This window comes from Phyllobates terribilis, unplaced genomic scaffold (genome assembly GCF_046119375.1).
Source record: "Phyllobates terribilis strain yellow unplaced genomic scaffold, ASM4611937v1 Scaffold_12__6_contigs__length_324123572, whole genome shotgun sequence".
Taxonomy (NCBI): Eukaryota; Metazoa; Chordata; class Amphibia; order Anura; family Dendrobatidae; genus Phyllobates; species Phyllobates terribilis.
The window spans coordinates 50,920,707-51,064,885 of NW_027362772.1; the positions used below are offsets into that span (position 1 = coordinate 50,920,707).

Here is a 144,179-nt window from a genome sequence, read left to right on the forward strand (position 1 = left end):
TGACCTGAATATTGACGGCCTTGTTGCAGCTGGTACTCCACAACTGCTCTTTTCTGCTCACAAATCCTTAGCAACATGTGGAGGGTCGAGTTCCAATGTGTGAGGACATCACTCACCAGTCGTTGTGCCGGAAGCTGCAAACGCTGCTGCAACACAGCAAGGGCAGTGGAAGCTGTAGCTGACTTCCAAAAATGAGCTGACAGGCGGCGTACTTTCACGAGCAACTCGGGGTATGATTTAAGAAACTGCTGAACCACGAGGTTAAGCACTTGAGCCATGCATGTTACGTGTGTGATCTCGCCTCACTTCAGAGCCGCCACCAGGTTACGGCCATTGTCACACATGACCATGCCTGGATGTAGGTTCAGCGGTCTCAGCCACAGATCTGCCTGCTCTTTCACAGCTGTTCACAACTCACAAGCAGTGTGAGGTTTATCACCTAAGCTTATGAGTTTCAGCACAGCCTGTTGCCGCTTGGCAGAGGCAGTACTGCAGTGCTTCCAACTTGTAACTGATGTGGTGATATCTGAGATGGAGGCTGAACATGAGGTGGAGGAGGATGATGCGCAGAAGCTGTACACTGTGGGGGCAACTCTGACTGACATAGGGCCCGCAATCCTCAGTGTGGGGAGTATGTGTTCTGTCCCAAGGTCCGACTGGGTCACGGCTTCCACTATGTTTACCCAGTGTACCGTCAGGGAGATGTACAGTCCCTGGCCACAAGCACTTGTCCACATGTCCTTTGTCAGGTGGACTCTCCCAGTAACTGCGTTGTTGAGGGCACGGCAGATGTTTTGGGACACGTGCTTGTGTAGTGCGGGGATGGCACACCGGGCAAAATAGTGTCGGCTGGGGACTGAGTACCGAGGGACGGCCACCGCCATAAGGTTGTGGAAGGATTCCATCTTCACCAGCCTAAAAGGCAGCATTTCCAACGCAAGCAGTCGTGAAATGTGCGAATGTAAGACTGTGGCCTGTGGGGGGTTAGCTGCGAATTTCCGCTTTCGTTCAAAGGTGTGGGATATGGACAATTTAACGCTGCGGTGGGACGTGGACGTGGACGTTGGTGCTGTTTCTTGAGAAACTGCCATAACAAGTGAAGACTGAGAGGAGGGGACATCTTTACAAGCAGTATGGACAGGGGATTGCCTTGCACACACAACAGTGGCTTCTATTGCACGCACAACAGCGGAAGAAGCAGTGGTGACACCCGCTGACACTGGTTGTGGACCCTGGAGTTCGCCCCACAAAGTCGGGTGCTTTGCTGCCATGTGCCTGATCATGCTGGTGGTGGTCAGGCTGGTAGATTTGTCACCCCTGCTGATGCTGGCATGGCAGGTGGTACAAATGGCCTTTTTGGGGTTATCAGCAAAGTCTTTAAAAAAATTCCAAACTCTGGAAGACCTACCGCTTGTACTGGCAACGTCCCTCGTGTTGGTGTTACGGGGAACGGTTGGCTGCCTTCTGTCTGCGGCCACCTCACTGCTTCTTCCTACCTGTTGGGGTACTCTGTCCCCCTCCCCCTGTGTGCTGCTGGCCTCACGCTGCATGTCCTCCTGCCATGTTGGGTCAGTTACTAGATCATCCACCACCTCCCCTCTTCCACTTGCGCACCACGATCCTGCTCCTCACTACCTGGAATTGTGTCTCGTCATCGTCCACCTCTTGTGACAAATTGCCATCGTCGACTTCCTGTGGCCGAGGCTGTTGAAATATTTGAGCATCGCTACATGGGATCTCCTCTTCCACCACTTCAAGCGGAGCTGGTGATAGGCACAAATATGGCAATGGACAAGAGAACAGCTCTTCAGAGTGTCCAAGTGTGGGATCAGTTGCTGTCTGACGACACTCGGCATTGTCGGAGAAAGGAGCATCAGGGTGAGGAGGAGTATGCGGTCGAGACTCACGGCTACTAACCTTTGACCCTGTGGAAGACAGACCGGAGGTGGTGGTGCTCAGGTAACTGGAAGTATTATCTGCTATCCAATTAATAACCTGCTTACACTGATCAATTCGCAATACTGGTGTTGTTCTGTGCTTCCCTAGTAATTCGGTCAAGAAGTGGGAGCGAGAAGATGTGGCTGTTGGTTGTGGCACATTTTCACCTTGACCACGGCCCCGTCCTCTACACGCACCATCACCAGAACGTCCACTTCCACGTCCCTTGCCACGCGGCTTGCCCATTGTAAAGGAAGTAAAATAGCTCTCACTCGCACTATCAATGGAAAAAGGGTAAGAAAAAGGAGATTAGAACCGTGGAAGAGGAAAACCACAGTTCTATTTCTCTGGCCTACACCCGACTCATTTAAACAATCAGAACAATCACGGATAAACATTTACTGTTTTTCTTTACGGAAAAAATACCAAAATCTGAATAATAGAGATTTTTTACCGTGGAGTGGCAAAACCACAGTTATTGTTTACTGGGGTAAACCATACAATTTTAAAAATATATATTTGCGGAAAAACAGTGAGCGACACACTCAAACTGTTTTTTTTTAGATACAAAAGGCCCAAAACTGGATACTACAGAGATTTGACCCGTGGAACTGCAAAACCACACTGGGATTTGTCGGGCCTACAACAGACTATTTTCAACAGATATATTTTTGTGTCAGAACAGTCAGGAGACACTGCTGGTTTATTTGAAGGCAAAAAAGCGAAAATCAGGATAATAGAGATTTTTTACCGTGGAACAGCAAAACCACAGTTTAATTTACTGGTGTATACCAGACTTTTTTAAATATCTAGATTTGCGGCTGAACAGAGAGCGACACACTCATTTTTTTTTTTTTAGATACAAAAGGCCCAAAACTGGATACTACAGAGATTTGACCCATGGAACTGCAAAATCACACTGGGATTTGTCGGGCCTACAACAGACTATTTTCAACAGATATATTTTTGTGTCAGAACAGTCAGCAGACACTACTGGTTTTTTTGAAGGCAAAAAATGCAAAAAGCAGGACAATAGAGATTTTTTACCGTGGAACAGCAAAGCCACAGTTTTAATTTACTGGTGTATACCAGACTTTTTTAAATATATAGATTTGCGGCTGAACAGTGAGCGACACACTCAAACTGTTTTTTTAGGTGCAAAAGGCCCAAAACTGGATACTACAGAGGTTTGACCCGTGGAACTGCAAAACCACACCTCTGTTTCTGTGGCCTATACCTGACTCTTTTCAACAGATATATTTGAGTCTGAAAAATCAGAGACACACTTTTTTTTTCTGGGGGGGGGACACCAATAGGTTAATAAGACGGGTATTTGTACAGTGTGAACGAGGGAAAAAAAAAGAGGATTTAGATGAAAAAAAAGGATTTTTTCTGGCCCCCGAGACCTGGAGCTAAGTCCAGCAATTTCAGAAACAGGAGCACACAGGACTGTAATGCAGCGTTTGCTGGTATAACCACTGCGTCTCCTATACAGCCTGCCTGCCTGCCTGATATCTGGGATGGATATTAGTCCTGAGAAGGCCTTTTTGTTTGTTCTGGCAGCCTTTACAGACCCTACACTAACTATTTCGCAGGAAAAATCTCTCCCTAGCTGTCCCTACACTGCCTAATCCGGAGCGACTGTGTCCAAGATGGCGGCGCCCGGTTTTAAATACTCGAGGTGACGCTGTGCGGCCAGCAAATCACTGTAATGTCCACAAACAACATGGCTGCGGCATTACAGTGACTGGCTGCATGTTCATTGGCTCTGTAAAGAGCGCCAAACATGCAGGGCGGAGACCTGAGCTCCCGCCCGAGTAACCCGGAAATTCTCGGTGCTCGCCGAACATCCCATGTAGCATGATGCTCGGGCGAGTACCGAGCAGTGTCGAGCATGCTCGCTCAACACTACTGGTTACCCATTCACCACAGAATACAATACAAACTCATCTCTCTCACACACCATGGTGTCCACAGTTCTGCGCCGCCCTCATTTCTGTCTATCACCCCTCCCGTGCCATCCGTTCTGCAGCTGACCTAAGAGTAACATCCTCCTTAATCCGAACCTCACACCTCCGTTTCCAAAACTTCTCTCGTGGCGCGCCAGTTTTCTGGAATGCACTACTCCAATCGATCCGAATGATATCTAGCCACCATGTCTTCAAACACGCTTTAAAAACACATCTGTTTAGACAAGCCTATCACCTCAACTCACCAACATAACTCTCCCCTGTTCCCTCCTAAATGTTAATCTTAATCTGCTCCTGACTATTCATCTGTCTCCACATCCTCCATGCACCCAATAGCACATGGTAACTGTTCTTAGACAGATACTGGCTGATGACCATGTTCTATCTATTGTGTCCCCCCCCCATTTCCATATAGATTGTAAGCTTGCGAGCAAGGCCCTCATTCCTCATGTACCTTTTGAAATGTGATCAATTGTATTGTCTATATTGTCTGTATATGTCCCTACTTAATTGTAGGGAATATGTTGGTGCTATATAAATAAAAAAATATTATTATTATTATTATTATTATTATTATTATTATTATTATTATTAAAGGAGAACTCACCACCTCTCGTGGCAGCCTGTTCCACTCATTGATCAACCTCACTGGCAAAAAGTTTTTTCTAATATCTAATCTGTATCTTCATAGAAATATGAGGAAATACTAAAAAATACACGAGTGTTTTTTTTTAATTTGCAAGAAAATTTATTTTGAATTTGAAGAGTATTTTTAACATATGCAGAAAGCAATGCATAGTTTCTTTTAATTTGATTAGTATTTTATAATAAATTTTAACATATGCAGAAAGCAATGCATAGTTTCATTTGATTTTCATCTGTATGTTCTGTCTCTCGAAGAGCACTTAGGACTTATTAGATATTATGTTTTCCACAGGGCAAGTCAGGCTTTCAACTTCTCCCACTGAGGTCCCAAGTAGTATTTTATATCCAATATCACAGGCTCCTTTTGTGGCGCAGCCTGCGAAAGCATATTTCTTCTCCACATCATCTAAATGCAAAAGAACAAAAGTAAGGTAAAGAGATGCAAATTAACATTTCTACACAGTTTTGTAACAGCTAAATCCACATGTCTGTATCCTCGAACAGGGCTTTTGTTGCATATTCTTCTAGAAAAAGTGGATGCCAAATAACATGGTGACCATTATGGCCAATGTAAGGGTTGAGTTTCTTCGAATGGGAATTAGAATTCTCACGAGGTACGTACTGGAAAACCCATGTCTGTTTTCCCCTGTGATGGTGCTGTAGGGAAAACAAACACTTACTAACAGATATCCCCACAAATTATAACTGACCTCTGTTAATTCTGGCAAGGTGACACTTTGTGATGAGATTCTAAGAGGTTTGAAAATGAGTCCACCACTATATCCACCTGCATTATTAAGAATTTATGACACTTGAACTTAATTGTTATGTACTTATCTGTCTATGACTTTGTTGGCTGAGAAGAGTTATCACCTTGTTAACATTAATCCTGTTGGGGTGAAAAGTCTACTTTATTACCTACCCAAGATCTGTATATTTCAGGCTGTTGTCTATTGTGAGATTTTGAGAACTTGTAAGACTTTTCCTCTTCTTGATTAAAGCAACTGTTTTTTACAGCACTGGAGTGTTGCTACTGATTTTAGGTCCCTGACTCTAGTCTTATACTTACCCACCGCAGTCTTCACCTTTTATTGGTGTCACTTTGGTTCCATGGAGCCATCTTGTGAACGCAACTTCTGACTGACCCAAAGTCAGAGGTAATGATCACAAGTGCTCAATATAAGACTGGAGAACCAGAACAAGGCTCTCATAGACTTACATTGAAAAGTGACCTCCAGCTTGCTCCTTATATAAACACTGGAGCAATCCGGCAGGTCACAATTTCCTTAAGACTCACTGGAGTGGTGCTGATAGAAGGTGAAGAGTTCAGCAGGTAAGTATAAGACTAGGGTCAGGGATCTTAGATTAAAAGCACCACTCCAGCGTTGCAATAGAAAAAAGCTGGAGTGGCGCTTAACGTTGTTTTTGAACAGTCTTCTATATACCCTTTCTTTCCTTTCACAATCCCTAAAAGGAAAACCACTTGACCACCCATGGAAATTGCATGCTATATTCTTAAAGGGTCACATACATTTCCCCATGACTTGTTAGTTGTTACGGACTCCTCCAACAAGTACTGATTGACCGAAGCAGAATATTCTGCTAATGAACGGTGATGGATATGTATGTCATGGAGTGAATCAGGGTATATGGAGCTTGGCGAGGAGATGAGTCTGCTATACATAGTTAACCAACATTTTTTAAGAGCAGCAATCGACATTAGCCCTGATCGCTGTTGTTAACAGCTTAAATGCTGTTGTAAATCATTGAAAAAGACATTTAAGTTCTCCATGTTATGCGCAGGAGTTAATCTACTCATTAGTGACTTGCACTGGTCCAGCAAATGTGCTGTCACAAATGCACTTAGTGAAAGCCATCACTGCTAAGCAAGTTCTAAGGGCTGGAATATTCTTCACCCACTCCCAATATGGAAGGGGGTTTTACAGAGCCCTTCCCACATTGCTGCCATGTGGTAGTTGGTGTCTGGTGACAATGTTAGAGTAGATACCAGAGTACATCCTAAACTAGCAGCATTAAATCAAATGAAAACCAAGAAAGCCAAAAGGGAACCCAAAAACAAAAGCTAATTAAAAAGAACTAGAAAAACCATAAGCAACTGCTGAGAAGCAACCTGAACTTCACCAGGAAGAACTCACCCCACCACTACCCATGGGAACTGAATAAACTGCACTGGACTGGATAGGGGAAGGCTTTAAATAGCCAGTTCAATGCTAAAGATAAAAATCAGGGGATACATTCCTCCCAGCCATGGCCAGGGAGCACCTTCCTGCTCATCTGAAAAGCAGGGGGCACACATCCCCACCATTGGCTTACAGCAGACAAGTTAGAGTCCTGGCAACCCGGAAGACACAGCGTCACATGTCTCCCGGGCCACGAAACAAGTGGGAAGCATAACATCCCACATTAATGCATCACTCACCACTTCCACACATGAGAAACCACCATGTGTAGTCACGAGAGCCAAGTGTGCGATAACATCGCTCCCAGCACATACAGACAGGCAGGGAAGTCTGGAAACCAAAGGAAGACGATTGTGTCCACTGAAGGTGTTCCTAAAACTGCAATCCTGCACGGGAGTCCATTTATTGTGCCCATCGGCACCCTAGCATCATGGTCTTAGGGCCCAATGGGTTGTCATTGTAGCCATGAGTCAGCTGAAGGCATCCATTCCCGCCATATTGGTTCTCCTGTGACTGGGCTTCATAACAGACCCTGATTTTTACTATATACTGCAAAACTCCAATATTTAATACATAGTGTAAGCAATCAGATGTTCACCAATTCAATTCTACTAGGGGGACTGAAAAGTAAAAAAATATTGTTCCAAAATATTTAAAATTTTGAAAAACATGAACAATTTAATCCCTTCCCTTTTCTAGAATAAAATATATGAAGTGGTGCTACAAATTTTAGATCCCTGAACCTAGTCTTATACGTACCCACCGCTGTCTTCATCTTTTATTGGCGTCACTACTGTTGTGCTGCGCCATCTTGTGATTGCAACTTCTGATTGACCGGAAGTCAGAGGTCATGGTCACAAGAGCTCATTCGAAGTCTTCAGAGCTAGAACAAGGCTCTCATAGACTCATGTTGAAAAGTGACCTCCAGCTCGCTCCTTATGCAAACACTGAAGTGAGCCAGCAGAACACAACCTGCTGTAGACCAACCGGAGTGGTGCTGAAGGTGAAGAGGGCATCCGGTAAGTATGAGAATAGGTCAGGGACCTTAGATTAAAAGCATCTCTCCAGGACTGCAATTAAAAAAATGCTGGAGTGATGCTTAAAAGTTGTTTCTGAACAGTCTCCTATATACTCTTTCTTTCCCTTTACCATCTCTAAAAGTGGAACCACTGGAACACGCATGGAAATGTAATGCTATATTCTGGGCAGGGCAGAGAGAAGTATGCCTACACAGGAGCGTGATGGAGGACACTGTGTAGATGACATAGGATTCATCATCCAAATGAAGAAAGAAGGATGATGGTGATAATAAGAAGAGAGGAGGCAACGGATCAAGAACAGTGACGCCCATCGGACTGGACCATGCTGTAGGTAATTATAATACAAGCTCTTTTTTTGTGTTATGCAGAGCAGATTGGTGAAATATATACAACATTCTACAATGTTATATATGAGGGTTTACAGGTGTTGGCTCAACTTTTTATTGAAAAAAATGGTGACAGGTTCCCTTTAAAAAAGTCCCTAAAAGAAAAGCCATTCTATAAAAATAGTCATGATAGTCATCAGTTGATTTTCTCAGTGGCTCTGAGGTTAAAGGGTTTGTCTATGATGAAACAACTCTGTTAAACAGCACAAGTCCACAAGTCCTCTATTAATGTCGGAGATAATGAAAAAGAGACTCTATCTGTCACACGTAAATTATCAGCCAACCAAATAATTATACAGCAAGACATTTTGTAAAAAAATAAAATTCTCAAATAGATAACAGTGTTACCTGGACGGGTTGCATCTCCACTAAACTGAATGCAATCTCCCTGATTACAAGTGCAGGCAACAGACCCATACTTCTCACAATTGTAGCTTCCCTCCACGAAACATGACTTGCAATAGAGTCCATTTTTTGTGGTATTCAGTGGTGGCACTAGAAGATCATAAGAGAAAAGGAACATTATAAATAGTTATGTCTTTTTAGACAGTAATGGGTTCTGCAAATCCTGATATCTACTTGCTGCTACATTCAGATTTTAAAATACACATTATATGACATATGTTGGTGGTTTTATTTTACATACATTTAATTGTACCGGAATTGCAGTCATCAGTGTCACAGCAATCATTGTAAAATTGCATCTGGAAATCACCCGTTTCCAAAAGTATAGGTTGGTTGCACACTGTCCTTAAATTGAAACATCCTCTGTGGGCAGTGGGTCTCTTATCTCCATCTAAAAGAAGTAAGAATATAGAGATATTATCAAGCCTGAATGTTTCTAGTAGTGTTCTCAACTGTATTCTGTTCATAAGGAAATTACAGTGGGGGAAAAAAGTATTTAGTCAGCCACCAATTGTGCAAGTTCTCCCACTTAAAAAGATGAGAGAGGCCTGTAATTGACATCATAGGTAGACCTCAACTATGAGAAACAAAATGAGAAAACAAATCCTGAAAATCACATTGTCTGATTTGGAAAGAATTTTTTTTTCAAACTTTGGTGGAAAATAAGTATTTGGTCAATTACAAACAAGCAAGATTTCTGTCTCTCACCCACCTGTAACTTCTTCTTTAAGAGGCTCCTCTGTCCTCCACTCATTACCTGTAGTACTGGCACCTGTTTGAACTTGTTATCAGTATAAAAGACACCTGTCCGAAAACCTCAGTCACACTCCTAATTCCACTATGGTGAAGACCAAAGAGCTGTCGAAGGACACCAGAAACAAAATTGTAGTCCTGCACCAGCCTGGGAATACTGAATCTGCAATAGGCAAGCAGCTTGGTGGGAAGAAACCAACTGTAGGAGCAATAATTAGAAAATGGAAGACATACAAGACCACTGATAATCTCCCTTTATCTGGGGCTGCACACAAGATCTCACCCCATGGGGTCAAAATGATCTCAAGAATGGTGAGCAAAAATCCCAGAACAACACGGGGGGACCTAGTGAATGACATGCAGAGAGCTTGGACCAATGTTACACAGGCTACCATCAGTAACACACTACGCCGCCAGAAGAGATGAGCGGTGTTCGACTCGAACTGTTCGCCAATCTCAAATTCGAGCTGTTTTGGGCGGTGTTCGAGTCGTTCGGCGAACACGAACGATTTGAAAAAAATTCGGCTGTTCGAGGTTATGTTCGATAACTGTTCGTGCACCAAAATCATAACTGGATTTTTTCTCAGTAATGCTGAAAATTAATGTTAATACGCAGTTTGAGTGTACAGCGGGGCGGGGGGAGGGGCAGGGGATGGATCTCTGCAGAAATAATGAAGATCTCCATTTTTTTTTCTCTTTCCCGCATTTACAGTGGGGAGGTGCAATCTGTCAGCCTATCAGCAGCGCACATATGGCACCCCAGGGGTCTGGTTACCGCAGTAATAGAAATATTATGTCTGAGAGCAAGTGGGAGGTTTCTCTGGTCAGGAGCCCTTAAGCATGCAACACTTCCTGCCCAGACCTGGGAGGGGAGGAATCTGCCCTTATAAACTGGGTCTGGGGCGGGATTAGAGAGTTGAGTCAGAGCCTGGAGACAGTTCCAGACACAGGGAGAGAAACAGCAGGAGCTCTGTAGGAGCCAGGAGCTGAAGACCAGGGGCTGGAGCTGAGCAGAGCTCGCCCTGGCAGAAGAATCCAAGTACCGGACACCGGAGTCCGAGGCTGTGGGGACGTATATTCACCCAGCAGCAGAAACCAGCCGGCAGGGGATTCCAGGTCCTCTGGCCATAGAAGCCCGGAGGCTCAGTCACAAAGAAGGGACCAGCACCGCCATCGAGGAGCGGAGGCTATCAGAAGGCCCCAAGTCACCAGCCATATGGGTGAGCAACACACGGTATACTCAGGGACGTGGGCTACTTCCACTCGCTTACAGCAAGGTAGCCAGGAAGAGTGCAGATAGACGGGGAGGCCTACAACTCCACCTGGCCAGGGGAACTCCTGCTTGCTCGCAGACTGACAAGGCCCCTTATGCTAGCCAGTACTCCCGGGAGGGTCTGCCTTAATATCATCAGTAAAGACCGTGAACTGCACTGCAAAGATTCTGAGTCGTTCCTGCTTTCTCACCGCATACAGCACTACTAGTACTGGGACGCCCGTGCACCATCACTCCCATCATCCACATTCCCTGCCCTGAGGCCATACTCTTCCCGTGGGGAGTTATCCCATCTTTTGCTGCGCACCCCACACCGGCCTCAGTGGACTGCCTCGCAGCGGCGATATACCCTGACCGCAATCCACGGGTGGCGTAGTCGGACATTAAACCACAAAAACCATATAAAGACTGACACTGGTTTGACCACCCTGAGCCACGGGACTGGGTCGCCGCCACGGAGACTACAACCCCCAGAGACCCGGCTCCGGGTATCCCGCACACGTGCACACACGGCCCAGGGGGTGCGTCACACACACGGAGCGTACTGCTTTTTTTCACACAAGCAAGGGCATGAGTCATTGGCAGTGTATGTCACATGTCCTTGCCCTATAAGACCCAGCCATTTTCCCCATCGCCACCATTTTCTCACTGCTGCAGCTGCGTGTTAGACGGCACCGCTGTTGCTGTGTGCGCTATACTTTGTTAATTTCAAGCCAATTTTCGCACAAATCTACAGATAGCTTGGGAGTAGGGAATAGTTGTGATTGCAGTCCTTTTAAGGACTAGGTTACATAATTTCCTACGACATTTATCAGGCAGGTCTGTGCTCTTAAATAGATAGGTTGGGAGTAAAGACTAATTGTAATTGCTGTACTTTTCAGGGCTAGGTTACATCAGTTCCTATCACTTTTATCAGGCAGGTCTGTGCTCTTAAATAGATAGGTTGGGAGTAAAGACTAATTGTAATTGCAGTCCTTTTGAGGGCTAGGTTACATCAGTTCCTATCACTTTTTGCCAGCCAGGTCTGTGCCAGTGCTGTGCAAGTTTTTTTCACAGCATTTGGCAAAATCTAGCAAAGCAAATCCTTTTTGTCCTCTTGCAGTGTGTGTTAGTCAGTGGAGAAGCCTATCTGTGTTGCAAGCTACACCACCTGTGTATAGAATACAAATTTTTTTACTGCACCTAGTGAAGTAAAACCTTTTGGGCATAGCATCATTCTATTAGTCCATCTATATTAACCTCCATCAGGTTGCAAATTCAATATAATTTTTTTCTGCATTGAGCTCTGAAAAAATATTTCGGCTTCTAGTAGTGTGTGGGACTTGTTCTAGTAGTCCATCTATACTAACCTCCATCAGGTTGCAAATTCAATATAATTTTTTTCTGAATCTAGCTCTGAAAAAATATTTCGGCTTCTAGCAGTGTGTCGGACTTGTTCTATTAGTCCATCTATACTAACCTCCATCAGGTTGCAAATTCAATATAATTTTTTTCTGCATCCAGCTCTGAAAAAATATTTTGGCTTCTAGCAGTGTGTGGGACTTGTTCTATTAGTCCATCTATACTAACCTCCATCAGGTTGCAAATTCAATATAATTTTTTTCTGCATGTAGCTCTGAAAAACTATTTCGGCTTGCAGCAGTGTGTGGGACTTGTTCTATTAGTCCATCTATACTAACCTCCATCAGGTTGCAAATTCAATATAATTTTTTTCTGCATGTAGCTCTGAAAAACTATTTCGGCTTGTAGCAGTTTGTGGGACTTGTCCTATTAGTACATCTATACTAACCTCCATCAGGTTGCAAATTCAATATAATTTTTTTCGGCATCTAGCTCTGAAAAACTATTTCGGCTTGTAGCAGTGTGTGGGACTTGTTCTGTTAGTCCATCTATACTAACCTCCAGCAGGTTGCAAATTCAAAATAATTTTTATTTGCATCTAACCCAGCCAATACTTTTGGGCTAATACTACAGTTTGGCCACTCAGCTCTGCTCGGTTCCCATCCATTGTTTTTTGTGCAAACAACTCCAGAGTTGTGAATTAGTTAACCACCAAAATGAGTGGAAAAAGGCCTGCTGCTGGTGTAAAGGGGAATAGGCGTGTTGGGAAGGGAAAAAAAGTTGTGCCCGTGGGGTAGGTGTTAAAGCAACAGTAACATCTGCAGAAGAAAGACCATCTTCCAGCCAAACTAAGATGTCTACTTCTTTTAGCGGACAATGTGATAAGATCCCTTTCTTACGGCCACGCCAATCGCTACAAATTCCAGATGAGGCACAAAAACAGCAGGTGCTTCAAAGGATATCAAGTGCTCCTTTAAGTGGGCTCTCCTCCACCTCAACTTCAACATCACAAATACTCCAGTCCTCAGAGGTGTCATCCCAATCGCACTTGCTTCCTCACAGCTCGCAAGTCTCCAGCTGCCCGTCTGAGTATGGGGTAGAACAGATGGTTGAGTCTGCAGAGCTGTTTACTCATACTATAGCCTGGGAATCAGAGGTCGGCTCCAGAGCTTCTGTGAATCCAGATAAGGAAATGATCTGCACTGATGCCCAGAATCTTTATGAGTCGGATCCAGGACCAGACGCAGAAGGTTCTGACCATAATTTAGACCCTCGTTCCCAAACTGTAACTCCTGTTGGTGGAGACAATGAGGAAGACGATGATGAGACTCAAATACCTGATTGGAGCGACAACTTTAGTTTTGTGTCAGGGCAGGAAGAGGTTGGCTCTGAGAACGACGGGTGTGATAACACACAGGGTGATGATGACGAGGTTGGAGATCCCACTTACTGTCAACCCACAGTCAGCCAAGAGATGAGGTCAGCAGAGGAGGTGGAGGAGGATGCTAGTGACGATGAGGTCAGGTTCCGCCTTCCTGGACAGAGACGTAGTACTGGAAGCACGTCAACAACAGCATCCTCAAACACAACTCTGCCTCTGACCACAAGTCGTGGTGGCTCTTCAGGACGCATGGGTGCTAAGCCTTGCATAGCATGGGCATTTTTTCAGATCGATAAAGATGACCCAACTCGTGTTATCTGTAACATTTGACAACAAAAGCTAAGTAGAGGCCAAAAAATACATAGTTTGAGTACTTCATGCATGAACCGGCACATGGATATGAAGCATAAGTTGCAGTGGGAAGCTCACTGTGCTACAATGCGGCCTAGCCGGCCAGGCCAACCACCGTCTGCCACATCTTGTGCATCGGCGGCCTCTTCATCCTCTGTGACTGGGGGGACAGCAGTCACACCTGTTTTGGGATGCAGACCTGCCACCTCTTTACCCGCAACAGCCAGCGTGATTGGCAAGTCATCATTTTCTTTGGAGGTGGAAACACCAGCTGGTGTTCAGCGCTGTCCAACATCGATAGCATCACCTTTGGATCAAGGCAACCTAACATGTCCGCCTGCATCTTCCTCACAGACCGGCAGTTTGCCGGGGACACCCTTCTCAACCCCGTCTAAGCACAACAGCCAGCCCTCGGTCCCTCAGATGTGGACAAGTAAAAGACCATTTCCTCCTAGCCATGAGAAAGCTAAGAGGTTGAATTTCACCATCTGCAAGCTCTTGGCTACAGAAATGCTTCCTTTCCGCCTGATGGACACAAAGGATTTTCGAGACCTTATGTCCGTCAAAGTGCCCCAGTACCAGATGCCCAGTCGGCACTACTTCTCAAAGAAAGGTGTGCCTGCGCTCCACCAGCATGTCGCACACAACATCACCGCTTCTTTGAGAAACTCTGTGTGTGACAGGGTTCATTTCACCACAGACACTTGGATGAGTAGGCATGGACAGGGGCGTTACATGTCACTGACTGGGCACTGGGTAACTATGGTGACAGCAGGACAAGGGGCTGCTGTCCAAGTCTTGCCGTCCCCACGAGTTGTGCGTCAATCATCTTTATCTCAAAGTTCCTCCACTGCTTCTGCCTCCTCAACCTCCTCTCGGTCCTCCACCTGCACCAAATCCTGTCTGGTAATGCCATCCGCTTTCTAACTGCGCAGAAGGAATCCTGCACACCTCCTTACTATGCTGGCAGCAGGGCTCAACGTCATCAGGCGGTTTTTACTTTGAAATGTCTGGGAAATGTGAGTCACATAGCTGAGGAGTTGTGGTGAGCTCTGGAGAACCAGTTTCATGAATGGTTGTCTCCACTGGACCTGAAACCAGGGAAGGCCGTGTGCGACAATGCTGCAATCCTGGGTGTGGCCCTTCGCTGGGGCAATGTCACACATGTGCCTTGTATGGCTCACGTGTTGAACCTGGTTGTCCAGCAATTTTAAGCCCACAATCCCGGACTAGATGGCCTTCCGCAGAGGGCACGGTCGCTGTGTGCTCACTTCCGCCTTTCGCATCCCGCAGCTCAGCGACTTACATGTCTACAGAAGTCGTTGGGCCTGCCACTTCACCGGCTAAAATGCGATGTGCCTACCTGGTGGAATTCAACTCTGCACATGTTTCAGCAACTGTGGCAGCAGCGACAAGCCCTGGTGCAATACGTTGTGACGTATAGCCTGGGCCAACGAGATCCAGAGGTGGGCCAAATCACGCTGGAGGAGTGGTTTCAGATCACGGACCTATGCACTCTTCTGCACAGTTTTGAAATGGCTACGAAGATGTTTAGTGCTGACGATGCCATTATCCGCATGACTATTCCGGTGATTTACATGCTGGAGCACATGTTAAACAGAATTCGGAGGCAGGTGGTGGCACAAGAGGAGGTGGAGGAAGTAGAGGAGGAGGAGTTGTATGCGGAAAGGCTAACATCTGCAAGGTCCAGACGGTCGGCAGCACCAAGGCGGCAGACAGGTAAGGGTGGGGGAGATGGTTTTACCAGAGGGCATCGTAGCAGCCAAACTAGTGAGGAAGGTGCAGGAGCCAAGGAAGAAGTGGAGGACGAACTGATAGAAGACTCATCAGATGAGGGAGACCTTGATCACATTTCTGTTGTGTGGGGTTGGGGGGAGAGGGCAGAGGAAGGAAGCATGATTGTTACCTCGCCACCAACACAACAGGGACTTGGTGCTCCTGGATGCGCAAGACAGATGAATGCCTTCTTGCTGCACTACCTGCAACATGACCCTCGAATTGTGAGAATTAGAAATAATCCTGACTACTGGGTTGCCACACTGTTAGATCCCCGGTACCAAAGTAAATTTGCAGAAATTATTCCTGCCAAAGAAAGAGATGCACGCATGCTGGAGTATCAGCAGAGTCTGTTGCAGAATCTTACATGTGCTTTTCCCCAAAACACTAGTGGTGCACGTAGAGAATCTCACAGTTCCAACTTGCCAACCGTGGGACCGTCAAGTGTTCAGCTCTCAAAACGTAACAGAAACACAGTATCTGCTAGTAACATCAATTTTGCGGAATCATTTCACCACTTTTTTAGCCCATCCTTTGCAAGGCCACAGGAGACAAGAAGTGTGACACATAGTCAACACCTAGAGACGATGGTACAGGAGTATCTCCAAGTAAACATTGAAGCCATGACTGTGTCACTGGACCCTTGCTCTTTTTGGGCTTCCAATCTGGATAAATGGCCGGAGCTCGCCACTTACGCCTTGGAGATCTTGTCATGCCCCGCAGCCAGCGTTCTGTCTGAACGTGTGTTCAGTGCTGCTGGTGGTATGCTGACAGATAAGCGCACACGGATCTCCACTGATAATGTAGACAGACTCACCTTCATAAAGATGAACAAATCATGGATCCGAAACGACTTTTCTACCCCTGTGTCATCCTGGGGAGAGTAAAAGCTTGATGATTTGTTAAAATCACCTCATCAATTGTTTTAAGCTTTAAAATTACTAATCATGTTTATCTGTATCTTGGCTGGAAAATAATTTGGGCCTTGTAGCAGTGTGCAGTACTGATTCTATTAGGCCATCTATACTAAGCTCCACCAGATTTAAAATTACTAATCATGTTTACCTGTATCTTGGCTGGAAAATAATTTGTGCCTTGTAGCAGTGTGCAGTACTGATTCTATTAGGCCATCTATACTAAACTCCACCAGATTTCAAATTACTAATCATGTTTATCTGTATCTTGGCTGGAAAATAATTTGGGCTTTGTAGCAGTTTGCAGTACTGATTCTATTAGGCCATCTATACTAAGCTCCACCAGCTTTCAAATTAATAATAATTTTTAGCTGCATCTAGCCCGGAAAATAATTTTGGGGCTCCTAGAAGTGAAAGACACATGAGTGCCTTCTTGCTGCAGTACCTGCAACATGACCCTCAGATTGACAAAATTCAAAGTAATCCTGACTACTGGATTGCCACACTCTTAGATCCCCCACACTCTTCGATCAACCTTTTCATTTTAATAAAGAACAAAAAAATGGTCATTTTTGAAATTATAAGCATTAACAGGTTATTAGAAACTGAAATCAAACAGTTTTCAACTCAAAACTTTATTCTAGGTGATGTTACATTTGCACATAGGACCCCTTGTTCGAACGGAGCTTCTGAACTCTCTCGTCCATTGAATTTGTCAGGTTTTGGATGGTTTCTGCTTCAATTGTTTTGCATGAGGACAGAAAACCCTCCCAGAGCTGTTGCTTAGATGTGAACTGCCTCCCGCCATCATAGACACTCCTTTTGATGATGCTCCAGAGGTTCTGAATGGGGTTGAGGTCAGGGGAGCATGGAGGTCACACCATAAATTTGTACCCTTTTATGCCCATATCAGCCAGAGATTCAGATGCGTTATGTGCAGCATGAGACGGTGCATTATCATGCATGAAAATAATCTTGCTGCGGAATACACGGTTCTTCTTCTTGAACCATGGCAGGAAGTGCTGTTTGAGAAACTCCACATACATTATGGAGTTCATCTTTACCCCTTCAGGGATCCTAAAGAGGCCGACAATCTCTCTCACCATGATTCCAGCCCAAAACATTACTCCACCTCCTCCTTTTTGGCGCTGTAGCCGTGTTTGCGTGGGGTGTCCATCAACCAGCCATCCTCCACTCCATCCATCCGGACCATCGAGGGTTGCACGGCACTCATCGGTGAACAAAACGGTTTTGAAGTCAGTCTTCATGTATTGTTTGGCCCACTGGAGCCATTTCTGCTTGTGTGCAGTGGATAGAGGAGGTCAACAGGATGGCTTACGCACAGCTGCAAACCTCTGAAGGACTCTGCATCTTGTTGTTCGGGGGACGTTGGAGGCACAAGCAGCTTCAAAAACTTGTCTGCTGCTATGAGAAGGATTTTTTCCTGCTGCTCTTTTAACCTGACGTAATTGGCTGTAGGAAAGAGTCCTCAATTTTACCTTATCAGCACGCACACGTGTGTAATGTGAATCAGCTTTATACTTCTTGATTGTGCGATAATCAGGATGAAGTGTCTTGGCAATGTTGATTGTAGTCATGCCTTGACCTAAACACTCCACAATTTGTTGCTTCTCAGCAGCCGACACATCCTTTTTCTTTCCCATTTTGGCAGAAAATGTAGGCTGCTTATTAATGTGGGACAGCCTTCTTAAGTAGTCTTGCCTTTCATTGGACACACCTGCCAAACTAATTAGCACAGGTGTCTGCAATTGCTTACAGTGATATAAAGAGCCCTGACACACATCACCATCAATGAGTTTAACTGACAAACAAAAAAATTCTTACCTTATCACTCCTAAACACTTTTTGCATAATAATTTGGAACACAGTGTACACGTGCTTTTCCACAAAACACCAGTGGTTCACGTAGTAAATCTTACAGTTCTAACTTGCCAACCGTGGTCTGTATGGAGTTGTTCAATAAAGGGCCCAAAATTAAGATAACATAGACGGGAGAGGACTCTATGAATAGGAATTCCTAAGTATTTGATACCCTGTGAGGGCCAGGCAAATGGAAAGTTGGACTGGATGGAATCCTGTATGGATTTGGGGAGGGAGACATCGAGGGCCTCAGACTTCGCTGCATTGATTTTAATATTTGACCATGTAACAAAGTGATCTATTTCAGCCATAACAGCAGGGATGGATATATGTGATTGAGTGATATATACTAGGACATCATCAGCAAATGCAGAGCACTTGTACTCGGTGCCTCCCACCTCAATCCACCTAATATTGGGGTTATGGCGAATTGATGAGAGCAGGTGCTCCGTCACTAGGATGTATAAGAGAGGGGACAGAGGACATCCCTGCCTTGTCCCATTGGTGATCATGAAAGGTGATGAAAATGTTCCATTTATCTTCAGCCTAGGTGATGTATTGCGATACATTGCCGTGATTTTGCCTATAAAAGGGTCCCCTAGACCCCTACCCCAAGCTTTTTAAGGGAATAATATATGGCATGACAGGAGACTCTATGGAGTGCTTTCTCAGCATCCAACGAGAGTATCTAATTACAAATTTTTAACTGCATCTAGCCCAGGAAATACTTTGTGCCCAGTAGCAGTGTCTGCTAGTCAGCAGATTATCCCAGCTGTTAAGCAAGCTACACCACCTGTAGTTTGGACACTTAATTTTTTCAAAGGATATGGTTCGGGCCCCCGGGACACTTAGTGAAGAGCATCGGGGAGGCACCCCAAGGCATAGGGGCTGGGACTGGCGGTAGGACGCCTTGCGGTGGACCGCCGAGCTCGATCCTTATAAAAGCTTATTAACTGCAGCAGCTTTAGTGTACACTACTGGAGCTGGAATTACGCGGCTGCTGGCATGAGACTTGCCCTCCAATAGATCCTTGTAAAAGGATTTAAAGTGTATTCTTTCAAATTAGAGAGACAATTTAACTTAAAAAGCTTAGACCTGCCTCCACCACAGGGGGGCTCGCTCGACCCACCAGCGGACAGGCACCAGTATTGGGAGAGGGGGGCTCGCCATCAGGGTCCACCGCAGCTCTGGCACAAACCCGGCGACACGGAGGTCGCATGGGCAGGAACGGACTGGCCGTGTCGGCTTCTCACTTTTTTGGTTTTAGAAGGCCTATATCTGTGTCTCCCCCTCCTTTAACTCCTCCACCTCTTTTCTTTTCGCATGACTATATGTACTTGTCTCTTTTCCGTGTGTTAGTTGTGTCTTCTGAGCAGTTTGTCAGCTTTTGGACACCTTTGAAGGTGTTTTCTATGTGTTTCTATGTGTTTTTGTTTGCCTGCCATTGGTTTTAACGGTGTTCGATGGTGTTCGACGAACAGTTCGACGAACAGTTCGGCGAACATACGAGTGTTCGACGAACCGAACCGAGCTCGAACACTACGGGGGTGGCTCAACACTAGCCGCCAGGGACTCAGGTCCTGCAGTGCCAGACGTGTCCCTCTGAAGTTTGCTAGAGAGCATTTGGATGATCCAGAAGAGCATTGGGAGAATGTCATATAGTCAGATGAAACCAAAGTAGAACTGTTTGGTAGAAACACAACTTGTCGAGTTTGGAGGAGAAAGAATGCTGAGTTGCATCCAAAAAACACAATACCTACTGTGAAGCATGGGCGTGGCAACATCACGCTTTGGGGCTGTTTCTCTGCCAAAGGACCAGGACGACTGATCCGTGCATATGAAAGAATGAATGGGGCCATGTATCGTGAGATTTTGAGTGCAAACCTCCTTTCATGATCTTCCGTAATGGTGGAGAATGTGGTTTTGGAGGAGGAGGGTTGAGCAGGTGTGGGGAGGGGCTGTGGGGGCTTTAGGCAAAAGCTTTGTCTGATGGTGTCAATCTTCTGTTTGAAGAATGAGGCAAAGTTTTCGGCTGAAATAAGAGGAGAGGAAGGAGGCACTGGGGGATGGAAGAGAGAATTGAAGTTGTTGAATAGTTGTTTGGGGTTGTGAGACAGGGAGGATATGAGAGATGAGAAGTATGTTTGCTTTGCTGCAGTGAGTGTGGACTTGAAGGTAGTGAGGGACTGTTTGAATGCGATGAAGTGCTCATTGGAGTGGGACCTTTTTCATCTACGCTCAGCAACCCTGGAGGCCCGTCGCAGTTCTTTAGTTGGACTGGTGTGCCAGGGTTGTCTGTTGATTGTACGAGCTTTGGTATGTGTCAGGGGGGCGACCAAATTGAGAGCTGCAGCTGTTGTGGTGTTGTATAAAGTGGCAGCAACATCTGCATCATGTAAGGAACTAATGTCTGTAAGAGGGAGAAGGGATTCAGAGAGTGAGTGTAGGTCAAGGTGTTTGATGTTTCTGGGAGGGTATGCAAGTTTGTGAAGTGGGGATTGCTGCCCTGGAGAGGAGAGGGTAGAGAATGTAAGTAGGTTGTGGTCAGGGAGAGGGAGAGGTGAGTTAGAGAGGTTAGATAGGGAACAGAGGCGGGTGAAGATGAGGTCCAGCGTGTTGCTGTCTTTGTGGGTGGGTGTGGAAAACCACTGGGTAAGGCCAAAGAAGGAAGTGAGGGATAGCAGCTTAGAGGCGGCTGAGAGGGAAGTGTCAATGGGGATGTTGAAGTCACCCATGAGGATAGTGGGGATGTCAATGGAGAGGAAATGAAGTAGCCAAGTGGTGAAGTGGTCAAAGAAAGTGGTGGCTGATCCTGGGCGGCGGTAGATGACAGCCAGTTGGAGGTTGGAGGGGGAGTAGATGCGCACAGAGTGCACTTCAAAAGAGGTTAGAGTAATTGAGGGTGGCAGTGGGATATGGGTGAAGGAGCAGTTATCTGAGAGGAGGAAACCTATTCCTCCGCCGTGCTTGCCGGCGGGGCAGGGGGTATGGGAGAGGTGGAATCCGGCGTTCGAAAGTGCAGCAGGAGAGGCCGTGTCAGAGGGGGTGAGCCAGGTTTCAGTGATGCCGAGGTAGGAAAGCTTGTTGGTGATGAAGAGGTCGTGAATGTAGGAAAGTTTGTTGCAGACGGAGCGAGCGTTCCATAGAGCTCCTGTTAGGGAGATTGGGGAAGCGGGGGCTGGGCGGATGGGTATAAGGTTAGAAGGGTTATGAGAGATTGGGATAGATCGTGGGTAGGAGGTGGAAGTGACTGTGGGGATGTGGTGAGGAGGGCCAGGATTTGGAGAGATGTCGCCGGCAGTAAGGAGGAGCAGAGAAAGCGTTAGTAGGTGGGAGCAGGAGAGTGCATGAGGTGGCTGTCTGTGTTTGGAGGCAAAGGATTGTACGTTAAGGAAAAGCTCTGAGGAGGAGGTGAGATGGGTGGGGAGAATGGAGGGAGAGATGAAGAGTTCCTTACTAGGTGCAGGGATTAGGGGTGGTTGTAAGAAGTGAAGGATTAAGGGAGTGAGAGTGAAAACAAATGTGACACCCCAGGGGTCTGGTTGCCACAGTGATAGAGATACTATGTCTGAGAGCAGGTGGGAGGTCCTTTGGTCAGGGATCCTGTGCATGCCACACCTCCTGCCCAGTCTTGGGAGGGGAAGAACTTCCCCTGTATAAACCCGGGGCTGAGGCAGGGTGAGTCAGACAAGGAGAGTGGAGAAGAGAAGCAGCATAGGAAACAGCAGAGTTACAAGGAGTCAGGGGCTGGCAGCTACAGAGCTCGCCCTGACTAAGAAGATTCTTTACCGGACCCGGAGTCCGAGGCTGTGGGGACTAAATCCTACCCAGCAGCAGAATCCGTCGGGCAGGGGATTTCAGGTCCTCTGGCCCAGAAGCCTGAAGGCACGGTCACACGCGTGGGACCAGCACCGCCATCGTGGAGCGGAAGCCATTAGAAGGCCCCGAGTCACCGGCCATACGGGTGAGCACCACACGGTACACTCAGGGACGTGGGCTACTTACATCAGCTTCTAGCAAGGTAGCCAGAAGAGTACAGTCAGTTTGGGAGGCCTACAACTACGCCTGGCCAGGGGAGATCCCATCTGCTCAAGGACTGACCAGGCCCCGTTCGCTAGCAAGTACTCCGGGAGGGTCTATCGTTGTTACCAGTAAAGACCCTGAACTACACCGTACCGTCTCTGAGTGGTTCCTGCTACCCCCATCATCCACGTCGGCTGCCCTGAGACCATACCCCTCCCGTTGGGGGTTATACTATCACGCTGCACAATCCTACCACCGGCCTCAGCGGTCTGCCCTGCAGCAGCAGCTTCCTGGCTGCACTCAACGGGTGGCGTAGTCATCAACTATTTACTACTAATAGACTGCCGTCTAGTTTGACTCCCTGGGCACGGACCGGGTCACCGCCACGAGATTACAACCCTCCACGGATCCGGCTCCGGGTAAGCTCCCGCGTGCGCACCGCAGCGCGACACAGGCCCAGGGGCGCGTCAACTTTGGCGTAGTCGGCAGGATTTCGTGCCCGCAACCACCGGGTACTGCGTGCCTGAAAAGCAAAGACTGTTCAAACTTACCAGTGGTGAAGGTTTCCCGCCATCCGCAAAGTTTTCCCGCCATCCGGCGCCATCTTCGACCTTCTTCCCGCCATCCGTGGAGTTTTCCCGCCATTGGACGCCATCTTGAGGACGCCGCGCGGGAATAAGAGGGGCGTGGACTCCGAAAGCGCGCGAGAACTGAAGCCCCGCCTCACGTCCGGACGTTGCGTAAGGTCCTGGAAGGAGCCCAGCAGACGCCGACGTCACAGGAGCGCGACGGAAGGTCCTCAACCCTGACGATCCACTGCGGAGCCGCGGCCTACAGAAGAGGATCATCGCAAGGTAGGCCACGGTCCACTAGGGGGGAGGAAGATGTCGGATACGGAGGAGAGCTTCACTGCCTCAACCCCCGCCAGCGCTACCGCTGCTGCAGTTATGCCCTTCACCATGCCCTATATCCCGGGAGCAGCTTGGCTACCCCAGTACTCAGGGGAGTCACATACCCTGCATGACTTTAGAGAAAAGCTGGATAGCCTCTTCCAGGTGTACCCCCTCACAGAAGAGCAAAAAGTGAGCATCCTGGTGGCCCAACTAACCGGGGCAGCCAAAAGGGAAGTAAAATCCTGGCCACCTGGGAGGAAGACTGTCGCAGGGATACTAACCCGGCTGAAGGACACCTTTGATACCCGCACCTCAGCCGAGATTAAGCTTAGATTCTACGGGTGCAAGCAGCGAGCGCATGAGAGTATAAGGGACTATGCACTAAACCTACAAGAGGCCCTGAGGGCCATAAAGCAGACCGACCCTGATGGGGTGGGAAACGAGGACAGGCTGTTGACTGAACAATTTATAGAGGGTTTATATTGCAATGCCCACCGAACCCAGTTGCGGGCAATGGCCTTACAGGATCCCCATCTGGACTTTGCACAGTTCAAGGACAGAGCCATCCGGGTGCTCCGAGAACCGGCACCAGGTGGCGTTGTGACCCACAGACGCCCCACTACCACTTACTACCAGGAGGTGGCGCCCTTGTCAGCAGGGCCTGTGGGAGCTGATGCGCAGGCTTTGGACAATGACCCGGCTCCAGACCTACACCATCAGGTCCAAGAGCTAGCTAAGAGCGTTGCTGCGCTAACCCGAACTGTGCAGTCTTTACAGGTTTCCACCCCAGGGAAGATCCAGCTGGCATCCGGACCGGAGGACATCCCGTGGCGTCGACCAAGGAGGACCCCACCGGCCAGAGGAAGACCCAGTGACCGATACAGTGAGGACGGACGACCCATCTGCCGCCGCTGCAATCAACCCGGACATATGGCAAGGTACTGTTCTTTAAACGGGCACAACCTGGGGTAGAGGGCCAACCCCCAGGAAAAAGATCACCAGGCCCATCGAACTGGCGCGACAGATATGTGGGAGGACGTCCAGTCTTGCCTGTGGTACTGGATGGCATTCCCATGAGTGCCCTACTGGACACCGGGTCACAGGTCACCACCATCCCGTACGTGCTCTTCAAGCAGTACTGGAATGACTCGGATATTACCCGCTACCCCGACGACGACTTGAGTATCATCGCCAGCAATGGTCAGCCCGTGCCACAGATCGGATTTAAAGAGGTGACCATCAAAATTGGTAGAGTCGAACTGGCCGCACAGGGACTGATCATTGTAGATATCGATAAACATGAGAGTCACCCAAAAATAACTCTAGGAACTAATGTAATTGAAAATTGTCTTGCAGAGGTGATTTTCCTTTTACAGCAGGTTGCCAAGAATGCCAGCTCCGGCGAGCAGCGGGTGCTCCAGAAAGAGATCCGGGCACTGATGCAACGGCAACAAGTGGAACTCTCCGGCGGTGAGATTGGTAGCGTAAGAATGTGTGACCCTTTTCCTATTGCCATGCCCCCAAAAAGTGAAATGATGATTTGGTGCCGGGCAGCTATTGGTCTGAGAGGTAGAGATTACCAGGCAATGGTAGAACCAGTTTACTCAGACAGTAGGCCCACCATTTTGACAGCACGGGGGGTGGTCAATGTACGCCATGGGAGGGTGCCCATTCGCATAATAAATATCGGGGAGAGGGAAGTGTACCTGCCCCGGTATGCCACGCTAGCCAAATTATATACCACTAATCAAAGTTCTATACAATCTGTGGAACCCTTGCCTCCATCTCACCCGGAGGAAGGTAACGGCTCTAAGAAAGACATGGAGGACTGGTGTCAGCAACTACATTTGGGTACTGACTCCACTCCCTCACATCAGAAACAAGGAGTCTATCGGGTGGTTCAAGAGTATGAGAGAGTGTTTAGTAAACACCCGTTAGACTTCGGGCGAGTCAAGGGGGTAGAACATCGCATCCCCACGGGAGATCATCCTCCCATAAAAGAGAGGTATCGACCCGTACCCCCTGCACATTACCAACACGCCAAGGGGATGCTTAGAGATATGAAGGAGGCTGGGGTAATCCGGGATAGTTGTAGCCCCTGGGCAGCCCCATTAGTTTTAGTCAAAAAGAAAGACAACACCATGAGGATGTGTGTAGATTACCGGAAAATCAACCGTATCACACACAAGGATGCGTACCCCTTACCAAGGATAGAGGAGTCATTGGCTGCTTTAAGATCTGCTAACTTCTTCTCTACCTTGGATCTCACTAGCGGGTACTGGCAGGTTCCTGTAGCAGAGGCGGACCGGGAGAAGACCGCATTCACCACCCCGATGGGACTTAGCGAGTTCACCTGCATGCCGTTCGGACTCTGCAACGCACCAGGAACCTTCCAACGCCTAATGGAGTGTTGTCTGGGCCACAGAAACTTCGAGACGGTCCTGTTGTACCTGGACGATGTCATCGTATATTCCAAGACGTATGAGGACCACCTGAAATACCTGGCGGAAGTGTTCGAGGCTCTGGCGAGTTACGGCCTAAAGGTGAAACCCTCCAAGTGTCACCTCCTGAAACCAAAGGTGCAGTATCTGGGACACGTGGTGAGCGCTGACGGAGTGGCTCCCGACCCCGATAAGATCACCGCAATTAAGGGATGGCCAAGCCCCTCCAGCGTAAAAGAAGTGCGGCAGTTCCTTGGGTTGGTAGGCTACTACCGAAGGTTTATTCCCGGTTTCACCAAAAAGGCAGCACCTATGCAGGACCTCCTGATAGGCCAGTCCCGGAAGGCCAAGAACCAGAAGCCGCCCTTCAAATGGGAAGAGCTGGAAGAAGAGTCCTTCCGCCAGCTGAAGATGGCCCTCACGGGGGACGAAATCCTGGCGTACCCGGATTATAGCCAGCCCTTTATCCTCTACACCGACGCCAGTAACATCGGGCTAGGAGCCGTACTGTCCCAGATCCAGCAGGGGAAGGAACGAGTAATCGCCTACGCCAGCCGAAAACTGCGACCCACCGAAAGGAACCCCGAGAATTGCAGCTCATTTAAGTTAGAGTTCCTGGCCGTAGTATGGGCAATCACTGAGCGCTTTAAGCATTACCTCGCTTCTTCCCGGTTCACCGTGTACACGGATAACAACCCGCTGACACACCTGGACACGGCAAGACTCGGTGCCCTGGAGCAGAGGTGGATGGCCCGTCTGTCCAACTACGAGTTCACAATTAAATACCGGGCAGGACGCTCCAATACCAACGCGGACGCCCTGTCCAGGATGCCCAACCTGCCGGACGGAGGAGAAGATCCGGAGGGACTGGAAGAAGTTGAACTCCCTGCGTTCCACCGTCATGGGACTATTCAGTATTCCCACCGGGTAAGGAGTAAGCAGGCTGCTACGTTGAACCCCTTACCCCACTACAACTGGGCGGAAACGCAAGACAGCGACCCTGCCGTCCGACTGGTGAAGGAGATGCTGACTCGGCCGGAGGCTCGCCTTGAACCAGACGCTCCGGAGGAAGCCAAACAACTATGGGCAGAGAAGAGTCGACTGTTCCTTTACAAAGGGAAGTTGTGCCGCAGAATGGTTAACTCCCGGACGCATGAATTACTCTGGCAAGTAGTGGTGCCACGAAGAGACGCAGCCATGGTGATGGAGGCATACCACGACGGAGCTGGACACTTTGGGTGGAAAAAGCTGGAGTTCCTGCTGCGCGAGCGGTTCCACTGGGTAGGCATGAGGGGAACCATCGAGAAGTGGTTCAGAGATTGTGGCCCGTGCAACCTGAGAAGGAAGGACCGAGCCAGCCAGAAGACTCCCCTGCAGTCCATCGTCACCCGGCAACCGTTGGAACTGGTAGCCTTGGATCATGTAAAACTGACCCCAAGCAGAAGTGGCTACGTCTACGCGTTAACCATCGTGGATCATTACTCCCGGTTCTTGGCTGTCGTCCCCGTCAAGGACTTAACGGCTCAAACAGCAGCTAGAGCCTTCCAGCAGCACTTCTGCCGTCCACACGGGTACCCGGACCAAGTGCTGACGGACCAGGGACCTGCCTTTGAAGCGGAGGTCTTTCAGGAATTCTGCAATCTGTATGGCTGCCGGAAGATAAGGACGACACCCTACCATCCGCAGACTAATGGACTTTGTGAAAAAATGAACCAGGTGGTAATGGATCTTCTAAAAACGTTGCCCCTGGAAGAACGCAGTCTGTGGCCTGAGAAGCTGCCCGATCTGGTGGACCTATACAACCACATCCCGGTAGGTTCCACCAACTGTACCCCGGCTTACCTAATGAGGGCAAGACCTGGTAAGTTACCTGTTGACCTGGAAATGGGAGTCCTGACCCCCGAGGACACTTCACCAGAAACAGACTGGGACACAGAGAGGCAGCAGCAGTACCGGAGAGTACAGGAGAGCGTGGAGCGAAGTCTCTGTCAGGCTAGGGAAAGACAAGAGAAAACTTACAACCAGTATGCTCCCGCTGTTCCCCTGGTACCCGGAGAGCAGGTCTTGAAGAGGAAGAGACGGCTCCACAAGTTGGACGACCAGTGGGAGAAGGACCCGTACACCGTACTGCCCTCAAGCCACGAGAACCCGAAGGTCTGTACCATCAGTAAAGACGGAGGGGAAACCACAGCCATTGTATCCCGGGACCACCTGAAGAAGTGTCCCGAACAACTGAGGAACCCTGAAGAGGAACAAGAAGACCATCGACCCGTGGAAGAAAGGGAAGATATGGTTAGTACCGTGCTCGGGGACTTTCCTCAGTCTTGGACTCAAGTCAATGGTGCAGTTGTGGTACCCGTACTCACCTTCCTCCAACCATCATCCCAAGAACCTACGGAGCAACGGGTAGAGCTGGAAGAACAGCCGGTCCAGGAGGCAGAAGACTCCACACAAGCAGAACAGGAGAATCAACCCTCTGCTTATAGTGAGCCTGCCGTACCCCTAGTGAGACAAAGAGCCGGTAGACAGCTGCCCAGTTTACCCTTGACAGCTCCTACACCCTGTAGTTCAGGGCCAGACAGTCAGCTCCGTAGGTCCACTCGGGCCACTAGAGGCCAGTTACCCGCACGCTGGAGAATTTAAAGTGTATAAATTGTTTTATCTATGTTTTTCTGTGTCTTGTTGCTTGTGTATAATTTTGTGTTTCTAGTTATTTTTAGGAAACCTTGGTGGATTTACCGGGAATCCTTGTATATAGTTGGAGCGTAACCCAGGATGGACTAGAGACTGTTAAGGACTCGGGGTAGGACAGACCCCTACCTGGTTACGTCTCCCTGTGTTGGTGAAATGGACACCTTTGCTTTTCTTCAAAGACTGCATCCGGTTGCGGACACGCCGTAACCATCTTATGTGTTTTTCTTATAGTATTGTTATTGTTATACTTTGTTATGTTTTTCTAAATGTGTTTAGTCCCGGAGTACTAAATTTCACTAGGGGGGAATGTGACACCCCAGGGGTCTGGTTGCCACAGTGATAGAGATACTATGTCTGAGAGCAGGTGGGAGGTCCTTTGGTCAGGGATCCTGTGCATGCCACACCTCCTGCCCAGTCTTGGGAGGGGAAGAACTTCCCCTGTATAAACCCGGGGCTGAGGCAGGGTGAGTCAGACAAGGAGAGTGGAGAAGAGAAGCAGCATAGGAAACAGCAGAGTTACAAGGAGTCAGGGGCTGGCAGCTACAGAGCTCGCCCTGACTAAGAAGATTCTTTACCGGACCCGGAGTCCGAGGCTGTGGGGACTAAATCCTACCCAGCAGCAGAATCCGTCGGGCAGGGGATTTCAGGTCCTCTGGCCCAGAAGCCTGAAGGCACGGTCACACGCGTGGGACCAGCACCGCCATCGTGGAGCGGAAGCCATTAGAAGGCCCCGAGTCACCGGCCATACGGGTGAGCACCACACGGTACACTCAGGGACGTGGGCTACTTACATCAGCTTCTAGCAAGGTAGCCAGAAGAGTACAGTCAGTTTGGGAGGCCTACAACTACGCCTGGCCAGGGGAGATCCCATCTGCTCAAGGACTGACCAGGCCCCGTTCGCTAGCAAGTACTCCGGGAGGGTCTATCGTTGTTACCAGTAAAGACCCTGAACTACACCGTACCGTCTCTGAGTGGTTCCTGCTACCCCCATCATCCACGTCGGCTGCCCTGAGACCATACCCCTCCCGTTGGGGGTTATACTATCACGCTGCACAATCCTACCACCGGCCTCAGCGGTCTGCCCTGCAGCAGCAGCTTCCTGGCTGCACTCAACGGGTGGCGTAGTCATCAACTATTTACTACTAATAGACTGCCGTCTAGTTTGACTCCCTGGGCACGGACCGGGTCACCGCCACGAGATTACAACCCTCCACGGATCCGGCTCCGGGTAAGCTCCCGCGTGCGCACCGCAGCGCGACACAGGCCCAGGGGCGCGTCACAAACACAAACATTGTTTACTGTGACTTAGTATCCAGTTACCTTCAGTTCACTTCAGGTTCAATTCAGAATTTATTCATATTTCTCACACTTAAGCAATGGACACTTAAGGTGATGGACACAGACTAAAGTCTGACACAGACTCCTGACTCACAATATATTTGTAACTGAATGCATTCAGCTGTGAACCAGATGGGAGTGGTCTGTGCTCATCTTGATCAGCTGATTAAGGCTGAACCAGATGCAGGATACCCTGTTGGCACTTTTACCATCACCGCCGAGAGATATCGAACCAAGGTCCGGACTTTGTCTCACAAGGGGGCCTCCTATTATGAATCTGGCAGTTAACTCTGATGGCACTGCAACCATTGGCTCGATGGTCGGGCTGCCCACTCTGCTGATGCCCTCCGGGACGTGATCATTCTTGAGCAACTTATGGAGAAAATGGCCCCAGAAATTCAAGAATGGGTATCCGACCGGATCCCAAATCCCCAGAGCAAGCAGCCCGATTGGCCAACAAATTCACAGCCAATCATCCTTACTGGAGACCCGATATGTCCACCGATCCCAGGAAATCCCTCAACCAAGGATTTGAGTAGCCACCAGCCATTCGAGCATGACTATCCCGCTATCCCAGGAAGACCCACCAGGACAAAGGTTTACAAACATGAAATGTAATTTGCCCAACTCACAGAGTTGTTATAAGTGCAGGCACCTTGAACACATGGCCAAAGATTGTCTAGAGGGCCAAGACGCCATGCCTGGAGCCTGTCTGCCGGCCCATCAAGTCAACGTCTGCCAAGACGAGCCATCAGGGTCTGAGGGATGCTACCCTCAGGATACACCAGCAGAAGAGGAAGTGATATACTCTGTTCACACTATATGGCATGTTAACCACCCTACACCAGCCAACCTCAATAACCACCTCCAGCCAGTCAAGGTCAGTGATATCAAGGTCCAGGGACATCAGCTTATGGTACCATTGCCTCAGTTGCAGGAATACAGATATGCTCCATTGACCATTGCTGAGCTCTCAGAGATGTTGTGAAGAAATACAGGTTGGGGCAATCAGGTCACCTGGCCACTTATCTCACTGCTCTATTCCTGGTGGGCCAGTGGAAGGTTAAGACTCTGTAACTTGCACCATCTTGTGTATTTGCTCTGACTGTTCTATTTGTTTAGTGTCTGTTTGGTGGTTCAATAAAGTATTGCCACACTGTTTTACTGTCACCTTGTGTTGTCTGAGTGGTGTTTCGCCCACAAGCATACAAGCTGGAATGAGCTTGAAAGCATTGTGCTCCTTGTCAAGAAAATTGGCCACCACAAACAGACTACAGAAGTGGTTGGTAACTTAGTCATAGTAATAAACTATAAAGTAAAAAATAACTTCATTCTTGAGAATGGAGAGGATTTTCAATTAGAAGTAAGGTGAACATTGCTTGCTTTCATAAGCACTTTGAAACTATAACCATTAAATAATGAGAATAAATCTTTAAGGCGCCAACAGAAAGAAAATATATTGGCACTCCACATAATCATGTTATTCCGTTCACTTTTGATGGTGCTCAATGAACATATGGAAAGTCCAAGAATTTTGTAGAAGAAAAGGAGTTGCAGCACTCATCCATGCATAAATATCAGAGACTTTATTTCCAAATAGATGAAAGTAACAATGTGGTAGTGAATGGCATACTCCTATGTATGGACAATAGCCGTTTCGCATCTAGCAGGCGCTTCTTCCTGGTCCCAAGTACCACCCAGGAAGCACACCTGTTTATTCACTCGTCAAGGGAAACCACACCCACCCATTTAAAAGCAATAGTACAGAAAAATAAAACTATATAGCTTGCAAACTCTTTAAGGAGCATTTACACCTGACAACTCTGTCCAATAAATGACTACCAAATGGCTATTTACAAGCTAAACTATGGTCGTTTACTGGCCTGAGTAGTCATGCTGACCAGAATTGTATAGTGACAAAACAATTATTGCTTTTGTTCTTTTTTTTTTTCAACATCATTTTTATTTAATTTTTCAAAACATAAATACATAACATACATCTAATCTGGTACATAGAGAGGTAAGAGTGGGTCTATTACAACTCTATTCACATATTTAATCGGTATAACAGATATAACAAACAACAAAATGAATTAGTTGACAGTATGTCTTATATCTCATTGAAGCCATCATGGATAATTAATGCGTTTATATCTATGCCAGAAGTCCTGGCCCATTGATTGTTCTCCTCACCATTCTCTTCTTCTTTTTAAGTTAAACGAAGTAGACCTAAGTTTTTTGTGAGATCTTCAAGGATATACCATGCTGTAGATGCAAAGGGTTCTACCATTTTCCTTTTGTCCTCTATTGAACATCAATTTATAATAAACTGTTTCCATTTTAGAAGGAATTTGCCTGCTTGCTTCTCTTTATTACATAGGGCATCTTGTTGTTCTACCTCTATATAATGCTTCATTTGTGCTATTAGTTCCGTAATGGGGTGGGATATTGGGATCTAGCCAATGTTTTAGGAGCTGTTTTTTCGCCAATATAAGCCAGGTATGCAGTAGCTTTGGGGGGACTCCCTATTAACTTGTTAGGGTTGTTTATGTTAGTCCATACATGCAGCAGAGCTAGACATGGAGAAAGGACATATCCTGGTCCCCATGTGGTGTTAATCATGTCAGCTACCTTGTCCCAATAGGAAACCGATGCAGGACAGGCCAAAGCCATGTAGGAGGTCAGAGTGTGGATATTGGCACTTGGGACACACAATTAGTCTATTAGAAAGTGGGTCTTTTTCTGGTAGATTAAAGGTATATATCGCACCATTCATGATTTTGAACTGAGTTTCTCTCCACCACTCATTTATAATATGTTTCCTGAATATCCTCCAACCCGTTCTAATCTTCTCGGAGGTATCTGCATCATCAAATTGTTGTTTCCAGTACTTAAAAAATGTATCAGGGTGTGTTTCCACAAGGTTAGGTTTCATTGATGAATATAGTGTAGATATTGAGGGGGTACCCATTGGAGATGACAGGATATTATCCAGCTCATTTTGAGAAGTTTCAAAGGTATCATCTCTTAAGTTAGCCATGACGGAGTGTTTAATCTGTTCATATTGGAAATAGTGCTGTGGGGGTAGTTCATATTTTCCTAAAGTTTCTGCACATGTTAGCCATCTCTGTTCAATTGGGTGAAGAAGGTGACATATGTTCACAACACCTGCTTGTTGCCATTTTATAAAGAATTTATTTTCGCTACCTTGGGGGAATTCTGGGTTGTGCCACAACGGAAGGTGTTTTGAGATTCTGAATGAAAGGCCATATTTTTTCCTGACTGCTTTCCATGTAGAGATAGTATCTCTAAAGATCACTGATTTCTTGATTACTAAGGGTAGCGAGGTAAAACGTGAGTGGAGGAGAGCTGTTAAGTTGTAGGGGGATGCATAGTCTGAATCTAGCGAGTAGTCCGAATATGTATGTCTTTTATGAAGCCAATCTATTATATATCGAAAAAGGCAAGCTAGGTTGTAATTTCTAATGCATGGAAAGTTGATGCCTCCCTCTTCCTTGGAGGCTATCAGTTTATTCATACTAATTCTAGGATGTTTTCCCTTCCAGATGAACTGACTAAAAGCTCTATTAAGTATAGTATTGATTGTTTTAAAAGTAATGGTAAGGTTTGTAGATGATACATGAGCTTTGCTGTACTTAGCATCTTCACCAAGTGTGCCCTACCCATAAAGGATAAAGGTAGATCTTGCCAGGTCTTTAGCTAATTAATAATTTTCTTAATAAGGGGGGGATAGTTTAGAGTGTATAAAGACGAGGGCGAGCGACCTATCTTGATACCCAAGTATGTAATATATGAGGGGGCTAACATTATGCCACCGAAAGATCCACTCGGGAATAATTTTATTCCTCTCTCGGTTAAGGGGAGTATTTCGCATTTTTGACATTTATTTTAAAACTGGAGTAAGTGCCAAAGTTTTGAAGTAGTTCGAGAACTTTAGGCTAATGCTGAATGGGATCAGACATAAATAAAATGACGTCGTCAGCAAAAAAGGCTGCCTGTATTGATCTCCTTGTGAACTGGATGCCTGAAAAAGTGTATGGATCTGATAATATGCAATATTGCCTAAAGTACAACCCAGATAGAGGGTGTCCAGCCTTGTGTGCTACAGTTCTTTGTGCCAACCCCCTGATGACTCAAGATTTTTGAAGAAACGCGTCGGTAGGCGCATAGGTTCAGTTCAGGGCTGTCCAGATATATAGGGTCAGCTGTGGACTGCCCTTGTAAGGGCGAGAGTCTTGGGGTCTGAAGGGTCAGTCAAGTTAATAGGGACTGACAGGGACAGTCGACCCCTTGGACTCAATGATATGGGACTTTATGGATGAGGATCTTTTGGAGGAACTCTTAGACCAACGAATTTGGTGAGATCTTTCCTTTTATCCATCTGCCCTATTGTATATAATTGTTTCTGGACTTCATTGCTTGGTCCTGTTAAAATATTTTACATATATAGGCATTTACTGATGCCTTTGCCACTTTTTGACTAGTGTCAGGTTATGATCCTACACAGGGACATTGGCAATTTTTTCAGTTTTTAATATATCTGTTATGTGTATTGTCAATTTTGTATTGAGGATTGCCAAAAAACTTTTATTTTTAGTAGTAAAAGTTAACTTTTAAATCCACTATAGTTGCTATATATGGTTTTGAATTGTGGACTTGGCAGGAGAGGCAACTCACGTATATTGCCTCCCCTTAAACTTTGCTGAAATATTCTATATATTTTTGAGGTATGGCTGGGTTTCTATCCACAGATCTAGATACAGACCAGTGGTTAGCAGAGGCTAAAGAGGTATTTTGAGAGAAAGTTTATACACAGAAGAAGTATACCCCTACTTATAACTTGGCATTTAAGGAGCTCACAAAGATTTATAAAGATAGGATCTCATCGTGGTGGAAGGTTCAGAGTCTAGACAGTTACATTAAAGCAGGTATAGTGCCAAGAGGCCTGAAGATCACACTTAACCCAGGCAATAGACATAGGAACCCAGGATTATTTTCTAGGTGGGAGAAAGACGCAACAAATAGCTCTATACGATTGATGACACTATTACTTGAAGAAGAAAAACATACATTATCTACTCTAAACGATAAACTTAAAGAGCAAATAGATATAACTAAAAAATTTTCACAGGAGTCAGATTTTGGGACAAGAGAGAGTAAACTGCAGGGAACCGTTGAGCGTTTTCAATATCACATAAGAGAAAGAAAGCATAAACAATATTTACGTGATCTCCAAGACTTTAAAGACAATGAAGCATATCTTTTTCTTAATAACAAATCCCTATCTATGGAAAGTTGTAGCGTCGGCGTCCCTGCCTCCTGCTAGGCAGGGACGCTGTTCCCCTCACCTCTCCGCTCCGTGCCCGGCGTCTTCCTCCCGCTCTGCTAGCAGCGCATGCTCCTTCCCGGCCACGGTGCTTAGGGCGCGCGCGCTCCCCCTCTCTTAAAGGGGCTGCACGCGCCGTCCTAAGGAGTCCCCGGCCAATGGCCGGAGGACTTCACCATATATAAGGCACCTCCTCCAAAATGGAGGTGCCCGAGCAATGTTGTAGCACAGTTCATCACACTGCTTCAGCCCTCAGGTCCCGTTTCCAGTTACCTGCCAGTTACCTGCCAGTTTCCTGTCTGATACCTGCCTGTCTCGTGTCAACCTGCTACTATTCCTGCGGTCCGACAGTCTGCCTACCAGCCCTGCCAGTCTGTCTATGGATCCGTCTGCCCGCTCACCTGGGAGCGCACATCTGCTACTTGCCTGCTAGCCTACCTGGAGGCTCCGCCGTCACGTGCTGTGACCACCAGCCTGTCCAGAGTCTCTTGCCCGCTCACCTGGGAGCGCTCACCTTCTACCTGCCTGCTAGCCTACCTGGAGGCTCCGCCGTCACGTGCTGTGACCACCAGCCTGTCCAGAGACTCTTGCCCGCTCACCTGGGAGCGCTCACCTTCTACCTGTCTGCTAGCCTACCTGGAGGCTCCGCCGTCACGTGTTGTGACCACCTGCCTGTCCAGAGACTCTTGCCCGCTCACCTGGGAGCGTCCACCTGCTACCAGCCTGCTTGCCTACCTGGAGGCTCTGCCGTCACTTGCCGTGTCCACCTGCCCGTTTACCCAGAGACTGTCCCGGTCACTTGCCGTGACCACCTGCCCGTTTACCCAGAGACTGTCCCGGTCACTTGCCGTGACCACCTGCCCGTTTACCCAGAGACTGTCCCGGTCACTTGCCGTGACCACCTGCCCGTTTACCCAGAGACTGTCCCGGTCACTTGCCGTGACCACCTGCCCGTTTTCCCAGAGACTGTCCCTGTCACTTGCTGTGACTACCTGCCCGTCTTCCCTGGGCGCCACCCGCTTCCTTACAAGGGCCGCCCCCTTGTATAGTTGCTCAGAGGTTCCGTCTCCCAGACCCGTTACAGTTTGCTCGGGCCATGGAACCCGGTGGCACCCAAGCTCCCTCGCTCTCGGACCTATGTCATGAACTGTCCCGTCAGAGGTCCCAACAGGAGTCCATCCTGGGTCACCTGCGGAATGTCAACTCTCGCCTGGACACTCTGACTGCTCCACCAACAACCACCGCTAGCGTCATGACCCGCAACCCGGCAGCGCCGCTGCCCACCAATACCTTGGTATCCTGCCCCGGACCCCGGCTTTCTGCACCTCCTCGCTTCGGAGGCGACCCCGCTCAAGCTCGGGGCTTCATAAACCAGTGCACCCTGCACTTTGAACTCCTGTCCCACCAGTTTATCTCCGACTGGGCCAAAGTTGCATTTATCATGTCTCATCTCACGGGGGAGGCACTGGCTTGGCTAAATCCTCTATGGGAGAGAGGAGACCTCCTGGTGTCCGACCTGCCAGCCTTTCTCACGGCTTTCCGGAAAGTCTTCGACGAACCCGGACGGAAGACCTCATCCGCATTGTCTCTGCTACGCCTCCGTCAAGGAGATCTCACCGTGGGCCAATATGCCATACGGTTCCGTACCCTTGCTTCGGAGCTGGCCTGGGATAAAGACGCTCTGGTGTCTGTCTTCTGGGAGGGTCTGTCCGGCCGTATTAAAGATAAACTCGCCAGTCGGGACATTCCTACCACTCTCGACGACTTGATAACACTTGCCACCCGGATTGACATCCGGTTCCAGGAGCGCACCAAAGAGGTCACCCGTGAGAGGAGGTTTCCACGTCTAGCCCCTACTTTCCAGAAACCCGTCACTCCCTCCGTTACTCCCCAGGCACACTCACCTGAGCCTATGCAGGTCGACCAGACCAAGATGGTCAAAACCCGTCAAGACTCACGCCGTGCCGAAGGGAGCTGCTTCTACTGTGGCAGCAAGGAGCACCGGATCCGTTCCTGCCCTGAGAGATCGGGAAACGCCTGTGTCTAGGGTCGCTCAGAGAGGTCGCCCTAGACAAAAGTAAACCCTCTCCATCCCTGATGCTGTCAGTCTCTATCACCTGCGGAGAGAACCGCTATTTCGAACTGGCTCAACTTGACTCTGGAGCTGCTGGTAATCTCATCTCTCAATCCCTGGTAGAGAGGTACCGCATTCCTACCAAACCTCTGGCCGTACCTTTATCTGTCGCCGCCGTGGATGGGGGCCTCTTACCACATCCTATCCAACTCATCACAGAATCCATAACTCTGCAGGTGGGAATGCTGCATTCTGAGAGCATCTCCTTTCATGTTCTACCTGGACTCTCTCACGCACTCTTGCTGGGTCTACCTTGGCTCCAGAAACATGCACCCGTGCTTGACTGGCAGACCGGAGAGGTCCTTCGCTGGGGACAGGACTGCCATAAGACTTGTCTAGTTCCCGTTCATCCTGCTCGTCCTTCTCCTACCCCAGTCAATCTACCCGGTCTACCGGCTCCCTATTGGTCTTATGCGGATGTCTTCAATAAAAAAGAAGCAGAGACATTACCCCCTCATAGACCATATGACTGTCCAATCGACCTGATACCCGGCTCTACTCCTCCCCGTGGGCGTATCTACCCTTTGTCCGCAGCAGAGACCCGGTCCATGTCTGAATATATTGAGGTGAATCTGGTCCGGGGATTTATCCGGAAATCTACCTTCCCGGCGGGAGCAGGCTTCTTCTTCGTCAAAAAGAAGGACGGCTCACTCCGTCCATGTATAGATTATAGAGGCCTTAACCAGATTACAGTGAAGAATAAATACCCCCTCCCGCTCATTCCTTGATTATTTGACCGCCTGAGGGGGGCTAGAATCTTCACCAAACTGGACCTCCGTGGGGCGTATAACCTGGTCCGTATCCGTCAGGGGGATGAATGGAAGATGGCATTCAACACCCGGGACGGCCACTATGAATATCTGGTAATGCCCTTTGGTCTCTGTAACGCTCCCGCCGTCTTTCAAGAGTTGGTCAATGACATCTTCCGGGACCTTCTCTACTCCTGCGTAGTGGTGTACCTGGACGACATCTTGGTCTTCTCTCCGGATCTCCAGACTCACCGGAGGGATGTTCGTCAGGTCCTGCTCAGTCTCAGGCAGAACCACCTCTACGCTAAATATGAGAAGTGCCTCTTTGAGAAGACCTCGCTTCCGTTTTTGGGCTACATAATTTCTCAGACGGCCTACGAATGGATCCTGAGAAACTGTCTGCCATTGAGAAGTGGCCTCGACCAGAAGGGTTGAAGGCTATTCAGCGGTTCCTGGGCTTCGCCAACTATTACAGCCTCTTTATACCGCACTTCTCTTCCCGGACTGCCCCAATTCCCGCGCTCACCCGTAAGGGCACTAATCCCAGAGAATGGCCGCCCGCAGCAGAGGAAGCCTTTCTTTCCTTAAAACAGGCTTTCTCTTCCGCCCCGGTGCTGCATCGCCCGGACGGCAACAAGCAGTTCTTCCTGGAAGTTTACGCCTCCTCCTCTGGAGCCGGAGCGGTACTTACCCCAAAATCGTCTTCTGGGAGAATGGTAACTTGCGGCTTCTTCTCCAAACTCTTCTCCTCTTCTGAGCGCAACTATTCTATTGGAGACCGAGAGTTATTGGCCATTAAGCTGGCTTTGGAGGAATGGCGTTACCTGCTCGAGGGGGCTCTTCACCCGGTAATAATTTACACTGACCACAAGAACTTTGCTTACCTCCAGAGTGCCCAGAGACTTAACCCGCGCCAAGCCCGGTGGTCCTTGTTTTTTGCTCGCTTTGATATTGTTCTTCATTTTCGCCCGGCTGACAAAAACATCAAAGCTGACGCCTTGTCCCGATCCTTCCTGGTGTCTGATCTTGAGGAGGAACCTAAACATATCATCGATCCCGCCAGAGTAATGCAGGTGGCTCCCATGAGTCTAAATCGTCTCCCTCCCGGTAAGACGTTCGTCACTGTACCTGATCGGGAGAAGATCCTACACTGGGGTCACGCGTCTAAACTTGCTGGCCACGCCGGTCAGAAAAAGACCCTCCAGCTTATTACCCGGCACTACTGGTGGCCTACCCTGCACAAGGACGTAATAGACTTTGTTTCTGCCTGTGTGTCCTGCGCCCGCAACAAGGTTCCGAGACACCTGCCAGCCGGTCGCCTCCTTCTGCTTCCTGTACCTGCTGCCCCCTGGCAGCATATAGCTATGGACTTCATAACAGATCTCCCTGTATCTGCCGGTTGCACAGTCATTTGGGTGGTCGCTGACCGCTTTTCCAAAATGGCCCATTTCATTCCCCTGCCAGGCCTCCCGTCTGCACCCGAGCTGGCTAAAGACTTTATCCGCCACATCTTCCGTCTTCATGGCCTGCCTCTCCACATCGTGTCGGATCGTGGGGTTCAGTTCACCTCACGCTTCTGGAGAGCCACATGTAAACTGCTAGACGTCACCTTGGACTTCTCCTCCGCTTACCATCCACAGTCCAATGGTCAAGTGGAGCGGATCAATCAGATCCTGACCGGTTACCTCCGGCACTTCGTTAATGCCCACCATTCAGACTGGGTGGATATCCTGCCATGAGCCGAATTCTCTTACAACAATCACGAGAGCGAATCTTCCTCCAAATCCCCGTTTTTTGTAGTCTTCGGTCAGTATCCTCGGATCCCATTTCCCGTCTCCACCTCGGTGGATAATCCGGCTGCGGAATCTCTCGTTAGCGAATTTTCCTCCATTTGGGAGAGTACCCGATCCGCACTCCTTCAGTCGTCCGAGCGAATGAAAAAACACGCTGACAAAAAACGCCTGGATTCTCCACAATTCCGTCCTGGAGATAAAGTCTGGCTCTCGTCCAAGTATGTCCGGCTCAAGATTCCCTCCTACAAGTTAGGGCCTTGGTTCATCGGCCCACTGGAGGTTATCAAACAGATCAACCCGGTGGCCTTTAAATTGAAACTCCCGGCCAACTTGCGGATCCCTAACTCCTTCCATGTATCTCTCCTCAAACCCGTGGTACTTAACTCTTTTTCCAAGTCTACAGGTACGCCTCCTGCTCCGGTTTCTGCTGAAGACGAGTTTGAGGTAGAGAACATGCTGGCCACCAAAAGGGTAAGAGGAAAGACCTTTTTTCTGGTAGATTGGAAGGGGTTTGGTCCTGAGGAGAGAACGTGGGAGCCCTGGGAGAACATCCATGCCCCTCTCATCCTTACTAAATTTCTGTCTGGCCTAAAAAAGGGGGGGCCTAAAGGGGGGGGTACTGTAGCATTGGCGTCCCTGCCTCCTGCCAGGCAGGGACGCTGTTCCCCTCACCTCTCCGCTCGGTGCCCGGCATTTTCCTCCCACTCTGCTAGCAGCGCGCGCCTTCCCGGCCACGGTGCTTAGGGCGCGCGCGCGCGCTCCCCCTCTCTTAAAGGGGCCGCGCGCGCCGTCCTAAGGAGTCCCCGGCCAATGGCCGGAGGACTTCACCATATATAAGGCACCTCCTCCAAAATGGAGGTGCCCGAGCAATGTTGTAGCACAGTTCATCACTCTGCTTCAGCCCTCAGGTCCCGTTTCCAGTTACCTGCCAGTTACCTGCCAGTTTCCTGCCAGTTTCCTGTCTGATACCTGCCTGTCTCGTGTCAACCTGCTACTATTCCTGCGGTCCGACAGTCTGCCTACCAGCCCTGCCAGTCTGTCTATGGATCCGTCTGCCCGCTCACCTGGGAGCGCACATCTGCTACCTGCCTGCTAGCCTACCTGGAGGCTCCGCCGTCACGTGCTGTGACCACCAGCCTGTCCAGAGACTTTTGCCCGCTCACCTGGGAGCGCTCACCTTCTACCTGTCTGCTAGCCTACCTGGAGGCTCCGCCGTCACGTGCTGTGACCACCTGCCTGTCCAGAGACTCTTGCCCGCTCACCTGGGAGCGTCCACCTGCTACCAGCCTGCTTGCCTACCTGGAGGCTCTGCCGTCACTTGCCGTGTCCACCTGCCCGTTTACCCAGAGACTGTCCCGGTCACTTGCTGTGACCACCTGCCCGTTTACCCAGAGATTGTCCCGGTCACTTGCCGTGACCACCTGCCCGTTTACCCAGAGACTGTCCGGTCACTTGCTGTGACCACCTGCCCGTTTACCCAGAGACTGTCCCGGTCACTTGCCGTGACCACCTGCCCGTTTTCCCAGAGACTGTCCCTATCACTTGCTGTGACTACCTGCCCGTCTTCCCTGGGCGCCACCCGCTTCCTTACAAGGGCCGCCCCCTTGTATAGTTGCTCAGAGGTTCCGCCTCCCAGACCCGTTACAAAAGTGATACAGATCTTTCATCTACCGACACCGACCTCTCTGATACAGACATAAAAGCTAGGTCTGATAGAGGGAGGAATAGAGGTAGGGGGCGGGCAAAAGGACGGGATTGGCTATACTCTTCCCAGGGTTCCCGTTTTTTAGATTCAGCCTATCCACTAAGGAATCGCATGAATCTGGGGAAAGCTCAATACCTGAACTAAATTCTGAACTAAATTCTCAAGTGATTAATCTGTCTTCTTGATCTCTGAGTATATCCAAGATGGCGGTATTAAGTAAGGGCCTCTCTTTTGTTCCCACTTCTGACCTGAATATCTTTGAGAATATAAAGGACTTGCATCTTTTCGCTCGTAAGCTTAGATGGCTCAAGTTCTTTGCCAAGAAAGACAAACGGACCTGTGATAAACTTAGTATACCTTTGGATGTACTACCTGGGGCACGTCTACTTAACAGCATTGATAGTTTACCTCCTACCTCCACCGGAATTGGTCCATTTTCAGACCTTAAAAACAAAAGCACTAAAATGCCACCAACACAAGGCGATGTTTCATCAATTGATGTATTTGTTAATATGGTGTCAAAGGACTTAAAAGAATTGGGACACAAGAAATACCTGGCTAAATTTAATTGGAGTAAAGCGGAAGTGCAAGCAATCAGAAGCCTGGAGCAGGACCACCACATTGTCATCAACTCTGGATCAACAAGTTAGGCTATGGGTTGAACTAGATGGAGTTAGTCTTCCTTCAACATTAAAAAAAGCTATGTTAAGTCCTCAGATAAGGGTGGCAATATAGTTATTCTGGATTCCGAAAAGTATATGCTTATTTGTCAGAAAATATTACAGGATGGAGACTGTTATCGGGTTTTACCAGCTAATCCGATGACAGAATTTCACAAAGAGCTTACAAGCCTTTTGGAGGAGGGTCTCAGCATGAAAGTGATCGATAAAAATGAATTTGAATATATGTTACCTCAAAATCCCACCCTAGCGACATTTTACTGCTTGCCTAAAGTGCACAAGGGCATAAATCCACTTAAGGGTAGGCCTATTGTGTTGGGGATAGGCAGTCTATGTCAAAATTTGGGTATTTATATCGATAAAATCTTGAGTCCCTTCGTAGTCTCTCTCCAATCCTATACCAGAGACACTACTGATTTGCTTTTAAAGCTAGATGGTATAACAGTGGGTCCTGAAACTATTTTGGACAGCATAGAGGTTGAGGCTCTCTACTCTTCAATTCCCCACACCATGGCCCTCACTGCCGCTAAACATTATCTTTCCACAAGAAGCATACAATGCCAGGCCCATACTGACTTTGTTTTGAGTGCCCTTCGGTTTTGCCTCACAATGAATTTTTCCATTTTTGACCACAAGTACTTCCACCAGCTCAGGGGCAAGGCGATGGGGGCCCCTTGTGCCCCCTCGTATGCTAACTTGCTCCAAGGCTGGTGGGAGGAAGTAATGGTCTTTGGTGAGGAGAGCCCCCATAATGTTGAGATGGTGGATATGTGGGCACATTATATTGATGACATATTTGTCATATGGAAGGGGTCTATTGAAAATTTTTTCACACTTGTTCAGGATCTGAATGTCAATTGTAGCGCTGGCGTCCCTGCCCTCTGCTAGGCAGGGACGCTGCTCCCCTCACCGCTCTGCTCCGTTCCCGGCGTCCTCCTCCCGCTCTGCTCTCAGCGCGCGCTCCTTCCCGGCCCCTGTGCTTAGGGCGCGCGCGCGCGCGCTCCCCTCCTCTTAAAGGGGCCGCGCGCGCCGTCCTAAGGAGTCCCCGGCCAATGGCCGGAGGACTTCATCATATATAAGGCACCTCCTCCAAAATGGAGGTGCCCGAGCAATGTTGTTTGCACCTGTGTCTCACCTGTGCTTCAGCCCTCAGGTCCCGTTGCCAGTTACCTGCCAGTTTCCTGCTAGTTACCTGCCTGATTCCTGCCTGAATACTTGTTACCTGTCTGCCAGCCTGAGGTCCGACGGTCTGCCTTACTACTCCTGTCAGTCTGTCTAAAGGACCAGCCTGCCCGCTCACCTGGGAGCGCATATCAGCTACCTGCCTGCTTGCCTGAGGTCCGACGGTCTGCCTTACTACTCCGGTCAGTCTGTCTATGGACCAGCTTGCCCGCTCACCTGGGAGCTCTTCTCCGTTATCTGCCTGCTTGCCAGCCCGGAGGCTCCGTTGTCACGTGCTGTGACCACCAGCTATCTCAGAGACTCTTGCCCGCTCACCTGGGAGCGCTTCTCCGTTACCTACCTGCCTGCCAGCCCGGAGGTTCCGCCGTCACGTGCCGTGACCACCTGCTATTCCAGAGACTCTCGCTTGCTCACCTGGGAGCACACATCTACCATCTGCCTGCTAGCCTACCCGGAGGCTCTGCCATCACAGGTCGTACCTACCCCTTACCCAGAGACTGCCCTGATCACTTGCCGTAACTCCCTGTCCGTTCTCCCAGAGACTGCCACCCGCTCCCTTACAAGGGCCGCCCCCTTGTATAGTAGCTCAGAGGTTCCGCCTCCCGGACCCGTTACAGTTTGCTCGGGCCATGGAACCCGGTGGCACCCAAGCTCCCTCGCTCTCGGACCTCTGTCTTGAACTGTCCCGTCAGAGGTCCCAACAGGAGGCCATCCTGGGTCACCTGCGGAATGTTAATACTCGCCTGAACACTCTGTCTGATCCACCAACAACCTCCGCCAGTGCCATATCTTGCAATCCGGCAGCTCCGCTGCCCACTAATACTATGGTATCCTACCCCGGACCCCGGCTTTCTGCACCTCCTCGCTTCGGAGGCGACCCCGTCCAGGCTCGGGGCTTCATAAATCAGTGCACCCTGCACTTTGAACTTTTGTCCCATCAGTTTAATTCCGACCGGGCCAAAATTGCCTTTATCATGTCCCATCTCACCGGGGAGGCCCTGGCCTGGCTAAATCCTCTATGGGAGAGAGGAGACCCCCTGGTGTCCAACTTGCCTGCTTTTCTCTCGGCTTTCCGGAAAGTCTTCGACGAACCCGGACGGAAGACCTCATCCGCATCCTCTCTGCTACGCCTCCGTCAGGAGGGTCTCACCGTGGGCCAATATGCCATACGGTTCCGCACCCTTGCCTCGGAGCTGGCCTGGGATAACGACGCTCTGGTATCCGTCTTCTGGGAGGGTCTGTCCGGTCGTATTAAAGATGAACTTGCTGGTCGGGACATTCCTACCTCTCTCGATGATCTAATAACCCTTGCCACCCGGATTGACCTACGGTTCCAGGAGCGTGCCAAAGTGGTCACCCGTGAGAGAAGGATTCCACGTTTAGCTCCTACTTTCCAGAAACCCGTCATTCCCTCCATCTCTTCCCAGGTACACTCTCCTGAGCCTATGCAGGTCGACCAGACCAAGATGGTCAAAACCCGTCAGGACTCACGCCGTGCCGAGGGGAGCTGCTTCTACTGTGGCAGTAAGGAGCACCGGATCCGTGCCTGCCCGGAGAGGTCGGGAAACGCCTGTGTCTAGGTTCGCTCAGAGAGGTCCACCTAGACAAGAATAAATCCTCTCCATCCCTGCTGTTGTCAGTTTCGATCATCTACGGGGAGAACCGTTATTTCGAACTAGCCCAACTTGACACTGGAGCAGCCGGGAACCTTATTTCACAGTCCCTGGTTGAGAAATACCGCATCCCCACCAAACCTCTGGCTGTACCCTTGTCTGTCGCTGCCGTGGATGGGGGCCTCTTACCTCGCCCCATTCAACTCATCACCGAATCCATTACCCTGCAGGTGGGAATGCTGCATTCTGAAAGTATCTCCTTTCATGTTCTGCCTGGACTCTCTCACGCCCTCTTGCTAGGTCTGCCCTGGCTCCAGAGACATGCACCCGTGCTAGACTGGCAAACCGGAGAGGTCCTTCGCTGGGGACAAGACTGTCATAAAACCTGCCTGGTTCCCGTCCATCCCGTCCGTCCCTCTCCTACCCCAGCTAATCTACCTGGACTTCCGATTCCTTATTGGTCTTATGCAGATGTCTTTAATAAAAAGGAGGCAGAGACATTACCACCACATAGACCATACGACTGTCCCATCGATCTGCTACCCGGTACTACTCCTCCCCGTGGGCGCATCTATCCTTTATCCGCTGCTGAGACCCGGTCAATGTCCGAATATATTGAGGAGAATCTGGCCAGAGGATTCATCCGGAAATCTACCTCCCCGGCGGGAGCAGGCTTCTTTTTCGTCAAAAAGAAGGACGGCTCTCTCCGTCCCTGTATAGACTATAGAGGCCTAAACCTGATCACGGTGAAGAATAAGTACCCTCTCCAGCTCATTCCAGAATTATTTGATCGCCTGAGGGGGGCTAGGATCTTCACCAAACTGGACCTTCGTGGGGCGTACAACCTGGTTCGTATTCGTCAGGGGGATGAATGGAAGACGGCATTCAACACCCGGGACGGCCACTATGAATACCTGGTAATGCCCTTTGGTCTCTGTAACGCTCCTGCCGTCTTTCAAGAGTTGGTCAATGACATCTTCCGGGACCTTCTCTACTCCTGCGTAGTGGTGTACCTGGACGACATCTTGGTCTTCTCTCCGGATCTCCAGACTCACCGGAGGGACGTTCGTCAGGTCCTGCTCAGGCTAAGGCAGAACCATCTCTACGCTAAATTTGAGAAGTGCCTCTTTGAGCAGACCTCGCTTCCGTTTCTGGGCTACATTATCTCTCAGACCGGCCTACAAATGGATCCTGAGAAACTGTCTGCCATCGAGAAATGGCCCCGACCGGAGGGGTTGAAGGCCATTCAGCGATTCCTGGGCTTCGCCAACTACTACCGCCTCTTCATACCACACTTCTCTTCCCGGACGGCTCCAATTTCTGCGCTCACCCGTAAAGGTACTAATCCCAAAGAGTGGCCACCCGAAGCAGAGGAGGCCTTTCTTTCCCTTAAACAGGCCTTCTCTTCCGCCCCGGTGCTGCATCGCCCAGATGGCAACAAACAGTTCTTCCTGGAAGTTGACGCCTCCTCCTCTGGAGCCGGAGCGGTACTTACTCAAAAATCATCTTCCGGGAGGATGGTAACTTGTGGCTTCTTCTCTAAACTCTTCTCCTCCTCTGAGCGCAACTATTCCATAGGAGACCGAGAGTTATTGGCCATCAAACTGGCATTGGAGGAGTGGCGTTACCTGCTCGAGGGGGCTCTTCACCCGGTAATAATTTACACTGACCACAAGAACTTGGCTTACCTCCAGCATGCCCAGAGACTTAACCCGCGCCAAGCCCGGTGGTCCTTGTTTTTTGCTCGTTTTGATTTTGTCCTTCATTTTCGCCCGGCTGACAAAAACGTCAAGGCGGACGCCTTGTCTCGGTCCTTTCTGGTGTCTGATCTCGAGGAGGATCCGAAACATATCATCGATCCCGCCAGAGTAATGCAGGTGGCTCCCGTGAGTCTAAATCGTCTTCCTCCTGGTAAGACGTTCGTACCAGAACCTGATCGGGAGAAGATCCTACACTGGGGTCATTCTTCTAAACTAGCTGGCCACGCCGGTCAGAAAAAGACCCTCCAGCTTATTACCCGGCACTACTGGTGGCCTAACCTGCACAAGAATGTAATAGACTTTGTTTCTGCCTGTGTGTCCTGCGCCCGCAACAAAGTTCCGAGACACCTGCCGGCCGGCCGCCTCCTACCTCTGCCAGTACCTGCTGCCCCCTGGCAGCATATAGCGATGGACTTCATTACTGATCTACCCGTCTCTGCCGGTTGTACGGTCATTTGGGTGGTCGCTGACCGCTTCTCCAAGATGGCTCACTTCATTCCACTGCCAGGTCTTCCGTCTGCACCCGAGCTGGCTAAAGACTTTATCCGCCACATCTTCCGTCTTCATGGCCTGCCCCGTCACATCGTGTCGGATCGTGGGGTACAGTTCACTTCCCGTTTCTGGAGAGCCACTTGTAAATTGCTGGACGTCACCCTGGACTTCTCCTCCGCTTACCACCCACAGTCTAATGGTCAAGTGGAGCGGATCAATCAGAACCTGACCAGTTACCTTCGGCACTTCGTTAATGCCCACCATTCTGACTGGGTGGATCTCCTGCCATGGGCCGAAGTCTCGTACAACAATCACGAGAGCGAGTCTTCCTCCAAATCCCCGTTTTTTGTAGTCTACGGTCAGCATCCTCGGATCCCGTTTCCCGTCTCCACCTCGGCGGACAATCCGGCTGCGGAATCTCTTGTTAACAAATTTTCCTCCATATGGGAGAGTACCCGGTCCGCACTCCTTCTGTCATCCGAGCGTATGAAAAGACACGCTGACAAAAAACGTCTGGACCCTCCTCAATTCCGCCCTGGGGATAAAGTCTGGCTCTCGTCCAAATATGTCCGGCTCAAGATCCCTTCCTATAAGTTAGGGCCTCGGTTCATCGGCCCACTGGAGGTCATCAGTCAGATCAACCCGGTGGCCTATAAATTGAAACTCCCGGCCAACTTACGGATCCCTAACTCCTTCCATGTGTCTCTCCTCAAACCTGTGGTGCTTAACTCTTTTTCCAAGTCTACAGGTACGCCTCCTGCTCCGGTTTCTGCTGAGGACGAGTTTGAGGTAGAGAACATTCTTGCCACCAAAAGGGTAAGAGGAAAGACCTTTTTTCTGGTAGATTGGAAGGGGTTTGGTCCTGAGGAGAGAACGTGGGAGCCCCGGGAGAACATCCATGCCCCTCTCATCCTAGCTAAATTTCTGTCTGGCCTAAAAAAGGGGGGGCCTAAAGGGGGGGGTACTGTAGCGCTGGCGTCCCTGCCCTCTGCTAGGCAGGGACGCTGCTCCCCTCACCGCTCTGCTCCGTTCCCGGCGTCCTCCTCCCGCTCTGCTCTCAGCGCGCGCTCCTTCCCGGCCCCTGTGCTTAGGGCGCGCGCGCGCGCGCTCCCCTCCTCTTAAAGGGGCCGCGCGCGCCGTCCTAAGGAGTCCCCGGCCAATGGCCGGAGGACTTCATCATATATAAGGCACCTCCTCCAAAATGGAGGTGCCCGAGCAATGTTGTTTGCACCTGTGTCTCACCTGTGCTTCAGCCCTCAGGTCCCGTTGCCAGTTACCTGCCAGTTTCCTGCTAGTTACCTGCCTGATTCCTGCCTGAATACTTGTTACCTGTCTGCCAGCCTGAGGTCCGACGGTCTGCCTTACTACTCCTGTCAGTCTGTCTAAAGGACCAGCCTGCCCGCTCACCTGGGAGCGCATATCAGCTACCTGCCTGCTTGCCTGAGGTCCGACGGTCTGCCTTACTACTCCGGTCAGTCTGTCTATGGACCAGCTTGCCCGCTCACCTGGGAGCGCTTCTCCGTTATCTGCCTGCTTGCCAGCCCGGAGGCTCCGTTGTCACGTGCTGTGACCACCAGCTATCTCAGAGACTCTTGCCCGCTCACCTGGGAGCGCATCTCCGTTACCTGCCTGCTTGCCAGCCCGGAGGTCCCGTTGTCACGTGCGGTGACCACCAGCTATTCCAGAGACTCTTGCCTGCTCACCTGGGAGCGCTTCTCCGTTACCTACCTGCCTGCCAGCCCGGAGGTTCCGCCGTCACGTGCCGTGACCACCTGCTATTCCAGAGACTCTCGCTTGCTCACCTGGGAGCACACATCTACCATCTGCCTGCTAGCCTACCCGGAGGCTCTGCCATCACAGGTCGTACCTACCCCTTACCCAGAGACTGCCCTGATCACTTGCCGTAACTCCCTGTCCGTTCTCCCAGAGACTGCCACCCGCTCCCTTACAAGGGCCGCCCCCTTGTATAGTAGCTCAGAGGTTCCGCCTCCCGGACCCGTTACATCAATCCTATCGGTTTGAAATTTACAAGTGAATCAAGTCCCACATGTCTACCATTTCTTGACATTTTAATTAAAAAAACGGAAGGGGGTCATCTTGAAACCTGCACCTATAGAAAGCCCACTGCAATGAATGTGTTATTACGTTGGGAGAGTAATCACCCAACCCCCCTAAGAAAGGGCATCCCTAGAGGGCAGTACTTACGCATACGAAGAAAACGCTCCAACAATAGAGTGTTTAAAGAACAGGCGGAAGATTTGGGGAGGAGGTTTCTGGATAGAGGATACCCGGAAAAGGTCCTCCGTAATGCATTTAATATCAGTAAATCCCAAAATCGAACGGACCCCCTAACCCCTAAGACACAAACTGACACTGAAAATGTGGTGAGACTAATCACCACATTCAGTAATGGGGCAGCAGAAGTGAAACAAATTCTTCAAAAATACTGGCCTATCCTAGAGATGGATGGGGATATTGTTCCTTTTTTGGGTGGGTATCCGCATATCACCTACAGGAAGGGATGCTCGTTATGTGATAGATTGGTGCGGAACCACTATCTGGCACCACGGAGTGAGTCTTGGTTGAAATCAGACCTTAAGGGCTGTTTTAGGTGTGGCAACTGTATAAATTGCCCTTCCGTTGAAAACATTAAAGTCTTTAGAGGTACCAATGTTGACAGAGAATTTATCATCAGAGATTTCATTAACTGCCGAACACAGGGAGTTATTTATAGAGGTGTATGCCAATGCAGCCTGGAATACATAGGCAAGACCAAACATGAATTGAGACGTAGGATTGGTGAGCACCTAGGTGACATTGAACATAATTGAGATACCCCTATTTCCAGACATGTTAATGGATTCCATGGGGGCGATAAAAACATTATCAAATTCATGGACATCGAGAAAGTGGCTAAACCCCGGCGAGGGGGAGATTGGGACCGCCTATTACTGAAAAAAGAGACAAGGTGGATCTTTGTGTTGAAAACCCTTTCCTCGCAGGGTTTGAAAGAGCAGCTGACATACAGTTGCTTTATATAAATTATACTTCTTGCCTACAGATTCTAACCCAACCTATATACCTCATCTTTGTTTGTCCTTTACTCTATTTTTTGCAAGTGAGCCAATACTATTGGACATTGATCCTGGGAACACGCCCACCTTAGTTCGCTTTTTTAACTTATGGAACACCATCTTGACATATTGTGCCATGCACTTGTATTACAGGTACCTGAGACTACTGTTGTGGGCTCTTATTATTAGGCCACTGTGGAGTGCACAGTGTGTATAGGAGCGAGGGTGTTCTATAATGAAGCATCTTGAAATGCATCTTGTGGTCCAGCATACTAGAAGTGGCATGGGTGGGCGCTTATAGTGATGCGCTCTCTTGGAATGCAGTCTGAAAGTGACATGCTTGCACGTCGTTGGTGGTGCACACAATCTCCTTGGAACACATTTTGCGGTCCAGCGCGCCAGAAGTGACATACAAACACACCGGAAACAGTGCCCGCAGTTCCCTCAGAAGTGTAGGAGGATGACCGTGGAATGCGCTCCAGGATGCCAGAATGGCGTACACATCCCGGAACTAACCGGTGGCCCGCAAACATGAGGCACACCGGCAAATCTTTTAGAGGAGCGTGCCCTTTACTTATGGGCAGGAGCACAGTTGTGAGGAGGTATGATGTGGCCTGATAATTCTCACTTGATCAATTAAGGTGAGAATGTTCTGGATTGGCTCACGTGATTAGTTTACTTTTGAATTTACCAATCGTGACATATCTACATAACAAAGGGGAGGGACATCATTCTATAGGTGCCTTCACTCTCTAATTTAGACATGCTATTAATAGATGGCAGTCCTAGTGGTACCTGCCATAGCCTAAAGTACAACCCAGATAGAGGGTGCCTAGCCTTGTGTTCTACAGTTCTTTGTGAAAATCCCCCGATGACTCAAGATTTTTGAAGAAACGCGTCGGTAGGCGCATAGGTTCAGTTCAGGGCTGTCCAGATATATAGGGTCAGCCGTGGACTGCCCTTGTAAGGGTGGGAGTCTTGGGGTCTGAAGGGTCAGTCAAGTTAATAGGTACTGACAGGGACAGTCGACCCCTTGGACTCAATGATATGGGCCTTTATGGATGAGGATCTTTTGGAGGAACTCTGAGACTAACAAATTTGGTGAGATCTTTCCTTTTATCCATCTGCCCTATCGTATATAATTGCTTCTGGACTTCATTGTTTGGTCCAGTTAAAATATATATATATATATATATATATATATATATAGGTATTTACTGATGCCTTTGCCACTTTTTGACTACTGTCAGGTTATGATCCTACACAGGGACATTGGCAATTTTTTCAGTTTTTAATATATCTGTTATGTGTATTGTCAATTTTGTATTGAGGATTGCCGAAAATCTTTTATTTTTAGTAGTAAAAGTTACGTTTTAAATCCACTATAGTTGGTATATATGATCTGATAATATGCAGACTAAGGGTTCCAAAGCTAAATTGAACAGGAGGGGGGACAATGGACAGCCTTGTCTCGTTCTTTTTTCGAGAGGAAAGGGAGTGGACAAAAAGCCTGGAGTGTAAATCTGAGCCTTTGGAGATGCGTATAAATTATGTACGTAGTTAAAGAAGGGGCCTGTTAATGACATTTTTGTTAGTACCTTATATAGCCATTCCCAATTTATGTTGTCAAAAGCCTTTTCCGCGTCTAATGAGATGATTGCTGGGGAATTTTTAAGTTAGGTGAGGTGTGGATTTTATCTATAACCAAGAGTACATTTCTTATATTCAAAGTAGCCGATCGGCCCTTAATAAAACCCTCTTGAGCAGGAGATATCAGGTTGGGCAATATGGAGGCCAGTCTATCGGCCATTATTTTGGACACGATTTTGATATCTGCATTAATGAGAGAAATTGGCCTATAAGAACTGGAGGACAAAGGGTCTTTATCTGGCTTTAATAATTTAGTTAGTTTAATGTATGCCATGTTTGCGGAAGGAAAAATGGGATCACCTTGAGATATTTTATTAAAGATTGGCACCTACATTGGGTAGATTTCCACCACCAACGTTTTAAAGAATTCGTTAGTATAGCCATCAGGGCTTGTGGCTTTGTTTAAACTCAAGTTTTTAATTGTACTGGTGACCTCCTCTGCAGATATAGGTTTATTCACCATGCACCTTTGTTCCTCTGAGAAGGTGGGCAGCTTAATCTTTTCCAGGAGTGTAACTGTGGAGGAGGGGGTTTGTTTTGGGTTTTTGTATAGGTCTTTATAAAAGAGCCTAAGATCTCATTTATTGTTTTAGGGTTGGTGTGAATCACTCCTTTTGAGTTTCTTAGCTGGAATATTCCTTGTGGTTTCGTCATTCCTTTAGCTAAATTAGCCAGCATCCGTCCTGGCTTATTTCCAAATCTATAGAAGTAGGTTTCTGACTTAGAAAGATAAAATGTTTCCCTTAAATCTACATAGAGATTAAATTCTGTTTGTTTTTGTGACCAATGTTCCTTATTTATGAGGGATGGGTCAAGTAAGAATTTGGTGTAGGCTTGTTTTAGTTCAGTGGAGAGTTCACTATATTTTTTAAGCATTTTTTTTTCTGGGAAAATGTATATGACAGAATTTTCCCTCGAAGTACCACCTTTGCCGTCTCCTATAAAAGCATAGGGTCATCCTGGTGCACCGAGTTATCCAAAATGATCTCCTGCCACCATAGTTTGAGAGAGAAGATGAACGATTCATCTTTGCAAAAGTAGTTATGAAATCTCCAAAGAAAGTCAGAGCCCTGGGGAAGGTCTTGGATAACTCTACAGTCGTTTTCGCATAGTGACTTCAGGGTGCTCTGAGTGTATGACTCCGGGTTACTTTTCATCTTTTCATCTCTGATTGTATAGAATATCATTGTTCTCGGCAGCACATCTACCTTTTACATAGGACGATGAGCTGCTGATAACAGTGATATTAATGCCAACATGAATTTTTCAATCAGCCATTGAATGAGAATTTTGCCCATTGTTCGAGTGATTGCCTACAAGCTTACACAAGCCGATAATCGGCAAATGACTCATCTGATGAGTGCCCATTTCAGATTACCAGCTTGTCTAATTAGCTTTTAGCTGGTCTTGTTGGAACGTAGAACTGATAAGGGAACAACGATAAGTAGAGTATGACACATAAAGAGACTGAAAATTAAAGAAACAAATAATAAAAAACATCTGTAAGCGAACAGTATTTCGAAATAGTGAACTGTGTAATCAACTGTGTAATCAAATCAACCCTAGAATAAATTTGTCATACCGCACAAAAATAGTGATATTTAGGCACATGTAAGTAACTAATATATACAATGTGGTTTTCTTTTGGTCTAACTTACCAACAATGTTGTATTCAATTGCCTGAGTACAAATGTCATTTGCATATTTGCACTCAACTGAGGGTCCTGAGCAGTCTTCTTTACCAACTGCCTTACATTGTTGACATCTTAAGGCCTCACCTAAGAGAAAATTTGAAGAGAAAAATTAAGGCTGAGACCACACGGTGACTTTGGCCATCACAATCATTTAATATCAGCCATTACGTCATTCAATATTAAGGTCTATAACAAAGAGTTAAACAGACAGTTGGACCTATACCTCTTCCCTTCATTCAATGTCATCTTCCATTCCTCAGTTTAACTTGAAGGACATATGTATTTTTTCAATCATACTAACTATGAAGAACCTCAGGATTGTACAATTGATAATAACATCATTTCAGAACCAGAAAATGAAGTCTAGCACAAGAACTACCAATTTTGTGATGTCTCCATGTGAGCTGGACCTCCGCAGAAGAAACAGGAGAACCTTGAGGTTCATTTTAACCATCCTACAACATGTGAGTAATAAATATGCTCAACCCTTTTTATTTGTATGATGTGTCGTGACATAGTTTAGTATAAAATTTTCATTTGTTTTAGTTATAAACAATGATTCGATCATTTTACCGTTCTAGATTCTTATGTGGTCTACCAGTCGTAACCTGAGAAAAGTCATTAAAGTGACCAAAAAATAATGAATGTTAATCATAAGTACAATATAATATACACTAATATTATTCTCTTACCTATGGTGAGCTCACCAATGGCAAAGACCAAGAAGACGAGGAAGAACTTCATTGTCAATGGATCTGAAGCTCAAGTTGAAGGTCACTGAACAGCAAGTCTACACTATCAGTTTGGTTGGTTGTATTTTGACTGGTTAGGAGACAGACCTTTATACTGTACTTGGTGGCTTCTTTTGGCACAAGCTGGTCTGTTACGTAACATCTGCTATTTGTTATTTTAATGTTTGCTGTATTATACAAATGCCTAACATTTACTCAGCATAGGAAGTCAGCTGTATATCTCTGGCTTTGTTTTTTTTAGTAAATACCTTAGGGATTGTTGGGATTCATGAAGATCCATGATTAAAAAAATCAACACTGAAGGTTTGTTCTAAAACTTATGGTCATCAGCTCAACATTAGACTTCAAGTTAATAATTAAAACCTGACTCTTCTTATACATATAAAGATATGGGCCACTTTGTTGACATTTTCTTGATTTTTTTTACTTACTTAATGTATTTTAGGTTAAAGAAAATTTTGCAATTGGGTTTCATTAAAACATTTGAACAGTTTAGTGCAATAACTGCCCATTATAACCATATAAACTACAGTCTACATTATCTAGTCTAGTTTTACAGACTAACTTGGTTATTTAGAACAAGGTTCCTACATACAAAACAATAGTGAAAGGAAGATATTTAGTCAAGATTGTCCAGCATCGACAATCCAGTCGCACATCTCTCACATCATGTACAATAATGCAAATGCACTAAACATGCATTAACATAGTATTATTGTATTAAGTAGATTATAGCATACAATGGCCTTTGGTTATAGAGTGATATCTGTTGGTAATTTCCCAATTCAGAAATAGTGGAAGGAAACCATTTGTAGAAAGGAGATAATTCAAGAAATCTTTATGCACACCAAAGCAACAAGCTTGATGGTCATGTAGTCTCTTAAGGGGCAATATACTTGATGGTTACAAAAGTTCTCACAACAATCAACAATTTGAGCTGAGGATGATGATCAGATACACAGCAGCAGTCGCATAACAAGACACCGATGGGCCCCAGTACAAATTTGGACATGGACTCTCCACTGCATGTTGGTCAGATGTATGAGCCCTTGTAGCCCTCTAAATCCTAAAAAGACATACATGTTCATCCCCCCCTTCATTATGTAGTAGTCCTGTACTAATGTCCCCCATCCTGGTCCCCTTTCATGTATATATGTCCCCCATCCTGATCTATATGGTCCCCTTTTGGTATATATTTTGTCAATCTTGGGCCCATTCCTGATGTATATGTCCCCATCCTGACATATATGGTCCCCATCGGGGTATATATTTTGTCAATCTTGGGCCCCTCCTGATGTACAGTGGTGGCCACAAATATTGGCACCCCTGCAATTCTGTCAGATAATACTCAGTTTCTTCCTGAAAATGATTGCAATCACAAATTATTTGGTATTATTATCTTCATTTAATTTGTCTTCAGTGAAAAAAACACAAAAAGAATTGTCCTAAATCCAAATTGGATATAATTCCACACCAAACCAAAAAAAGGGGGTGGACAAAAGTATTGGCACCCTTTGAAAAATCGTGTGATGCTTCTCTAATTTGTTTAATTAACAGCACCTGTAACTTACCTGAGGCACCTAACAGGTGTTGGCAATAACTAAATCACACTTGCAGCCAGTTAACATGGATTAAAGTTGACTCAACCTCTGTCCTGTGTCCTTGTGTGTACCACATTGAGCATGGAGAAAAGAAAGAAGACCAAAGAACTGTCTGAGGACTTGAGAAACCAAATTGTGAGGAAGCATGAGCAATCTCAAGGCTACAATTCCATCTCCAAAGATCTGAATGTTCCTGTGTCTTCCGTGCGCAGCGTCATCAAGAAGTTTAAAGCCCATGGCATTGTGGCTAACCTCCCTAGATGTGGACGGAAAAGAAACATTGACGAGAGATTTCAACGCAAGATTGTGCGGATGGTGGATAAAGAACCTCGACTAACATCCAAACAAGTTCAAGCTGCCCTGCAGTCCGAGGGTACAACAGTGTCAACTCGTACTATTCGTCGGCGTCTGAATGAAAAGGGACTGTATGGTAGGATACCCAGGAAGACCCCACTTCTTACCCCGAGACATAAAAAAGCCAGGCTGGAGTTTGCCAAAACTTACCTGAGAAAGCCTAAAATGTTTTGGAAGAATGTTCTCTGGTCAGATGAGACAAAAGTAGAGCTTTTTTGGAAAAAGCATCAGCATAGAGTGTACAGGAAAAAAAAGAGACATTCAAAGAAAAGAACACGGTCCCTATAGTCAAACATGGCGGAGGTTCCTTGATGTTTTGGGGTTGCTTTGCTGCCTCTGGCACTGGACTGCTTGACCGTGTGCATGGCATTATGAAGTCTGAAGACTACCAACAAATTTTGCAGCATAATGTAGGGCCCAGTGTGAGAAAGCTGGGTCTCCCTCAGAGGTCATGGGTCTTCCAGCAGGACAGTGACCCAAAACACACTTCCAAAAGCACTATAAAATGGTTTGAGAGAAAACACTGGAGACTTCTAAGGTGGCCAGCAATGAGTCCAGACCTGAATCCCATAGAACACCTGTGGAGAGATCTCAAAATGGCAGTTTGGAGAAGGCACCCTTCAAATATCAGGGACCTGGAGCAGTTTGCCAAAGAAGAATGGTCTACAATTCCAGCAAAGCATTGTAAGAAACTCATTGATGGTTACCGGAAGCGGTTGTTCGCAGTTATTTTGGCTAAAGGTTGTGCAACCAAGTATTAGGCTGAGGGTGCCAATACTTTTGTCTGGCCCATTTTTGGAGTTTTGTGTGAAATGATCAATGATTTGATTTTTGCTTCATTCTCTTTTGTGTTTTTTCCTTGCAAGCAAATTAAATGAAGATAATAATACCAAAGAATATGTGATTGCAATCATTTTCAGGAAGCAACTGAGTATTATCTGACAAAATTGCAGGGGTGCCAATACTTTTGGCCACCACTGTATATGTCCCCCATCCTGGTATATATGTCCCCCATCCAGGTATATAGGTTCTGCTTCCTGGTATATATGTCCCCTTTCTTGGTATATATGTCCCCCATCCTGGTATATATGTCCCCCATCCTGGCATACATATCCACTATCCTGTGACATATGCCCCTCATTCTCATATATATGGTCCCTATCGTGGTATATATTTTGTCAATCCTAGGCCCCTTCCTGATATATGTGTCCCCCGTCCTGCTATAGAGTTTCCACTTCCAGGTATATATGTCTCCCATCCCCATCCTGGTATATAGGTTCCGCTTCCTGGTATATATATCCCCCATCCTGGTATGTATGTCCCCCATCCTGATATACAGTACAGGTACAGACCAAAAGTTTGGACACACCTTCTCATTTAAAGATTTTTCTGTATTTTCCTGACTAAGAAAATTGTACATTCACACTGAAGGCATCAAAACTATGAATTAACACATGTGGAATTAAATACTTAACAAAAAAGTGTGAAACAACTGAAAATATGTCTTATATTCTAGGTTCTTTAAAGTAGCCACCTTTTGCTTTGATAACTGATTTGCACACTCTTGGCATTCTCTTGATGAGCTTCAAGAGGTTGTCACCGGAAATCGTTTTCACTTCACAGGTGTGCCCTGTCAGGTTTAATAAGTGGGATTTCTTGCCTTATAAATGGGGTTGGGACCATCAGTTGTGTTGTGCAGAAGTCTGGTGGATACACAACTGATAGTCCTACTGAATAGACTATTAGAATTTGTATTATGGCAAGAAAAAAGCATCTAAGTAAAGAAAAACGAGTGGCCATCATTACTTTTAAGAAATGAAGGTCAGTCAGTCCGAAAAATTGGGAAAACTTTGAAAGTGTCCCCAAGTGCAGTTTCAAAAACCATCAAGTGCTGCAAAGAAACTAGCTCAGATAAGGACCGCCCCAGGAAAGGAAGACCAAGAGTCACCTCTGCTTCTGAGGATGTTTATCCGAGTTACCAGCCTCAGAAATCGCAGGTTAGCAGCAGCTCAGATTAGAGACCAGGTCAATGCCACACAGAGTTCTAGCAGCAGACACATCTCTACAACAACTGTTAAGAGGAGACTTTGTGCAGCAGGCCTTCATGGTAAAATAGCTGCTAGGAAACCACTGCTAAGGACAGGCAACAAGCAGAAGAGACTTATTTGGGCTAAAGAACACAAGGAATGGACATTAGACCAGTGAAAATCTGTGCTTTGGTCTCATGAGTCCAAATTTGAGATCATTGGTTCCAACCACCGTGTCTTTGTGCGACGCAGAAAAGGTGAACGGATGGACTCTACATGCCTGGTTCCCACTGTGAAGCATGGAGGAGGAGGTGTAATGATGTGGGGGTGCTTTTCTGGTGACACTGTTGGGGATTTATTCAAAATTGAAGGCATACTGAACCAGCATAGCTACCACAGCATCTTGCAGCGGCATGCTATTCCATCCGGTTTGCGTTTAGTTGGACCACCATTTATTTTTCAACAGGACAATGACCCCAAACACACCTCCAGGCTGTGTAAGGGCTATTTGACCAAGAAGGAGAGTGATGGGGTGCTACGCCCAATGACCTGGCCTCCACAGTCACCAGACCTGAACCCAATCGAGATGGTTTGGGGTGAGCTGGACCGCACAGATAAGGCAAAAGGGCCAACAAGTGCTAAGCATCTTTGGGATCTCCTTCAAGATTGTTGGAAGACCATTTCCGGTGACAACCTCTTGAAGCTCATCAAGAGAATGCCAAGAGTGTGCAAAGCAGTCATCAAAGCAAAAGGTGGCTACTTTGAAGAACCTAGAATATAAGACATATTTTCAGTTGTTTCACACTTTTTTGTTAAGTATATAATTCCACATGTGTTAATTCATAGTTTTGATGCGTTCAGTGTAAATGTACAATTTTCTTAGTCTTGAAAATACAGAAAAATCTTTAAATGACAAGGTGTGTCCAAACTTTTGGTCTGTACTGTACATGTCCACCACCCTGATATACACTGCTCAAAAAATAAAGGGAACACTTAGACAACAGAATATAACTCCAAGTAAATCAAACTTCTGTGAAATAAAACTGTCCACTTAGGAAGCAACACTGATTGACAATCGATTTCACATGCTGTTGTGCAAATGGAATAGACAATAGATGGGAATTATTGGCAATTATCAAGACACCCTCAATAAAGGAGTGGTTCTGCAGGTGGGGATCACAGACCACATCTCAGTACCAATCCTTTCTGGCTGATGTTTTGGTCAATTTTGAATGTTGGTTGTGTTTTCACACTCATGGTAGCATGAGATGGACTCTACAACCCACAGAAGTTGCTCAGGTAGTGCAGCTCATCCAAGATGGCACATCAATGCGAGCTGTGGCAAGAAGGTTTGCTGTGTCTGTCAGAGTAGTGTCCAGAGGCTGGAGGCGCTACCAAGAGACAGGCCAGTACACCAGGAAACGTGGAGGGGGCTGTAGGAGGGCAACAACCCAGCAAAGGAACCGCTGCCTCCGCCTTTGTGCAAGGAGGAAAAGGAGGAGCACTGCCAGAGCCCTGCAAAATGACCTCCAGCAGGCCACAAATGTGCGTGTGTCTACACAAACGGTTAGAAACCGACTCCATGAGGGTGGTATGAGGGCCCGACGTCCACAGATGGGGGTTGTGCTCACAGCCCAACACCGTGCAGGATGCTTGGCATTTGACACAGAACACCAGGATTGGCAAAGTCGCCGCTGTCACCCTGTGCTCTTCACAGATGAAAGCAGGTTCACACTGAGCACATGTGACAGATGTGACAGAGTCTGGAGACGCCATGGAGAGCAATCTGCTGCCTGCAACATCCTTCAGCATGACCGGTTTGGCAGTGGGTCAGTAATGGTGTGGGGTGGCATTTCTTTGGAGGGCCGCACAGCCCTCCATGTGCTCATCAGAGGTAGCCTGACTGCCATTAGGTACTGAGATGAGATCCTCAGACCCCTTGTGAGACCATATGCTGGTGCGGTTGGCCCTGGGTTCCTCCTAATGCAGGACAATGCAAGACCTCATGTGGCTGGAGTGTGTCAGCAGTTCCTGCAAGATGAAGGCATTGAAGCTATGGACTGGCCCGCCTGTTCCCCAGACCTGAATACGATTGAGCACATCTGGGACATCATGTCTTGCTCCATCCACCAACATCACGTTGCAACACAGACTGTCCAGGAGTTGGCGGATGCTTTAGTCCAGGTCTGGGAGGAGATCCCACAGGAGACCATCCGCAACCTCATCAGGATCATGCCCAGGCGTTGTAGGGAGGTCATATAGGCATGTGGAGGCCACACACAATACTGAGCCTCATTTTGACTTGTTTTAAGGACATTACATCAAAGTTAGATCAGCCAAGCTTGGGCCCCTTCCTGGTGTATATGTCCCTCTTTTTGGTATGTCCCCCATCCTGGTATATAGGTTCCGCTTCCTGATATATATGTCCCCCTTCTTGGTATACATGTTTCCCATCCTGGTGTATATGTCCCCCTTCTTACGTATACTTGTCTCCCATCCTGGAACAACTGTCCCCCATTCTGCACCCCTTAGTGGTATCTATGTTCTGCATTCTGCTTAACCATAACTAAAAACATTCCACTCCCCTTCTTCCGGTCCCTCGACGTGAGGCCTACTCTTCTGCAGCCAGCACCGAGGCCTGCAACTGACATCAGAGTGCCTACTATGGCAACGCATGATGTCACTGTTATGCAATGTCAATGCCTGGCATGCTGACTTTAACTGTCCGCCATTGATCGACCAGTGGCATGTACTGCAGTGCAGTGAGCTGGAGTATTCCTGCCCTGCAATACACTTCAGCTGGACACACATTCAGCTGAAGTAAGTGCTGGCATCGGTGAGCCACCCCCCCTCCCGCACAGGCCAGGTCGCACCCTCTGCGACTGCGATCCTTACGTCCCTGCAGAGCAGTGAGTTTGCACTTGCAGGAAGTCTGCTTAATGTCTCCTGTAGCACAATGTCTGCAGTGTAGCGCTCTCATTTTTAGGGCTTTGTAGCAATGGCGCCACATTGTTACCCCTCTTGCTAGCATTCCACTGCTACTGCAATTCTGACAGTCTTGTGCACTCCGGTTGCCTGCTCACACAGTTACCCTGTATCAGTCCTTCTTAGTCAGGTATCATTCACTTCTGTATCTCAGTGCTGGCAAATCTCTTCACTCATAGTTTCAAGCATCAACATACAGTCTCCTTTGGTGTGGTGCTTTGCCTCCACTGTGGCTAATTTTCACCTTTTATCTCAGGTAATCTTCCAATGGTGGATGTAATCTTTACTGAGCGGAAAAGCCTTGATGATCTTTTCAATTCTATCCTGACCCCCTCTAGGCAAACTATATTTGCCTAGATGAGCTGCTCTTCCTCACCTTGGCTTCCTCCAGCTGCTAACATATTTAATTGCCTCTGTATCTTCAAAGCGTGGGGACAATCAAATAATGTATACAGTGGGGAAAATAAGTATTTGATAAACTGTCGATTTTGCAAGTTTTCCCACCTACAAAGAATGTAATTTTTATCGTAGGTACACTTCAACTGTAAGAGACCGAATCTAAAAAACACAGAAAATCACATTGTATGATTTTTACATAATTAATTTGCATTTTATTACTTCAAATTAGTATTTGATACAATAGAAAAACAGAACTTAATATTTGGTACAGAAACCTTTGTTTGCAATTACTGAGTTCAGAAGTTTACTTCAGTTCTTGACCAAGTTTGCACACACTGCAGCAGGGATTGTGACCCACTCCTCCATACAGAACTTTTCCGGATCTATCAGGTTTCGGAGCTGTCGCTGGGCAACTGAGTTTTAGCTCCCTCCAAAGATTTTCTATTGGGTTTGGGTCTAGAGACTGGCTACACCACTCCAGAACCTTGAAATGCTTCTTACAGATCCGCTTCTTAGTTGCTCTGGCTGGGTGTTTTGGGTCATTTTCAGGCTGGAAAACCAAGCCATGACCTATTTTCAATGCTCTTACTGAGGGAAAGAGGTTGTTAGTTAAAATCTCACTATACATAACCCCATCCATCCTCCCTTCAATACAGTGCAGTCATCCTGTCCCCTTTGCAGAAAAGCACCCCTAAATTATGATGTTTTCCCCACCATGCTTCATGGTTGGGACGGTGTTCTTGGCGTTATACACATCCTTCTTCTTCCTTCAAACACAGCGAGTGGAGTTGATACCAAAAAGTTCTATTTTGGTTTCATCTTACCACATGACCTTCTCCCATGCCTCCTCTGGATCATCCAGATGGTCATTGGTGAACTTCAAACGGGCTAGAACATGTGCTGGCATGAGTAGGGGGACCTTGTGTGCCCTGCAGGATTTTAATCCATTACGGCATAGTGTGTTACAAAAAGTAATTCTTGAGACTGTCATCCCAGCTCCCTTCAGGTCATTGACCAGGTCCTCCCATGTAGTTCTGGGCTGTTTTCTGACCTTTCTCTGAATCATAATTACCCCACTAGGCGAGATCTTGAATGGAGCCCCAGACTGAAGAAACTTGCCAGTCATCTTGTTTTTGTAATAATTCTGCCAACAGTTATTGCTTTCTCACCATGCTGCTTGCCTATTCTCAAGTAGCCCATCCCAGCCTTGCGCAGGTCTATAAGTTTGTCCCTGGTTTCCTAAGACAGCTCTTTGGTCTTGGCCATGGTGAAGAGGTTGGAATGTGATTGATTGAGTGTGTGGACAGGTGTCTTTTATACAGGTAATGAGTTCAAACAGGTTCAATCAATACAGGTAGTGCAGAGTAGGAGGGCTTCTTAAAGAAAAAATAACAGGTCTGTGAGAGCCAGAATTCTTGCTGGTTGGTGTAACGGGTCTGGGAGGCGGAACCTCTGAGCTACTATACAAGGGGGCGGTCCTTGTAAGGGAGCGGGTGGCGACCAGGGAAGACGGGCAGGCAGTCACAGCAGGTGACCGGGACAGTCTCTGAGTGACCGGGCTGGAGGTCACGGCAAGTGACCGGGGCAGTCTCTGGATGAACGGGCAGGAGGTCACGGCAAGTGACCGGGGCAGTCTCTGGATGAACGGGCAGGAGGTCACGGCAAGTGACCAGGGCAGTCTCTGGATGAACGGGCAGGAGGTCACGGCAAGTGACCGGGGCAGTCTCTGGATGAACGGGCAGGAGGTCACGGCAAGTGACCGGGGCAGACTCTGGGTAAAGGGTAGGTACGACCTGTGCTGGCAGAGCCTCCAGGTAGGCTAGCAGGCAGATGGTTGATGTGTGCTCCCAGGTGAGCAAGCGAGAGTCTCTGGAATGGCAGATGGTCACAGCACGTGACGGCGCAGCCTCCAGGTAGGCTAGCAGGCAGGTAGCAGATGTGCGCTCCCAGGTGAGCGGGCAAGCTGGTCCATAGACAGACTGACAGGAGTTGGAGGGCAGACCGTCGGACCTCAGGCTAGCAGGCAGGTAGCAGAGGAGCGCTCCCAGGTGAGCGGGCAAGCTGGTCCTTAGACAGACTGACAGGAGTCGGTAGGCAGACCGTCGGACCTCAGGCTAGCAGGCAGGTAAGCAGAATATCAGGTAGGAATCAGACAGCAAACTGGCAGGAATCTGGCAGGTAACGGGCAACGGGACCTGAGGGCTGAAGCAGAGTAGTGAACAGTGCAACAACATTGCTCGGGCACCTCCATTTTGGAGGAGGTGCCTTATATATGGTGAAGCCCTCCGGCCATTGGCCGGGGACTCCTTAGGACGGCGCGCGCGGCCCCTTTAAGAGGGAGGGAGCGCGCGCGCGCCCTAAGCACAGTGACCGGGAAGGAGCGCGCGCTGCCAGCAGAGCGGGAGGAGGACGCCGGGCTCGGAGCAGAGGGGTGAGGGGAACAGCGTCCCTGCCTAGCAGAGGGCAGGGACGCCGGCGCTACAGTACCCCCCCCTTTAGGCCCCCCCTTTTTTAGGCCAGAGAGAAATTTAGCTAGGATGAGAGGGGCATGGATGTTCTCCCGGGGCTCCCACGTTCTCTCTTCAGGACCAAACCCCTTCCAATCTATTAGAAAAAAGGTCTTCCCTCTTACCCTTTTGGTGGCCAGAATGTTCTCCACCTCAAATTCGTTTTCAGCGGAAACCGGAGAAGGAGGCGTACCTGTAGACTTGGAAAAAGAGTTAAGTACCACAGGTTTGAGGAGAGATACATGGAAGGAGTTAGGGATCCGCAAGTTGGCCGGGAGTTTCAATTTATAGGCCACCGGGTTGATCTGACTGATGACCTCCAGAGGACCGATGAACCGAGGCCCTAACTTATAGGAAGGAATCTTGAGCCGGACATACTTGGACGAGAGCCAGACCTTATCTCCTGGACGGAATTGAGGAGGATCCAGACGTTTTTTGTCAGCATGTCTTTTCATACGCTCGGATGACAGAAGGAGTGCGGATCGGGTACTCTCCCATATGGAGGAGAATTTGTTAACAAGAGATTCCGCAGCCGGATTGTCCACCGAGGTGGAGACGGGAAATGGGATCCGAGGATGCTGACCGAAGACAACAAAAAACGGGGATTTGGAGGAAGATTCGCTCTCGTGATTGTTGTAAGAAAATTCGGCCCATGGCAGGAGATCCACCCAGTCTGAATGGTGGGCATTAACGAAGTGCCGGAGGTAACTGGTCAGGTTCTGATTGATCCGCTCCACTTGACCATTAGACTGTGGGTGGTAAGCGGAGGAGAAGTCAAGGGTGACGTCTAGCAATTTACAAGTGGCTCTCCAGAAGCGTGAGGTGAACTGTACCCCACGATCCGACACGATGTGGAGGGGCAGGCCATGAAGACGGAAGATGTGGCGGATAAAGTCTTTAGCCAGCTCGGGTGCAGACGGGAGGCCTGGCAGGGGAACGAAATGAGCCATCTTGGAAAAGCGGTCAGCGACCACCCAAATGACCGTACAACCGGCAGAGACGGGGAGATCAGTTATAAAGTCCATTGCTATATGCTGCCAGGGGGCAGCAGGTACTGGGAGCGGAAGGAGGCGACCGGCTGGCAGATGTCTCGGAACCTTGTTGCGGGCGCAGGACACACAGGCAGAAACAAAGTCTATTACGTCCTTGTGCAGGGTAGGCCACCAGTAGTGCCGGGTAATAAGCTGGAGGGTCTTTTTCTGACCGGCGTGGCCAGCTAGTTTAGACGAGTGACCCCAGTGTAGGATCTTCTCCCGATCAGGTACTGATACGAACGTCTTACCGGGAGGGAGACGATTTAGACTCACGGGAGCCACCTGCATTACTCTGGCGGGATCGATGATGTGTTTCGGTTCCTCCTCGAGATCAGACACCAGAAAGGATCGGGACAAGGCGTCCGCCTTGATGTTTTTGTCAGCCGGGGGAAAATGAAGAATAAAATCAAAGCGAGCAAAAAACAAGGACCACCGAGCTTGGCGCGGGTTAAGTCTCTGGGCATGCTGGAGGTAAGCCAAGTTCTTGTGGTCAGTGTAAATTATTACCGGGTGAAGAGCCCCTTCGAGCAGGTAACGCCACTCCTCCAATGCCAGCTTGATGGCCAATAACTCTTGATCTCCTATGGAATAGTTGCTCTCAGAAGAGGAGGAGAGTTTGGAGAAGAAGCCACAAGTTACCATTCTCCCGGAAGATGATTTTTGGGTAAGTACCGCTCCGGCTCCAGAGGAGGAGGCGTCAACCTCCAGGAAGAACTGCTTGTTGCCATCTGGGCGATGCAGCACCGGGGCGGAAGAGAAGGCCTGTTTTAAGGAAAGAAAGGCCTCCTCTGCTTCGGGCGGCCACTCTCTGGGATTAGTGCCCTTACGGGTGAGCGCGGAAATTGGGGCAGTCCGGGAAGAGAAGTGCGGAATGAAGAGGCGGTAGTAGTTGGCGAAGCCCAGGAACCGCTGAATGGCCTTCAACCCCTCCGGTCGGGGCCATTTCTCGATGGCAGACAGTTTCTCTGGATCCATTCGAAGGCCGGTCTGAGAAATAATGTAGCCCAAAAACGGAAGCGAGGTCTGCTCAAAGAGGCACTTCTCATATTTAGCGAAGAGGTGATTCTGCCTGAGCCTGAGCAGGACCTGACGAACGTCTCTCCGGTGAGTCTGGAGATCCGGAGAGAAGACCAAGATGTCGTCCAGGTACACCACTACGCAGGAGTAGAGAAGGTCCCGGAAGATGTCATTGACCAACTCTTGAAAGACGGCAGGAGCGTTACAGAGACCAAAGGGCATTACCAGATATTCATAGTGGCCGTCCCGGGTGTTGAATGCAGTCTTCCATTCATCCCCTTGACGGATACGGACCAGGTTGTACGCCCCACGGAGGTCCAGTTTGGTGAAGATTCTAGCCCCCCTCAGACGATCATATAATTCTGGAATGAGCGGAAGGGGGTACTTATTCTTCACTGTGATCTGGTTAAGGCCTCTGTAGTCTATACAGGGACGGAGAGAGCCGTCCTTCTTTTTTACGAAAAAGAAGCCTGCTCCCGCCGGGGAGGTAGATTTCCGGATGAATCCCCTGGCCAAATTCTCCTCAATATATTCGGACATCGACCGGGTCTCAGCAGCGGACAATGGGTAAATACGCCCACGGGGAGGCGTAGTACCGGGTAACAGGTCGATAGGACAGTCGTATGGTCTATGAGGGGGTAATGTCTCTGCCTCCTTTTTATTAAAGACATCAGCAAATGACCAATAGGGAAACGGAAGTCCAGGTAGATTAGTTGGGGTAGGAGAAGGACGGGCGGGATGAACAGGAACCAAACAAGTCTTATGACAGTCCTGTCCCCAGCGAAGGACTTCTCCGGTCTGCCAGTCAAGCACGGGTGCATGTCTCTGGAGCCAAGGTAGACCTAGTAAGAGGGCGTGAGAGAGTCCAGGCAGAACATGAAAAGAGATGCTCTCAGAATGCAGCATTCCCACCTGCAGAGTTACGGATTCGGTGATGAGTTGGATGGGACGTGGTAAGAGGCCCCCATCCACAGCAGCGACAGATAATGGTATAGCCAGAGGCTTGGTGGGAATGCGGTATTTTTCTACCAGGGCCTGTGAAATAAGATTCCCGGCCGCTCCAGAGTCAAGTTGGGTTAGTTCGAAATAACGATTCTCCCCACAGATAATTAAGACTGACAGCAGCAGAGATGGAGAGGATTTATTCTTGTCTAGGTCGACCTCTCTGAGCGAACCTAGACACAGGCGTTTCCCGACCTCTCCGGGCAGGTACGGATCCGGTGCTCCTTACTGCCACAGTAGAAGCAGCTCCCCTCGGCACGGCGTAAGTCCTGACGGGTTTTGACCATCTTGGTCTGGTCGACCTGCATAGGCTCAGGAGAGTGTACCTGGGGAGAAACAGAGGGAGTGACGGATTTCTGAAAAGTAGGAGCTAGACGTGGAAACCTCCTCTCACGGGTGACTTCTTTGGCACGCTCCTGGAACCGTAGGTCAATCCGGGTAGCAAGAGTTATTAGGTCATCGAGAGTGGTAGGAATGTCCCGACCGGCAAGTTCATCTTTAATATGGCCGGACAGACCCTCCCAGAAGACAGATACCAGAGCGTCGTTATCCCAGGCCAGCTCCGAGGCAAGGGTACGGAACCGTATGGCATATTGGCCCACGGTGAGACTTCCCTGACGGAGGCGTAGCAGAGATGACGCGGATGAGGTCCTCCGTCCAGGTTCGTCGAAGACTTTCCGGAAAGCCGTGAGAAAGGCAGGCAAGTCGGACACCAGGGGGTCTCCTCTCTCCCATAGAGGATTTAGCCAGGCCAGGGCCTCCCCGGTGAGATGGGACATGATGAAGGCAATTTTGGCCCGGTCGGAGTTAAACTGGTGGGACAGGAGTTCAAAGTGCAGGGTGCACTGATTTATAAAGCCCGAGCCTGAGCGGAGTCGCCTCCGAAGCGAGGAGGTGCGGAAAGCCGTGGTCCGGGGTAGGATACCATAGTATTGGTGGGCAGCGGAGCTGCCGGATTGCGAGTCATGGCTCTGGCGGTGGTTGCTGGTGGAGCAGTCAGAGTGTCCAGGCGAGTATTGACATTCCGCAGGTGACCCAGGATGGACTCCTGTTGGGACCTCTGACAGGACAGTTCATGACACAGGTCCGAGAGTGAGGGAGCTTGGGTGCCACCGGGTTCCATGGCCCGAGCAAACTGTAACGGGTCTGGGAGGCGGAACCTCTGAGCTACTATACAAGGGGGCGGTCCTTGTAAGGGAGCGGGTGGCGACCAGGGAAGATGGGCAGGCAGTCACAGCAGGTGACCGGGACAGTCTCTGAGTGAACGGGCTGGAGGTCACGGCAAGTGACCGGGGCAGTCTCTGGATGAACGGGCAGGAGGTCACGGCAAGTGACCGGGGCAGTCTCTGGATGAACGGGCAGGAGGTCACGGCAAGTGACCGGGGCAGTCTCTGGATGAACGGGCAGGAGGTCACGGCAAGTGACCGGGGCAGTCTCTGGATGAACGGGCAGGAGGTCACGGCAAGTGACCGGGGCAGACTCTGGGTAAAGGGTAGGTACGACCTGTGCTGGCAGAGCCTCCAGGTAGGCTAGCAGGCAGATGGTTGATGTGTGCTCCCAGGTGAGCAAGCGAGAGTCTCTGGAATGGCAGATGGTCACAGCACGTGACGGCGCAGCCTCCAGGTAGGCTAGCAGGCAGGTAGCAGATGTGCGCTCCCAGGTGAGCGGGCAAGCTGGTCCATAGACAGACTGACAGGAGTTGGAGGGCAGACCGTCGGACCTCAGGCTAGCAGGCAGGTAGCAGAGGAGCGCTCCCAGGTGAGCGGGCAAGCTGGTCCTTAGACAGACTGACAGGAGTCGGTAGGCAGACCGTCGGACCTCAGGCTAGCAGGCAGGTAAGCAGAATATCAGGTAGGAATCAGACAGCAAACTGGCAGGAATCTGGCAGGTAACTGGCAACGGGACCTGAGGGCTGAAGCAGAGTAGTGAACAGTGCAACAACATTGCTCGGGCACCTCCATTTTGGAGGAGGTGCCTTATATATGGTGAAGTCCTCCGGCCATTGGCCGGGGACTCCTTAGGACGGCGCGCGCGGCCCCTTTAAGAGGGAGGGAGCGCGCGCGCGCCCTAAGCACGGTGACCGGGAAGGAGCGCGCGCTGCCAGCAGTGCGGGAGGAGGACGCCGGGCTCGGAGCAGAGGGGTGAGGGGAACAGCGTCCCTGCCTAGCAGAGGGCAGGGACGCCGGCGCTACAGTTGGTAGGTGATCAAATACTTATTTCTTGCAATAAAATGCAATTTAATTATTTAATTAAACAATGCGATTTTCTTTTTTTTATTTTTAGATTCTGTCTCTCACGGTTGAAGTGTAACTGCGATAAAAATTACAGATCTCTCCATTCTTTGTAGGTGGGAAAACATGCAAAATTGGCAGAGTATGAAATATTTATTTTCCCCACTGTATGTATGTATATACTGTATATTTTATTATTTAGTATATATATACTGCACAAAGCCCATTCCAGCTTTGTGCAGGTCTATGATCTTATCCCTGACAACCTTAGAAAGCTCTTTGGTATTGCCCATGTTGTAGAGGTTAGAGTCTGACTGATTAATTGAGTCTGTGCACAGGAGTCTTTTATACAGGTGACTATGTAAGACAGCTGTCTTTAATGCAGGTAACGAGTTGATTAGCAGCGGCTAACTGGTGTGTAGGAGCCAGAACTCATAATGGTTTGTAGGGGATCAAATACTTATTTCTCACTGCAAAATGCAAAAAAATGTAACTAATTTATATAATGTGATATTCTTCATTTTTTGGGGAGGATATTCTATCTCTCAATGTTAAAATTAACCTATCCTTAAAATTATAGACTGTTCATGTCTTTGTCAGTGGGCAAACTTACAAAAACAGCAAGAGATCAAATACTTATTTTCCCACTATATTTGTTACATTTTATATTCAGGGAGCACATTAAATGAAAGGAAATGCTGCGGCTTTTCAGAGAAAAACATACTTTAAAAGTTGGCTGGGGATCAAGTCACATGGGAGACTAGTCCAATAGGTGGGTTTCTGGCAGATTCTTCCCGCCCACTGCCAGTGACTGACAGGTCTCTCCCTGTACACATACTCCAGGGATGTTTTCCACTAGTATCTCATGTTGTCCTTGGCAACTAATAATGAACGTTTCCTCTGAAATGCCGCAGCATTTAAGAGATAAACAAATATGGCTGAAATCATTCAAACAGTGTCTGATACAGGATGCCTATGGATCGGGCAGCATCTATCAGCAATCAGGTTGCCTTTAATTATATATTCAGTGCGCAAAGTACATTAATTGTGTATTCAGAGGGCGCATCTCTTATTTTTGTATTAAGGGAGCCCGGTTTATTCACTTTATATTCGTGGCCACTGTATCTTTGTTCTAGGTGCAATGGGCACAGTATATTATTTTTTGTATTTAGTGCGCTCAGTGGCTTCACGTTATATTCAAGGAATTTCTCCTGAAAAAGAACTGACCTTGCATCTTTCTTTCTTAATTTCAAGCCTTGTAGAAGATGAAGCAAGCTTACGTGTCTGAAAAGGGAAGTCTAGTTTTTCAATTTTAATGTCACATTTTTATGCTAAGAGTGAATAATAGGCATTGTGTATTACGATTTTAGGTGTTTCTGAACATTTGGAAAAAAATATTTTTGAGGGTTCCCCAAGTTAGATTTGTTTTTACCAAAATCCGAGAAGGTTGGGAAATATTGGTCAATGATATTATCTGCTATTTTATCGTTGGCAGTACTGTATGAAACACTAACATTTACTTGGCGCAGAAATATTTGCTGGAAGTCAACAGAACATAAAAAATTCATCTTTACATTGCAGGTGCTATGAAACTACCTTACGGGTTGTTGTGGCTCAAGTGAAGAATCTACTGAGTAAAAGATCAAAATTAGTGGTTAGTTCTAAAATTTGTGGTCATCAGCTCCACTTTAGACTTCAAGTTGAGTATTAAAGCCCAATAAAAGCCTGATTCCTGTTAGACATTATGTTTTTTTTAAATATGAACCACATGCCTCATTTGTAGAGATAAGCGAATCGGTTCAAAGAAAATTTAATTTTACAAAACATTTGAATTCACATTAATCAGATTTTTTTTGTCATGCACTTTGTACAAATGTAGCACCCCGAGGGCTCGGCTGCTACAGGCGTATTGCACCTCAAAACAGAGGTGTGATATTCCACTCCCGGGTAAGGATGGAGTGTGGACCAGGACTCGTTTAGCTGCATGCACCACACACACCCCATTTCCGAGGGACAGGTCAACGGTGCTCCCACGAGACAGGAGTGCAGGCACGACAGCATCTGTCCCTGTCTGGAGTGGGGAGGGGAAAGTACACCCAGTGGTGTAGGAGCAGATAGGGGTGGGTCTTTGGGCATAGGTAGGAGCCCATTGGTTGCTATTCACCTGGGCTCACACATAGAGGGAGGTATTTAAGGTGGGCACCATCTTAGGACAGTGTTCAGTTCAGTCAGGAGTTCAGCCAGAGAGGGCTGACAGGGAGCTGTGGCTCAGTCTGGGCCCAGCTCCAGAGGCAGGCCTGGAGTGGAGGCCAGAAACAGCAGAAAGAGAGAGGAGAAGGAACGGAAAGGAAAGTAAGAAAGGAACTGGAACAGAGGAGAAAGGAAGCAAGGAACACAGAGAAAGGCCCAGAGACGCGAGTAAAGAAGGAACCCCATATGCCCAGGAGATACAGGGTGAAGGGTTGGCAGAGCAGGGTACCGGAACCCAAATTGGTGGAGACAACAGATTCCTCAGCCAAAGACCGGAGGTCGTCACCACATCTTGGTGCGACCCCCCACTACATCCACCAGGAAAGCATACCGCATAGGGTCTGGGAAACCGGAGATAGGTTTCGCCAACAGAAGGCCCGAGGGAGCTGGACAAAGGTGGGTCACTGGTGGGGACGGCCAGAGAAAGGAAAGTAAGGGCGCCATGTGTCACGCTCTGGAATTGCCTGGGAGTTGGTCGAGCCCCTTGCCTGGTGGACGCAGCACGGCTTGGGCAGTCATCGCCTGCAGGATTGACACGAATAACAACTGTGAGTAAAGCATTGCAAACTGCAGCCCCACGTCTCTGTGTTTCATCGTCGTACCAGCACCATCAGTACTGGGACGCTCACACCATCACTCCCACCATCTTCTACACTAGCTGCCCTGAGGCAATACTTCTCCCGTGGGGTGTAGCGCAGAATGAACAGTTCGGAGGCCATAGGGGTGAACTTCCAAGGCTTTACTCACTTTAGAGTTGGCAGAAAGAAGGCGACTCCCTGCTCCCCGTGGACTCCTGCCGTCACCAGGGACGGGGGTCCATCAACCTCCGAGTAAGTCCAGCGTTCAATCGGGACCCAGCAGCAGAGTGTTCCTGAACTACAGACCGAATCCTTTCCTGTCCGTGTGTGTGCAAATAGGCCGAGCCTCCTTCTGAACTCCTCTCAGAACAAGGGCACGGGTGGCAGCTCCGCTCCGTCCGATGCCCGGTGGGATCCTCAAGGCCTACCGGGCTTTCCCGACCAGGACTTGGAGTAGCAAGGTCATGTGTCGGGGGCCAGTACCCCTCTTGCAGCCGGACTCCCTCTGAATATATCAGCATGGCGAGGACAGGTGGCGTACACCGCTCCGTCTGCATCCTGCCTGGGATCCATTTTCTATGGAGCCACACTCTTAAGCTCCGGGCCTTCTTGGTCCTGGTTCTTGACCGGGTTGAGACATTCTCCGTCTACAACCTTCCCCTCGTCCCAAGGCCGGGGTACGAGGGCTGTGTCTCCATCCGATGCAGGCACACACAGGATCTGCGCTCCGGGAGGGAGGTCACAGTGCCAGACTTGACTACCACTGTCAGTCAGAGAACGATCAAAGAACCATTACTAAGGACAGACTAACTGCCCAAGATGAGACAAGACCAATGAACAAGATGGCTTTTTATTAAATATGAAATTTAAAGTGTAACTAACTTGTAAGTCCTCCACCCTCACCCACTAACTGGTTCCCATAACTCTTGGTTCCCCAGTCTCCCTGTAACCAGGGGAGCAGCACCTAGTGCATACCAGCCCCCTCTGGTGGAGAAATGTGGTGTTGGATGCAGAGGTTGGGTTACGACTATCACACTGTTCTTACCTCAGTGGAGGAACACTATACTCCATTAAAGAAGTGCAGCATCCCTGTGGCGGTCGAACCCTCAGGGGCACCACATTAACAGCAGTGGGAAAGGTGAGTGTCAAGTTGGGACAGAAGCCCTGGCAAAGGGTGAAGATCCCATAATGGGACATCGTATACCAAAGGAAAAAGAAGGCTTGATGGAGCTTTGAGAAGGAATGAATAGTCCTCTTCTGACATCTTTACACAACACAAGGGCTTCAAGCCTCCTCTGTGTCAGAAGTCCTGGCAAAGGTTTGTAGAGGGCTGAATTGGAGGTTCTGGTGGCAGTTGGACAGATAATTGGCAAGGTTGTACAGCAGCCCCTTCTTGGAATAAATGCCCCCATTCTGACTCTCCATAAAAAAATTATTCGACTCACCTTCCTCTGGTCACTCGAAATGCAGCATCCTCTTCAATGCCAATGTCTGGCACGCCAACTTCAGCTGCTGAGCCTCTGATTGGCCGGCGGAGTGTATTGCAGTGCATTGCGCCAAAGTGTTATGATCTGCAACAAGTACTAAGGAAAGAAAGGGGAAAGCTTTCCCTACAGTAAGACTAAGCTGAGTCCCTATGATGTAGTGGGCGGCCTGTTCCTTGCGAACGGACCCACGTTAGTCCTCGGCTACTCTGAACGAAGACCTATAGAATAAAGGGAAGGGATCCCTAATAGAACTAAGGATGGGGCCAAAAATGGGAGACCTCCTGAACAGATATAGTTGTTGCAGAACACAAAAAAAGAAACTGACAAAAGGTACTAGAGTTCCCAGAAGGACCAAGCAAACTGACAGAGATAGGCACAGAAGCACCTGGCTAGCAAAACAGTCAAACAACCCTGAAGTCCAGCACAGCCAAAAAGGCGGAGCTGGAATATAAAGGCTGATGGTCACGTGACCGCAAAACACAAGATGGAATCAACAAACAGGAGAGTTCTAACAGTAGCCCCACTTTTATGAGGATCCTCCGGATCCTCCAGGCCCAGGCTTATCCGGAAACCTCCTGTGGAAAGGTCTAACAAGCCTAGGAGCAGAGACATGATCAGCTCTTACCCAGGAGTTATCTTCAGGACCGAAACCCTTCCAGGAGACGAGATACTGTAATCTCCCTCTATGCCATCTAGAATTCAAGATACGTGAAATTTCATATTCGCCGTCTTCCACCACAGGAGGAACTGTGACAGTGGCATCCCTATCTGACACATCCGCCTTTTTCAACAAGGAAACATGAAACACAGGGTTACTCTTCCAGAAATTAGGGACATCCAACCTAACTGCAGACGGGTTAACAACCTAAAGCACTTTAAATGGACCCACAAACTTAGGACCCAGTTTTTTAGAGGGAATCCTCAACCACAGATTCATTGAGGACAAACAAACCATGTCACCTACAGCAAACAAAACCTCTTTATGTTTCCTGTCAAAATACTTCTTGGACTTCTTGTTAGCCCCTTGAAGGTTGCAACGTACATTAGTCCAAACTCTCTCCAAATCATCGGAAAAATTCTCCTACTCCGGCACCGCCAACCTCAATTTGGAGAATGAACCAAAAGACGGATGTCTCCCAGTACAGCAAAAAAAAGGAGAATGCCCTGCTGAGGAAGATGTATGGTTGTTAAGAGCAAATTCTGCGAGGGGCAGAAACTCAGACCACACCTCTTGATTGTCTGCCACAAAACAACGCAAAAACTGTTTAACATCCTTTCTTTCAGTCTGTCCATTAGACTCAGGATGATAACCAGATGAAAATGACAAATGGACTCCCAACCTGTCACAAAAAGCACGCCAAAATCAAGCCACAAACTGAGGTCCCTATCAGAAACAATATCCGTGGGAACGCCAAGAAGCTTGACAATCTCCTTAACACTAGGACTACTGGACTCGTGACCCCGCCTAGAACTACTGAAAGGAGTCATTTTGACTCCTTGCTTGTTTTCGTTTATTTTTAGAGTTTCATTTGTGGTTATTTATTAATAATTATATTTTTTGTAATCCATCACCATGGGGGCTGAGTTCCAAGGGTGGCGGAAACTGACTAGAAGTCACAGGTACAGGTAGAGGCCCTGGGTACTCAGCCCCCAGGGTGGGGGACAGACTAGAGTCAGGACAGGACCTGGCAACTCACAGTTGCACAGAACAGACTGTAAGAAAGTGTTGCTCAGGCACCTCCTACTGGGTGGAGTAGGTTTAAGTATCCAGTGACTAACAGCAATAGACTGGGGACGCATTAGGACTTCACACACTGTAGCTTTAAGAATCAGAAAGCAACAGCGCCGACGCCCTAAGCCAGAAGACAAGAGACATACAAACAGCAGGTACTGGAGCAAAAGTGTGCAGCCTGGCCTGAAAGGTAAGATTGTGGTCTTGCATGGTGGGAGATGGTAAGCCATGCAAGCAGGCTGCCAGGGATGTTACACTGATAAGTCTCTTAGTTTCAGAAATTCCTGGATGACCTGCTGTCACACTGTCTCTGTATACTGGAGGTAGGGGCCTAAGCTGACCCTAAGCTGGGGCCCTGACTAATCCCTCAACCTGGAGGTACTGTTAAAGGTACAGAGGTCCAGGCCGCCAGCGTAACCCCTACCTCCTGAGGATCCCTGCACCTAAGTAATCTAGTCCTGAGAAGGACCCCGATCACAACAAAAGAGGACAAGTAATAATATGCCCACACACAGTACTTAGACGAACGAGACAGTACAAGGGAAAAACCAAAACCACCTTGCATACAAAGACTACACTACTACAACAGAGGGAACACGAACGGGAAAGGAGATAAATGATAAAGCGAGGAAGGGAAAATACACTCCAAATACACTTATCTCAGAAACTCCAAATACCACGATCCGCTCTGTAAGTCTGTATGAAAAGCTTTCACCGACACTTCCCAAACAGACCAGCAGGCATTTGAAGGAGACTCACTACAGCAGCATTGATTGCAGCTGGGCGAGGCTGGACCTCGTCTAGCACAGAGAGAAAGAGAATTAACTCCCTCACTGCCGAAAACACAAAGCACCAAAAAGTCAGCTGCGAGAAGTCAGGCTGTGTAATCGTGACGATCTTCGTGGCGACACACCCGTGACAGTACCCCCCCTTCTACGAGGGGCCTCCGGACCCTCAGGGCCAGGTTTATCCGGGTGAGTCGTGTGGAAGGCCCGAACTAATCGGTCTGCGTTAATATCCGACGCAGGAACCCACATCCTCTCCTCAGGACCATACCCTTTCCAATGAACCAGGTACTGAAGGGACCGGCGATTAAAACGTGAATCGATGACCCTTGATACCTGGAACTCCAAGTTACCATTGACCACCACTGGAGGGGGAGGTAAAGGTGACGGTACCACCGGCGCCACATACCTCTTAAGCAACGATCTGTGGAACACGTTGTGAATTTTAAACGTAGGGGGGAGGTCAAGACGGAATGCCACCGGATTAATAATAGAACTGATTCTGTACGGCCCGATGAACCTGGGACCCAGTTTCCAGGAGGGAACCTTAAGTTTAATATTCCTGGTAGACAACCATACCCGATCGTTCACACTTAGGTCCGGACCAGACACTCTCCTCCTATCAGCCATACGTTTGTATCGGTTCCCCATAGTATTCAGATTCTTCAGCACCCCTCTCCATACTGAAGCGAGTGATGAGGAAAATCGTTCCTCCTCAGGAACCCCCGAAGAGCCCCCCCTACTGAAAGTACAAAACTGGGGGTGAAAACCATATGCCCCAAAAAACGGGGACTTACCAGTGGACTCGCTCCGCCTATTATTGAGAGCAAACTCTGCCAGAGGTAAGAAAGAAGCCCAGTCCTCCTGGTTCTCTGACACAAAACACCGGAGATATGTCTCCAAGCTCTGGTTCATACGTTCCGTCTGACCGTTGGTCTGAGGGTGAAAAGCCGATGAGAATGACAAATGCATCCCCCGCCGTGCACAAAACGCCTTCCAGAACTTGGACACAAACTGAGACCCCCGATCAGACACCACATCGGAGGGTACCCCGTGAAGCCTCACAATCTCCCCAATGAACACCTGCGCAAGAGTTTTAGCATTAGGGAGAGCCGGAAGAGCGATAAAATGTGCCATCTTGCTGAACCTGTCCACTACAACGAGTATGACCGTTTTACCCGAAGACGGAGGGAGGTCCGTAATAAAGTCCATAGACAGATGAGTCCAAGGACGCTCCGGGATCTTCAAAGGTAAGAGGGCCCCAGACGGACGGGTATGTGAGGTCTTAGAGCGCGCACAAACCCCACAGGACGCGACAAAAGTTACCACCTCCTTATGTAAGTTAGGCCACCAAAACCGACGCGAGAGAAGATCCACAGTTGCTTTACTCCCCGGGTGTCCTGCCAAAACTGAGTTATGGTGTGCCTCGATCACCTTTTGTCGCAACTGATCTGGAACAAACAGTCTCCCCGGAGGTCCAACAGGGGCGTCCCCCTGAGCCTCCAATACCTCCTCCTCCAGCTCAGAGCATACTGCCGAAACCACCACCCCCTCCTGAAGGATAGGAATCGGGTCGTCCGTATTCCCGGCCCCAGGGAAACTACGAGATAAGGCATCCGCCTTTACATTTTTTGACCCAGGACGATATGTAACGACAAAATTAAACCTGGTAAAAAACAATGACCACCTAGCTTGTCTGGGATTCAGACGTTTCGCGGACTCCAGATATAGCAGGTTCTTGTGATCGGTGATGACGGTGACCGGATGGACTGCCCCCTCCAAAAAATGGCGCCACTCCTCAAAAGCTAACTTAATGGCTAAGAGTTCCCTATTGCCGACATCGTAATTCCTCTCAGCGGACGACAATTTTTTAGAGAAAAAGGCGCACGGATGCCACTTACCAGGGGACGAACCTTGTGACAATACTGCTCCCACCCCTACCTCGGAAGCGTCTACCTCTACAATGAATGGCTGTGACGCATCAGGTTGAATGAGTATGGGTGCCGAGGCAAAACATTTTTTCAAGCAGGAGAATGCTTGACAAGCCTTGTCAGACCACCTAGAAAAATCCGTCCCCTTTTTAGTCATGTCTGTGAGAGGCTTAACCATGGACGAGAAATTACGAATGAACTTCCGGTAATAATTAGCAAACCCCAGGAAACGTTGTAGTGCCTTAAGATTCTCTGGCCGATCCCACTCAAGAACTGCCCGCACTTTCCCAGGGTCCATACGAAAACCGGACGCTGAAACCAGGAAGCCTAAAAACTGGAGTTCCTGTACGGCGAACACACACTTTTCCCATTTGGCATACAGTTTATTATCCCGCAAGATCTGTAACACCTGCCTAACGTGCTCCTGATGAGACACCAGATCCGGCGAGTAAATTAAGATATCATCCAGATATATGACAACAAACTGTCCCACCAGGCGGCGAAAAATGTCATTAACAAAGTGTTGGAACACCGCCGGGGCATTAGTCAGACCGAATGGCATGACAAGGTTCTCATAATGCCCCTCCGGAGTGTTAAACGCCGTCTTCCACTCATCCCCCTCCTTCATCCTAATCAGATTGTACGCCCCCCTGAGATCCAACTTAGAGAACCATTTGGCGCCCACGATCTGATTAAAGAGATCGGGAATAAGTGGGAGTGGATACGGATCTCGGACCGTAATCCGATTAAGTTCACGGAAATCCAGGCAAGGGCGTAGGCCTCCATCTTTCTTCTTAACAAAGAAGAACCCCGCAGCCACCGGTGAAGATGAAGGTCTAATATGCCCCTTAGCCAGACTTTCTGAAATATAATCCTTCATGGCCTGCCTCTCAGGACCAGAAAGGTTATACAACCTAGCTTTAGGTAACTTGGCCTCAGGGAGCAGTTTTACAGAACAGTCATACTCGCGATGAGGAGGTAGTTCCTGACACCCTTTCTCCGAGAATACATCCTCAAAGTCCGCCAGAAATGGAGGTAAGACCCAAGGAGTAACCGCACCGATGACCGTGTTCATGCAGTTTTTATTACAGAATTTACTCCATTGGCTTATCTCTCTGGTTTGCCAATTAATAACCGGGTTATGCTTAGTTAACCAAGGAAGGCCCAACACTATAGGAGTGGGAAGACCCTCCAACACGTAGCAAGACAACAGTTCTTTATGTATCGCCCCCACTTGAAGTTTTACGTCATGCACAGCTTGCAAAAAACTTCCCTGACCGAGAGGCCTGGCATCGATCGAGAATATGGGGATGGGTTTAGCCAACTCACTCAATCGCATACCTTGAACCCGGGCAAACCGAGCATCAACCAGATTAGCCCCGGCCCCACTATCCAGAAGAACAGATATCCTCTCAGTTCTCGTACCCACCACCACCTCCGCCGGTACGAGAAACTGAGACGAACCTAGGGACGAAATACCTACTCCCAGATTGCCGTCCACCACACAACCTGGGATCAACAGTTTTCCGACGACTCTTCACTCTGCAAGGGACGGGATGGACACCCCCCAATAAAATGTCCCTTTCTCCCGCAGAAGAAACACCTTCCTGTCTTATGGCGCACCACCGGTCCCCTCCCCCGAAATGATGTCCCTCCTAATTGCATAGGCTCCTCTGGACTGACCAGGGGAACCACCATATGAGGGGACCTTGTAGGAGGTGGAGTCATCACAGGGGGTCGAGTTATCCCGCACCTCTCCCGAAGCCGTCTGTCAACGCGAATAGCCAGGGCCATAGCGGCTTCCAGTGACGCGGGAGAGTCATACTGTGCCAACACATCCTGTAATTTGTCGGATAAACCTTGACAAAACTGGCTCCTAAGAGCCGGGTCATTCCACTGGGTGTCCGTGGCCCACCTACGGAACTCCGAACAGAATTCCTCCGCCGGACGATCTCCCTGCTGGATCCTACGTAACTTAGACTCAGCAAGGGAGATCCGATCTGGGTCATCATATACGAGTCCCAGAGCAGCGAAAAACCTATCCACTGACTGGAGAGCCGGGGAGCCCGGGGGAAGAGAGAATGCCCAAGATTGTGGGTCCCCTTGTAGGAGCGAGATGACAATTCCCACCCTTTGTTCTTCACTCCCCGATGACCGAGGCCGCAGCCGAAAGTACAATTTGCATGCCTCCCGGAAAACAAAAAACTTGTCCCGCCCCCCAGTGAACCTGTCAGGGAGAGCTACTTTAGGTTCTGGTCCGGCTTGCTCCAGAGGATGCAAAACCTTGGACCTAACGTCCGCCAGCTCCATGGACAAACTCTGCAACTGCCGAGCTAGACCGGCTACTGGATCCATGGTAGCTGGAGAAAAACTAAGTGGGTCGGTGAAAATGTCACACTGTCTCTGTATACTGGAGGTAGGGGCCTAAGCTGACCCTAAGCTGGGGCCCTGACTAATCCCTCAACCTGGAGGTACTGTTAAAGGTACAGAGGTCCAGGCCGCCAGCGTAACCCCTACCTCCTGAGGATCCCTGCACCTAAGTAATCTAGTCCTGAGAAGGACCCCGATCACAACAAAAGAGGACAAGTAATAATATGCCCACACACAGTACTTAGACGAACGAGACAGTACAAGGGAGAAACCAAAACCACCTTGCATACAAAGACTACACTACTACAACAGAGGGAACACGAACGGGAAAGGAGATAAATGATAAAGCGAGGAAGGGAAAATACACTCCAAATACACTTATCTCAGAAACTCCAAATACCACGATCCGCTCTGTAAGTCTGTATGAAAAGCTTTCACCGACACTTCCCAAACAGACCAGCAGGCATTTGAAGGAGACTCACTACAGCAGCATTGATTGCAGCTGGGCGAGGCTGGACCTCGTCTAGCACAGAGAGAAAGAGAATTAACTCCCTCACTGCCGAAAACACAAAGCACCAAAAAGTCAGCTGCGAGAAGTCAGGCTGTGTAATCGTGACGATCTTCGTGGCGACACACCCGTGACACCTGCCAACCGAGACTCATGACACTCCACAAACAAGTCTCTACTAAAGGTTCTAGGCACAAACAACTTCCCATGGGGAGTGTTAGTTGGAGCATCATCTTGAGCTTTTAGAATACCATTCTACAAAATGGAGTCCAATGCCGCCGCCACAACTCATTTCTGTAAAATGCTCTCCTCCTCCTCAGCACTGACTGAAGGAGAGAAACTGCGAGATAAACCATCGTCTTTAACATTCTTAGTACCAGGGATATAGGTAACAGAAAAATGAAACCAAGAAAAAAAAGTACCCACCTAGCTTGACGGGCATTCAAGTGCTTGGCAGCATCCAGATAGATCAAATTCTTATGATCAGTGAAAACCTGAATAGGATGTCTAGCGCCTTCCAAAAAATGACGCCAATATTCAAACGCGAGTTTAATAGCCAACAACTCCCGATTTCCAACATCATTATTCAGTTCGGTTTCCAAAAATTTTTTAGAAAAGAAGGCACAAGGATGTACTCCATCCCTGTTCTCCTGAGACAAAACTGCTCCGACCCCCACTGACGAAGCATCGGCCTCAACCAAAAAATGCTTGGTCTCGTCAGGCTGCATAAGGATAGGAGCAGAACTGAACCTCTCTTTGAGATACTCGAAATCTTCAATGGCCTCAGAAGTCCATTGGACAGTATTCGCACCTTTCCTGGTGAGATCGGTTAAAGGTTTAACAATTATAGAAAAATTCTTAATGAATTTCCTGTAATAATTGGCAAAACCCAAAAATCTCTGTATAGATTTCAAACCAACAGGCCTAGGCCATTCTTGCACAGCCTGAACCTTCACCGGGTCCATCTCAAAGCCCTCGCTGGAGACAATGTAGCCCAAAAAGCTAATTTTCTGCACAGCGAACTCACATTTCTCCAGCTTAGCAAAGAGTGAGTTATCACTCAATAACTGCAAAACTTCACTTACACTCTGCCAATGAGACTCCAGATCTGGCGAATAAATCAAAATGTCATCCAAATACACAACCACATTCTTACCAATCAAAGGTCTCAGAATGTCATTAATAAGGTTCTGAAAAAATGCAGGTGCATTGGTAAAACCAAAAGGCATCACCAGATTCTCAAAATGACCTACCAGAGTGTTAAAAGCAGTTTTCCATTCATCACCCTCCTTCACTCGTAATAAATTGTATGCCCCTCGGAGATCAATTTTAGAGAACCACTTGGCTCCAACTAACCGGTTAAACAAATCAGGAATTAACGGTAATGGATAAGAATTGCGTACGGCAATCTTATTAATTTCACGAAAATCCAGACAGGGACGCAAACCCCCGTCCTTTTTTTTAACAAAGAAAAATCCAACTGCCACAGGCGACTTAGAAGGTCTAATGTGACCAGCAGCCAGGCTAGTCTGCATGTACTCCTCCAAGGCCTTTCTTTCAAGGATAGTGAAAACTAAACAAGCGACTCTTGGGAAGAGCAGCTCCAGGAACAAACTCAATGGCGCAATCATAGTCTCTATGAGGAGGTAAAACTTGCGACTCCTCCTCTGAAAAAACCCTCCAAAAATCTTGAATAGGTACAGATAATTCCCCTTTTCCCATAGCCGCAATGCGACCATTACAACATTTATCATAGCACTTCTGACTCCAAGACTTTATCGTATTAGTAGACCAGTCCAGCAAAAGATTGTGCAGCTTTAACCAAGGCAATCCTAGAACGACCGGATAGGGTAAATTATTTAATACAACCAAGTCCAAAACTTCTTGGTGAAGTCCATTCATAGTGAGGGGAAACACAGCAATCTTGTAATACATTTCAAGGGGGTGTTATCAATAGCAATCACAGAAATAGGAGATGAGAAAGGTTTGGATTTCAATTTAAGTTTTTCCAAAAACTCTTTATCAATCACATTAAGTGTTGAACCACAATCCACAAATACTTGAAATTCAATCAAATTTTTCTTTACTTAAACGAAGCTCAGAATACTTAATCAAATGGTCAGCTTTACCACAATAAAGACACAATCCCTCGGCGAGCCTCCCGTCTCTTTCCTGAGAGCGGAGTGACATCGCCCTAACCTCCATCGGTTCTCCACCATCTGAGCAGATTTTCTGTGGACTTGGACCTGGCATTACAGGAGTATTTACCTCATTCTGCCTAGATCTCAGCCTCCTATGCACACGAACAGCTAATTCCATGGCATCCTGCAGAGTCTCAGGTGCGGGGAATGCAATTAGCAAATCCTTAACCCTTTCACTCAGGCCAGCAAGAAATAGACATTTCAGAGCAGGATCATTCCATCTGACTTCAGTGTGTGCAATAATTCTCAGCATCATCTGACCCCTGATTCAAACGCCTGAGTTCTGCTTCAGCAGATGAGATTCGACCAGGATCGTCATATAATAGACCCATAGCAGAAAAAAACTCTTCTACTGACCTAAAGCATGGATCATTAGGTTGAAGAGAAAAGGCCCACTCTTGTGGTTCATTGCGCAAAAGTGACATAATAAAACCAATGCGCTGTGATTAATTCCCAGAGGACCTTGGTCTCAATCGAAAATATAACAAACAAGCATTCTTAAAAGAAAAAAAATCTTGCTCTTTACCATAAAAAACATAAGGCAGTCCTACCTTGGGTTCCACAAAATGTGCTCCAGAACAGTTACTTGTTGCTGGAGCTCTGCCACCTCCAGAGTCAACCCCCGCAAGCATTCAGCCAAATCCTGGATGGAAACCATACTGATGAACTTGAGGAAAAATAGAGAGGAAAAATTTCTTTCCACTAACTCAATAACTGTCCCCCATTTATTTTAGGGCTGTACTTACTGTTATGATCTGCAACAATTACTAAGGAAACAAAGGGGAAAGCTTTCCCTACAGTAAGACTAAGCTGAGTCCCTACGATGTATCGGGCTGCCTGTTCCTTGCGAATGGACCCACCTTAGTCCTCGGCTACTCTGAACGAAGACCTATAGAATAAAGGGAAGGGATCCCTAATAGAACTAAGGATGGGGACAAAAATGGGAGACCTCCTGAACAGTATTAGTAGTTGCAGAACACAAAAAGAGAAACTGACAAAAGGTACTAGAGGTCCCAGAAGGACCAAGCAAACTGACAGAGAAAGGCACAGAAACACCTGGCTAGCAAAACAGTCAAACAACACTGAAGTCCAGCACAGCCAAAAAGGCGGAGCTAGAATATAAAGGCTGATGGTCACGTGACCGCAAAACACAAGATGGAATCAACAAACAGGAGAGTTCTAACACAGAGGGTCAATACACTTCAGCTGGATACATATCCAGCAGAAATAGAGGTTAGCTTTGGCGTGTCCCCCTCCCATGCAGGCCTGGTCATACACTCTGTGACCACGATCTTTACATCTTTGCACAGCAGTGAGTTTTCACTTGCTGGAAGTCGGTATAATGTCTCCTGTAGCACAATCTCTGCATTACAACTCTCATTGTCAGGGCTTGGAGCAATGGCGCCACATGGCTACTCCTGTTGTTAGCATTGTGCTGCTATTGCAATTCTGGCAGTCTTGTGCACTCCTGATGCCTGCTCATACAGTTACCATGTATCAGGCTTCCTTAAGTCAATTATCACTTGCTTATGCATCTCTGTGCCGGCAAATCTTTTCACTCATAGTTTAGAGCAAAAAATATAGACTCCTCTGACATGGTGCTCCGCCTCTACAGTGACTAATTTTCACCTTTATCTCAGCTAATCTTCCAATGTATGTATGTAATATATATGGAAAGGGAAAAGTAAAAAAAACAGCTCACCTCCATGAACCAGCTAGGTGTCTCCGGGAACTGTGATCAGTACTGCTGCTTGCGCTCAGTAGACAGGTAATAGGAAAGACGATGATCCAGCTCCACAGACTCCAATAATAAAAACAATTGTCTTTTATTTAGAATTTTTTAAAAATATCCAGATAGCGATAATGTAACTCCAGCTGGTGGAAGAGCAATAATAGAAGGGAAAACACAGGGGCATCAAGGAGGGATGCGCTACCAGATGCGTTTCGAGCGACGACCGCTCTTAAACTTGGTATGAATAAGGCTATGTGCCCACGATGCAGAAATGCTCAGGATTTTTTCCTAAGCGTTTCTGCATCTCCCTGGCAGAAAAAACGCATGTGGATTGTACATGCGGATTGTACATGCGGATTGTACATGCGTTTTCGTGCCAGGGACATGCTGATGTGAAGCGTTATTCACATGCATTTCTGCATGCGGGTTGACAAGCGCTTTCCAAGCGATTTTAGCATCACTTGGAAAGTGCTTGTGACAACTAGGTCACACTATATAAATCCATGCAAACAGCATGGATTTATATAGTGTGACCCGAGAGAGTGGTAAAAATAAAAAAATAAATATATACTTACCCTCCGATGGCCCGCGCTGGCTTGCTTCGCTCGGTCCCGGCTGCCGGCAGCAGTGAATTGAAAGACCTGCCAACGTCAGCGTCGCGTGACCCGTCACATGACTCTGACATCAGCGCAGGTCCTTCAATCCACTGCAAAGTGCCGGGAAGCAAGGAGGAGCGCTGCGTGGGCCGCTGGAAGGTAAATATACATTTATTTTTTACTTTATTCTTTTTTTACAGATTTTTTAATGGTACCTGGGTGTGGAGGAGACTCTCCTCTCATCTACACCTGGGTACCATCCGCACATTGGAACGCGTGGATTCCGCATCTACATATACAGTGATGCGTAATCCATGCGATCTAATGCAAGTCAATGGCGGCGAAGACGCAGCACTTCCGCAAAATAATTGGTAGTGCTGCGTTTTTTTTTGCAATGATAATCCGCAGCGGAAATTTCCGCAGCATGTGCACAGCACATGCGGATTATCATTGGGGAACATGGCAGACCTTCTACCAAGCATTTTTAATGCGTTTCTGCAGCGTTTCCGCAGCTGCAAAAACGCTGCAGAAACGCATTAAAAATGCATCGTGGGCACACAGCCTAAGTGTCAGACATAAGGGGAGGAACCCTTCTTATGCTGGCACTAATCAAGAAAGGTACTGCAGGGGTGTAACAACCCAAGATTGCAAAGAAAAAAAAAATTTTTTTGTAAGCGTGGTGAATTAAAAAGCAATGGGAATTTTTAAAAACGAGAATGAGACACCAAGTCAGTAATGTAACATGAACTCTTTTCTATAATTTAAGGCTGAGGGAATTGTAGTATCCAATACAAAAATCCAAAACGCCTCCCTATTTCTGAGAGTATTTTGTCTGTCTCCGCCACGAATGTGGCAGGGAACATGTTCTATAGCATAAGCTAATAGGCCTTTAGTGCATTTATTATGACAATTGATAAAATGTCTGGAAGCACCAGACATACTACAATTAGATTGATGGGAAATATCATATAAATGTTCCCTCAGGCGTACTTTGAATTTCCTAGTAGTTGATCCAGTATATTTTAGATTACAAATAGTGCACTCAATCATGCAAATGACAATCCATGTTTCAGAAACCCTTTTATTGGATATACCTTGGAATTATTTTTATCTGTAAATGTTAATTTTTTTGATGAAACCAGACATGATTTGCAGTTTGTGAAATCGCACTTATGGAAGCCACTAGTTGATAGCCAGTTACCAGTCGTTTTGATGGGCTTTCCTCTGTATAAACTTGGAGAGATTTTGTTGCCTATTGTTGGTGCTCTACGTGGAACTACCCTAATTCCATCCTTTAATATTGCATCCATGACTGAATCCTCTCTCAGAATATCTATGTTGCATTTTACTATATTAGATATTGCAGAAAAATGAGTGTTATAGGTGAGAACTAATGTTGGAATATTAGAGCTGGTGTTGTTGTGGTGTTTCCTTTTAGTAATGAGATTGCTTCTAGATTTACTATCTACTATTTTTCTTGCTCTATCTAAGATCCATTTTGGATAATTTCTACATGATAGTCTAGAATTAATGGTGGTACATTCTTTTGAGAAGGAAATGGAGTCACTACAATTCCTCCTAGCTCTAGTAATTTCTCCTACTGGAATGGCTTTTAGGACATGGGGCGGGTGAAAACTGTGCGCATGGAAGATTGCATTCCCTGATGTGGGGTTCCTGAACGTTTTAGAAGTGATTAGCTCATTATTTTGGCCATTTAGTTCTAAGTCCAAAAAAGTAATAGAGTTACGGTTGGTGGTGCATGTAAATCGTAAATTAAAATCATTATTATTCAAATACGATATAAATTATGGAATGTCATCCATGTTGCCCTCCCAAACCATTAAAATATCATCAATAAATCTTGAGAAGTAAATGAGGGATGTGCAAAAGGGGTTATGGGCACTGTACACATAGCATTCCTCCCACCAAGCCATAACAAGATTAGCAACAGAAGGGGAAAATTTAGCCCCCATAGAAACTCCACCAGTTTGGAGAAAAAATTTCCCATTGAACATAAAATAATTATGTGTTAACAGAAGAGATAAAACTGTTTTAATGAACGATTGAAGTTTATGGGAGTAAGAACTATATTTGAACATAGGATAGGATGTGGCAGTGGGGTAATAGGGCTGGGGTTGATGTCAGCTTATAATGCCAGCTGACATCAAGCCCAGGTTAGTAATGGGGAGGCATCTATAAGACTCCCCCATTATTAACCCCATAGTGAAAGTGAAAAAAAACACCAACACCCAGAATAAATTTATTTGAAATAAAGACAGTATTTCTTTAATATTCTAAATTAAACTCTACTTACCGTCACGCCCAATCCAGCTGAAGCCAATGTCTTCTGCAATAAAAGTAAAATAATAAACCAACCTCATCCTTACCTTTCCATGGTTCACAGGACGGCTTCAGCCCTGCTACATTGACATGACAGGTTGGATCGTAGCAGAACGCTGCCATCCAGCTTGCCATGCCGCAGACACTGAGAAGCGCAAGCACGCTGCACTCCTTACTCTCTCGCTGTCACCGACATCCAGATGAACTCGGCTCATCTCATGCATGTCACTGACAGCGTGCGAGAATTCTCCTTCCTACAAAGAATGGAGAGGTCTGTAATTGTTATCGTAGGTACACTTCACCTGTGAGAGACAGAATCTAAAAATAAAAAACAGAATATTCCATTGTATGATTTTTACATAATTAAATTGCATTTTAATGCATGAAATAAGTATTTGATCACCTAACAAATAGCAAGAATTCTTGCTCTCACAGGCCTGTTATTTTTTCTTTAAGAATCCCTCCTACTCTGCACTCTTAATCTGTATTAATTGCACCTGTTTGACCTCGTTACCTGTATAAAAGGCACCTGTCCACACACTCACACACTCAATCAATCACACTCCAACCTCTCCGCCATGACCAAGACCAAAGAGCTGTCTAAGGAAACCAGGGACAAAATTGTAGACCAGTACAAGGCTAGGATGGGCTACAGGACAATAAGCAAGCTGTAGTATCGACGTCTCTGCCCCCTGACAGGCAGAGACGTCGTCACTCTTACCGCTGCGCTCCCCGCCCGGCATCCTCCGGCGCTCCTGCTTCTGCTGCTGCCGGCGCACGTAGCTTCCCGGGCACTGTGCTTATGGCGCGCGCAAGCTCCCTCCCTCTTAAAGTGGCCGCATGCGCCGTCCTAAGGAGTCCCCGGCCAATGGCCGGAGGACCTCTCATATGAAAGGCACCTCCTCCAAAATGGAGGTGCAAGGTTGTAGCTTTGTGTGTTAATCTCTGCTTCAGCCCTCAGGTCCCACTGCTAGCCTGATTACCAGTCCAGCCCGTCCAGCCTGACTACAAGTCCAGTCCCCCAGCCTGACTACAAGTCCAGTCCCCCAGCCTGACTACAAGTCCAGTCCGCCAGCCTGACTACAAGTCCAGCCCGCCAGCCTGACTACTAGTCCAGCCCACCAGCCTGACTACAAGTCCAGTCCGCCAGTTTGACTACAAGTCCAGTCCGCCAGCCTGACTACCAGCCCTGTCCACCAGCTTGTCTACTCTCCATCCCGACAGTCAGTCTACAGTCCAGTCCGCCAGTCTGTCTATGGGCCCTGCCCACCTGCTTACCTGGAAGCACCTGCCTGTTACCTGCCATGCCTGCCAGCCCGCTTACCTGGAAGCATCTGCCAGTTACCTGCCGTGCCTACCATCCAGCCTACCTGGATGCTCCTGCTTGTTACCTGCCGTGTCTGCCAGTCCGCCTACCCGGATCACCCGTCAGCTGGCCTGCCGTGCTCATCTGCTGTACCTGTCAGTTCCTGCCTTCTGACCCGTGGGAGTCACCTGCTCTCATACAAGGTCTGGCCCAGAGTAGAACCTGGTCCCTCTGCTTGGTCCTTCCCTGGTCACGGAGTCGATTGAGCCGCTGTACAACCTTGGTCAGCCCGAGTTGATACTTAGTTAAGCCCCTAAGGTTCCTCCTTGCACCGCAGCACAGAGGTTCCACCACCCAGATCCGTAACAGTTTGCGCGAGCCATGGAACCCGGTGGCCCCCCAAGCTCCTTCGCTTGCTGACCTATACCAGGAGGTTTCTCGTCAGAGATCCCAACAGGAAACCATCCTGACCTACCTGCGGTCTGTCAACTCTCGCCTGGACACGCTGTCTGTCCCACCTGTACGCGCCTCGAGTTGGGCGACACCGGCTCCGGCAGCGCCACGGCCTACCAATACCACGGCACCCAGCCTAGGACCCAGGCTCTCTGTGCCTCCTCGTTTTGGAGGTGACCCCTTATGTCGGGGTTTTCTGAACCAGTGCACGCTGCACTTTGAACTTCTGGCACATCAGTTTCCCTTCGACCGGGCCAACGTGGCGTTCATCATGTCTCACCTCACCGGGGAAGCATTGGCATGGCTAAACCTTCTATGGGAGAGAGGGGATCCTCTGGTGTCCGATCTTCTGTCTTTCCTTACTACTTTCCAGAGGGTCTTCGATGAGCCCAGACGAAGGATTTCCACTGCCTCCTCATTGCTCCGTCTCCGCCAAGGGAGTCTCACCGTGGGCCAGCATGCCATACAGTTCCGTACCCTCGCTTCTGAGCTTGCTTGGGGCAATGAGGCCCTGGTGTCCACCTTCTGGGAGGGTCTTTCCAGTCGGATTAAGGATGAGTTAGCCGGCCGGGACATTCCTACCACCTTAGATGACCTGGAGTCACTAGCTACCCGGATTGACAGTCGTTTCCTAGAACGTGCTAAGGAGACTACCCGGGAGAGAAGATTTCCTCATCTTGCTCCTGTTTTCCAGAAACCTGCTTCCCAACCTGCAACTCCCTGGGCATGCTCGCCCGAACCTATGCAGATCGACCAGACCAAGATGGTCAAATCTCGCCAAGAGACACGCCGAGCCGAGGGGAGCTGTTTCTACTGTGGTAGCATGGAGCACCTGATCCGTTCCTGCTCAGTGAAGCCGGGAAACTCCAGTGTCTAGGACCGCTCAGAGAGGTCGTCCTAGGCAAATGTAAATCCTCTCCGTTCTTGACTTTATCCGTCTCTATTTCCTGTGGCGAGAACCGCTTCTTTGAAACCGCACATCTGGATTCCGGAGCCGCTGGGAATTTCATATCCCAGTCCCTTGTAGAGAAGTATCAGATTCCTACCAAACCTCTGGCTGAACCATGGGCAGTTGCTTCCGTGGATGAAAGACTCCTTCCGGTGACCATCTTGCTCGTCACAGAGCCCGTAACCCGGAAGGTGGGATTGCTGCAATCAGAGAGGATCTCCTTCCATGTGCTATCCTGACTCTCTCACTCCCTTTTACTTGGTCTACCCTAGTTACAGAGACATGAACCTGTTCTGAATTGGCAATCTGGTGATGTGCTCCATTGGGCGCAGGATTGCTATGAGACCTGCCCGGTCCCGGTTCGCCCGGTTCGACCTCCGTCTACTCCGGCTAATTTACCTGGTCTACTGGCACTTACTGGTCCTATGCAGATGTCTTCGACAAAACGGAAGCAGAGACACTGCCAACTCATAGGCCATATGATTGCCCTATTGACCTGGTACCCGGTGTCACTCCACCCCGTGGACGTATTTACCCGTTGTCGTTGGCAGAGACCCGGGCCATGTTGGAGTACACCGAAGAAAATCTGGCTAGGGGATTCATCCGGAAATCTACCTCCCTGGCTGTAGCCGGATTCTTCTTCATAAAAAAAAAGATGGTTCACTACGCCCCTGTATCGATTATAGAGGACTCATCCATATTACTGTCAATAACAAATACCCCCTGCCACTTATCTCAAAGCTGTTTGACCACCTTAAAGGCATGAAGATCTTCTCCAAGCTCGATCTTCGTGAGGCATATAACTTGGTCCGGATCCGCCAAGGAGACGAGTGGAAGACGGCATTCAATACCCAGGACGGCCACTATGAATACTGTGTGATGCCCTTCGGTCTCTGTAATGCTCCAGCCGTCTTCCAAGAATTAGTTAACGACATCTTCCGAGACCTCTTATATTCTTGCGTGGTGGTGTACCTGGACGACATCTTGGTCTTATCTCTGGATCTTCCCACACACCGGAGGGATGTTCGTTAGGTCCTGCTTAGGCTCAGGCAGAATCACCTATATGCAAAATTTGAGAAATGACTCTTCGAGCAGACCTCTCTTCCGTTCTTAGGCTACATTATCTTTAAGACTGGTCTACAGATGGACCCCGAGAAGGTCTCTGCCATCTTAAAGTGGCCCCGTCCGGAGGAGTTGAAGGCGATTCAGCGATTCCTTGGCTTTGCTAACTATTACCGCCTCTTCATCCCGCATTTCTCTTCCTGGACTGCACTCATCTCTGCGCTCACCCGTAAGGGTCCTAATCCTAAGGAATGGACGTCCGAAGCGGAGGAGGCCTTCCTCTCCTTAAAACAAGCCTTCTCTTCTGCATCGGTGCTGCACCGTCCGGATTGCAACAAACGGTTCTTTCTGGAGGTTGATGCTTCCTCTTCCGTAGCCGGAGCGGTACTCACTCAGAAATCTCCGTCCGGGAGAATGGTAACCTGCGGCTTCTTCTCCAAGCTCTTCTCCTCGTCTGAGTGCAACTACTCCATAGGAGACTGAGAACTGCTAGCCATCAAATTAGCGCTGGAGGAGTGGTGTTACCTGCTCGAGCGGACTCTGCACCCAGTGGTCATCTATACTGACCACAAAAACCTGGCATATCTGCAAAATGCCCAAAGACTCAATCTGCGTTAGGCCCGGTGGTCTTTGTTCTTCGCCCGCTTCAACTTTACCCTACATTACCGCCCGGCGGACAAGAACGTTAATGCCGACGCCTTGTCCTGATCCTTCCTGTCTTCCGATCAAGAGTATGAGCCTATGCATATCATCGATCCCTCCAAAGTGATGAATGTGGCCCCCTTGGACCTGTCTCGTCTCCACCCGGTAAGACATTTGTAGCGGTTCCGGATCGTACAAAGGTCCTTCACTGGGGTCATTCATCCAAACTAGCCGGCCATACTGGTCAGAAGAAGACCTTCCTGCTCATTACCCGGCATTATTGGTGGCCTACCCTGCGCCAAGATGTGGTAGACTTCGTCACGGCCTGTTCATCCTGTGCCCGCAACAAGGTTCCCAGACATCTTCCTGCCAGTCGTCTCCTGCCTCTTCCCGTACCTGCTGCCCCGTGGCAACACATTGCTATGGACTTTATTACTCATCTCCCTGTTTCTGCTGGTTGTACCGTCATTTGGGTGGTTGCTGACCGCTTTTCTAAAATGGCCCACTTTATCCCTCTGCCTGGTCTCCCATCTGCATCTGTGCTGGCTAAGGACGTCATCCATCACATCTTTCGTCTCCACGGCCTACCCCTCCACATTGTGTCTGATCGAGGGGTCCAGTTCACTTCACGCTTCTGGAGAGCTACTTGTAAGCTGCTGGATGTCACCCTGGATTTCTCCTCTGCTTACCGTCCGCAGTCCAATGGCCTAGTGGAACGTATCAACCAGATCCTTACCAGCTTCCTCCGGCACTTCATAAACGCTCACCATACCGATTCGGTGGAGCTCCTACCATGGGCCGAGTTCTCCTATAACAACCATGAGAGCAAATCTTCTTCCAAGTCCCCATTCTTTGTGGTCTACGGTCAACATCCCTGGATTCCGTTTCACGTTTCCGCTTCAGTGGACCACCTTGCCGTGGAGTCTCTGGTCTGCGAATTTTCCACTATTTGGTAGGACACTAGATCTGCACTTCTTCAATCCTCCGAGCGGATGAAGAAACATGCTGATAAGAGACGTCTGGATCCGCCTTAATTCTGCTGGGAGACAAGGTTTGGCTCTCCTCCAAACTTGTTCGTCTCAAAATACCCTCCTATAAGTTGGGTCCACGGTTCATCGGTCCATTTGAAGTCCTCAAGCAAATCAACCCAGTAGCCTACAAGTTAAAACTCCCGGCCACCTTACGGATTCCCAACTCCTTCCACGTATCTCTACTCAAACCAGTTGTGCTTAATTCTTTTTCCGACAATCCTGGTACCTCCCCAGCTCCGGTCTCCGCTGAGGATTTCTATGAGGTAGAGAAGATTCTGGCCACCAAGAGGGTAAGAGGAAAAACCTTTTTTCTGGTGGAGTCCCCAGCCAATGGCCGGAGGACCTCTCATATAAAAGGCACCTCCTCCAAAATGGAGGTGCCCGTTCAAGGTTGTAGCTTTGTGTGTTAAACTCTGCTGCAGCCCTCAGGTCCCGCTGCTAGCCTGACTACCAGTCCAGCCCGCTAGCCTGACTACAAGTCCAGCCCGCCAGCCTGACTACAAGTCCAGTCGGCCAGTCTGACTACAAGTCCAGTCCGCCAGCCTGACTACCATCCCTGTCCGCCAGCTTGTCTACTCTCCAGTAGGTCAGGAATCAGCCCAGAACTACATAGGAGAACTTGGTCAATGACCTGAAGAGAGCTGGAACCCCAGTCTCAAACATTGCTGTTAGTAAAACTAAGACATCATGGGTTGAAATCCTGCAGGGCACGGAAGGTCCCCCTGCTCACGCCAGCACATGTCCAGACCCATTTGAAGTTCACCAACGACCATCTGGATGATTCAGAGGAGGCATGGGAGAAGGTCACGTAGTCAGATGGAACCAAAATAGAACTTTTTGGTATCAGCTCCACTCGCAGTGTTTGGAGGAAGAAGAATAATGTGTACAACCCCAAGATTGGGGAAGCATGGTGAGGGAAACATGATACTTTGGAAGTGCTTTTCTGAAAAGGAGACAGGATGACAGCACTGTATTGAAGGGAGGATGGATGGGTTCATGTATCGTGAGATTTTGGCCAACAACCGCCTTCCTTCAGTAAGAACATTGAAGATGGGTCATTGCTGGGTCTTCCAGCATCACAATGACCCAAAGATACAAAGCCAGAGCAACTAAGGAGTGGCTCCATAAGAAGTATTTCAAGGGCCCCATAGAAAATCTTTTGAGGGAGCTAAAACTCAATGTTGCCAGCGACAGCCCCAAAACCTGAAAGATCTGTATAAGATCTGTATGGAATAGTGATCCAATATCACTGCTGCAGTGTGTGCAAACTTGGTCAAGAACTACAAGAAACATCTGACCTCTTTAATTGCAAACAAAGTTTTCTGTACCAAATATTAAGTTTTGTTTTTATATTGTGTCAAATACTTATTTCATGCAATAAAATGCAAATTATTTATGTAAAAATCAAACATTGGGATTTTCTGGATTTTGTTTCAAGATTCTTTTTCTCACAGTTGAGGTGTACCTACGATAAAAATTATAGACCTCTCCATTCTTTGAAGGTGGGAAAACATGCAAAGTCGTCAGTGTATCAAATACTTCTTTTCCCCACTGTATACAGTGAAGGAAATAATTATTTGATCCCTTGCTGTTTTTGTAAGCTTGCCCACTGACAAAGACATGAACAGTCTATAATTTTAAGTGTAGGTTAATTTTAATATTGAGAAATATAATATCCCCCCCAAAAAATCAAGAAAATCAGGGACAGCTTTCCCTCTTTTGTCCTAGTTCTGAGTTGCAGTATTGTAACAGTTTGTCCGGCCCAGATAATAAAAAAAAAAAAGAAAAAAAAAAAAAAAAAAAAAAAAAGAAGAAGAAAATCCTCATCTGGATTCCTTCTGTATGAACAGCGTCCAGGAGCTTGTACAACGCCTGCAAGGCTTAACTCTGGAAGTAGCCAGTCTGCAACAGCATGGGAGTAATTGCCCCGAAGGTAGGATTACCTGAGGTTTTTTTCTGGAAAACGGCAGGATTTTTTACGTTTAAAAATGCATGTTTACTATATTTTTGGCTTAGACCTGGGTCCTCAGGGAGTGAATTACAGGGTGTGGGGGTTATTATGTCTTTATTGCGAGGCAAACCCCAAATCTGGGCATTTTATTTACATCCAAATGATCCTTGTTTGACATCAGTAGAAGCATTTTTACTGCATCGGGGCTGTTATATGATGATCCTGATCGGGCCACATCAGCTGAGGCAGAGCTCAGGCGGCTTAAACAGGGTTCTGGTGAGGCTGACAAGTATTGCACCCTGTTCAGACGATGGTCCGCAGAGGTCAGATGGAATGACCCAGCACTCAAGAATCAGTTTCTGGCAGGTTTGAATGAAAGGGTTAAAGATTTGCTCATTGCATATCCTGCATCTGCCACTTTGGAAACAGCTATGCAGCTAGCTATCCATGTGGATAGAAGATTGAGAGCCAGGCAGAGTGAAGAGAAGGCTCTTATAATGTTGGACCCCGTCTCTCAGGTTGGTCCCGCCGACAGCGGGGAACCTATGTAAGTTGTGTCATTGTTCTCCTGTTCCCAGGAGAGGGAGATTAGGCTCTCTGAGAGGCTGTGTTTGTATTGTGGTAGGGCTGACCATTTTATTAAGCAATGCAAGGTTCGCATAAGGAAGGAAAAAACATTCTTTCGTTCCGCAGGAGTGTTTTTATCTGGTAATACCACCTTTCGTGGTCATTCTATTGATTTTCAGGTAATGGTTGATTGTGGTGTTGCTCTTAATTTGATCGATCAACAATTTCTAGACAAGTAACAAAACCTACAAAAGACAAAAATATATCTCATACCCTACCATCCCCTTTGTTGAGCTGATTAGTATATATGTAGCTTACCACGGGCCTAGGTGGTCTGGAGTTGGGACCCGGTCTATTTGTCTACCCTTTTATATGCATTACTTCAACTTTGATATACAGTAAGGTTTTTAATATAGGCAGTATAGGTACCGTCCCAATTTAGGGTCACCTTGCCGCTGGTGGGACGGCTTGTATACTTTTTTTGATCAAAAATAGTTCACTAAGTACCCTATATTTATTATGCAACTTTGCTTTACATTTATATATAATGATGGTAGGGTATGAGATATATTTTTGTCTTTTGTAGGTTTTGCTTCTTTTTGCTAGTGTGAACATGCTCCTATTTCTTGCATGTCTACCATCTTAGACCTCAGTTCACATTGCTTGGTTTTTTGTCTTGTTTGCATTCTGTGCAATTTAAGGGTGTGGCATCCCCTTTGTTGAGCTGATTAGTATATATGTAGCTTACCACGGGCCTAGGTGGTCTGGAGTTGGGACCCGGTCCTATTTGTCTACCCTTTTATATGCATTACTTCAACTTTGATATACAGTAAGGTTTTTAATATAGGCAGTATAGGTACCGTCCCAATTTAGGGTCACCTTGCCGCTGGTGGGACGGCTTGTATACTTTTTTTGATCAAAAATAGTTCACTAAGTACCCTATATTTATTATGCAACTTTGCTTTACATTTATATATAATGATGGTAGGGTATGAGATATATTTTTGTCTTTTGTAGGTTTTGCTTCTTTTTGCTAGTGTGAACATGCTCCTATTTCTTGCATGTCTACCATCTTAGACCTCAGTTCACATTGCTTGGTTTTTTGTCTTGTTTGCATTCTGTGCAATTTAAGGGTGTGGCATCCCCTTTGTTGAGCTGATTAGTATATATGTAGCTTACCATGGGCCTAGGTGGTCTGGAGTTGGGACCCGGTCCTATTTGTCTACTCTTTTATATGCATTACTTCAACTTTGATATACAGTAAGGTTTTTAATATAGGCAGTATAGGTACCGTCCCAATTTAGGGTCACCTTGCCGCTGGTGGGACGGCTTGTATACTTTTTTTGATCAAAAATAGTTCACTAAGCACCCTATATTTATTATGCAACTTTGCTTTACATTTATATATAATGATGGTAGGGTATGAGATATATTTTTGTCTTTTGTAGGTTTTGCTTCTTTTTGCTAGTGTGAACATGCTCCTATTTCTTGCATGTCTACCATCTTAGACCTCAGTTCACATTGCTTGGTTTTTTGTCTTGTTTGCATTCTGTGCAATTTAAGGGTGTGGCATCCCCTTTGTTGAGCTGATTAGTATATATGTAGCTTACCACGGGCCTAGGTGGTCTGGAGTTGGGACCCGGTCCTATTTGTCTACCCTTTTATATGCATTACTTCAACTTTGATATACAGTAAGGTTTTTAATATAGGCAGTATAGGTACCGTCCCAATTTAGAGTCACCTTGCCGCTGGTGGGACGGCTTGTATACTTTTTTTGATCAAAAATAGTTCACTAAGTACCCTATATTTATTATGCAACTTTGCTTTACATTTATATATAATGATGGTAGGGTATGAGATATATTTTTGTCTTTTGTAGGTTTTGCTTCTTTTTGCTAGTGTGAACATGCTCCTATTTCTTGCATGTCTACCATCTTAGACCTCAGTTCACATTGCTTGGTTTTTTTTCTAGACAAGTATAAGTTTGATTCTGAACCATTGTCGTCTCCTTTCCCTGTTGTGAGGATTGCTAACACTCCCCTATAGCATGGGCACGTTTTTCAGAGGGTCACCGGGTTCCCACTAATTGTGAATAGGGAACATAAGGAGAGTATAGACCTATTTGTACTTGCTAATTTTCCTGTTCCAGTGGTCCTGGGCTTACCTTGGTTAAAGGTGCACAATCCATTGTTGGACTGGTCATCTAGTACTATAAGGTCTTGGGGTCAGGGGTGTTATGGTAAATGCTGTAGTATTCACATTGCTGCAGTTTTGAAGAGGGAGGTACCTGAGGCCATTCAGGGTTTCGGGGAGGTATTTTCGGAAGATGAGTCGCAAGCTCTACCGCCCCATAGAGAGTACGATTGCGCTACTAAGTTTGACCCAGGTGCTACACTCCCTAAGAGTCGTTTATTTAATTTGACAATTCCAGAGAGGGAGGCATATATTCCTGGGACAAAGAATGTTAAAGTGGATGCTCTGTCTCATAGTTTCACTCCAGCAGTTAATACTGAGAAGGAAGAATGTATTTTGCAGAGAGGGGTGGTGGTAGCAGCATTGGGTTCGGAGTTAGAGAAGAGCATCTTAGAGGTCCAGAATGTTGCACCAACATACACTCCGTATGGTAAATTATTTGTGCCTAAAGCCTTGAGGAGAGCTCTATTTGCTGAATGTCATGAGTCTCGGTTGGTGGGTCATCCAGGGATTTTGGAAACTAGAAAGTCGATCGGTCGAAGTTTCTGGTGGCCAGGGTGGCAAAGAGAAATTATCAAGTGGGTCAGGAGTTGTGAGTCAGGAGTCTGTGTCAGACGTTAGTCTGTGTCCATCACCTTAAGTGTCCATTGCTTAAGTGTGAGAAATATAAATTAATTCTGAATAATATGATGCATGCAGACTGTACCTTACCTGCCACCACCGCACTCTAATCAGCATCTCTGTTTATCCATTCCTCTTACAGGTACGTGACCCAACTTTGCCATCCTGATTTCCATGCAGCCTTCTCTATACCTCTCTGCTCCTATATACTAATGGTATGTGACCCAACTTTGCCATCCTGATTTCCATGCAGCCTTCTCTATACCTCTCTGCTCCTATATACTAATGGTACGTGACCCAATTTTGCCATCCTGATTTTCATGCAGCCTTCTCTATACCTCTCTGCTCCTATATACTAATGGTACATGACCCAACTTTGCCATCCTGATTTCCATGCAGCCTTCTCTATACCTCTCTGCTCCTATATACTAATGGTATGTGACCCAACTTACACCAACTACCCCCCACTTTCATTTATGACCTTGTTTACTCAACCTTTGAGTATCCAGCATCTGGCTCAGCCTTAATCAGCTGATCAAGATGAGCACAGACCACTCCCATCTGGTTCACAGCTGAATGCATTCAGTTACAAATATATTGTGAGTCAGGAGTCTGTGTCAGACTTTAGTCTGTGTCCATCACCTTAAGTGTCCATTGCTTAAGTGTGAGAAATATGAATAAATTCTGAATTGAACCTGAAGTGAACTGAAGGTAACTGGATACTAAGTCACAGTAAACAATGTTTGTGTTTGTTTTCACTCTCACTCCCTTAATCCTTCACTTCTTACAACCACTCCTAATCCCTGCACCTAGTAAGGAACTCTTCATCTCTCCCTCCATTCTCCCCACCCATCTCACCTCCTCCTCAGAGCTATTCCTTAACGTACAATCCTTTGCCTCCAAACACAGACAGCCACCTCATGCACTCTCCTGCTCCCACCTACTAACGCTTTCTCTGCTCCTCCTTACTGCCGGCGACATCTCTCCAAATCCTGGCCCTCCTCACCACATCCCCACAGTCACTTCCACCTCCTACCCACGATCTATCCCAATCTCTCATAACCCTTCTAACCTTATACCCATCCGCCCAGCCCCCGCTTCCCCAATCTCACTAACAGGAGCTCTATGGAACGCTCGCTCCGTCTGCAACAAACTTTCCTACATTCACGACCTCTTCATCACCAACAAGCTTTCCTACCTCGGCATCACTGAAACCTGGCTCTCCCCCTCTGACACGGCCTCTCCTACTGCACTTTCGTACGGCGGATTCCACCTCTCCCATACCCCCCGCCCCGCCGGCAAGCACGGCGGAGGAATAGGTTTCCTCCTCTCAGATAACTGCTCCTTCACCCATATCCCACTGCCACACTCAATTACTCTAACCTCTTTTGAAGTGCACTCCGTGCGCATCTACTCCCCCTCCAACCTCCAACTGGCTGTCATCTACCGCCGCCCAGGATCAGCCACCACTTTCTTTTACCACTTCACCACTTGGCTACTTCATTTCCTCTCCATTGACATCCCCACTATCCTCATGGGCGACTTCAACATCCCCATTGACACTTCCCTCTCAGCCGCCTCTAAGCTGCTATCCCTCACTTCCTTCTTTGGCCTTACCCAGTGGTTTTCCACACCCACCCACAAAGACAGCAACACGCTGGACCTCATCTTCACCCGCCTCTGTTCCCTATGTAACCTTTCTAACTCACCTCTCCCTCTCTCTGACCACAACCTACTTACATTCTTTACCCTCTCCTCTCCAGGGCAGCAATTCCCACTTCACAAACTTTCATACCCTCGCAGAAATATCAAACACCTTGACCTACACTCACTCTCTAAATCCCTTCTCCCTCTTACAGACATTAGTTCCTTACATGATGCAGATGTTGCTGCTACTTTATACAACACCACAACAGCTGCAGCTCTCAATTCGGTCGCCCCCATGACACATACCAAAGCTCGTACAATCAACAGACAATCCTGGCACACCAGTCCAACTAAAGAACTGCGACGGGCCTCCAGGGTTGCTGAGCGTAGATGGAAAAGGTCCCACTCCAATGAGCACTTCATCGCATTCAAACAGTCCCTCACTACCTTCAAGTCCACACTCACTGCAGTAAAGCAAACATACTTCTCATCTCTCATATCCTCCCTGTCTCACAACCCCAAACAACTATTCAACACCTTCAATTCTCTTCTCCATCCCCCAGTGCCTCCTTCCTCTCCTCTTATTTCAGCCGAAGACTTTGCCTCATTCTTCAAACAGAAGATTGACACCATCAGACAAAGCTTTTGCCTAAAGCCCCCACAGCCCCTCCCCACACCTGCTCAACCCTCCTCCTCCAAAACCACATTCTCCACCATTACGGAAGATCAACTTTCCTCTCTACTCTCCAAATCACATCTCACCAACTGTAAACTTGACCCAATCCCATCCCACCTCATCCCAAACCTGACCACTACCTTCATCCCAGCCCTAGCCCACCTCTTCAACTTGTCACTAACAACTGGTGTCTTCCCCTCATGCTTCAAACATGCCTCAATTACACCCATCCTCAAAAAGCCCTCCCTTGACCCATCCTCTCTGTCTAGCTATCGCCCCATTTCACTTCTCCCCTCACTACTGGAACAACACGTCCATTCTGAGCTGTCCTCCCACCTCTCCTCCTGCTCCCTCTTCGACCGCCTACAATCTGGTTTTCGACCGCACCATTCTACTGAAACTGCACTGACCAAAGTTACCAATGACCTACTAACAGCCAAATCTAAGCGACACTATTCTGTCCTCCTCCTCCTAGACCTGTCATCTGCCTACGACACAGTGGACCTTTCCCTCTTACTAAAAACTCTCTCATCTCTCGGCATCACAGACTTGGCCCTATCCTGGATCTCCTCATATCTAACAGAGAGGACATTCAGTGTCTCTCACTCACAGACCATCTCCTCATCCCACCCCCTATCTGTGGGTGTCCCCCAAGGTTCAGTTCTAGGACCCCTGCTCTTCTCCATCTACACCTTAGGCCTGGGACAGCTCATAGAGTCTCATGGATTTCATTATCACCTCTATGCTGACGACACACAGATCTACCTCTCTGGACCTGATATCACCTCCTTACTAACCAAAATCCCACAATGTCTGTCTGCTATTTCATCCATCTTCTCTGCTAGATTTCTAAAACTTAACATGGACAAAACAGAATTCATCATCTTTCCGCCATCTCATTCAACCCCCCCAACTGACCTATCCATCATAGTCAATGGCTGCCCACTCTCCCCAGTCCATCAAGCTTGCTGCCTTGGGGTAACCCTGGACTCTGAACTCTCCTTCAAACCACATATCCAAGCCCGTTCCACTTCCTGCCGACTCCAACTCAATAATATCTCCCGGATCCACACATTCCTCAACCATGTATCTGCAAAAACACTAGTGCACGCCCTCATCATCTCCCTCCTTGACTACTGCAACCTCCTGCTCTGTGGCCTCCCTTCCAACACTCTCACACCCCTCCAATCCATCCTAAACTCTGCTGCCCGACTAATCCACCTGTCCCCCCGCTATTCCCCGGCCTCTCCTCTCTGTCAATCTCTTCATTGGCTCCCCATTGCAAAGAAACTCCAGTTCAAAACCCTAACCATGACGTACAAAGCCATTCACAACCTGTCTCCTCCATATATCTCTGACCTAGTCTCCCGCTACATACCTGCACGCAACCTCCGATCCTCAAAAAGATCTCCTTCTCTACTCCCCTCTAATCTCCTCCTCCCACAATCGCATACAAGATTTCTCCTGTGCTTCCCCTCTACTCTGGAACTCTCTACCCCAACACATCAGACTCTCGTCGACCGTGGAAACCATCAAAAAGAGCCTGAAGACCCACCTCTTCCGACAAGCCTGCAACCTGCAGTAACCACCACTCCACAAATAATGCTGCACGACCAGCTCTACCCTCACCTACTTTATCCTCACCCATCCCTTGTAGACTGTGAGCCCTCACGGGCAGGGTCCTCGCTCCTCCTGTACCAGTCGCCGTCACATTGTGTTCAAGATTATTGTAATTGTTCTTGTATGTATACCCCTTCTTCACATGTAAAGTGCCATGGAATAAATTGCGCTATAATAATAAATAATAATAATAAGTGGGTGTGTCAGTGTTCTGTGTGCGCTAGGTCGAAGGCCTCACATGCCCCGGCTGTGGGGTTGCTGTGCCCTTTGGAGGTCCCTAGTTCGCCATGGACGCATCTTGCTATGGATTTTATCACCGACCTGCCGGTCTCTAAGGGTTTTTCAGGAAATCTGGAAAGGGTTTGGACCAAGGTAAGCCATAATCTGAAAGAGGCAAATAGGAGGTCCAAAAGATATTTTGACAAGAAAAGAAGGGAGATGTTGTTTGCAGTTGGGGACATGGTCTGGTTGTCCTCTAAGAATCTCCGTTTGAAGATCCCTTCTAAAAAACTGGGGCCTAAGTTTATAGGACCCTTCAAAGTGGTCCAGGTGGTCAACTCGGCAGTGGTGAGATTAGACATCCCCTCATCCTGGAGAATTAATTCAGTTTTTCATGTATCTTTACAGAAGAAAGCAGACACGCCAGATAAGGAGGCGATGCCGACTGTCCCTCCAGTTGATGAGGACAGTGAATTTGAAATTTCTCGCATTTTAGATTCTAGGTAGCAGAGAGGAAGGTTACAGTATCTCGTGTCCTGGAAGGGGATCGGTCCCGAGGATAATTCCTGGGTGAAATCTGGGTACATCTTGGCCTCAAGGCTGATTAAAGCTTTTCACAGGAGATTCCTGAATAAGGCTCGGCCGAGAGGATCCGGAGGATCCTCATAAAAGGGGAGGTACTGTTAGAAACTGTCTTTTTGACCATCCGCCATTTTGTTGTGGTTTCTGGCTGCTGGTCTTTTTCCCCTAGTGTTGGGTTTGACTTGGTCAGGTGATTGTATCACCCTTTATTACCCAGCCCCTGCCTCCTAGTCCTTGCCGGACAACAGTTTATATCCGTTAGTGTTCTGGCCAGGAGGTTTGATAGTAGTGTTTCTGTGTTTAGTTTTGTGCAGTTCTAGTTTTGCCTGCTGATATTCCTTTTACTCCTTTTCGTTTCTGCAGCTACCTCTTTCTAGCTAGGAGGTCACCTTTGTGTTATCCCAGCCCTTATATCTTTCAGGATTTCCTTCCCCCTTCCTTTAGGTCTTCTATTGAGTTTAGTCTAGGAAACATCGGTGGGTCCCATTGATGGGGCGAAGTAGTCCTATGCCCTTAGCAGAGAAACACCCCAAAAACATAATGTTTCCACCTCCATGCTTGACAGTGGAGACGGAGTTCTTTGGGTCATAGGTAGCATTTTCTCTTCCTCCAAACACGGCGAGTTGAGTTAATGTCAAAGAGCTCAATTTTGGTCTCATCTGACCACATCACCCTCTCCCAATAACTTACAGAATCACCCAGGTGTTCATTGGCAAACTTCAGATCGGCCTGCACATGTGCCTTCTTGAGCAGGGGGACCTTGTGGGCACTGCAGGATTTTAAACCTTACAGGCTTAATATGTTACCAATGGTTATCTTGGTGACTGTGGTCCCAGCTGCCTTGAGATCATTAACAAGTTTCCCCCGTGTAGTTTTAGGCTGATCTCTCACCTTCCTCATGATCAAGGATAGATCAAGGTGAGATTTTGCATGGTGGCCAAGATAGATGTCGATTGACAGTCATTTTGTATTTCTTCCATTTTCTTACTTTTGCACCAACTGTTGTCTCCTTCTCACCCAGCGTCTTACTTATGGTTTTGTAGCCCATTACAGCTTTGTGCAGGTCTATGATCTTGTCCCTTACATCCTTAGAAAGCTCTTTGGTCTTGTCCATGTTGTAGAGATTAGAGTCTGACTGATTGAGTCTGTGGACAGGAGTCTTTTATACAGGTGACTATGTAAGACAGCTGTCTTTAATGCAGGTAACGAGTTGATTAGGAGCGTCTTAACTGGTCTGTAGGAGCAAGAACTAATAATGGTTTGCAAGGGATCAAATACTTATTTTTATGCTAAGAGTGAATAATAGGCATTGTGTATTACGATTTTAGGTGTTTTTGGACATTTGGAAAAAATATATTTTTGAGGGATCCCAAGTTAGATTTGTTTTTTTATCAAGGATGCCCAATCTGAGAAGGTTGGGAATTATTGGTCTATGATATTATCTGCTATTTTATAGTTGGCAGTACAGTATGAAACACTAACATTTACCTGGCACAGAAATATTTGCTGGAAGTCAAGAGTACATACAAAATTCATCTTTACATTGCAGGTGCTATGAAACTACCTTAGGGGTGGTGAAATGAACAATCTCAGGAGTAAAATGTCAAAATTATTGTTTTTTCCTAAAATTTGTGGTTATCAGCTCCACTTTAGACTACAAGTTGAGTATTAATGCCCAATAAAAGCCTGATTCCTGTTGGACATTAAGTTTTTGTTAAATATGAACCCTGTGCCTGATTTTTAGATATAAGCGAATTGGTTCAAGGAAAATTGACTTTTCTTGGAATTTTACAAAACATTTGGATTCTCATGAATCTGAATTGTTTTGTTATTCACTTTGTACAAATACAGTAAAAAATGTGGCAGCCGGCCACCATTTTGCTGATTTGCAAATGGCTGGGAAAGGGGTTAAAAAATGTACTCACCTAGCAACTCACAGCGACAGCCCCTGAATTGGATGTCCACTTATGCTCCATTTGCTCTTTTCATTTAATCGATGCACCTTGTCATCTTCTGACATTTTTACTAAGTACTAAGGCTTCAAGCCTCCTCAGTGCCAGAAGCTCCAGCAATGTGTCAGGACGCCAAAGGAAAAAGAAGACTTGATGGAGCTTCAGAGACGACTAAATTGGAGGTTTTGGCAGCAGTGATCAAGGTGCGAAAGAAGACCCGGCAAAGGGTGAAGATGTCATAAGGGGACATCACACACCAAAGGAAAAAGGAGGCTTGAAGGAATTGTCCTCTTCTGACATCTTTACTCAGTACTAGGGCTTCAAGACTCCTCTGTGCCAGAAGCCCTGGCATAGATTTGCAGAGGACTGAATTTGAAGTTTTGATAGTAGTAGGAAAGGTAACTGACAAGGTGGTACAGAAGCTCCTCCCTGGTATATGCAGTGCTGGCCAAAAGTATTGGCACCCCTGCAATTCTGTCAGATAATACTCAGTTTCTTCCAGAAAATGATTGCAATCACAAATTCTTTCTTATTATTCTCTTCATTTAATTTGTCTTCATTGAAAAAAACACAAAAAGAATTGTCCTAAAGCCAAATTGGATATAATTCCACACCAAACCTAAAAAAGGGGGTGGACAAAAGTATTGGCACCCTTTGAAAAATCATGTGATGCTTCTCTAATTCGTGTAATTAACAGCACCTGTAACTGTCAGGGTAAGAAAGAATATATATTTTTCCACTTTTATACTTTTATACGCTTTGCTTATGTACTAACCACCATTTTGTGTCTTATAACAATAAGCTTTCCTTGCTACGTGTTACTTAGATCGAAACTTATGCTAAGATGGCGCCAGTATCAGTCAAGCACCTGTTTCAGAGAAATGAAACCAAAACATCAACTGATTGTTGTCTGCCCAGAGACTGAGTTAAGGAGACGTGGACCAATCAGGAGTGGCCGGATACTAGACATTTATGGCTTACCCCTCCCTGAACACTCCCTTTCCCCTCCCCATTATGTAGTGTATTTAGGTTTGTGCATGCGGAAATAAAGACAGAACATTGCTGAGATCGTGGCTTGCCAGTAGCCTTCTGAGCATGCTCTGAGTTTGAACCAGCTTGTTGTCTGACTCATTCTTTGAATGGTTGACCCATGCTCATAGCCTTAATTTGGAGTGACTGGAGGACGAGTGGAATGTCGCTACGACCCCGACAAATGGCGCCCAACGTGGGGCGTGGCTAGCGGTACGCCGCCCTCCCGGACCCATATTGCTGACTTCCCTGGTGGTGACCGCGGCGGCTGAATTTGAGGCCTGATCAACCTCCATCGAACACGGTAAGTCGAGATATATTTTATATGTCTCACTTGCCTGTGTGTCAGCCGCAGCGGTTCCTGTGGGATTATCAGTTTGGATCTGGGTGGGTGACCGGTCGAGTGGTGAGACCTTGGGCGTCCCGCGCCACGTCCCGTACCAGCAACTGTGAGACCGAGTGACGTCGCATGCCTGCGCGTTCTCGTGTGCACACCACCTCCTCCTCCCCCGGTCACTGTACTTTTCTTAGATAGTTGCCTCCCGTGACTGATAGACGATTCCAAGCCATCCTTGAATTGAAGTGTAAGGGAGAAAGAATCTGTGACGAATTGAGGAGTGCTCTTCGTCTACCACAGAGACTGCTGTAAATTCAAGGTTAGGAAAGGAGATAGATTGAGGTGTCTCTCTATCTCATCAGTGTATTGAGGTGTGCTCTACACTGACGGGTGGTGACCTGTAATCAGGGTGCCGTGGTGAGTCGCACTGTAAAGTCGCCATTCAAGGTTAGGAAAGGAGATAGATTGAGGTGTCTCTCTATCTCATCAGTGTATTGAGGTGTGCTCTACACTGAGGGGTGGCGACCTGTGGACTGCACCAGTGTTCTGAGTCGCGACAGATCATTGCATTCTTTAAGAAAATGTTGCGTATGTTCAAATCTGAAAGACCTGGCAAGATGCCGGATGGTGCAGTGGGTGTTATGTTCTGCTACCAAAGCTAAGGAAAGAGAGGAGATCTGTCCCTACTATAAGACTCAGCTGAATCCCTACGATGTAACAGGGAACCTGATCCTGCGATCAGACCTGCTAAAGTCCTAATCTAGTCTGTACGAAGACCTATAGATGTGGGGAGGGAATCCCTACAAGTACTAAGGACTGGGAGGAATATGGGACACCTCCTAACAGAAATAGTAGCAGACAGACGAACAAACAAAATAGATAGAACATAGAGGTCCGTAGACCAAGCAAACTAACAGAGCTAGACACAGAGCACAGGCTAGCTAGAAAGTAGATATACAATGAAGTCCAGCAAAGCCAGAAGGGCGGAGCAGGACTAAATAGGCCAACAAGGTCATGTGACCAGCAAAGGAAAAAAAACCTAACAGCAAGGTTCTAACAGTGGGAGTCATCCAATTAGTAGAGTCACGGGAAAGCAAGGAGGCTGTTAAGAATGTTAGGAATTTGTATAAAATGATAAGTTTACCCAGTACGGGCAAGCTTCAGCCTTCAGTATAGAAGGAATGTAAAACAAAAAAAAAAAGGAAAAAAAAAAAAAAAAGGGAAGTTGAGTGATGAAGGATTCCTGCACCAGAAGTAGATGGTGCGGGGGGGGGGGGGACAGAGAATGCCGAGCCTTTGTTCGGATACATGAAAGCTGCAGAATGTGATTTGTTATGTGACCCTAAATTGGCTGTAACCCCGTTGATGCCTGTCACTACACCGAGCCCTCAGCCACCACCCTATAATGGCGCCGACGCCAAATCATCGGAAGGATGGACGTGTCGTATGTGCTGAGAGCAGAACCCGCCCTGGGCGGAGTTCTGCTGTGTCTGTGGGGCGGGCTGCCCATGGCACAATGCCCAGCCTGCCTCCAAGAACAATCCCACTCCCACTCCAACTCCTCCCTCCAACGGCCATCTTACTACACCTTTTACTTGTTGTGGGAGGCCCGAAAAGCCCCAATCCGGCCTATATCCACTACTAGATCCGTCCGGTGCTTATTACCAGCCACCAGCACGGGTGGAAAAGCCCACAGTCCCAGAGCACCTATCTGAAACTAATGTGATACCCTCTGCTCCAGTCCACGATGCTGAGGCGCTCCCTCTGTTCCCCATGGGGGTCGCCCATAACTCTGGGGATATCCTCCTCAACTCCCCAGAATTTCAGGCCAGACTGCTCTCCCTCCGCCAACATACTGTTACTCAAGACGATACGGAGCCAGATGAGGGATGGGCTCAAGATACTCCAGGCCCCCCCCCTTTATCCCATACGTCTCCTATGGCATCCTCCACCCCACATCCATTACCCATACTCCGGCCCTTGCTCCAAGCAACTGCTGAAAGAACACCACCCCCCAGCCCCTCAGAAGTCTGGGACCCCTGCCGCTCCCGGAATCTAGTAGACCCATCAGGATGCCCTGTCACTCTGTCAATAGGCTATGGTGACATTCTTACACATCGGGTGGGGGCCATAGTCAACCCTGCAAACACCCGTATGAGCCATGTTGGAGGATTGGCTCGTAAAATTGCCCTTGCTGCTGGTTCCACTCTGGCTGCAGAATGCCAGGCTCACTTAGCTGAAAACGGAGAGCTTTCAAAAGGCCAGACCTTAGTCACCCGTGCGGGTAGACTGCCCGCTGATGTTATCATACATGCAGTGGGTCCTATTTATGACCCCCAGAACCCTGAAGAGTCACGTTCCACTCTCACATCTACCATCCGTTCAGTACTCCTTCATGCAGGAAAATTGAGTCATCAGGATATGCCCAGATGCACTTTAGCGATACCACTTATATCTTCTGGAATTTTCGGCTACCCACTCGGGCCGTGCATGGAGGAACACGTACTAGCCCTCAAGGAAGGCATGGAGACTCTCCCCCATGGATTGGACTCAATACGCATTGTATGTGTCCGTAGTCCAGCAGTTCATGCTGCTATGCCTTTGGCCCTTAAGCTACTAGTGGCAACCTCCTCCCCAACACCGATACCTAATGCGGTTCTGTTGCCTGAAGAATCCTCCCTAACTGCCACCCCAAACACCACCAAGGAACATGCGACGCTGCCCGGTCCTCAACAAGTTCCTGGACCTTTAGGGATGATCAAATATCAACCCTTTACCCCAGTACAAGTAGACACTCTGGTCTCAAAGCTTCCTGATCCCGATAAATCTCCCATGCAGTATGCTAGACGCTTGGACACAACCAGAGCCATTTATGGTGCAACCTGGGCTGATTTGGCAGGTATCACATCTGTGAAGGCCAAGGAATATTTCTTGCCTACTATCGAAAAGGCCATGGATTCCACAAAAGCAGGATCCCTTAGTACGTATGAATCCGGCCTAGAATACATGAAACAGTTAAAAGCCTGGGCTCAGGATCGCTTGTCAGATCAAGCTGGGTCTGTACAAGATGTTCAACAAGACCCTGATGAATCTGTGGAAAGATATGCTGCAAGACTCAGCATGCATTTTGAGGATCTCGGATACAGTCCTCACGTCAAGACGCAGGCCGCCCTGTTGGTTCAGGCCCTAGTAGATGGCCTACAAGACGCCCTCAGAGATGAGGTTCTGAGGGTACGCCCCGAGATCCGTTCTTCTTCTTTTAACGACGCGGTGGACATTGTCAAAGCTTTCCAAAAAGCCATGCTAAAAATGGAAAAGGATACTAAGCCAAAGAAGAAAGCCGCTTCTGCCATGGTATATCAAGCTCAAGAAAGCTACCCACCCCCTGGCAACCAACATGGAATCAAGTGGGTAATGGTTAAAGGCACAGGTGATGATACTCCTCCCACATATAGAAAGCAAGACAGAAGAAATGACAGGGGGCCACCTAGAGACAAGAGACAATCTCGTGATTCTGAAGGACGCATACTGTGTTGGGAATGTGGTAGCCCTAATCACATTCTCAGAGACTGTCCAACCCGCAGACAATACCATGACCGCTCGTTTCATAACGGTCCACGCAATCATGGACCTTCCCGTGAACCATCTCACCCACGCCAATGGCGGCCCGGTCAACCAGTGTCCACTTTCCCGGCTACGCACCCCACGGCCGCCTGTGGGACCGTCACTTTACAGGTGGACCATCAACCATTGAAGTTTCTAGTGGACACTGGGGCGGCCACATCTGTCATTTCTTCCTCACAGTTCCCTCACTCTCTGTGGTACAGCGGGCCAGAGGACATTGGCCTCCTGCAGGTTCCCCCGGTCCAAGTACACCTCAAGCCTGGACACAGGTACCCACGGTTGCCACAATACCCCCTCAAGGCGGCACAAGAACAAAGCTTGGGTACCCAAATCGCTTCCCTCCTGGAGTCAGGAGTCCTTGTCAGATGTGTATCTCCATGCAATACACCACTCTTTCCTGTAAAAAAGAAAACCACTCCGGGAGAGCCTCCAAGATACCGGTTGGTTCAGGATCTCAGAGCCGTCAATGCAGCTACCATTTTAGAAACTCCAGTGGTACCCAACCCAAACACCCTCTTGTCTCAGGTGCCTCCAACGGCCACCTTGTTTACGGTGTTAGATCTGGCCAACGCCTTCTTCAGTATACCCTTGCATGAAGATTCGTGGTTTCTTTTTGCCTTTACCTTTCAAGGAGCACAGCTTACATGGACCAGGACTCCACAAGGAGCCCAGAACTCTCCTAACCAATTCATTCATTCTATGAAGTCTATTCTGGAGCCATGGGTTCAAGAGAACCCTCAGGTCACTCTTCTACAATATGTGGATGATCGTTTACTCTGCGGCACTGAAGAGAATTTGCCAGAGATGTCAGCATCCCTTCTCTGGTTTCTTCACTCAGCTAACTGTAAGGTCTCGAAAGGCAAAGTCCAATGGTGTCTGCCCAAGGTCATTTTCCTCGGACATTGTATATCACAAGGTGCTAGACATCTGACTGAAGAAAGAAAGCAAGCCATCATGGATATTACCTTCCCAACCACCTACTCCGCTGTGCAGACTTTCCTTGGCCTCATCACTTACTGCAGGCAATGGATCCCGGATGCCTCAAAGCTTATGCAACCCCTGTATGACTGTCTTAAGGACGAAGGCTCCGTCTGGCTTCATGCTGAAGATCCACGTGTCTCTCACCAACGCAGACTATGTTTTGACCGCCTTAAACAGGCTGTTGTCTCTGCCCCGGCCTTGGGCTTACCAGACTATACTCAGCCATTTCACCTCTTTGTCTCTGAATCGGAAGGTCATGCCTCTGGAGTTCTAGCACAACGCTATGATCATAAGTATCGGCCTTTAGGCTACTACTCAGCCCGCCTGGACCCTGTCGCTCGAACTGCCCCCACGTGCCTTAAGGCGGTCCACGCTGCTCACATCCTCCTTGACAAGTCAGCTGATATCGTCCTTGGACATGATCTAGTTATACAGGCTGGCCATGATCTCTCGGCTGTTCTGCAACAAACATCTCTGAAACATCTAACCAACCAAAGACACCTGCGGCTGCAGTGTTCCCTATTGTTGCCCTCCAATATAACATTTACCAGATGTCTGACTATCAACCCTGCCACTTTGCTTCCACCTTCTAGGGCGGAAGATGAACAGGGTGAAGGTCCATTGGTGGAACCTCATGATTGTATAAAAATTTTGCAGGAAGAGACTTCTGCTCCAGAGAATATGGTGGCACATCCCCTCGCACACCCTGCCTTGCATCTATGGACTGATGGATCCCGTTTCGCAGACCCTCAAGGGAAGTTCCACGCGGGATATGCTGTCACAACAGACCTAACAGTCCTCAAGACTGAAGCTCTACCACCATACATGTCTGCACAAGAAGCTGAACTTGTAGCTCTCACAGAAGCCTGCCACCTGGCAGCTGGAACAACGGCAAACATATATACCGATTCTAGGTATGGACATGGAATTTGCAATGATTTTGGACTCTTGTGGAAGTCTAGAGGATTCATCACAGCTGCAGGTACACCAGTGAAACATGCCTCATGGATTAAGGCCCTAATGAAGGCCCTGTAACTACCCATTCAGGTTGCTGTTATCAAGGTCAAGGCTCATGGAAGACTAGATTCCAGGGAAGCCAGGGGCAACCACCTAGCTGACCAAGCAGCCAAGACTGCAGCAGTGGAGAATGTGTCATCAAAGTGGCAGGAAAACGAAGAAGAGATGGGGGAGACCCTGCAAACCGTAGCTGTGGCGCTCACTAGAGCAAGGGCCAAAGAACAGCTGGCGGAAGACCATACAAGTCCAGCGGAGACATGAGTGGAATCCAGGGGGGTCAGGATGCCTGAAGAAAAATTGTGTGAGGAACAAAGGAAGACCCCCACTGAAGAAGTCAAGCAATGGAAAGCGGCGGGAGCCGTGCTGGCAGGTCGCAAAGATTTAAAGATTGACTCAGCTCTTTATCAAGTGGACGGAAAACCTTGCTTGCCCAGGCGCATGTACTCAGCCGTCGCAGCATGGGCTCACGGGCCTACACACAGAGGAAAGAATCAAGCCTTGGCATGTATCAAGAAACTGCACTTTGCACCCGGAATCTCTTCCACTGTGACTGCATACTCAAAATCCTGCTCTGTCTGCGCTACCTGCAACCCAACGTGTACGGCACGGGTCCCTCTCCAACACCTGGCTAAACCAGACTACCCTTGGCAGAGAATACAAGTCGACCATATCCAAATGCCTAAAGCAGGTAAATATGAGTACGTTTTGGTAGCCGTGGATATGTTCTCAGCCTGGCCCGAGGCCTACCCGGTTGTCAACATGACTGCTAAAGTCACAGCCAAAAAACTGATCACTGAAATTGCCTGCAGATTTGGATTTCCCCAAGTCATAGAATCGGATCAAGGACCAGCTTTCACAGCAAATATTTACGAAGAACTTTGGAACATGTTGGGAACAGATTTGGGCCTCCACACTCCATACCATCCTGCCAGTTCAGGCAAAGTGGAAAGGATGAATTCCACACTCAAGACCCAGCTCTTGAAAATGACCCAAGATCATCCCCTCCCCTGGCCCGACCTACTCCCTATAGTATTGTATCATATCAGACACACCCCACAAGCTAAACATGGGCTAACTCCCTATGAAATTTTGTTTGGGACCCCACCTAAAATAGGAGAAATTAGGCCCCAAGAGTTGTCTGAAACACATGATAGAGTAGTAAAATTTGTGATTGCTCTGTCTAAAGAATTGACTAACACCCGCTCTACAGTGTCTGCTTCTCTCCCAGAATCCACAGGTGATGCGGTACATGATTTCACCCCAGGCGACCTGGTGTACGTAAAGAAGTTTGTCCGGAGAGACTGTCTCCAACCCAGATTTGAAGGCCCCTACACTGCGATCCTGACTACTCCTACAGCTCTGAAGCTTGAGGGCAAGAGCACCTGGATTCACGCCTCCCACTGCAAGAGAGACAGAACGAGCCTATAAAAGATGACTACCTCCTTCTATATCCTTTCCATATGCTTACTGTCTGTCCCAGGGTGGACAGCTACCACATTCTGGGTAGATACTCACGCAAAAATCCAGACGTATCGATTTGATTACTGTGACATAGTGAATTGCGCAGGAATGACATGGTATGCTGCATAGTCCCCTTATACAGGAAAGCTATAAACAATGCTGTTCCAACCTCCGTGACCTTTTTTGAATCAAGAAACCACATCTCTGTTACATGATGATACCAGTAAGGAAGATATGGAGAAATACACTCCTTTAAATAAGCCTGACCAGACCCCCCATGACAGAGTCCAATTGAGAGATCTAGTTTAGGGTCAGTTGGGAGAACTCCATGTGTCATTTAGGGTAGGGCTCAATTGTTTGGGGGCGTCCCATAAGGGGGCAGCTTCTAAGATGATTGGGTTAAGAAATCCACCTCCCCTTTCCCCACACATGGACAGTCTCAAAGGCCACGAAGCAAGGGAAAGCTTAGTGTTTAGGGGGGAATGTCAGGGTAAGAAAGAATATATATTTTTCCACTTTTATACTTTTATACTTTTATACGCTTTGCTTATGTACTAATCACCATTTTGTGTCTTATAACAATAAGCTTTCCTTGCTACGTGTTACTTAGATCGAAACTTAAGCTAAGATGGCGCCAGTATCAGCCAAGCACCTGTTTCAGAGAAATGAAACCAAAGCATCAACTTATTGTTGTCTGCCCAGAGACTGAGTTAAGGAGACGTGGACCAATCAGGAGTGGCCGGATACTAGACATTTATGGCTTACCCCTCCCTGAACACTCCCTTTCCCCTCCCCATTATGTAGTGTATTTAGGTTTGTGCATGCGGAAATAAAGACAGAACATTGCTGAGATCGTGGCTTGCCAGTAGCCTTCTGAGCATGCTCTGAGTTTGAACCAGCTTGTTGTCTGACTCATTCTTTTAATGGTTGACCCATGCTCATAGCCTTAATTTGGAGTGACTGGAGGACGAGTGGAATGTCGCTACGACCCCGACATAACTTACCTGTGTCACCTAACAGGTGTTGGCAATAACTAAATCACACTTGCAGCCAGTTAACATGGATTAAAATTGACTCAACCTCTGTCCTGTGTCCTTCTGTGTACCACATTGAGCATGGAGAAAAGAAAGAAGACCAAAGAACTGTCTGAGGACTTGAGAAACCAAATTGTGAGGAAGCATGAGCAATCTCAAGGCTACAAGTCCATCTCCAAAGACCTGAATGTTCCTGTGTCTTCCGTGCGCAGTGTCATCAAGAAGTTTAAAGCCCATGGCACTGTGGCTAACCTCCCTAGATGTGGACGGAAAAGAAAAATTGGCGAGAGATTTCAACGCAAGATTGTGCGGATGGTGGATAAAAAACCTCGACTAACATCCAAACAAGTTTAAGCTGCCCTGCAGTCCAAGGGTACAACAGTGTCAACCCGTACTATCCGTCGACGTCGGAATGAAAAGGGACTGTAAGGTAGGATACCCAGGAAGACCCCACTTCTTACCCCGAGACATAAAAAAGCCAGGCTGGAGTTTGCCAAAACTTACCTGAGAAAGCCTAAAACGTTTTGGAAGAATGATCTCTGGTCAGATGAGACAAAAGTAGAGCTTTTTTGGAAAAAGCATCAACATAGAGTGTACAGGAAAAAAAAGAGGCATTCAAAGAAAAGAACACGGTCCCTACAATCAAACATGACGGAGGTTCCCAGATGTTTTGGGGTTGCTTTGCTGCCTCTGGCACTGGACTGCTTGACTGTGTGCATGGCATTAAGAAGTCTGAAGACTACCAACAAATTTTGCAGCATAATGTAGGGCCCAGTGTGAGAAAGCTGGGTCTCCCTCAGAGGTCATGGGTCTTCCAGCAGGATAATGACCCAAAACACACTTCCAAAAGCACTATAAAATGGTTTTAGAGAAAGCACTGGAGACTTCTAAGGTGGCCAGCAATGAGTCCAGACCTAAATCCCATAGAACACCAGTGGAGAGATCTCAAAATGGCAGTTTGGAGAAGGCACCCTTCAAATATCAGGGACCTGGATCAGTTTGCCAAAGAAGAATGGTCTACAATTCCAGCAGAGCATTGTAAGAAACTCATTGATGGTTACCGGAAGCGGTTGTTCGCAGTTATTTTGGCTAAAGGTTATGCAACCAAGTATTAGGCTGAGGGTGCCAATACTTTTGTCCGGCCCTTTTTTGGAGTTTTGTGTGAAATGATTAATGATTTGATTTTTGCTTCATTCTCTTTTGTGTTTTTTCCTTGCAAGCAAATTAAATGAAGATAATAATACCAAAGAATTTGTGATTGCAATCATTTTCAGGAAGAAACTGAGTATTATCTGACAGAATTGCAGGGGTGCCAATACCTTTGGCCAGCACTGTATGTCCCTCATTCTGCCTTTCCATAAAAAAAACATTTGACTCACCTTCCTCTGGTCCCTCCATGTGCAGCTTCCTCTTTTGCAGCCGGCACAGAGGCCGGCAACTAACATTGGCTTGCATGATATGGTGATGCATGATGTCACTGTCATGCTATGCCAATGGCTGGCATGCCGACTTCAGCTGCCAGCCCCTGATTGGCCGGCAGTGTGTATTGCAGGGCAGGGAGATGGAGAATCCCTATGCTGCAATAAACTTCATCTGGACATAAATAGAGCTGAATTAGGCATTAGCGTTGGTGAGCCCCCTTCCGCACTGGCTCGGTCGTGACCACGACCGTTATGCCAATGCATACTAGTGAGTATGCAGTTGCTGGAAGTCTGCTTAATGTCTCCTGTACCACAATGTCTGCAGTACAACTATCATTGTCATGGCTTTTAGCAATGACTCTACATGGCTTCTACTGTTGTTAGCATTGCTCTGTTATTGCAATTCTGGCAGTCTTGTGCATTCCTGTTGCCTGTTCACACAGTTACCATGTATCAGTCCCTCTTAGTCAGGTATCACTTGCTTTTACATCTCAGTGCTGGCAAATCTCTTCAGTCCTAGTTTCAAGCATTAAAATACAGTCTCCTTTGGTGTGGTGCTCTGCCTGTACTGTGGCTAATTTTCGCCTTTATCTCAGTTAATCTTCCAATGGTGGATGTTCTCTTCACTGAGCGGAAAAAACCTCTCTGTTCTCTTCTCTGCTATCCTGACCCCCTTTCGGCAATCTCTATTTGGCAAGATGGGCTGCTCTTCCTCAACTTGGCTTCCTGCAGCTGCTTACATATTTAATTGTATAAGAGAAAAATATATCCAGCTTCTAGAGCGTTTTTTGCTCTTTACAATATGTCTGGCCCTATTAAGGGTCCATGGCAGATACCCCCTCTTCCTCAATTTTTTCCTCACGCTGATGCAATTCAATATCTAATTTGTTGGCATAACTACAGTTGCGCTTATTGTGCATGAATGTTTGCTTGCAGGTTTGTTTTTTGCATTTCTTGGTGTTCATTATGTTTTTAATTATTTCGCTGGTTGCAACATACTTTTAATTAGCATTATGTGACCATCTGGTGTGGGCCCATTGGTAGTTGAATAGTTAAAAACCATGTGAACATTTCTTATGCAGATCTGACAAAGAATGCTATGTGCGTTTGAAACGCGTTGCTGCGCTGTCTGTGCGCTATTTGTGTGAATACTATGCACTAGTGATGAGCGAGTGTTTCCGGGGTTGCTCGGAGGGAGCTCGGGTCCCCTCCCTGCATGTTTGGCACTCTTTACAGCACCAGTCAACATGCAGGGATTGTCTGTCACACACTGTAATGCCGCAGGGATGCTGGATGTGGGCATTACAGTGATTGGCTGGCAGCTCAGCATCATCAGGTCTATATCATACCTGAAGCCGCTGTGCTAGTCACAGTCTACTCTAGAATCAGGCTGTGTAGGGAGAGCTGCTGCTGAGCTAGGTAGAGATTTGCTTGTTTATTATTAGTGAAGGTATTCTACAAGATTCTCTACATATCCATCTCAACTAACAGTCCTTCTGAGGTCTAATCCAGATGCAGAGATATCAGTGCTAGGCAGGCAGGGTATATAGCAGACTGCAGTGCACATAGCAAGGGGGTCCATTCCAGATCTGTCTGCTGGTGCTTTTACAGATATTTTTAGAAATAGGCCCAGCTATCAGGGGTCAGGAATAATTTTTTTTTTATCTTAATCCTGATTATGTGCTTAAAATGCAATACAGAGAACACAGTTTTTCTGCGCCTTTTGCTTGTTGGCACTGCAGAATACAGCCTGGTCCTTTCCATATTACAGCGCTAAAAATCCAGCTATTTAAAACCGTTGTTTGTCCGTCACACGGATCACATATAATTGCGCTGAAAATATTTCCATTTCTGGATTCCATTGAAATTTTGTTGCAGTGTGTCAGTGAACTTATTGACACGAGGTCGGCACGGTTAAAAATAGTTACATACAGGCCAGCTATTTAAAACTGTGGTTTGTCCATCACACAGATCACATATAAGTTCGCTCCAAATTCAGCCATTTGTAGTGAGCGTGGGAGATATTGTCCTCCATTTAAAATGGGCTAGGCACGTGGTAAGGGATGGGGAACTGGATGTGATGGTGATGGTGATGGTGCATGCCGAGGCCGAGACAGAGGGCAAGCTGAAATTGTGCCATAGCAAACACCCACATCTTCTCGCTCAACATTCCTGTCCCAATTAACAGGGGACCACAGAACACCACTATTGAACACAGAGCAGTGTGAAAAGGTTATTGGTTGGATAGAAGATAATGCTTCCAGTCACTAAGGCACCACCACCACCACCTTGTTTTCCAGACGGTCAAGTCTCAGTAGCCGTGAGTCTGGACCGCATATTCCTCACCTTGATCCTCCTTCATCCCACCATGCCGAGTGCTCAGAGACAACTGATCCCACACTTGGACACTCCGAAGAGCTGTTCACTAGTGTTGAGCGATACCTTCCGATATCAGGAAATATCGTATCGGATTGGATCGGGCCGATACCCAAAAAGTATCGGATATCGCCGATTCCGATACCGGAAACCAATGCAAGTCAATGGGACACAAATATCGGAATGAAAATAAACCCTTTCTTTCCTTGTAGGTTAATTCTACATGAAGTAAAACAACTAAGAATAATGTAGAATGACATGAAAAGCCGGCAATTCATCAGCGGCATACACCGGTACCCGACAATTTACAACAGAAAGAATAGAGCTTCACACATAGATTAGATAGATAGAAACATGTCAGTCACATATATATGAAGTACAGTGACAGTGTTGCTTACTGTACTTGTCATTTAGTGTAAAGGATTTATTAAAAAAAATATTAGTGTTTTCGTGCACCGTCTCTTTAAAAAAGCCGGCCGGCAATTCAGCATCTGTACCCGACAATTTATAACAGACAGAATAGAGCTTCACACATAGATTAGATAGATAGAAACATGTCAGTCACATATATAAGAAGTACAGTGACAGTGTTGCTTACAGAACTTGTCATTTAGTGTAAAGGATTTATTTAAAAAAATAATAGTGTTTTCATGCACCGTCTCTTTAAGAAAGCCGGCCGGCAATTCAGCATCTGTACCCGACAATTTAGAATAGAAGGAATAGAGAATCACACATAGATTAGATAGATAGAAACATGTCAGTCACATATATATGAAGTACAGTGACAGTGTTGATTACTGTACTTGTCATTTAGTGTTAAAATAAAGGATTTATTTAAAAAAAAATTGGCGTGGGGTTCCCCTTAATTTTAGGCTCTAGCGGAGGTTAAGCAGACAGCTGGGGCAAATGTTTGAAGCCTGGGAAGGGGGTAATACCCACGGAGCTTCCCAGGCTACTAATATCAGCCCCCAGCTGAATACCTAGCCTTTACTAGCTATTAAAATGGGGGACCCCCCCAAAAAAATGACGTGAGGTCCCCCCTAATTTAATAGCTAGCACAGGCTAGGCAGACAGCTGGGGGCTGATATTAATAGCCCAGGAAGGGTGCCATGAATATTGGCCCCCTCCCAGGCTAGAAACACCAGCCGTCAGCCGCCCCAGAAATGGCGCATCCATAGGATGCGCCAATTCTGGCACTTAGCCTCGCTCTTCCACGCTGCCCTGGTGCGGTGGCAGGGGGTAATAGTGGTGGGGTTCATGTCAGCGCCAGCTGCCATGAAGCCCAGGTTAGTAATGATGGCCGTCTATATGACACCCCCATTACTAACCTACAAAGTGTTAAAAAGAAAAAACACACTACACCCAGAAAAAAATAATTTATTTGAAATAAAACACCATTTTATTTAATTCTTAGTTTACTAAAAAAAAAATAGTTACCTGTCCACGTTCCTGCGCTGATCTCCCATGCACAGCTGTCACATCTGGAGATGGTGACAGCTGTGCATGGCTGCTGTAAGCTCACGCTGCCGGGAACACGTCCGCTCCCGGCAGCGGGAGCCACTGACTGAGGTCACCGGAGTGCATTCAGGCAGCGCAGCTCCGGAGACCTCCTTTACGGCAGTGCTGTACCGTGGGAATTTCTCACGATACAGCAGTGCCGTAAAGCAGCTAACCGGAGCAGCGCTGCCTGAACTCCGGTGAACCCTTACGGCCCCGTCATTCTAGCGGCGGCAGCGGTTCAGAGCGGTCACATTCTATGTGGCTGCTCTGAACTGGAGATCTTCGTGGGACACTCGTGGACTGCTACGGAGGGGTAAGGATAAGGTTGTGGTTTATTATTTTATATTTTATTACAGGAGATCGATGGCTTCGGGGAATTAGGTGTCTAGGTGAGTATAGGTGTAGTTTTTTATTTTTTACTTTATTTTAGGTGGCGATCGGCGGGGACAGGTAATGTATGAACTAATTTCTTTTAGGTAACCACTGGCCACCAATGACATGTATTTAACATTTATTGGGGACACAGTAGGGCAATTTAAATAGCAGGATCAGGCTGATGGGAACTACTGCTCCCATCGAGCTGATCCTGCTGGCAGGAGTGGACGGGGGACAGACATAGGCCGATGGGAGTAGTAGTGTCACATCGGCCTATGTCTGCCCGCACACACACCCGCACACACACCCGCACACACACACCCCGCACACACACCCGCACACACACCCCGCACACACACACACCCCGCACACACTAATCATGACGGGTCCGGGAGGTGAGGCTGACCTGTGCGGCCGTGGGAAAGTTCATGTGAGTTCATGCAGTGAAGCATGAACTCACATGAACCCTCTAAGGGCACCGCGGCTACTTCAAATGAACAGCTGATCGGCATCACCTGATACCTCAGCTGTTCATTTGAAATAACCGGCGGGAAAGCGCAGCACAGAACGGGAAAGCCGGCGGTGAAGTCTTTTCACTGCCGGCTTCCCCGCCCGGGTCCTTCGCTCCTTGGTGCTGCGCTCCCCGCCCGGTCCTAATTTACGATCGGGATGGGAGGTGGCGAGGGGAGCGGAGGATCGGGGTGGGAGGCTGCGGGGAAGCAGTATGGGGCTGCGTGATTGTTTAAAAGCCGGCGGCTTTTTACCGCGCGCCGGCTTTTAAACAATCAGGAGAATTCTCCCACGCTGGGATGGCATTCTGATGACAAGCTGGATCGCAGCTGAGCTCTGCCATCCTGCTTGTCATCCTTCAGAGACACTGCAGAGCGCAGGCATTATGGGAACTTCCGATTCCGGTATTCGATATTATAAAAGTATCGGAATTAAGTATCGGAATTCCGATACAGTGAATATCGGCCGATACCCGATATTTCAGTATCGGAATGCTCAACACTACTGTTCACTTTTCCATTTATAGATTTGGGCCTTTTGCCTTGTCCACTTGAAGCGGGGCAAGGCGACAGTGGGAAAGTGTCACAAGAGGTGGACAGTGATGAGACACAATTGCGAGAAAGTCAGGAGGAGGACCAAGGTGTGGAAGTGGAAGACGAGGTGGTGGATGATATAGTAACTGACCCAACCTGGCAGGAGGATATGCAGAGAGAGGACAGCAGCACACAGGGGGAGGGAGGCAGAGCACCCCAACAGGCAGGAAGAAGCAGTGTGGTAGCCGCAGACAGAAGCGGGCAACCGTTCCCCGTAACACCAACACGACAGAGGTTGTCAGTACAACTGTTAGGTCTTCCTGAGTCTGTTTTTTTTTCCAGTCCTTGAAACACAAGCTCTAATATGCTGCCAACGCCCCACAGGCCACACTACAAAAGTCACATATTTTGCGACGGCTTGAGCTCTAAATGTTGCCTTTTAGGCTCGTGGAGATGGAAGCTTTCCGCAACCTGATGTGGCGACCATCCTTCGGTACTCGGTCCCCAGCTGCCACTATTTCTCCCGGTGTGCCGTCTCCACATTAGACCAGCACGTGTCCCACAATTTTAGCCGTGCCCTCAGCAATGCAGTTACAGGGAAAGTCCACCTAACCACGGACACTTTAACAAGTGCTTGTGGGCAGGGACAGTACATCTCGCTGACGGCACACTGGGTTAACATAGTGGAAGCCAGGACCCAGTCGGACCTTGGGACAGAACACATCCTCCCGACGCCAAGGTTTGCCCCACTGTCTACAGCTCCTGCACCTCATCCTTCTCAGCCTCCTCCTCCTCTTCAGCCTCCATCTCCAAAATGACCACATCAGTAACAAGCTGGAAGCACTGCAGCACTGCCTCAGCGAAGCAGCAAGAGGCTGTGCTGAAGCTAATATGCTTAGGTGACAAACCGCACAATGCTGAAGAGTTGTGGACAGCTCTGAAAGAGCAGGCAGATCTGTGGCTGACAACGCTAAACCTACAGCCAGGCATGGTCGTGTGTGACAATGGCCGGAACCTGGTGGCAACTCTGAGGCGAGCCAAGCTCACATATGTACCATGCCAGGCCCATGTGCTTAACCTCGTGGTTCAGCGGTTTCTCAAAACCTACCCAGAGTTGCCAGATCTGCTTGTCAAAGTACGCCGCCTGTGTGCCCATTTTAGAAAGTCAGCTACAGCTTCCGCCGCTCTTGCCGTGCTTCAGCAGCGTTTGCAGATTCCAGCTCACAGACTGGTGTGTGATGTCCCCACACACTGGAACTCTACACTACAGATGTTGGGAAGTATTTGTGAGCAGAAGAGGGCAGTTGTTGAGTACCAGCATCAACAAGGCCATCAGTATTCAGTTCAGACTCCACACATAAGACCTCAGGAGTGGACATGGATGTCAGACATATGCAACATCCTCCAAAACTTTGAGGACTCCACCAAGATGTTGAGCGGTGATGACACCATAATTAGCGTCACCATCCTGCTTCTCTGTCTTCTGAAATGCTTTCTGCTCACAATCAAAGAGGATGCATTGCAGGCGGAGCACGATGAGATGGAGCAAGGAACCATACAGGGTGATTACACACAGCCCTGCCTCATCTCATCCCAACGTGGATTGGGTGACAATGAAGAAGAGGAGGAGGAAGAACAGGAGCTAGTTTCATGCACTATAGACGGTACTACTTGCACAACTGTCATACCCTCTGTTCATCGTGGATGGCCTGAGGACAGAGAGGAGGAGGAGAGCATGGTCAATCGTCCTCTTGGTGAGGACACGGAGGTCTTGCCTGTTAGTAGTCTGGCACGCATGGCTGAGTTTATGTTACGCTGCCTTTCCCATGACCCTCGCGTTCTCAAAATTTTGGGTGACATTCATTACTGGTTGGTGACACTTCAAGACCCACGCTACAAGGAGAACTTTAGATCTCTTATTCCTGTGTGGACAGGTCTACAAAAATGGGGCTGTACCAGAAGGCCCTTGCTGCAGAACTATTAAAAAAATTCCCATCTGAAAATGCTGGCGGTAGAGGTCACAGTTCGTTGGACAACCAAGGAGTACAGGCGATAGAGACACAATTCCAATCCAACAGAGGCAGGGGAACACTGTCAAAGTTCTGGGAGAGTTTTCTCGGCCCCACCCATTGCACAGGCCCTGAGGCGCGGGGTACTATCACAAAGAGTGCAAAGTTTGGGAAGATGCTAAGGGAGTACCTTGCCAGCCTTACCAACATCCTCCGTGATTCCTCTGTGCCTTATAACTAGTTGGTATCCAAGCTGGATACGTGGAATGAACTGGCTCTCTACGCCTTGGAGGTCCTGGCCTACCCTGCCGCTAGCGTTTTATCAGAGCGTGTTTTTAGTGCCGCTGGTAGAATTATAACTGATAAGCGCATCTGTCTGTCAACTGAAAATGCTGACAGGCTGACTCTTATAAAAAATGAACAAGGGCTGGATTGGGCCAGACTTCTCAACACCACCAAATGATAGCAGCACAACATAAACTCAAATCCAGTGTCTTTTTTTGGGAGGTGTATTCCCATGCACCTTTTCACACCCACACATGACTATACGCTTCCTGATTTTTGGCTATTTGCTCTTGTCCTCCTCCTTCTCCTTATCCTCCACGTCCATATCACAAGGATGACCGCGGTCCATGATGCAACACCCACATAATTTTTTAAAGGGTGTTTATGATGCCCGTAAAAATTTTTTTTTTATACAGTATGTTCATGTATACCCCCAGGGGTAAATGTTTGTCAGCCCATACACTTAGTGCATGGGGAATACAAGTATAGGAGACCCGCTCCTTTCTAATGGAAACATTTTTTCATGAGGTCCTCCTCCACATCTTTTCCAATGTACATTGGAGTGCGTCCCAATTTTTGGCAGCCCTTGCATTCACTGCATAGGCCAACACTATAGCTGACCCACTTCCTAATAATGGGAACATTTTTTCATGAGGCCCTCTACGTCTCTTCCAAGGGGCATTGGAGTGCCTCCCAATTTTTGGCAACCCCTTCATTCACTGCAGAGGCAAACACAATGGGAGACCCACTTCTTAATAATGGGAACAATGTTTTCTGGAGGCCCTCTGACCTCCACGCTTCTTCCAAGGGGCCTTGGAGTGCCTCCAAATTTTTGGCAACCCTTGCATTCACTGCATAGGCAAACATAATGGGAGACCCACTTCCTAATAATGGGAACATTGTTTTCAGGAGGCCCTCCTCTAAGTCTCTCCTAAGGGGTATTGGGATGCATCCAAATTTTCAAAGGGGTATTAGGGTGCGTCCAAATTTTGATAAGCTCTGCCACTCACTGCATACGTAATAACAGTATAGGAGAACACTCTTTAGTAATTGGAACAACAAAGCATAGCCGGCTGATGGCTCTCTAAGAATAGTGAGAGCCGACTGCTGGCCCTTTAAGAATAATAAAGGCCGCCTGATGGTCCTATAAAAATAGGCTTTGTGACTTTCAGAGTTCCTCCGTCATAAATGAAACAGGATGTGTCTGATCATGTCTCACACACTACATGGCCAGATAAGGTTGTAAAAACCCTCTCGCATCTTCACAGCATAGACAACTGCCTTCAGATGACCCCAAAGATAAAAGTCTAAGGGGTCAGATCGGGAGACCTTGGTGGCCATTCAACTGGCCCACGACGACCAATCCACTTTCCAGGAAACTGTTTATGAAGGAATGATTGGACCTGACACCGATAGTGTGGTGGTGCACCATCTTGTTGGAAAAACTCAGGGAATGTTCCATTTTCAGTGCGTAAAGAGGGCAACACGTCATCATGTAGCAATTTCAGATATCCAGCGGAATTGAGGTTTCCACTGATGAAGAATGGCCCCACTATCTTTGTACCCCATATACCAGTCCATACCATCAAGATACGAGATGTGCAGCATCTGAAACAACGAATACTGGAAGACTGTGCTGGCATATCTTCTGCGGTGTTGCTATCAGTGTGTCAAGAGTGGGAGAAGAGGGTTGCATTGACAATCCAACACAATGGGCAGCACTTTGAACACATTTTATAAGTGGTCAAAAACTTGTAAAAAACTCATCAAAGAATAAAGTTATGTTAAAACCAAGCACACCATTGTTTTTCTTATGAAATTCTCAATAAGTTTGATGTGTCAAATGACCCTCTTCCCATTGAAAAAAATAAAGTTGGATCCAAAATGGCCGAATTCAAAATGGCCACCATTGTCACCACCCATCTGGAAAAGTTTTCCACCTTCCAGATACTAATGTGCCACAAACAGGAAGTTGATATCCTCAACCATTTCCGTTTAATATAGGTGTATCCATATAAAAGGACCACCCTGTATGTATATATATATATATATATATATATATACATATATATATATATATATATATATATATATATATATATACAGTACAGACCAAAAGTTTGGACACATCTTCTCATTTAAAGATTTTTCTGTATTTTCATGACTATGAAAATTGTACATTCACACTGAAGGCATCAAAGCTATGAATTAACACATGTGGAATTATATACTTAACAAAAATGTGAAACAACTGAAAATATGTCTTATATAGTGTTGAGCGAGCATGCTAGACACTGCTCGGTACTCGCCCGAGCATCTCACTACTCGGGTTGCTCGGCGAGCACCGAGCATTTTCGGGTTACTCGGGCGGGAGCTCGGGTCTCTGTCCTGCATGTTTGGCGCTCTTTACAGAGCCAATGAACATGCAGGGATTGCCAGCCAGTCACTGTAATGCCGCAGCCATGTTGGTTGTGGGCATTACATTGATTGGCTGGCCGCACAGCGTCACCTCGAGTATTTAAAACCGGGCGCCGTCATCTTGGACACAGTCGCTCCTGATCAGACAGTGTAGGGAGAGTGCTGCTACTTATTATATATGTGACTGACATGTTTCTATTAGTGTTGAGCGAGCATGCTCGACTCTGCCCGGTACTCGCCCGAGCATCTCACTACTCGAGATGTTCGACGAGCACCGAGCATTTTCGGGTTACTCGGGCGGAAGCTTGGGTCTCCACCCTGCATGTTTGGCGCTCTTTACAGAGCCAATGAACATGCAAGGATGGCCAGCCAGTCACTGTAATGCCGCAGCCATGTTGGTTGTGGGCATTACATTGATTGGCTGACCGCACAGCGTCACCTCGAGTATTTAAAACCGGGCGCCGCCATCTTGGACACAGTCGCTCCTGATCAGACAGTATAGGGAGAGTGCTGCTGAGCTAGGGAGAGATTTATACTGCGAAATAGGTAGTGCAAAATCAAACAAACAGTCTTTCTGAGGACTAATATCCATCCCAGATATCAGGCAGGCAGGCTGTATAGGAGACGCAGTGGTTATACCAACAAACGCTGCATTACAGTCCTGTGTGCTGCTGCTGCTGCACAAATTGCTAGACTTAGCCCCAGGTCTCAGGGGCCAGTTAAAATCCTTTTTTTTTCATCTAAATCCTTTTTTTTTTTCCCTCAGTCAGACTGTACAAATACCCATCTTATTAAACTTTTGGTATCCCCCCCTCCAAAAAAAAAAAAAACTGAGTGTGTTTGTGAGTGTTCAGACACAAATATATCTGTTTAAAAGAGTCTGGATTCTGCCAGATAATTAGAACTGTGGTTTTTCCGTTCCACGGTTCAAATCTCTGTATTATCCACTTTTTTGCCTTTTTTCCATAAAAAAACAGTTTGAGTGTCTCGCTGACTGTTCAGACACAAATATATTTGTTTAAAAGATTCTGGTGTAGGCCAGAGAACTAGAACTGTGGTTTTCCTCTTCCACGGTTCAAATCTGGGTGTAATCCACCTTTTTGCCTTTTTTACATAAAAAAAAACAGTTTGAGTGTCTCGCTGACTATTCAGACACAAATATATTTGTTTAAAAGATTCTGGAGTAGGCCAGAGAACTAGAACTGTGGTTTTCCTCTTCCACGGTTCAAATCTCCTTTTGATTACCCTTTTGCCATTGATAGTGCAAGTGTAAGCTATTTTACTTAATTTACAATGGGCAAGGTGCGTGGCAAGGGACGTGGAACTGGACGATCTGGTGATGGTGCGTGGAAAGGACCGGGCCGTGGCTAAGGTGAAAATGTGCCACAACCAACAGCCACATCTTCTCGCTCCCAGTTCTTGACCGAATTACTAGGGAAGCACACAACAGCACCAATATTGCGAAATGATCAGTGTGAACAGGTTATTAATTGGATAGCAGATAATACTTCCAGTCACCTGGGCACCACCACCTCCAGTCTGTCTTCTACAAGGTCAAGTGTTAGTAGCCGTGAGTCTCGACTGCATACTCCTCCTCACCCTGATGCTCCTTCCTCCCACCATGCCGAGTGTCGTCAGACAGCAACTGATCCCACACTTGGACACCCTGAAGAGGTGTTCACTGGTCCATTTCCATATTTGTGCCCCTCGCCTGCTCCGCTTGAAGTGGTGGAAGAGGAGATACCATGTAGCGATGCCCAAATATTTGAATAGCCCCGGCCACAGGAAGGCGACACTGACAATTTGTCAATTTGTCACAAGAGTTGGACGATGATGAGACACAATTGCCACGAAGTGTGGAGGAGGACAGTGCTGCGGAAGGGGAACAGGAGGAGGTGGTAGATGATCTAGTAACTGACCCAATGTGGCAGGAGGAAACGCAGAGCGAAGCCAGAAGCACACAGGGGGAGGGAGGCAGAGTACCCCAACAGGCAGGAAGAAGCAGTGTGGTGGCTGAAGACAGAAGGCGGGCAACCGTTCCCCGTAACACCAACATGAGGGACGTTGCCAGTACAACCGGTAGGTCTTCCAGAGTCTGGAATTTTTTTAAAAACTCTGCTGATAACCCCAAAAAGGCCATTTGTACCACCTGCCAGGCCAGCATCAGCAGGGGTGACAAAACTGCCAGCCTGTCCACCACAAGTATGGTCAGGCACATGTCAGCAAAGCACCTGACTTTGTGGGGCGAACCCCAGGGTCCACAACCAGTATCAGCGGGTGTTTTCATTGCTTGTTGCGCTGTTGTGCATGTAAGGGAACCCCCTGTTGTGCGTGCAAGGCAATCCCTGTCCATACAGCATGCAAAGATGCCCCCTCCTCTCAGTCTTCACTTGTTATGGTAGATTCTCAAGAAGCAGCATCAACGTCCACGTCCCACAGCAGCGTTCAATTGTCCATATCCCAGACCTTTGAGCGAAAGCACAAATTCGCAGCCAACGCCCCTCAGGCCACAGTCCTAAATTCGCACATTTCACGACTGCTTGCGTTGGAAATGTTGCCTTTTAGGCTGGTGGAGACGGAATCCTTCCACAACCTTATGGCGGTGGCCATTCCTCAGTACTCGGTCCCCAGCCGACACTATTTTGCCCGGTGTGCCTTCCCTGCACTACACAAGCACGTGTCCTAAAACATCTGCCGTGCCCTCAACAACGCAGTTACTGGGAGAGTCCATCTGACAACGGACAAGTGGACAAGTGCTTGTGGCCAGGGATGGTACATCTCCCTGACGGCACACTGGATAAGCATAGTGGAAGCCGGGACCCAGTCGGACTTTTGGACGGAACACATCCTCCCCACACCGAGGATTTCAGGCCTTATGTCAGTCAGAGTTGCCCCCACAGTGTACAGCTCCTGAGCATCATCCTCCTCCTCCTCATGTTCAGCCTCCATCTCAGATATCACCAGATCAGTTGCAAGCTGGAAGCACTGCAGTACTGCCTCAGCCAAGCGGCAACAGGCTGTGCTGAAACTCATAAGCTTAGGTGATAAACCTCACACTGTTTGTGAGTTGTGGACAGCTGTGAAATAGCAGGCAGATCTGTGGCTGAGACGGCTGAACCTACATCCAGGCATGGTCGTGTGTGACAATGGCCATAGCCTGGTGGCGGCTTTGAGGCGAGGCGAAATCACACACGTACCATGCCTGGCTCATGTGCTTACCCTCGTGGTTCAGCGGTTTCTGAAATCATACCCCGAGTTGCCAGATCTGCTCGTCAGAGTACGCTTCTTGTCATCTCATTTTCGGAAGTCGGCTACAGCTTCCGCCGCCCTTGCTGTGTTGCAGCAGCATTTGCAGCTTCCGGAACACCGACTGGTGTGTGATGTCCCCACACGTTGAAACTCTACCCTCCACAAGTTGCAATGGATTTGTGAGCAGAAGAGAGCAGTTTTGGAGTACCAGCTGCAACAAGGCCGTCAATATTCAGGTCAGACTCCACACATAAGACCTCAGGAGTGGACCTGGATGTCTGACATATGTACCATCCTGAGAAACTTTGAGGAGTCCACCAAGATGGAGAGTGGCGATGACGCCATCATTAGCGTCAGCATCCCACTTGTCTGTCTTTTGCAACACTCTCTGCAGAGAATTAAAGAGGAGGCATTGCAGCCAGAGTATGATGAGATGGATCAAAAAGCCGTAGCGGGCGATTACATACAGCCCAGCCTCATCTCATCCCAACGTGCATTGGGGGACAATGAGGGAGAGGAGGAAGAACAGGAGCTGGTATCATGCGCTGTAGACGGTAGTTCCTGTACAACTGTCATACCGTTGGTTCAGCGTGGGTGGCCTGAGGACATGGGGGAGGAGGAGGAGAGCATGGTCAGTCTCATCTTGGTGAGGACACGGAAGTCTTGCCCGTTACCAGTCTGGCACGCAAGGCTGGCTTTATGTTACGCTGCCTTAACCGTCACCCTCGCGATGTCAAAATGTTGGGTGACCGTCATTACTGGTTGGTGACACTTTAAGACGCCCGCTACAAGGAAAACTTTCACTCTCTTATTCCTGAGGTGGAGAGGTCTACAAAAATGGGGCATTACAAGAAGGCCCTTGCTGCAGAACTGTTAAAAAAATTCCCATCTGAACACACTAGCGGCAGAGGTCACAGTTTGTTGCCCAACCAAGGCGTACAGGTGAGAGAGACACAACTCCAATCCAGCAGAGGCAGGGAAACACTGTCAACGTTCTGGGACAATTTTCTGAGACCAACCTAGCTTACAGGCCCTGAGGCGCGGGGTACTCTCACAAGGAGTGGAAAGTTTCAAAAGATGGTGAGGGAGTACCTTGCCGACCATGCCAGCATCCTCAGTGATTCCTCTGTGCCTTTTAATTATTGGGTATCCAAGCTGGACACTTGGAATGAACTCGCTCTGTATGCCTTGGAGGTCCTGGCCTGCCCTGCCGCTAGCGTGTTATCGGAACGTGCTTTTAGTGCAGCTGGGAGAATGATAACTGATAAGCGCACTCGCCTGTCAACTGACAATGCTGACAAGCTGACCCCTATCAAAATGAACAAGGGCTGGATTGGGCCAGACTTCTCATCACCACCAAATGACAGCAGAGTAATATAAAGTCAAATCCACTGTGTTATTTCAGGAGTTGTATTCTCATGCACCGCTTCACACCCACACATGGGTATACGTTTCCTCATTTCGGCTGTATTTTGCTCTTCTCCTTATCCTCAGCCTCCACCACAAATACCACCAGGTTGACCGTGGTCCATGTTGCCAGCATTGCAAGTTCCTCCATCCTATTTTTTGGCATCTTTTGCTTGGAAGGCATAGGCAAAGACTATGGGAGACCCACTCCCCAATAATGGGAATAATGCTTTTAAGATGCTGTACTGCATGACTCTTGTAAGGGGCATTGCAACTTCCTCCTTCCTAATTTTTTGCCGGCTTTTGCTTGGAAGGCATAGGCAAAGATTATGGGAGACCGACTACCCATTAATGGGAATAATGTTTTTAATATGCTGTAGTGATGAGCGAGCATGCTCGCCACTGCTTGGTACTCACTCGAGCATCTCTGTACTCGAGATGCTCGGAGCTCGCCGAGTACTTTCGGGATGCTCGGGCGGGAGCTTGGGTCCCCATCCTGCATGTTTGGTGCTATTTAGAGCACCAATCATGCAGGGATTGTTTGCCACTCACTGTAATGCCACAGCCATGGTGGTTGTGGCATTACAGTGATTGCCCAAATTGATGGGAACAGTGCTACCATCCAGCCTGCCATCTCAATGCCGTCCCTGCATGGGAGAATTCTCCTGCTCAAGCGGTGACGACATTTTCCGGCACCGCATGCACAGGAGAATTCTCCCACACTGTCAGTGACGTGCATGAGGTGAGCTCAGTTCATTGGACATGAACTCAGCTCATCTGGATGCCGTCACAGCCAGACACTGAGGAGCTTCACTGAGGAGCTTCTCAGGGTCTGCGGCATGGCAAGCTGGATGGCAGCGTTCTTCTGCGATCCAGCCAGTCATGTCAATGTAGGAGAACTTAAGCCGTCCTGGGAACCATGGAAAGGTAAGGATGAGGTTGGTTTATTATTTTACTTTTATTGCAGAAGACATTGGCTTCAGCTGGAATAGGCGTGACGGTAAGTAGAGTTTAATTTAGAACATTGAAGAATTGTGTCTTTATTTCAATTAAAGGACTTTATTCTGGATGTTTGTGTTTTTTTTTAACTTTCACTATGGGGTTAGTAATGGGGGTCTCTTATAGATGCTTCTCCATTACTAAACTGGGTTTGATGTCAGCTGGCTTTATAAGCTGACATCAACCCCAACCCTATCACTCCACTGCCACTGCTACAGGGCAGTGGGAAGAGCGAGGCTAAGTGTGGTGCACAACCAATTTAGTGATAAATAGCAGAGGGATAAAACTAATAAACTTTATTTAAAAATATTTAAAATCAGACCCAAAGTGCAAAAAGTGCACCACATGTATAAAATATACCATGTAGTGCTAAAATGGTATAATTAAATACCAAATAGGGCAAATTTATACCCAAACTTAATGGGGCAAACAAAAAACCCTATGTAGGTGTGATCCTATACTATAGATGTGCCCACCTCATAAAGGTGAGATGGTAGAGTCTTCACATAGATAAACTCCACAACCAGATCACACCAAAATTAGCATGATTCCAACCAAGTAATAGAGCACAAGCAAAGCAAAGTTCAATATGCAAGGTCTACACTCTAAGTATGGCCATACGGAACCGACAAGTTAACTTGGTACATTATAGATCAGCCAAACAAATGTAAATGTTTGAGGCAATCAATATCAATTGTGGTTAGACTAAACACATAACCACACATGAATCATTCCACCATTTGTTCGTAGTATAAAGGAGTACCATCAATATATAATCTACTTATCTGATCCTCTATTGCTGGTGGTACAAAATAGGCGGGCTCCCGACGCATTTCCCTTTAGTCATCAGGGGAGTTCATTTGCCCAGACTTATGCCCCCATCCTCTTGGATGTGTTAGAAGACTGATGTGTTCACAGAGATGACCACAGTGCAATTTATGCATGTGCTGCACGCTAAGGCCGGTGGCGCGCTTCCGGGTATGACGCAATATCCTATGCGCGGCCCATGCTGTCGCCAGACATGACACAAGATCCGGTCAATGGACTGCAAGTGGAGCGCACAGCTTCTGCACATGCGCAGACCGTATTCAATAGATTTCCTTCTTCATACCTTGCGCTAGCAGGGGGCATATTTACTAATACACGCATTCCACAGTGACGCTTCGGATGCAGAGCTCCTTCCAATATATATCAGCATCAATGTTAATGTGATCCAGCGAACTCAAATCACAATATAAATGAGATCATGAGGGATCACATACCACGGAGTAAAGTGCACTACCTAGTCACAGTAATTAAATGGATACACAGAAAAAAACGCAAAGATCACTTAAGTCCAAAAAATAGAGATATACTATGTATTATCTCACATCACAAAAGAAATATGATAGCACAAATGATATGCAGTAAGGGCCCCTGAGCACTGAGCACTAAATACTGGCCCTGCCTATCGTGGAGGTTGGCATTCTTTGGGGTAAACGAGATTGGCGCCCCCACTCACCGGTGGCTGACCCTCAACTAACTAGTCCCTATTAAGACCTCTTGCTATAGAGAAGGAATGAAAGATAGTTGTTCATTGAGACCATGTGGGTTGCAATGTTTTTAACCAGAAGATCCATTTGCATTCACTCTGTAGGATCTTTTGGTCCCAGTTACCTCCTCTTACAGAAGGTATGATACTATCAATACCCATGAACTGGATGTACCTGGTATCTCCACTGTGTGCTCCATTAACGTGATTAGCAATTGGAGTGTCACGCTTATTGATAATATCACGTATATGCTCTCTGATTCTTCTTCGGAACTGACGTTTTGTCTTACCCACATATTCAATGCCACAAAGGCATGTGGCCTTGTATATCACTCCAGTGGTGCGACAGTTAATGAAATGTCGTATGGTGTACTCCTTCCTAGTCACATAACCACGAAACGTCGTACCCTTTGTCACAGACTCACAAGCACTACAGTTGCCACACCTATAGCAGCCCTTGGCTTGGTTCCCCAGCCATGATGGATCAGGAGTATCCTTAAAATGGATGTGGACCAACCTATCTTTTAGTAACCTGCTCTTGCAATAAGTGATCGGAGGAAATGGACCTACCCGAGTCTCTGATGTCTGCATCCATAAGGAGAATAAGCCAATGACGTTTTAGGATCTCCTGACCCCATTGGCCCCGCTGGAGAAAGTAGTGATAAACCTGGAAACATCCGACTCTTCCTTAGCAGTTTTAGGGGTCAGTAGAGCCTTACGATATTTTAACAGAGAGTTCTTGTAGGCTTCCGTGTAACATCCCTGGCGGCGTGCTTGCATAGTGCACCACCTCCCACCATGCAAGACGACAATCTTACCCATCAGTCCAGCTTGCAAACCTTGCTCCAGTTCAAGCTGTGTGCATGTCTCTTGTCTGATTGCTTAGGGCGGTGGCCCGGTTACTTCCTGATTCTTCTAGGTGCTGTGGGCGCACTCCTAATGCGTTCCCAGCCTATTGCTGTGAGTCACTGGATATTTAAACCCCCTCCACCCAGAAGGAGGTGCCTGAGCATCACTTTCTATCAGTGTGCTCCCTGCATCTGAGTTGCCAGATCTTGTCCTGTATCTTGTCTGTTTCTGCCACCATGGGGGCTGCATACCCAGGCCAGTTATCTCTGACTTCTAGCCTGTTTCTTCCACCCTGGGGGCTGTATACCCAGGCCTGTTACCTGTGACTTCTAGTCTGTTTCCGCCTCTGGGGGCTGTATACCCAGGCTCGTTCCTGTATCTCGTTGCAGTGACAGTTCCTGTCTGAACTGTCTCCTAGCCTGTTACCTGTTTGTCTCTATGTCCGTATTTTCCCTTTTCCTGCAGTGTCTGAACCTGCACCTAACTCCAACTCGTTGTCTCTGTACTTCTGTTTGTGAGTTTTGTGTCCACTCGCTACTTCGTTGTAAGTACCTTGTGTGTATCTGGTTCTGCCTGTCCCTTTTCCCTTCCTCCGTATCTACCTTCTGTGTTCTAGCCATCTTCCTGTATTTTCCAGTCTGTTCTATGTGAACAGAGCCCTGTCCTCTCTGCCTGCACCTGCAGCCCTGTTCTGCTCTGCTTGATCACCGCGCCAGCGGTTTCTCTCTGCTCTGCCTTGCCCACCGCTCCGGCGGTTCCTCTCTGCTCTGCCTTGTCCACCGCACCTGCGGTTTCACTCTGCTCTGCTTGCTCACCGCACTTGTGGTTTCGCTCTGCTCTGCCTTGTCCACCGCACCTGCGGTTTCATTCTGCTCTGCTTGCTCACCGCACCAGCGGTTTTGCTCTGCTCTTCCTTGTCCACCACTCCGGCGGTTCCTCTCTGCCCTGCCTAGTCCACCGCTCCGGCGGTTTTGCTCTGCTCTGCCTTGTCCACCGCACCTGCAGTTTCGCTCTGCTCTGCTTGCTCACCTAACCAGCGGTTCCTCTCTGCTCTGCCTTGTCCTCCGGCGGTTCCTCTCCACTCTGCCTTGTCCACCGCTCCAGCGGTTTCGCTCTGCTCTGCCTTGTCCACAGCACCTGCGGTTTCGCTCTGCTCTGCTTACTCACCGCACCGGCGGTTTCATACTGCTCTGCCTTGTCCACTGCACTGGTGGTTCCGCTCTGCTCTGCCTTGTCCACCTCTCCAGTGGTTTTGCTTTTCTCTGTTTGTCTACCGCATCTGTGGCTCTGTTACTGTCTCCCAGTCTGTACTGGACCCTATCCCGCCTGCGCTCCAACCTGCTAGTACCTCCCTGTCTGCACTCCAGCAGTGCTTGCCAGTATCTCCCTGTCTGCACTCCAGCTGTGCTTGCCAGTACCCACCTTTCTGCATACCAGCCGTGCTTACCAGTACCCACCTGTCTGCATACCAGCTGTGCCTGCCAATAGCCACCTGTCTGTATGCCAGCCTAACCTGCCTGTTCCTGCATTCCCCGGTGTGGGTCAACAGCTGTGACCGGGGTCTGACCTGGAGTAGCACCTGGCTCCTCTTCTCGGTTCCTCCTTGGTTCACGGAGTCGACTGAGCCGCCGTGCAACCTTGGTCAGATTTGGTTGATACTTAGCTACGCCCCTCCAGATACTCCTCGGTTCATGGTACAGTGGCATCACTAATCAAGCTCACGACAGTCAGTCCAGGTGCGAGCGTAACAGTTTGCTCAGGCCATGGTTCCCGTTTAGCCCCACAGCCCTTCGCTCTCAGAGACATTTTGAATCCTTGTCTGGCGAATACGTGCACCAAGAAAAAATTTTTTCGCAAGCCGAGGTCCAGGCGATTTACGCATAAGCTCAAATGGGTCTATCAGCACTCGTTCCTGCGTGTTATGCACACGCCCGGGCTAAGCGGCGTGTGCGTGTGATTGGTAGTGATTCCACTGGACCATGAACCGGAGAGTGCCTGGAGGGGCGTAACTAAGTATCTGGCCGATCCGACCAAGATGGCACGACGGCATACGACGCCAGTGCACCAGGGAGAAACCGGGCAGAGGGACCAGGTGCTACTCCAGGTCAAACTCCGGACACGGGGGTTGACCCACACAGGGATTACTGGAACAGGCTGGTAGGCTGGCACACAGACTGGTGGGTATAGGCAGGCACGACTGGTATGCAGGCAGGCGGGTAAGCAGGCAGGGGGGTACAGGCAAGCACAGCTAGAGTGCAGACAGGGAGGCACTAGCAGGTAGGAACACAGGCGGGATAGGACCCAGTACACACTGGGACTCAGGAACATTACAGGCAGAGGGGTACAGGCAGGGCAGGACAGGACTGCCGGAGCAGCGGGCAGAAGCAGGGCAGGACAGGACTGCCGGAGCAGCGGGCAGAAGCAGGGCAGGACAGGACTGCCGGAGCAGCGGGCAGAAGCAGGGCAGGACAGGACTGCCGGAGCAGCGGGCAGAAGCAGGGCAGGAGCGGAGCAAGGCTGCCGGAGCAGAACGGACAGGACTCTGTTCACACGGAACAGACAGGAAGGGAAAGGCAGAGCCAGATACCCACAGGGTACTTGCAGTGAAGTAGCGAGGGGACCACAAACTCACAAACGGGAGTACAGAGACAACAAGCAGGAGTTAGGTACGAGTTCAGACTCTGCAGAAAAAGGAAGGGAACGGACATAGAGGCAAAACAGGTAAAGGATAGGAGAGAGTTCAGACTGGAACTGAGTGTACGGAGGAGACCGACACTGCAGCGGGATACAGGAGCGGGTCTGGGAATACTGCCCCCAGAGAGGCGGGACGAACAGGCAAGGAGCGTGTTCAGACAGGACAGACAAGATACAGGAGCGGGTCTAGGTAATCGGCCCCTAGAAGGCGGGAGGAACAGGCTAGGAGCGTGTTCAGACAGGACAGACAAGAGAACACAGAAAGGACTCAGTTCAGACACGGGAACTAATACCGCAAAGCAGGAGACATACAAGACTCAGTTCAGACACGGGAACTAATACCGCAAAGCAGGAGACATACAGGACTCAGTTCAGACACGGGAGCTGATACCGCAAAGCAGGAGACATACAGGACTCAGTTCAGACACGGGAACTAATACCGCAAAGCAGGAGACATACAGGAGTCAGTTCAGACAGGCCTGGAAATACAGCCTCCAGGAAAGGCAGACAAGGAAACAAAGAACGGGACCTGGCACCTTCAGAGTGCAAGCACACACTGAAGGAAACACTATGCTCAGGCAGGGATAGAAGGGAGCTGCTGAGCTATATACCAAGTGACAGACAGCAATAGGCTGAGGACGCACAAGGGGTGTGACCCACAGCAGGTACAAAAGGCAGGAAGTGATCGGGCGCCGCCCTTAAGCAGCAGAAACAGACACAAACAGACAGCATGGAGGGAAGCCAGAGAGACATTCTGGACAGGAGATCAAGTGCGCCCTCTTGCACAGTGGGAGATGGACCACCATGCAAGGACGCCGCCAGGTATGTTACAGTACCTCCCCCCTTACGCCCCCTCTTCTTCAGGCCTGCCAGAATCTTCCGCAGGGAATTCGAGGGCCAGTCGTTCACTGGGTTGGAGGGGGACAGAGACTTAAGGGTAATCTCTGCTTCGAGGTACATCTTGTCAAGCTCACAGGAAGAAATAGACGGGTTATCAGGTACATAATGAGGAAAAGTCACTGTCTCTTTGTTATCTGGTGGTATCCCGGAGGATTCAGGAAACAACTGGAGGTCCTCCGCCGGGTCAGAAGAGTGCAGAGGCTCAGAGAAAACAACTGCTTCAGAGTACACTAGGTCGGACTCACTGGAGGAAGCAGGCGAGGTATCGGGTACCGAGTATAGGAAAGTCTCTGTCCATTCACCACCAGGTGGCACCCCGAAGGGTTCTGGAGACAGCTGGCGGTCCTCCGCCTGGTCAGAGGGGTGTAGAGACTCACGGGTAACCTCTGCTTCAGAGTACACTAGGTCGGACTCACTGGAGGAAGCAGGCGAGGTATCGGGTACCGAGTATAGGAAATTCTCTGTCCATTCACCACCAGGTGGCACCCCGAAGGGTTCTGGAGACAGCTGGCGGTCCTCTGCCTGGTCAGAGGGGTGTAGAGACTCACGGGTAACCTCTGCTTCAGAGTACACTAGGTCGGACTCACTGGACGAAGCAAGCGAGGTATCAGATCCAGGATATAGGAAAGTCTCTGTCCATTCACCACCAGGTGGCACCCCGAAGGATTCTGAACACAACTGGAGGTCCTCCGCCTGGTCGGAGGGGTGTAGAGACTCAGGAGTAACCTCTGCTTCGGAGTACACTAAGTTGGACTCACTGGACGAAGCGAGCGAGGTATCAGGTACAGAGTATAGGAGAGTCTCTGTCCTTTCGCTACCAGGTAGCACCCCGAAGGGTTCAGGAGACAACTGGAGATCCTCCGCCTGGTCGGAGGGGTGTAGAGACTCGGAGGTAACTACCACTTTGGGGTACCCATTGTCAGGCTCACAGGACGAAGCGGACAAAGTATTGAGTACCGGGTGTAGAGAAGTCTCTCTCCATTTGTCATCGCGTGGTATCCCGGAGGGTTCAGGAGGCAACAGGGGATCCTCCGCCAGGTAGTAGAGGTGCACAGACTCTGAGGTAACCACAGCTTTGGAGCATCCTTGGACATGCACACCGGTTAAAGAGAAAGAAGCATCTGATGCCGGGTGCAGGAAGTTCTCCTGTGTGGAGTCTGGATGGGCAGAAGTCTCTTCGGCCAGGAGAACTGGTGCACTACCCACGCACATTACCCATTGGGGTTTCTCCGGGATACAGGGAGATGAAGCTTCAGTAGGGACTTCAAGGTTGGGGTCAGGAGGTCTCAGGGAGGACAGACCCTGGCGTGACGGCTTGCCTCTAAGTCTAGCACGTCTGGACTGCCTCTTGAGGTTGAGAGAAGTATTCCGGAAAGCGTAGTCACCCTGTGAGGATTCTGGGTGGGCAGTAGTCTCATTGGGCTGGAGGACTATTGCGCTACCCACACACATTACCCGTCGGGGCTGCTCCGGGATATTGGGAAGTGAAGCTTCAGCAGGGGCTTCAGAGTTAGGGTCCTCGAAGACCATACGAAAGGCCACCAGGAAGGCCTGCAGGTCAAGGATGACAGGATCCCATGCTTCCCATAGGGGGGTGACCCATTTCAAGGCATCACCCGCTAGGTAGTCAATCATAAAGGCCACTTTAGCCCAATCGGAAGGAAAATAGAGAGGGTAGGCCTTAAAGTGTAGCATGCATTGCTCCACAAATGCACGACACTGTCTTGGATCCCCATAGTAACGTGGCGGATCCGCAGGAACGAGGGCTGATAGATCCATCTGGACGGGTGCGTAATTCGCCTGGAACTCAGCTAAAGGGGGAAAAAAAAATTTATTTATTTTATTTTAATGCATGTATTCGCTGGAAAAACTTCTCAAAGAGCGAAGGCCGTGGGGCTCAACGGGAACCATGGCTTGAGCATGCTGTTATGCACACGCCCGGGCTAAGCGGCGTGTGCGTGTGATTGGTAGTGATTCCACTGGACCATGAACCGGAGAGTGCCTGGAGGGGCGTAACTAAGTATCTGGCCGATCCGACCAAGATGGCACGACGGCATACGACGCCAGTGCACCAGGGAGAAACCGGGCAGAGGGACCAGGTGCTACTCCAGGTCAAACTCTGGACACGGGGGTTGACCCACACAGGGATTACTGGAACAGGCTGGTAGGCTGGCACACAGACTGGTGGGTATAGGCAGGCACGACTGGTATGCAGGCAGGCGGGTAAGCAGGCAGGGGGGTACAGGCAAGCACAGCTAGAGTGCAGACAGGGAGGCACTAGCAGGTAGGAACACAGGCGGGATAGGACCCAGTACACACTGGGACTCAGGAACATTACAGGCAGAGGGGTACAGGCAGGGCAGGACAGGACTACCGGAGCAGCGGGCAGAAGCAGGGCAGGACAGGACTGCCGGAGCAGCGGGCAGAAGCAGGGCAGGACAGGACTGCCGGAGCAGCGGGCAGAAGCAGGGCAGGACAGGACTGCCGGAGCAGCGGGCAGAAGCAGGGCAGGAGCGGAGCAAGGCTGCCGGAGCAGAACGGACAGGACTCTGTTCACACGGAACAGACAGGAAGGGAAAGGCAGAGCCAGATACCCACAGGGTACTTGCAGTGAAGTAGCGAGGGGACCACAAACTCACAAACGGGAGTACAGAGACAACAAGCAGGAGTTAGGTACGAGTTCAGACTCTGCAGAAAAAGGAAGGGAACGGACATAGAGGCAAAACAGGTAAAGGATAGGAGAGAGTTCAGACTGGAACTGAGTGTACGGAGGAGACCGACACTGCAGCGGGATACAGGAGCGGGTCTGGGAATACTGCCCCCAGAGAGGCGGGACGAACAGGCAAGGAGCGTGTTCAGACAGGACAGACAAGATACAGGAGCGGGTCTAGGTAATCGGCCCCTAGAAGGCGGGAGGAACAGGCTAGGAGCGTGTTCAGACAGGACAGACAAGAGAACACAGAAAGGACTCAGTTCAGACACGGGAACTAATACCGCAAAGCAGGAGACATACAAGACTCAGTTCAGACACGGGAACTAATACCGCAAAGCAGGAGACATACAGGACTCAGTTCAGACACGGGAGCTGATACCGCAAAGCAGGAGACATACAGGACTCAGTTCAGACACGGGAACTAATACCGCAAAGCAGGAGACATACAGGAGTCAGTTCAGACAGGCCTGGAAATACAGCCTCCAGGAAAGGCAGACAAGGAAACAAAGAACGGGACCTGGCACCTTCAGAGTGCAAGCACACACTGAAGGAAACACTATGCTCAGGCAGGGATAGAAGGGAGCTGCTGAGCTATATACCAAGTGACAGACAGCAATAGGCTGAGGACGCACAAGGGGTGTGACCCACAGCAGGTACAAAAGGCAGGAAGTGATCGGGCGCCGCCCTTAAGCAGCAGAAACAGACACAAACAGACAGCATGGAGGGAAGCCAGAGAGACATTCTGGACAGGAGATCAAGTGCGCCCTCTTGCACAGTGGGAGATGGACCACCATGCAAGGACGCCGCCAGGTATGTTACACTGCGGATCAACCACGGTACTATGGGGATCCAAAACGTAGCCGTGCGTTTGTGGAGCAATGCAGGCTGCATTTCAAGTTTTATGCTCGCTATTTTCCTACCGATCGGGTTAATTTGGCATTTATGATGTCCTACCTACCGGGTGATGCCTTGAAATGGATCACCCCCTATGGGAAGTATGGGATCCTATCATTTTTGACCTGCAGGCCTTCCTGGTGGCCTTTCTAATGGTCTTTGATGACCCTAATCCTGAAGCCTCTGCTAAAGCTTCCCTTCCCAATATCCTGGAGCAGCCCCGATGGGTAATGTGTGTAGATAGCCTACCAGTTCTCCAGCCCGAAGAGACTGCTGCCCACCCAGAATCCACACAGGATGACTATGCCCACAGAATACATCTCTTTCCAACCTCAAGAGGCAGTCCAGACGTGCAAGGCGTAGAGGTAAACCATCACGCCAGGTCCTGTCCTCCCAAAGACCTCCTGTTCCTCAGCCTGTAGAGGCAGCTATCCGCACTGAATCCATGAAGGTTGACCATGTTTGTCAGGCAAAGCAGAGGCCGGAACTCAGTCACAAAATCGGATTGCGGTCCCGCTGCGGTTGTTTGGGACCCCCTGACGGTCTTTGTCCAGCGAAGGTTGGAGAATTCCAAGACATTAGGCCTGAAGGAGAGGCTGCCTTTGGCGTTAGTGTTTCCTCTCCACAGATGACCATGACTGTCTCCATGGCAAGTGGAGGCATTGGATTAACCGGAAGTTTCGGGCTTAAAGCCTTGAAGAGTCAGTGTTTGATTCCCGTCCGAAAACTTCAGAAGCCGGTTTGGGCATTGTCAGCGGAAGGACGAGCCCTACTCAGAAACAGACAAAATATGTCTGTACAAATTAAGCTCCAGATTGGAGCATTACACATGAAGAAGTTCACATTCCAGGTGCTGACTGGATTATCCACAGGTCATCCAGAGCTGAGAGATCTAGTGCCCGCTCAGGTCTGGAGGTCCTTCATGGTGTTAAGGTACAAGGGGTGTCCAGTCCCCATATCTTCAGGACAGTCAGCAGTTTCTTCTTCTTCTTCACCAGATCTGCTAGTCGCTGACTCACTGTGCGCTGAAGTCTCCGAAGGAAGATAAGCGGAGGCGATGTCCCCACACAGTCTCGACGATTGTACCAATGATCTGGCTTCAGGTACCGTCCCGCCTCACAGACATGTCATCCCTGAAACCAGATTGAAGATGATCCCAAAGAAAGGACCATCCGTCTCTAATAAATCTGGCCTTACGTCCATCAAGGCGTTGTTTACTCCTGAGTCTCTGCACCCCTCCAACCAGGCGGAGGACCTCCAGTTGTCTCCTGAATCCTCCGGGGTGCTACCTGATAACAAATGGAGAGAGGCTTTCCTACACCCTGTACCTGGTACTTCGTCCACTTCATCCAGTAAGCTTGGCAAAGTGTACTTAGAAGCAGTGATTACCCTCCAGTCTCTGCACCCCTCCAACCAGGCGGAGGACCCCCAGTTGTCTCCTGAATTCCCCGGGGTGCTACCTGATAAACGGAGAGAGACTTTCCTACACCCGGTACCTGGTACGCTTCCCACTTCATCCAGTAAGCTTGGCAAAGAGTACGTCAAGGTGGTGGTTACCCCCGAGTCTCTGCACCCCTCCAACCAGGCGGAGGACCTCCAGTAGTCTCCTGAATCCACCAGGGTGCTACCTGATAACAAATGGAGAGAGACTTTCCTGTGTGCTGTTCCTGGTACTTCACCCACTTCATTTGTTGCAGAGGATGGCTTGATGGGAGGAAGCATCCTAGTCACCAAGATAATGAGACCAGTTTCGTTTTCTCTAGTGGACAGAAGAGGTAATCCTCTTGAAGAGAAGGATTGGCCTCCAAATTCTCTGCAGAAGACCCTTGAAGGCTTGAAGAACAGGGGGCGTAAAGGGGGGGTACTGCAACATCCCTGGCGGTGTGCTTGCATAGTGCATCACCTCCCACCATGAGAGACCGCAATCTTACCCATCAGTCCAGATTGCAAACCTTGCTCCAGTGCATGCTGTGTGCATGTCTCTTATCTGATTGCTTTGGGCGGCGGCCCGGTTACTTCCTGATTCTTATAGCTTCTGTGGGCACACTCCTAATGCGTCCCCAGCCTATTGCTGTGAGTCACTGGATATTTAAACCCCCTCCACCCAGAAGGAGGTGCCTGAGCATCACATTCTATCAGTGTGCTCCTTGTATCTGAGTTGCCAGATCTTGTCCTGTATCTTGTCTGTTTCTACCACCCTGGGGGCTGTATAGCCAGGCCTGTTACATGTGACTTCTAGTCTGTTTCCGCCTCTGGGGGCTGTATACCCAGGCTCGTTCCTGTAACTCGTTGAAGTGTCAGTTCCTGTCTGAACTGTCTCCTAGCCTGTTACCTGTTTGTCTCTATGTCGGTACCTTCCCTTTTCCTGCAGTGCCTGAACCTGCACCTAACTCCAACTCGTTGTCTCTGTACTTCTATTTGTGTGTTTTGTGTCCACTCGCTACTTCATTGTAAGTACCTTGTGTGTATCTGGTCCTGCTTGTCCCTTTTCCCTTCCTCCATATCTACCTTCTGTGTTCTAGCCATCTTCCTGTGTTTTCCAGTCTGTTTCATGTGAACAGAGCCCTGTCCTCTCTGCCTGCACCTGCAGCCCTGTTCTGCTCTG

General features: G+C 48.2%; 1 protein-coding gene across 1 annotated transcript; it reads right to left on the minus strand.

The window, feature by feature from the left end:
* Positions 1 to 4,632: 4,632 nt before the first annotated feature.
* Positions 4,633 to 54,384, minus strand: LOC141173046 (phospholipase A2 inhibitor and Ly6/PLAUR domain-containing protein-like). The gene is made up of 5 exons (XM_073657679.1): positions 54,231 to 54,384; positions 53,503 to 53,622; positions 8,827 to 8,976; positions 8,529 to 8,675; positions 4,633 to 4,959 (listed from the first exon to the last, which is right to left on the minus strand). Exons 1-5 carry the CDS (start codon positions 54,280 to 54,282, stop codon positions 4,814 to 4,816), a joined length of 615 nt encoding a protein of 204 aa, XP_073513780.1. The 5' UTR covers positions 54,283 to 54,384; the 3' UTR covers positions 4,633 to 4,813.
* Positions 54,385 to 144,179: the final 89,795 nt, after the last annotated feature.

Coding starts and splice junctions, on each gene's coding strand:
- LOC141173046 (XM_073657679.1), bottom strand. CDS start 54,282: ATGAAGTTCTTCCTCGTCTTCTTGGTCTTTGCCATTGGTGAGCTCACC. Junction 53,623..54,230: donor CATTGGTGAGCTCACCATAG/GTAAGAGAATAA, acceptor ATTTTCTCTTAG/GTGAGGCCTTAAGATGTCAA. Junction 4,960..8,528: donor TGGAGATGCAACCCGTCCAG/GTAACACTGTTA, acceptor TTTTGCATTTAG/ATGATGTGGAGAAGAAATAT.